We start from the raw sequence: 133,876 nt of genomic DNA on the forward strand, positions 1-133,876 counted from the left end.
TGGCTGCACTCCCCCCTCATCTCAGTGGTGGAGAAATGATTATTCATTTCACACATATAAAGGAATTGCATGTGGGGTATGTAGCTTGAAGCTGTTACACTTTGATTTCCTGTGTCCTAAAACTCTTTATACACGTCTAAGAATTCTGTCTCTGCACTGACAGCAGCCATTTTGTTCTCAGAATGGCTGCAGCCTGTTGCAGTGGAGACTTACACACTGTGTTCTCTCCTGCAGACTGGATTCTTGTTTATTCTTTTTGCTGTTTTTCTGAATCTAAAATAAAAGTATCTTTTGACTGATTAACAATGATTGTTCTTTGTGTATAGAAAATATACTACCTGGAGACTCCATATGTATTTGGATCTAGATGCTCTAGAAATGCCAGGGATTCTTACTGAATTATTGAAACCTACATTTTAAATGTGAAAAATGAGCCGAAAAAAATAAAAACCTTTTTAACAAACAAAGAAATAAAAAAACAGTCTCTTCATTGGGCATTAGAAAGAAGCCACAAGAGCACAGACTCATTCTGAGGCTCAATGCCTCTTTCCCCTTGCAGATCACCGTTAGGTCCCTCAGCACAGTCAGTGTGAACGTGATGCACTCCAGAAGTCTCAGTCTGAGCTGGCTGTTCATGCAGTTCATAAAAATGCCATTGTGCATTCCCTCCTGACCATCCTGGCTCCTGAAGGCTGTTAAACATCACAAAGAGGATGCACATTTATATGCTCTGGCCACGGCTCATGCGCTGGGCTTCAGTTATTGAACAACAGTGTCTGGTGAAAGAGTTGGCCTGGATTTAAGCCTTAACTGAAGTTTGTTTCAGTTACGCAAAATCCAGAACACAGCTGTCCATCTAGCCAGATATTCACATTGGGATCTCATCACTACAGTACCGAGAGCACATATATATGGTGGTTGTGGTATAGAGGTTTTAGCATACCTCCATTACTGCTGGGTGGCGGATCCACCATTCTAAGCCATCTCTTCTCACCTGAGTGCAGATAAAACGGTGTCCTAGGGATCCATAGGGCACACGGCCACCATTATGTACTCTGCGGGCTCCGCTTGTGTTACAGAGAAATGGTTTATGAAAGTTTTAGAAAGTTTAAGAAAAATGCCTTGGAACTATTCCTCACATCCCAATGTCTGTAAACAGCCAGGGAGCCCTGCACAACTTCAGAAACGATCCTATAAGAGCTTTTCTACACATGAGATTTTCCAGAGTGTTATCTCTGTCACTTCCGGGGCTAGAAGGGAGTGCTGGGAATTTGGGAAGCTTCCCATTCCAATGAGATAAAACTCCTGTTTCTAGCTCTGTAGGTCCATGAGAGATCAGGACACGTTTATACAGAAGAGCAAACCCTGCTCCAGGACTGACTCTTGACTTGGGCAGGCGTGATTTGGAGGCAGGGGAGTATTTTCCTAGATGGCTGGTTTACAGCTCTTGGGGTCTGGTTAGATTAAGTCCCAAGTGGACAGTTAGTGAGTAGATGGCAGAGGAAATGGTCAAAGGTGAAGGGTACAATTACTGATCACACTGCTCTGCAATTTAACACACAAATAGCATCTCTGTGTATGTATTGTTTCCCTTTTTGAGAGTAACCTTTTGGCTGGAGACATTCCTATTCTGTAAGAATGCAATGGTATAAAATGACTAGCTACACCACCATCTAGTGACAGTTTAAGGTACTAGAGAGAGAAGATGGGTGAGGTAATGTCTTTTATTGGAGCAACTTCTGTTGGGGAGAGAGACAAGCTTTCAAGATTACACAGAGCTTTCTTCTTCAGGTCTGGGAAAGGTAGCACAGCTAAATATAAGGTGGAACAGATGGTTTAGCATCAGTAGTTCACACATATTGTGAGAGACCATTCAAGGGGAGGGAGGGAGAGATCAGTGGTTTGAGCAATGGCCTGCTAAACCCAGTGGGTTGTGAGTTCAATCCTTGAGGGGGCCATTTACGGATCTGGGGCAAAAATTGGGGATTGGTCCTGCTTTGAGCAGGGGGTTGGACTAGATGACCTCCTGAAGTCCCTTCCAACCCTGAGATTCAATGATTCAGTGAAGTGGTCAGTTAACGCCCTTGCAACAATCATAGGCCAAAAAAGGGAGGTTAGTGGGTTAAAGATGGTTGTAATACGCCATAAATACAGTGTCTTTATTAAGTCCATGATTATTAGTGTCTAGCAGAGTTATGAATTTAAGCTCCCAGGCTTGTCTTCTGAAGGTGTTGTGCAGTTGTCTTTTGAGAATGAGGACGGAGAGGTCAGATATGGAGTGATCATTTTGTGAAAAGTGTTCACTGATGGGTGATTTTGTCTTTTGTTACTCCTGTGTGTGAGTTCATACCAGAACTGTGAGTTCATTCCAGAGCGTAGTGATTATCTGGTTTAACTTACATAGCTGTTATTGGGGCATTTAGTGCCCTGGATGAGGTACACCATATGTTGTAATAGGCATGTGTAGGACCATGGATCTTGAAAGATGTGTTGTGGGGATGTTGATCATTGTAGCAGTGGAAATATGTCTACAGGTTTTGCACCTGATGTTATGATAGGGTCTGGTCTATGATAGCTGCTTTGAGTTGTGTCCTGTTCTGTGGGTATCTTGCTTCTGACAAGCTTGGAGAGGCTGGAGGGTTGTTTGAAGGCAAGAAGAGGGGTTCAGGAAAGATTTCTTTCTGGATGTGGTCCCTGTCAAATATGTGTTGTAATTATTTGATAGCCTGTATGGGTTCCAGTGTGGGGTGGTAGGTGACAACTAGGGGTTTGTGATCGAGGGTTTTTTTTGTCCCTATTGAATAGGGTGACCAGATGTTCCAATTACATAGGGACAGTCCCAATTTTGGGGTCTTTTTCTTATACAGGCTCCTATTACCCCCCACCCTGTCCAGATTTTTCACACTTGCTGTCTGGTCACCCTACTATTGAAGCAGGTACTCTCTACATGACATTCTCCACTGGTATGATGATCAATACCTCCACAATTCACCTTTCAAGATCCATGGTCCTACACATGCCTACCACAACATGAGGTATACCGCATCCAGTGCACTAAATGCCCCAGCAACAACTGTGCGGGTGAAACCAGACAATCACAACACTCTCAAGTGATCTCATGCAGGAAAATGATAAAAGACAAAAACACCCTATCACCCAGGGGCGAACAGTTTTCACAAAACTATCACTCCATAGCAGACCTCTCAGTCCTCATCCTACCTGGTGCCACCTGTAGGGACATCCCAGAGATTCATGGATTCGTAGGATTGAGCCAGATCTGGGAACTTCACTGTATGATGCCTGGTGCGACGCCATCCATGTGGTTACTCTGGCTGGTGCAACGGCCCTCAGTAGACAGGGTGTGTTTGATGCTGATGTTGATTTGTTTGGGATTGATATGGGAGTGAGGAGGGATATCTGGGTCATGGGACACTGCCATCTGCTCAGACCCCTGGATGCACCCACCTAAAAGGCAGGGAACTCCCAGGCAGTGTCCCTGAAGGAGGTCTTACAGATTTGTGTCTGGGCCCCCAGGAACCTAAGTCCAGTGGAGTTCACTTCCCCTACAGTCTGTCCTGGGGAAATGATAATGTTAGAAGATGGGTTAACATGTTGAACACGACTTGGCATTTTACGTAGACAGGGCAGATTGTATTTAAAAAAACATGGTAGCTGGTGGGGACTGACCCTGGAGTGACCCATTTACCTACCTTTTAAAACATGATCAGTCCTTGTCTGCACTGAGTGCTAATCTGTGTTAATTAGACACATTAGTGAATTTATTTCCTAACATGATGCATTTTCCCAGTGCAGACAGCCCCAGGTGCCAAGTCCGCAGGGACGGATACTCGCCATGTCTCCCTTGTTCTCTTTTGCCAGCCTCACTGTGGGAAGCTGAGAGACCAATGTGGGTTTGTTTGCAAACACCTGCTTCAGAAGCAGCCTTCTCCATTTCGGAGCCAAAGGCCTGCCTGCTTGTGTGTCTGCAGTGCAGCCAGCCGGCTCTGCTTGGCCTCATATCACAGCGCACATGATGGCTTTGTCTGAATTCGCATCTCTCCCCACTTATCTGAGCATGTGTGCTGCAGTGACTGCCTGGTCCTGTTTCTTTGCTTTCAGCTTTTACCTCAGCAGTGTGGGAAGCGATGTGGGGCCTTAAGCCCATCAGGGACCCCAGCTGTTCTGGGGCCCCTCAGATTGGACTTGAACCAAGTGACTGAGAATATTTCTGTGAGCGGGGCCCTGTTTGAGTCAAAGCTGTTTCCTAATGCTCTTTCCAGTTCTGTAGCAGCCTCATTATTTCTGATGCTGATGGATTTCCAATTGCCCTGGGATCCACTGAATATCGCTGTAGAGCTGGGGAGTCAAGCAAACAGCCCGCAGGCCAGAGCCAGCCCACAAGGTGTATTCATGTGGCCCACGTGACATATCCTGGCTGTGCACAATCTCAGCTTGCTATTTATTGATTGATTTAAATAAAAGTTTCTGACCCTCATGGCTGCAGACATCTTTCCAAAAGTGGAGTGAGTGTAACCCTAGAATCATAGAGCCGTAGGGTTAAAAGGGACTGTAAAGGTCACCTTGTCTAACCCTGCCACGGTGCAGGATTTATTGTGTCTAAACCATCCGAGACAGATGAGTATGCGGCATAGGCACTGACTCCGTGGGGGCTACTGGGCTGGAGCACCCATGGAAAAAAAATAGTGGGTGCTCAGCACCCACCAGCCACAGCTGTTGGGCCAGCCCTGCCAATCAGCTGTGCAGCTGGCCCTGCTGATGAGCGGTTCGGCGGCTGGAGGGAGGCAGGGAAAGGCGTTGGAGCGAGGGTGGGAAGAGGTGGAATAAAGGCGGGGCCTCGGGGAAGGGGCGGAGTAGGGTAGGAAGAGGCGGAGCAAGGGTGGGGCCTTGGGGGAAGGGGCAGAGTGGGGGTGGCGTCTCAGGGCAAAGTGCGGGGTTTGGCACCAACCCAGAAAAATGAAAGTCAGTGCCTGTGCTCTCCAGCCTCCCTTTTGAAAATCTCCAGTGAAGGAGCTTCCACAACCTCCCTAGACAGTTTGTTCTGTTGTTCCACCGCTCTTCCAGGTAGGAAATTTTCCCTGAGATTTAATCGAAATCGGCTCTGCTGTGGTTTGAGCCCGTTGCCTCTTGTCCTGCCCTCTGTGGCAAGACAGAACAACTTTTCTCCATCCGTTTAATCGCAGCCTTTCAAGTATCTGAAGACCGCTAGCATGTCCCCCCTTAATCTCCTCGTTTCCAAACTAAACAGACCCAGTTCCTTCAGCCTTTGTTCACATGCCATGCGTTCCATCCCTTTGATCGCCTCTGGATCCTTTCCAGTTTCGCTACATCCTTTCTATACAGTGGTGAGCAAAACTGGACCCAGGACTCCAGCTGAGGCCTAACCAGTAAAGTGGTACTATCACCTCCCATGACTGGCATGCTATGCCTCTCTTACTGCAACATTAAATTGCATTTTTTTGCAACAGCAGCACATTGCTGACTCACGCTGAGGCTGTGATCCACCACAACGCCCAGCTCCTTCTAAGCAGTGCTGCTGCCAAGCCAGTTACCCCCCAGTCTGTATTTGTGCATTTGGTTTGTCTTCCCTACGTGTAGCACCTGACATCTGAACTTGTTGAATTTCATTTCGTTGTCAGTAGCCCAGTTCTCCAATTTATCAAGATCCCTCTGACTCTTAGCTCCATCCTCCAAAGTGTTGGCAACCCCCCCAGCTTTGTATCATCTTCAAACTTGATCAGTGTGCAGGGGGGGGCTGCCTCAGCCTGCAGCCAGCCTGGAACAGTGACTTGGGAGTGGGGGGCGGGGCGGGGAGTTCACGCCTCTGTTAGTTGATTGGAGTGTCAGCTCTGAAGCCCAGTGATGACACTTTAGTGTCATCATTAACTGCTTCATTGCTGATCATTTCTGGCTGATGAAGGGGCAGGGATTTGGGGAGATGAGAACTGGGAGTTGCTACAGCAAAGAAAATGCAGAGGGAAGACTAGAGAAGACTCACACAGACAGAGCAGTGGGAGGGAGACAGAGGAAGTGAGAGGGGAAGGATTAGCCGTGGCCCACAGAGAGAGCCCACTGGGTGATGAATGTAACAATGAGGCATTGAACAAACAATAAATACCCAAGCGTTTATGTACTCATAGGCACCGACTCCGTGGGTGCTTCAGGGCTGGAGCACCCAGGGGGAAAAATTAGTGGGTGCTCTGCACCCACTGGCAGCCGAGCTCCCCTCACCTCCTGCCCCACCTCCTCCTCCCACCCTGAGCACACCATGTCCCCGCTTCTCTGCCTACCTCCCAGCGCTTCCCCCGGCTGCCGCGGGGTTAGCACGCTCCAGGAGGGGGTGGGGGGGAAGGCGCAGGAACGTGGTGCTCTCAGGGGAGGAGGCAGAGAAGAGGCAGGGCCGGGGCGGGGATTTGGGGAACGAGTTGGAATAGGGGCAGGGAGGGAGCAGAGTTGGGGCAGGGACTTTGGGGAAGGGGTTGGAATGGGGGCGGGGAAGGGGGCAGGGAAGGGGCAAGGCCTCATGGAAGGGGTGCGGCAGGGGGGCGCCAAGCACCCAGGGGAAAGCAGAGGAGTTGGCACCTATGTACATACTCCATAAATGCTGGATCTCCTTGATCTCTGAGCAAACTGCCATTGACACCCGCTGGCAGAGCTGGTTGAGAAATGGAAAAAACAAATTTCACAAAAAATGTACAAGTTTCCAGTTCTTGCATTCAGTGCACACAAGGGGAATCCACACCTAAAACAAGACAACCCACTGACTTCAGGGGCACTTACCACATGAGTAAAGGGGACATGACTGACCCTTCAAGCAGTGGCGGTCGAGCACCAATATGCTCTGTCTGCATCATTATCAAGGACTTCAGCGTCTGCGTTTGCTCCTCCATTATTTTAATCATCCGCTCAGTAGCATCCTTAACAAACGCCTGATTCTCTTTTCTGTCCTGCCATTCGGCTTCCCAGCACTCCTTTCGTTCCCTTTTTTCTGCATTAGACCACTGCAGGACCTCCCGGTACATGTCTTCTTTGCTGTGTCTTGGGCGTTTCTTACCTGGCGGAGACGCTCGGCCGGGGTGTGTGGGGTGTTCCTGAAGGCCACATCTGGTGAAGCACAGGAGACAATGCACAGAAGTGGGATTGTTAAATTCACGCAGAACATTGAGACATTTCTGTTAAATACACCTTTTGCAACATTGCCATCACTTTCTCACTGACCCTAGCCAGGCACACACCTTTGCGAACACCCAAAGCATGGTGAGTGTTAGCAGGGTGTGTGGGCTCCACATGGGGAAAAGAGCACACACTATTTGCAAGGGTTGTGATACAGTATTCTAGGGAACAAATTCTAAAATTCTCCCACACTTTTCCACAGGCAGGGGTAATTCTAGCAGGCATCTCACTGCTAAGGGTAAGCAGGGAAATGAGGGTACATCTATTCCATGCTTGTGGCTTCCGCCCTGCTCCCTGTGCTGCTCGCCTATGTGCCGCCTTGGTCCCTGCACAAGTGATTGCCGAACGGCGCAGGAAAGTTTCCTACAGTGAGGGAAGGAACAAAGCTGCTCTGTCACAGAACCTTAGACAGAGGATTACTGAGTACCCCCAGGAAACTTTCCTGGAGATCTCGCTGGAGGATTCCCGTGAGATCTTGGCATGCATCAGCAGCCTGTTCTGCCGAACTGATTATCTACACAGGGAAATGTCCAGCTCACAGAAACACATTCAGTGTCCCACATTTCCATGACCTGAATCCACCCTCCGCATTGCACAAGCCACAATTAACAGGAGTCTTATCTCCTGCTTTTGCTCGCTGGAGAGCAACTGCTGAGACTGGCTAGACAGCCCTGGAGTGGAGAACAATTCCTGGCTGCCTGCCCCACTGGGCAACCCAGCTGGGAGCTGCACATCTTCATGTAACTCCACCTCTTCATCAATAACTTCGTCCTCCGGGTTAGGTCCTCATTCCACCGCCTCCGTGCCCTCCCAAGTATCCACGGGGCTCTTGGCGATGGAGGTGGGGTCACCACCGAGGATAGCATCCAGCTCCTTATAGAACCGGCAGGTTTTAGGTAAAGCATCTGAGTGATGGTTTGCCTCCCTCGCCTTTTGGTACACCTGCCTCAGCTCCTTTATCTTTGCTCTGCACTGCAGTGTGTATCGATCACAGCCCTTTTCACACAAGCCTCAAGAAATCTGCCCATAGGTATTCCAATTCCTATGGCTCAAGCGCAGCTGGGACTGCACAGCCTCCTCTCCCCATATACTGAGCAGATCCAACAGCTCCGCAGCAGTCCAAGAGGGAGAGCGTTTGTTGCGATAACCCGCCATGGTCACCTGGGAAGATGAGATGAGAGCTCTCCATGCCGCGCAAACAGGCAATGGAATTTCAAATATTCCCAGGGCTTCTAAGGGGGAGGGGTGGATGGCTGTTTACCTGGCTGCATGGCAATGGAGTTCAAACTGCTGACCAGAGCAGTCAGGATGGGCATTGTGGGACACCTCCTGGAAGCCAATTAAAGCAATGAAATGAAGCGTAGTGTCCACACTTGCACTTTGTCAACAACAAAGTAGAGGAAAAAGACATAAATCTCTCGTGAGGGTGGATGTATTTTGTCACCAAAAGCAGGCATTTTCCCCAACAAAAGTCACCTCGCAGTGTGTACACACTCACTGTTTGGGTCGACAAATGGCAGTTTTGGCGACAAAAGTTGGCCTAAGCGCTTGTGCTACTTTATGCCCTGTGAGCATCTTAGCAAAGGCCTCTAGCCCTTCCCTTTCTTCTCTTCTCCTTTTCTCAAAGCAGGGCAATTAAATACAAAATGTGCTCAAGGTTCCACAGAGGAGCTGACGACTAATATCCCTGCTGGGCCGTGGGACCAGAGTGAAGTTCAGGCTGGCCCTCCGGGGTTTCTTGCCCTCCTCAGGGGGCAGCAGGTCTCACCACTTGGTGTCAGGACGGAACACGAGGGGGAAGGAAGTGGATGATGTGAAGTACCAGCACACACAGATGTTCTCTGGGTGTGGTTCAGAGGCAGACTGGCTGGATATGGTGCAGCAGGCTAAGGTGACATGTCAGGGACGGCCAGGGAGGCTCCCATGGCAGGGGGTCTGAAGATGAGTTCTGGAGGGCCAGGGTGAGGGGTGGGCAGGGACCCACTTGAGGAAAACAAGAGAAGTAGGAGATGAGGCTGCCCTCACCTCCTGGTGCACAGGATGGGGGACACAGAGGATGGACAGTCCCATGCGGTGTGTGAGCACCACGGGGATCGTTCGGTCCCTTTGATTGTTGTGCAGGACGTCTCCTAATCTGGTGGCACCAGGCATAGAATCATAGAACCATAGGGTTAGATGGGTCAGCTAGTCCAACCCTCTGCCAAGATGCATGACCAGCCTCTGGTGCACCAAGGGGGACTCCACAACCTGCACATGAAGAGGAGGGATGTGTAGCAGGGGTTCTGCAAGGAGATCCTCCCTTTTGGCTGCCGCTATGGACCTCGTCATTGAGATCAGCTTCCAGGTCCTGAGGAGGTCCTGGTAAAAGACTGGCAGTTCGCAAAGGTCTCAGGGGAAGCCTTTCAGGTGGAGATAAAAGAGCTGCCTGTCATATTGGCCCCCTTGAAGGTAGCGGAGGAAGATGTATGCCAGCAAACTCCATGCCAGACTACCTGCACCCTAAAGGAGCCTCTGCAGGGCCTGAAGGCAGAAGTATGGACCTGGCTGTGAATGCAAAACAAGCCCTATTTGTCCTCCCCAACGGGGAGGCTAAGGACACCCGCAGAGACCCAGTGCAGCCCTGGCCAGAAAAACTCCGGGATCTTCTTCTGGAGGCAGAACAGGGTTCCCGGGAGTAGGCTCAGGATGTTGAACCAGTGCCCGAGCATGAACAGGACCAGCTGGTTGATCACCAGTGCCCTCCCACAAAGGGAAAGACACCAGAGCGGCCCCATCCACCTCCACAGCCGGTCAGACATCCTGGCCTCTAGATCAATCCAGTTCTCCAGCAGCGAGGGATTCGTGGCAGAAAGGTACATGCCCAGATAGAGCTGTGGACCCATGCCCCGCCAGATGGCATGAGGCATGGGTGGGAGGGAGCCCACCTGCCACTCAACCCTGACCATCAGGCCTGAGATCTTGAGCCAGGTGGAGGAGGCCACTGAATAGATGGCTTGGGAAGTCTCCACCCATGCCAGATCTCCTGGGTCCTGGGCCAGGAGGAATACCTCATGAGGACCACCCACCAGTCCAGCTCCCACAGCACAAACCCATCCTCCTCCTGCTGAAGAGACAGAAGAAGGGCTCAATAGCAATGATATCGAGCTGGCTGCACAGTGGGCAGCCCTGACCTCCCCTCAACTGCAGGGGACAGGTTTGGTCGAAGCACCAGTAGAGCAGACCACACACACTGAACAATGAGCATAAAACAAAATATTGACTAGCTATGCCAGGGGTGGCCAACCTGAGCCTGAGAAGGAGCCAGAATTTACCAATGTACATTGCCAAAGAGCCACAGTAACACGTCAGCAGCCGCCCCATCAGCTCCCCCGCTCCCAGCACCTCCAGCCTGCCGGCAGCCCCCAACAATCAGCACCTACTCCCCCCCTCCCCCCACGCACCACAATCAGTTGTTTCACATTCACAGGAGGCTATGGGGGGGAGGCACGAGGGCATGCAAGGCTCAGGGGAAGGGGCAGGGGCCTTGGGGGAAGGGGTGGAGTGGGGCAGGGCTTGGGGCAGAGCAGGGAGTTGAGCAGAGAGCACCCCCTGGCACACTGGAAAGTTGGCACCTGTCGCTCCAGTCCCGGAGTCCGTGCCTAGGTAAGGAGCCGCATATTAACCTCTGAAGAGCCGCATGTGGTTCTGGAGCCACAGGTTGGCCGCCCCGGCGCTATGCATTCAGTGGGCATTGTCCAACCTGTGCGCGGAATGAAGCAGGGTCCTCTGTGGAAACTGAATGTGTTCATGTGATTTAAAAGTGTATCATAATACATATGGACAAGGGGGGCAAACTAAAATTTCACAGGGAACCTTAATTCTGGCATTTCCCTAACTAGTGGGGGCTTGCCTTTACAACCTGGACAATGGTCCTCTAATGTCATTTGGGGTGTAACATATATTTATATAATTCTGGCTGCAAGGAGATGGGGAGTGTTGCTGCTGGTTCCTTGGCTAATCAGAAATGCCTCTTGGTGCGTCACCATGTGTCACCCTAGGAATGTCTCGCCGCTGATTCTATGTGCATGTGAGAGAATCTTGCAACCATTGGGTCAGAAGGGACTGCAAGGGTCATCTAGTCTCATCCCCCGCCAAGATGTTGTGTCTAAACCATCCAAGGCAGATGGCTCCCCAGCCGCCTTTCGAAAACCTCCAGTGAAGGAGCTGCCAGGCCCTTGGGAGAGAGTGAGCCTCTGAGGGCAGCAGAGACAATATGCGCCTGGAGAGGGGCTGAATGGGGGACAACACAGACTGACAGCTCCGCTAGGATGCAAAGGCAGCTCAGGGTCAGCTGAAAAGGGGCTGGGGCTTTTAATCTGTGATGTTTATAAATATTTTCATGCCATCATTCCCCCTCTCGCCAAAGATACAGTTGGTCTGGCAGGTTTTATTCTTTACACCCCCCTGCCCCGGCCCCGGGCTGCTCGTGGCCTGTGATTCCATTGCAGGGAGGCAGCAGAGCTCTGCATAAGGCTGACACTCACCGCCGGGTTCAGCAAGCAGGAGACACAGCAACTGGCTGCAGCCACCTCCGCACTGGCACTGGGGTTGGCTGGGGCTGCAGAAAGGTTTACAGCGAATACAAGCATTGCTACAGCCGGGTTACAAACAGCAACACTTACACAGACCTTCCTGCTGATCCCAAAACAACAGCCTGCAGCAAGGCTCCTCTACTGCACCCCTGGGCCACCCCACCCCGGCCAGCCCGTCGCCCGAGGGGTACTCAGTGCAGGCAGGCTGGGGCTGGATCCTCAGGGAAGGCTCCACATGAGCTCATCCTGTCTGGGCTCTGGAACCACCCAGGGACCTTCCCCTCCTCACAGCCTAGGGACACGAGTAGTGGTGCTCTCCCAACTCCTGGAGCAGCCGGGGGATTTGAGCTCTGCTGCGCTGTATGGACCCACCCTGGCCAGCTCTGAAGAAGAGGCCCCGGGGAAGCCTGGGTAGAGAAATGTTAACATATGAAATGAAACACTTCCCTGAGAAGGGGGAAACTCAACTGATTCTCCCCACAGCCTGCCAATAACAGGCAGAGTTCGAGCTCACACGGATCCCACAGACCCCTCCTATTCTACACACACACACCCCCCCCCCGCACACACCCCACAGCCCCCTTCCATCCCCCCCTCGCACAGGCCCCACAGCCCCCTCCCGTTCCCCCCCTCACACAGACCTCACAGCCCCCTCTCATTCTCCCCTCGCACAGACCCCACCGTAGACAACCCCCTGCAGTCACCAAGGACAGCCCTTGGCATCAGGGACACAGGGAGGACAGACAAGAGGGGAAATGGCAGCTGGATCCTAACATTTGGGACCCCCATGGTGGGGAGGGTTAATGTGCCGTTGGGGTTGCTGTTTGCTGCTGAAGAGCTGATCCCTCCTGTCAGATCCCGCGGGGAGTCCTATGCTATCCCCGTGGATCTGTGCACTTCTAGCAGCCCAGCTGCTCCATCAGACCTGGCCTTCCCTCGCAGGACTCAGTACTCCAGCCACAGTTATGGGGCAGGGGCACACAGTCCCGGCTCCAGCCCTGGCCCTGGAAGGGACTGGGGGCGGGGGACACAGCTCCAGCCCAGGTGGGGAGGGCAGGGTGCAGATGGCCCTGGCCCTGGCTCCAGCGGCAGCTGTTGGCAGCTGAAGCCGAAGAAGTCACAGAGGTCCGGTAAAGTCACAGAATCCATGATTGCCGTGACCACCGTAACTGAATCGTATCCTTAGCAATGGATTAACTCCGAACTATCCAGTGGTAATTTACAAATGTTACTATGAAGTAACAATAATACAGACCCTGCAGAGGAGTGGTGCCCTGAGACGTCAGATGCCTGAAGTGTCCTGCTGTCCCTGTGTCTTTCCTGCCCCTCCCTTGCTTAAAATCATAGAACCAGAGGATAGAAGGGACCACAAGGGTCATCTAGTCTAACCCCCTGCCAAGATGCAGGACTTGTGTCTAAACCATCCAAGACAGATGCTCTCCAGCCTCCTTTGGAAAACCTCCAGGGAAGAAGCTTCTACAACCTCCCTAGGCATCTGTTCCATTGTCCTACTGTTATTACAGGCAGGAAGTTTTCCCTGAGATTTAATCTAAATCTGCTATTCTATAGATTGAACTCATTGCCTCTTGTCCTGTCCTCTGTGGCAAGAGAGAACAATTTGCACACATTCCTGCCTCACTGGTCTGTCAGGGCCATCATTTGTGCATGTGTTTAATGGTATGCATGTGTAAAGCCAGACATAAGCCTTTGCAGGATGGAGGCCTTCAACTGTACTCTCTGGAGGGCAGGTCCTGCCAGCTGTATGCTCTCTGGCAAGTGCACTCCTGTGGATGCTATCATATTGTAATAACAACTCTCCTTCCCACATAGATCAGAGATGGCAGCAAATACTGGATTTGTGGAATTGGAATATTGGATATTGAATATTAGCAGAAAATACTGGAATTGTGATCAGCAACAAGCATACTCCTGCTACAGCCGAGCATCACATGAACATACCTTTAGCTCTGGAAGCCAAGTCCCCTAGACCTTAAAGGGCCTTGAACTAGCAGGAGCCCCACTCTGACAAGACATGAGCTTGCTCCATGAACAGATTTAGTTGGCTACCAAAGACAGCAGCTCAGAGGCCTGGATAGCTCACGGCACTAGTGACTGACTATAGAGCCCTCTGTTGCTGCGGAGCACGTAGGACTCCCGTCTAAGTCAACGTATTCAGGGTTCTGGAGGTGCTAAGCTCCCACGGACTCAGGGAGAGCTGGGGATGGTCAGCATCTCTAGAAATCAGACCCGTAATGACCAAAGCCAGTGGCATCGGATAGAGGCTCATCGGTCCCTGTGGGAAATGAGTCGGGGGGTCTCCATCCAGTGACCAGCCAACTGTGTCACAGCACTAGCAGCAGAATAATTTGTCCCCTTGCTGTCTGCCTCGTGAGAGCAGCTGGGCATCTGCTGGGCAAAGGAGCCGGGGCCCCTCCAGGAGATGTGTGAAGCCCATTGGCGGGGTGGTGTGTGGGGAGCTGGTGTGCTCTGAGGGCTCCGGGGAGCTCAGACAGACCAGCACGGAATTCACTCAGGTGAAGAAACAAATCCTGGAAGCTGAAGAACTGCAGGTTCCAAGAACTGCTTCCTGGGACGGGAGAGAGGAGCTGTCCCTTCAGGATCTCCCTTGTACACCTGGGCAGGGGCAGTGCTCTAAGCCGAGCTCCCCACACCACGGACCTGCGGCGTACCTGCTGGTGGTCAGCAGAGCTGGCAGGTCTACGGTACTGCCTTTCTTTTGTGGCTTGAGCTGGAAAGGAAGCGACAGGGACTGTCAAGGCTAATTCCCCACTCAGGCACTTCGAGTGCAGAAGGTGGCGGCCCGCAAGGATTCTAAAAATTAATACTGGCCTCTCTAGGCTTGTATTAAACTCCCAAGGTTACAGCTTTTCTCTGACCTTGGATTGGTAGATGCTGCCACCACCCAAGTGCAGTACCCCTTTGAGAGCCCAGGAAGGTGCACTTGGGAATTCCTTCCTGTGGAGTACTCTCAAGCCCTTTCACCCCTTCTCCGGGGAAGAGCTGAGAAAATAAAAAAAAGGCCTCTCCGGGGAAGAGCTGAGAAAATAAAAAAAAGGAAATCAGCTGTTGCCACCAGCTAATTAACATGTGCACAAACCTCTTAAGACACAAAAATCCAATTCTGTTCTTAAAAAAGGTCAATTTTATTAATAAAAAAAAGAAAGAGAATACAACTGGGAACTCAGGCTATTGCTAGATTTTAAAAGAGCAACGACAAGGATTAAGCACCAAGGATCGCTTTCTTGAGGTCCAGCTTACAGGTTACAAGCTAAACAAAAGCACCTGGGATTAGCCCTTAGGAATCCACAATCGCGTCTTCCTAGACATTTCCTAATCTACTTGCATATCTGGGGTTTTAAATGAGTAGTTTCTAGGTATGATACTGATGATTTTTTCATATCTGGCCCAGGCTTCTCACAGCACAGCTGCTGCCCTGTCCGCCTCGCCCCAGGAGAACAACAACAGACCGACAAAAGGGGAGTCTTTTTTCAATTTCAAAAAGTTCTAGCCTTCCCATCGGCTCTTTTGGCCAGATGCCCACTCCCTTCCTTCCTTCCTTCCTTCCTTTTACCTGTGCATCACAGTGAGAGTTTTTAACCCTTTACAGGTAGAGCAATTAGAGAACAACTACTAAGAGGGATTTTATAGCTACTGGCTGGCTCGGTGTCTATAAAAGGGAGCTCCTCTCCCCCTCCCCCCGCTTCATTTATCACAGGGATGGGGCGGCGAAAGGAAGAGGAATAGGAGATAGAGAGCTCTTCTAGTCTGCACTCACACAGCCCTAGCATTCCTGTCCTAGGGGTTCCAGTGAGGCAGTCGCTATAGGGATACTGTGTGATTAAGAATAGGAGGGGGGTTAGGATGGGCAGTGGGGAACAGGATGAGAGGTGGGGGCCAGACAGGGGGAATGGGGCCATGGGAAAGTGTGCCAGTTGGTGGGGAATGCGAAATGAGGGGTGGGCTGGGCCAGGTGGAAAGGCAGGGGGTCTGGTTGAGAGGGATCAGGAATGAAAGGGGGGCCAGTTGCTGGGGACTGGTAGGGGAGACAGGTCCAGTGAGTGTGGAGAGGAAGAGGAGCCGTATGTGAGATCATCTCTCTACAGAGCAGCGGGGCACTATACAGACAAATCTGGGAAGCTCTGCAGTTTCCTGGGTCTCTTTGTGGGACTGACTGTGTTCCGTGAGTACTAGTGTGTGTTTCTGTTGTCTCAAATAGTCTCTGGGTTGAAGCTTTCTCTGAAGTTGTCAGCATCTCTTGCTGATGTTTACAGTATTTATTCTGCTGTCAGAACAGCCCTCCAGGTGTGGGGACTTTGCTCCTAATCACCTTAGTGTTTGTTTGCCCAGGTTCACTTTCTAATTTCTGTTTGTAGACTTGCTGTATTTCTTATGCCTTTAAAAAGCAGAACTAAACCAAACCCCAGTGTTTCAACCGCTTCTTTCTCCTTAAAAAAATAAATCCACCTTCACCATTCATGAGCAACCTGAGTAAGAAAGTACATGTAACCGGTCCTCCAATACCAAAGCAGGGTGCTCAGCTCAGTACCCGGGTGAGACCCTACAATAACAAAGCCAGCTGCATGCAATAGAGGGAATAAGCACTATGGTTAGGACCCCAATTTTGCTGCAGTCTTGCGAAGAGCTCTTTGAGACCGCCATCAGGAAGACATTCATGTGCAATTACAAAGAGTTCAAAGCCCTTTAAACTCCTTTTTCCAATTGGAGAGGAGGGGTTTGATCTGTCTTGTAAGCCCTCCACAGACACTTGCTATCCAATGGGGCCCTGAGCAGTAGAGGCCACCCACGGTTGATGACCTGACTGCTATACCAGGAGGTGGGAGAGCCCAGCTAGAGGGAAGCAGTAAAATCTGCGTTCTTTAGATGGGAGTGTTCTCAACAGGCCATTGGCAGGCACCTGCTTTCCCCTCCCCTAGGCAGCTCTCAGCAGTGAGCACAGCTCCATGCACCTGCTGCAGCACTCGCCCACACACCATGAAAGCTCTCCGGGGCCGCTACACTCTCCTGGTATGTACCGCACCGCATCGCGTGTGCCCAGGGGAGATGGATGGGGGTTGAAACTCAGAACAAACCGCAGGCAGCTGTGCTCTGTAACTTGCTTCTTTCCTTTCTGAAACAGGCTGATCAGGTTCAGCTGTAAGATGGTGCAATGACGCTAGCTCGGATTTACTGCTACTGGGGCATCAGTTACCAGCTAGATTTCATTGATTTTAACAAGGGGACCTTGTCCAGAATGCGTAGGCTGTTACCCTTCAGATTGGTACTATTCCTACTGGAGAAAGTCCTGACCCAAAACCCTAGATCCAAGTGTCCCCAGATTTGGGGGAACCAGATCCAGTCATCTCAATCCAGCTCCAAACACTCCTGGACTCCAGGAGCTGAGATCCAGAGCTTGAGTTAGAGGGTTGGGCCCATTTCTAAATCCCGGTGCTGGCTTTGAACTGTGCACCTGCAAACCTGCAACTCTCTATCATGGATATGACAGCAGCACGGGCGGCAGGCTGGGTGTTGTACAAATATGTGAGAGACACACTCGCTGTCTCGCAGAGACTGCAGATGGAAAAGAACAGACAAAGGGGCGAAAGCAATACAGCATACAGGCAAAGTGCCCTGGCTGACAGCCAACACAGGGTGTAAATGTTTGAGTTGTTCTTCCCTTCCTTTAATATGGAAAATGAAGGGTGCTTGTTAGTTACAGAGGTCTGTCCTGCTCTCACTGCATCTGGTGCAAGCCTCAGTGTAGATGCAGCCTCAATGGAAAGGGGGCTGATGGTGCAATAGACCCTGGTAATTTACCAGATTCACCTGCACTGGGCTGAACCGCACTTCACATCCATGTCGTGTGTCTATATTAGGGGTTTGCACTATCAGTATCACCTCAGCTGTGCAGTGTCTTTAATGCGGACATGGCCCAGCTCCCCTGGCCAAGGGCCCAGCCTGCAGCATCCACCTGCCTTTTCAGTCACAGCTGGCTGCCCAATGTAATCTGATCTGTTTTCTTTTTAAATTGTGATTCTTCAGTGCCAGGCAAGACCAATCAAAACAAACAGGGGCAATGTGGCTCTGACAAGCTCCAGCTCTGTTTACCAAACATCAGCACTGGTTCTGACCTGCATGTGGATCAACGGGGTCCCAGAGCCAGAGGTGCTGGCTTCCCACAGTAACAGGTCCAGGGCCTGACTGTTCCAGGGCTCAGGCCTCTGCCTGGAAAGGAATGTGATTTCAGCACCCGAGGTGGGGTGCAAAATGCTGCTGCTTGCTAATTGTTTTCTGTTTCTGGTGCCGGTGGGACTTTCTGTGCATCCTTCACTGTGTTTCCTCCTAGCATGCGTGCAAAGGCAAGGGGAGAGAGAGCTGTGCCTTGTGGAGGCAGGTTCTCATTAATTTAATGCAGAAAGAGAGTTGCTTTGCAAGTAGCCCAAGAAAGAAATGCTGAGGCAAGGAGAAAAGATGAGTCGGGAAAGCAACTGACTCTGCTTTCAGGCTTAGCATAGTCCAACTGGGCCCTGAGTCTTGACTTGAGCAGATATTAGTGGACTTTCTAGGAGATCTGACATGCTTCCTGCTATTTTCCCCTTGTTTATTTGTTTGCATTTTCTTTGGGGATGGGAACTCCCCTGAGTCAGGGAGCGAAGATGAGTTTCTGACCAACTATCCCAGCAAGGGGAAAGCAGGGCTGGGCAGTGATTTCTGCCTGACTCATGGGGCACGAGTGCTGTGACAAGGCTTTAGATCTGTCAGGGCTGAAATCTCTTGTACAATATCGAGCAGGAAAACTACACCAAAGAGCAAATTCTGCCTTCATAATTTGCCCTTCTAGACTCTGCAGATGTTTGACATTATGCAATGTCCAAGTACTTGTCACAGCCGGTCACGTAGCCGCAGAAATGTTTAATAGGCGGAGCGGATAGAGCCACCTGTAGTAAAGGTTGCTCAACACTTTCACTGTTCTCAGGTCTCTGCTTGAAACAAACAAACAAACAAACAAAAACCTTTCAGCTAAAATGTCCAAGAATGAGATTGGGGGAAACAATATTTTTGCAGTTGTTTAACTGAGACTCTCTAGGGCCTCCATGAGTTAGAGCATAGCCTTGAAATCCAGAGTGTGGTGTGCGGGAGAGGGGGTTACCTTTTGTTCTTCCCCTGAGTATTTGCCCAAATTAGGTCAAGTTATAAAACTATGAAAAAAAATCTCAGTTTGCAGATGCTCAGTGGACCCTTGTTAGAGTTTGGCAGCTAAATTCTCTGAAGATTCTGCCCACACTGAGCATGTTCCACTCCCTTAAAGTGCCTAAGTGCTCACTGCACAGGCGCCTTCCCAGGGCTGCAGAGGCTGAGGTGGGCTATCCCTGCATTTGTTCCCCTACAGCTGTTAAGGCCACCATGGTGCTGCGTGCTGGAACTTTGAGCCGGGAGCCAGTGTCTCCTGCGCTCTCAATGCTCCCTCTGCCAGTGCCCCCGCAGCATGGTGGGCAGGAGGAACCAGCCACATTGGAACGGGGTGAGGGGAGGCCAGGAGCAGGAGCCAGGGACATGGGAGGAGCAGAGTGAGAGGGAAAAGGGGAGTATGTAGATACTGAGGGTGAAGAGGGTGGGAACTAGGGTGGGGAAGATCGGATAGGAGCAGAGTGGAGTGTAGGGGAAAGGCATGGGGCTAAGGGCTCTATAGGTGCAGAGAGAGCAGAAGCCAGGGGATGGGAGCAGGTGGCTCGGGGACAGGAGTCGGAAAGGGTGGGGTGGACAGGAGCAGAGGGGGAGAGGATAGGAGAAGGGAGGGGAAGGAGCCAGGGGTTAGATTGGTGGATAGGAGGAGGAGGAGGGAGGAGCAGAGACAGGCTAGGGAAACAGGAGTAGAGGGATCTACAACCACTAGATCACACTCCCCTACAGATCCTAGAATAGAACCCAGAATTCCTTTGCTGTCATCAAATAGCTGTGAAACTCACGTCTCCTCCTCTGGGCCCCATAGAGGTTAAAGCCTACTGCTGCTGCTACCGGCTCCTCTGGTAGCTCAAGTAGCAGAGGTCTGTGCTGTGGAGCAAAAGACTGAAGCCCTGCTGTGGACCCAAACTGAGGGTCAATATGAGGGAATTTTCATTTTTCAGGGGGGGTTTTTTCTTCAAAAAATTAGGAAAGTATGTCCCCAAAACCACATTAAAAGACTGTTAAAGTTGCCAAGTCAGGCACTCAAAAGCCAGGAAATGCCAGGATCAAGATCGCCCATGCAACCCTTATCCAGGTCCCCCGGGGGGCCGCATCCTGCATTTGAGTTGCACTCAGTAGCACCTGAGCAGCAGCGGGCAGTTTGCCCAGTGGCAATACAAAGCCTGGTGAATACTGGCAGCCCGCCCCTTATCGAAGCCTGGGGGTGGGGCGGCAGGGCAGGTGTCACGTTCTCAGGAGTCAGCTAGGCGTTGTGGTGCAGGGTGCCAGTGAGCAAAACAAAATCACAGCAACAATGCTGAGATTCCCAGAGCGGGAATTATGTGCCTGGCTCCCTATGTGACGAATAGGGAGACAAAGGTGCCTCACAATGCAATTCACAAAAGCCATCAGGGGAGGTGAGAAGCCACCTAAGCTAGCCAATGGGAGAGGCCAGTTAGAACCGCCCCCTCTCTGCTTGCAGGTCTGAACCCTCGCTTGGCAGTAGGTGCCTGTGCTGTTAGCAAGATGCCTCCAGCACATCTTTGAGCCCCGTGATTAGGGCCCTCACCTGGAATGTGGGAGATTCCTGGTTCAAGTCCCCCCACTGCCTGAGGGGTAGAAGGGCTATGGGGTATTCTCATGTGGCGCTCCCTCTCTCTCTCCTGTCGAAGCTGTTGCACTGGACAGAGTTGGTGTGGAGCCCTCGGGATCCATGCACACAGTGAACCAGATCGTGGTTCGTGGGGCAAGCCCAGGAGTTGGTACATGGCAGCCAGGCCCAGACTGAGGGGCGGTTCTGGCAGCCTCTTTATTCTGTGCCAGTAACAGAAAGGGACCATACAGAAGGTGAATTACCCCAGGCAGGGGCAGCACTGGCCCAACACGCAGACCGATATGCCCCTGACTCCCACAGCTCCCAGTGTAGGCAGTGACAGAGGGTGGGGCTGGGCTGGGAGGCGGGCACGTGTGTTTCAGCTGTTCTGGGCTGTGGAGCAGCCCTGGGGTTGCTCTCTCTCACTCCAAAGGCAGTGCTGTGTCCTGGAGCTCCCCAGACTTGGGGAAGCTAAAAGCCACCTTTTCCCCCCGCTGCCTAGGGCCTGACCCACGCATTGGGCCCTTGAGAGGCTCAGACTGGACCCTGCCCAGTGGGCTTAAAATGCCCTCTTCTACTGAAGGGCTCACCGGGCAGGGCGTGGGTGGTGCCAGCCCCATCTCTGTGCACCAGCCCTCTGGATGGGATGTCCAGGAGCACTGTGGCTGGGTCCGAGGGGGAAGTGCTGCTCTTTGTGCTGGGGTCCCTTATCTCTTCCCCACATGGCGTGGGCATCTCCCCCGAGACTGACTGCCTGGAGGAAGCCCAGCCCCTGCAGTGTGTGGAGACTGCTGAGCAGGAGGAGCCAGGCCGGGCAGGCGTGGGGGTAACAGCATCGCCCCCAGAGGAGCCCTACCAGCCGGTGCTGAATGGAGAGAGCAACATCCTGTGTGCAGGGCAGGTCCAGCAGGTGAGCTCAGTGCAGCCTGGGGGCTCACCCCATTGCAGGGCTAGGTAACCTCACGGGGTCAGGCTGTGGCCACGTGCTTGGCAGTTCTAGAGCCTCCTCTGGCCTGGAGCTGGCCCCTCCACCCTGTCCTCTGGACAGCTCCTCACTGGGATGGAGCCATTCTGTGGGCACCCCAGGGCATGGAACTCGTTCCCCTGGCCGGCCCGGCCCTCCCGGCTTGGTTCAGGCAGGGCAGTGCTGCTGTAGGCTCCTGCTGTCGTTTCTCTGATTCGTAGCCTTGGATCGGCTCACCGCACAGGGCCTGCAGGGGCAGTTCGTGCACCAGCACTGGGCCAGCTCGGACCTCGGGGATCTCAGTGCAACTGGCTCCAAAGCTCTGGCCTGTGGGACTCAGAGGACCATTCGCTCCAGAGACAGTGTGTCACTGGTGAGGGTGCGTGAGCAGGGACCAGCCCCGTCTGGCTCAGGGCCCAGGGGTTTGCCGGGCTGGCAGCTGGGGAGAATGTCCTGGTACTTGTGAAAGGAGGCAAAACCTGATACAGACACACTGAAAGACAGCAAATGTGGAGTCCACAGAGCCACGTATCCAGTCACCCCGCAGAGCTGAGCCCCGTTGCCAAATGACAAAAATAATGAGCAATAAATGCATCTAATAAATCATTTGCCCGAACTGACCATTACCCCTCATTCCTCCCTTCAGTGAATAGCCTTCCACCAGCTCCAGGGTAGGCCTGGACCACAGTGCGTGTTCACCAAGAGGGGTGATGTCCCTGGCAAACCTCGTTCTGGGGGTTCCCCCTTCTGGGACTGGGACACTGGGATTGTTCCACACCCCCACACTGCAAACGCTCTGGCAAATGTTATCCCGAACATCTCTGCTGCCCTGGAGCTGTGTGGGTTCTTCACCCTGAAATAGGTGATAGCAGATAGCAAGTGTGAAAAATCGGGACAGGGGATGGGCTCTGTGCATGCAGCCCCCACGGTGCCATCCAGCCCAAAGCCAGACACCCGGAAGAGGACAGCGGGGAGCAGTTGGGTGAGGGAGGGTGTGGAAGTGACTGATGGGAAAGGCTCCTGCCAGAGGTCGGGGAGCAGCGAGGGACCCTGGTGGGAACTGACTCCTGTGGCTCTGTTCCCAGCTGGTGCCCCACCTCCCACCGAGAGTGACCGGGTACCCTTGGAACCTGCTCTACTGCACCGCCAGGGATGGGTTTAGCCTGAAGAGCATGTACAGGAGTATGAACAAGCTGAGCTCTCCTGTGCTGCTGGTCATCCGAGACACCGACAGGCAGGTGAGAGGAGGGAAATGGAATTGTATATTGCACTGGGCTGGGCTTCCCATGCGAGAGAAACATCCAGCTGCTACAGGCCAGCACAGCTCTGGACCCTGCACACTAGGGTCATCCTGCAGGGTGTGGCCCAGGAGCCTGGCTCCCCTTTCTGGCTGTAAGCCCCTTTCTGGGTCCAAGCATACCCTGCAGCCCCACACACTCTGTGCTGGCTCCCATTCCATCCAGGGCATGTCAGAAACACAAGGCAGGGAAGCTACTGCCCTGGTCCCTAGGTTGGGTGGAAGACCTGTAGCCCGGTTCTGCTCTGTGACCTGACAAGTTGGCTAGGCAGAGGGTTTGTGGCCTGGAGTTGGGGTCTGTGTGGTTTATCCTGAGCAAGCTGCACTAAAGGGGATGGTGCTGAGCTCTCAGTGCATTTGCCCTGGGACTCCCGGAAGAAGCAGGCAGAGACACTGCTTCAAATGTGTTTACCTGACCTCAGTGAATGAGCTGGGGACTGAGGAGAAGAGAGCCAGGGAGATGGACTCCTGGGGGATTCTGCACCAAAAAATTAAAAATTCTGCACACAATATTATAAAATTCTGCATATTTTATTGGTCAAAATACCGCAATAGAATCATGGCAATTTCAATTATTTTGGTAATTTATTTCAAAATACCTGTCAGCCACTATGTCAACAATATGGACAACAAAAAAGATTTCCCCAGGAGTAGAGAGTTAAAGAAACCCCTAAAACAAATGTCTCCAAACTGTGGGGCGTGGGCCCCAGTGGGGTGGGGAGAGAGCGCCACCCAGCCCTGGCCCCAGGTCTGCTCTGGCCCCGCCCCCAGCTTTGGCCCCAGCTCCTGGCCCTGTGCCTGACCCTGTCCCCAGCCCTGTTGTGGCTCCACACCTGGCTGGGGACCCAGCTGCCAGCCCTCAGCCTGGGGCAAAGGCTGGGGGTCGGGGAAGGAGCTGCACCCAGCCATAGGCATGGCTGCCAGCCCCCACCATGGCCCAGCTGCGGCTCTGCTCCCACCCCTGCCTCGAGCCTCGGCCCCTGGTCCCAGACCCACCCTCAGCTGTGGCCCTGCCTTGGCCCCCTTACCCTGTCTGCGTACCCCTCCAGCGGCCCCGCTCCTGGCCCTGGTTCCAGGGAGGAGGCGGGGGGCGTGGACTGGGGCAATTACTTTTCATGAGAAATTGTGGGGGGGAAAAAGTGATTACATGCGAGTCAGGGCCACAAGGCAATCGAGTCACAAGTTGCTGAAATTGTTACTGTAAGGTAAAGCAACAACATTTCACTCCCCACACACCCTGACCCTTCCAGTTGAAATATCCTCTGCCAACCCCTGGAAACAACGTGCCCCTGCCCAGGAAATTCTTAACATGTTCTCATTGGTCCACTTTTTACTCCTACTTTTATAGTTAATGTAAAGGGGTGGGTTGTGAAGATTTTTGACTATGAATAAGGGGTCGCCAATCTGAAAAGCCTGAGAGCCGCTCCTGTAACCCACGGAGCCCCTCGGGATCTGAAACGAAAGGAATGTGTGATCTGTTACAGTTCTGGGCTGTCCCTTCTAAGCAGAGCAGCGGCAGGTCTGGAAAGAGAAGGATTTGTTAAGGAATTCCAGTACCCAGACTGGAGATCCGAAATGCAGAGTATGCTCAGTGCAGCCTGGCACACAACCCCCGACCTTACAGTGGTGCTTGCCATTGTTTTGAACTGGCTATGTGCTCTGTGCTGGCCTCAGAGAGTAACCCAGCATCTGTAGACTCACATGGGGATTTGACTATGTCAGCATGCTGCTGAGTAAACACCAGCGGGAGGGCAGATGCTGCTGACTGTGGCAGGCAGAACTGTGCTGTTCAAACACACTGGGCGATCTGGAGAGCTTTTTGGTGTCTCTGCCAGTACGAAGCACTGGCCACCCATCTGCACAAACATATTAATTTCCCAGTACTGCACATGGGCCACGGCAAAGGCTGCAATGAAAGGCGTGGTGCTGAGTCAGTGAGGAAGAGAGTTGGTAGGAAACTCTCCATAAACAGGTAAAAGCTGAGAAAGCTCCCTCAGGAGTGGAGACGAGAGCAGGAGGGGCTGGTTGGCAGGGCACCCTGGGTAGCACTCTCCTTGGTCTGGGGGGAGAAACCCAGCCATGCCAATACATTGGTAGGAACAGAGGGGCCTTTCAGTAGGGGGTGGAGGGTGCTGGGCTAGGGCCTGCAGAGCAGGGGGCAGGGGCTGGGCTGCTGAAGGCAGGCCAGGGGTAGGCAGGGCACTGCTGAGGCGAGTGAGGTGGTGTAGCTGAGCTCTGCCAGGGTTTGTTGTTGCCTTTGCTGTCTCTCTGTAAGCTCTGGCCTTGGCCCAAGGTGCGAGTGAAACCTCCTGAACTTCTGGGCCACTAAACTTCTCTTGCATGCTCACGCCCCAGGCTCTCCCCATTCTGTATGGTCCATGGCAGCCCCAGGGCCCCAGCCTGCCAGCCCAAGGGGCCTGTGGGATGCATTCGGAGTCCTGGGGCGTGGGAGGCGCTGGCCGGCTGCTGGGGAACACGTGGGCTGTTTGCAACCGGGCATTCCCAGCAGGGCTCTCCTGCCAGGAACTAGTGAGCACCCAGCTGCCCTCTGGTCCATCTCAGACCAGGACCTCCTCCCCTGGATTTTTATTAGAAGAAAAAAGACAAAGAAGCCGGCCGGTGAATGAGCAGCAGCGTCCTGCCCCAGGGACCCAGGCTAGCTGCCAGGCTGCACAGCCATGGGCACCAGTCCCACTCAGAGAGACGCTGCAGCGGGATCCTGCAGCCAGCTCCGGGCACCGGGGAGCTAGTGCCAGACCAGGAAGAGGTGGGAGGCAAGCAGTTCCCATAGTCTCAGGGATTGCAGGGGGGGCCTCTTATCTACCAGCAATAGCATCCTGGTGCCTGTGCACCTCCTGCAGCCCCACATGTCCACCTGCTAGTTCCCCCAGCATCCCTTTCCACATTCATTGTGACCTTAGAGTGCATCCCTGCTGGTCTGGCCTATCTCTACCCTCCCTGGTCTCCCCTCGCCACCTGACCCGTCTACGCCCCCTCCCAGGCCCCCTAGGCATGTGCTAATCCCTGACCCACCTCTCTTCCCGGTCTTCTCCTAGGCTAGTCCCACACCTTGCTGCAGGGAGCCCAGCCCTGCCCTGCCCCCGGGCATGTCCCCAGTCCCCAGATGCTCGTTTCCGTGGGTCTGCCCATTGCACAGAGTGAACTTAGCCAATCAGTGAAGGGGACACATGCCCCAGGCTGGCGCAGGGCTCAGCCAGGCCTTCCAGCCCCTCCCTGACTGGTCCAGACTAGAGAGACCGCCCCCCTCCCCCCAACTGCCAGCCTTTTCAGCACTTCCACTTCTTGTCCCAGCTGAACCAGGGAGAGCAGAGGTGACCGGAGAGTTAAACAAGCAGAGGAATTAGCCCAGCATCTCCGGCGCGCACAGATGGTAGTGCTGGGATGACCGCACACGCCACTCATCTAGCCCTGGATAGCCAAACCTGGCATAACTCTTCCCTATACCTTGGCACCCGCAAGCCAGAGATCAGTGCCACCCAGGCAGGGAGTGAGGGGCTCACACAGACCAGCCATGCAGAGCTGGAGCACATGCTGGTTAATATACCAACCCGCCACTGTCCAGTGGCATGGGCAGCTCTGGACTCTGCACACCTGGCTCAGCCCCAACCCAGCAAGAAAATGGAGTTAACTCCCGAGAGCTCACCCCCTGTGTGCTCCCACTCACCGTATCACACCCACAGCTACAGCACACGCACCCTGCGGGCTCCTCGCCCCTCACCGCAGCACACTTGCCCCCCTGCCGGTAGTGGTGGGGTAGCACAAATGCTGTGCTGGGAGTATGGGGGGTAGGAGGCCAGAGGTCCTAGGGGCAGTGCTGAGGCTGAGGGCCTGTGGGGTACAGGAGTGGGGGAGAGCTAAGGTAACGTCGGCTCTCTGTAGTTCACCTACTGCCAGTAACTCATGCAGTGCAACTGGGCCAGGCTGAGCTGTTGGAGGGGATCAAATAATCCACCCACAATTCCCCAAGGCTTTTGCATCCTGTGTCTGGCCCCCCCAGATGCTCCTTGGAAGGGGCTGGGACTGTTCTGGAGCCCATCCCCAGGTCCCCTGCCCACGGTAGGCATTGGGGTGTGATTGTGTCTCCCTGCAGTGGATGGCTCTGGTAACCGTACAGCCTGCTGGTCACAGCCAACAGAGCGACTCCTTCTCACATGGTCACGGCCTGGGCTGCTGGTGATCAAGGTCCCACGCGCCGGACCTGCCAGCAGCAATGGTCTATGGGCAGAGCATGCGAGTACCTGTAGCCACAGCCCTGCATGACCCTAGCTGACTAGCACATGGACACCTGTCCTCAGGGAGCATCTGCCAGTGTCAGGGATTAGCCCAGCACTGGCTGGAGGGAGGATCCAAGGGGTGAGGCACCTTTCAGATGTGATGGTGATGGCTTTGTCCTGTCTGATCGACCCCTTTCCAGCTTGGCTGGAGCCCCGGTTACAAGCCGCAGAACCTCCTGACTGAATGATACAACCTGGAGCCACTGGTCCTCCCCATAGGGCCTCCAGCATGGGATGTGGAGACCGTGGAGGGGACAGCGGCGCCATGGATTGGCCTGGGTAGTGACTGTGGGTAACTGTTCATAATGGTGCCTAAAAGCCTGGGTGCAGATTCCAGCAGCCTTAGGGCCCTTGATACCCTGCGTTTGGGAGGGGAGCCAGGGCACACACAGCCTGCCCTGAGAGCTGCAATGGCTTGGAGAGGTAAAGCCAGTAACAGACCTTGCCCAGGTCACTTGCTGCTGCTGGTAACTGCAGAATTGACAGCCCCAGCAGTCACACATCACAAGTGAGGCCTCCAGAAATCACTCACGTGATTGGTTTACAAATCAGGAGATTTTTAAAAATAATACATTTTGGGTTCTTTGCCTTCCGGCTTCATTTTGTATCTAATGCAAGCTGAGATTCCCCTGGAATCCCAGGACTCCGGGAGCTGGGGTTTTAAGGAAACCCCAATTACAGCAAAACTTTTGTTAAAACCATGAGAGCCGGCAGTGCTCTGACCTTCTCTCCTCTGCTTCCATTCCAGATGTTTGGGGCCTTCTCCTCCACCACCATCCGACTCAGCAGCTGCTTTTATGGCACAGGGGAGACTTTTCTCTTCTCTTTCTCCCCAGAGCTAAAGGTAACAGTGATGCTCACGTTCTCGGTGCGGGGGCTTTGGAATCAGCTTGTGACTCTCTCTCCCAGGAGCAGAGACAGGGGCTTCTGCTGGCCAAGGCCCAAGTTCAGCGCAGGCCCAGGGGCATGTGGGGGTGCAATCATGCGGGGGAGGGCAAGTCCACAGCATTTCTGCTTCCCCTTCTCCGCCAGCAGTGTGCCCTTGTGGCTCTGCCCCCAACCCTACAGCAGGAGCTCTGGGTCACTCAGCCACTCTGTGTGTGTGTGGTGGTGGGGGGCTCCTCCACTTCCACCCTAAAGGCCCCATGCTGCTGGTCAGCTGCTCCCACATTCCTTCCCCAGAGTGTCACCAGGAACCACGCTGGGAGCCGAGCCAGCGCTGGGGAGAGCATGCTGCACTTCTGGGAGCACCAGGCCTGTGCTGGCTCTATGCCTCCTGGAGCACCCGCCTGGCATCCAAACAAGTCCTTAGTGCTTCTCTTGCTCAGTGCTGAGCAGGACGGGTGCAGGGGGGGATTGAGAGGCTGCTGCTCTGAGGAAGGGAGCATGTCACTAAGCCCCTCTTTAGCATGATGGGCATTGCCCACCATTAGCTGTATGTCTCCTCTGACAGCCATGCTCCACCCACCCCTTCACACCCTGCACTCTGGCCTCATGCAGGGGCTTTGGGCTTGGCTTAGTGCACAGGGCTGAGCTGAGCCCCCTGCAATGCGCACAGCTGCTTTGTGCAACCTGCTGCACACCACACAAACCTGCAAGCCCTAGGCCGCCCTGCTACGCCCATCAGTGCCCACCGCTGCAACCAAGCAGGCTGCTCCTGGGAGCCTAGGTGAGAAGAGGCCTGGAGGGCCCAAAGTCCGTGGCATGTGGCTGATTGAAGCAGCATGAGTCACACCTTGCACAGCATCACCGAGACAGCTTCCTTCCCAACCTGCAGGCACCGCCTGAACTCAGCAGGGCACGGCCAGTTCCTTCCTCACTGCCTCTAGAAATGGCTGCGTAACCCGGTTCCCAAGCCAGCCCCGCCTCAGGGCTCCTTTAACCGGCAGGAGCATTTAATTAGTAGGAATAATTACCAGTAAGTAATTCCTCTCCTTAGTCATTAAATAGTGAATTAATTGTAACAACAGAACTAAGTAACTGACTAATTCAGCATCTGATTATGGAAAATCACTTGATGTTCCTGCTAATGACTGGCAGAGTCAGACTAACCCATGCTCCTGAGGGCACAATCAAGCGTTGCTTGCGAGGCACAGCTCCTCTGGAAGCTGAGTCTCCGAAGGACTGGGCGGAAGCCTCCTCCTTGGACCCCTACAACACCCTAGAGCTTGCGACCTGGCTGGCTTCAGAGGTGTTTCCGCCTGACTTCTGGAAGGGCAGGGTCAGGCCCTAAGAAATCCCAATAGTCCATAATGCTTTTCTCAGGGCCTGACAAATCCACCCGGGTAGGTGTCCCCCAGACAGGCACGCCCCGCTCCCCCCGCAACACTCGCTGCCCAGCCCCGGGAGATACTGCAGCAGAGCCCCAGCCTGGGATCCAGTTTGGTGACTGATCAAATCTGAAGCATTAAGACCCCTTTGTGCAGCCAGCTCCAGCCCTGGCATAAGCTGCACTCACCAACATCAGAGCTGAGGTTTGCTCCTTGCTTGCCTGTAACCTGGGGTTTGGTGAATATTTCTCCTTTCCAGTCATAGGGTGGCCGGACACAGCAATAGACAATGCGTGCTGTGGGTCGGGGGGATGGGAATTCTTCTTGTTACGTACATGCTAAGAACTGGGAAAGCCACTCCCACAAATAAGACGCCTTTGGTGCTTTAGAGCTAAGGTTGCCCAGGTGCAAATCATAGAATCATAGAATCTCAGGGTTGGAAGGGACCTCAGGAGGTCATCTAGTCCAACCCCCTGCTCAAAGCAGGACCAATCCCCAACTAAATCTACTGGAGTACCCGCTAAAATACTAGGAAACCCTCCTTGCCCTTTCCCGCTGTACATGCCGTCTACCCTGTCCCTAGCACCTCACCATCCAGCATACACACACCTTAGCCTGCGCCATGCTGCGCAAGCTGCTGGCATTGCCTGGCATGGGTGGTAGCTCTGGGGCAGGCGGACAGTAGTTTGGGCTGGATTGTTGTTGTCACACTGTGTTGGACTCTGGCTTTGTGGTGGGAGATTAGGAGCAGGTTACATACCAATGTGGCTCTGGAAAGATTTTTAGGAACTGTTTGGTGCATGAAGGTGAGAGTTAGAGCTGCTTAGAAAAATAGCCTTTTTCCCCCCACACTGAAAAGTTCAACTTCGTGGTGAAAAATGTTGGCTGAAAACTGAAAATTTCTACTCTGACTGGAGCTGCAGTGCCTCACGGGCATTGCAGTTCTGTTACCTAATGCTCTGAGCAGGGTTTTCATCGCCCATGATGCACTATTTTTCTCTGCTTGGTGATGGGAGGAGGTGCACAGAAGTCCCTGGCAGTGATGCATCATGGGTGATATAGTCTAGCCAGAGAGCCCTATCCATGGAGGAAGGTGGCAGCATGAGGCACCTGAACTATTAATCCCATGAGACACTGTGGTGGTATGTTGAACCAGAATGTTTTGGATTTTCACCTCTTTTTGCTAACAAAATATTGAGATTTTCCACAGCAACAGACACTTCATTTGCTTGAAAATCCAAATGTCTATCAAAAACAGTTTTGATGGGACCTTTTCGAGCAGCCCGAGCAAAAACATCTGTGACACAGGTTTTGTGTTGTGTTAGGCAATCATGTTCCAGGGGGCTGCCATGTTGGCTTGCTGGGCTTGGCCTCCAGGCTGCACATTTGTTGGTGTGGGGCATGGGGGCTGTACGCTACGGGGGCTGGAGAGATGGGTGAAAAAGGAGCAGTGTGTCCTGGGCAGGAGCAGGAAGAACGTACCTGGGTGTTTCCTAGTGTTTTAGTGAGTGTGCTGCTGGGATCTGTACTGGAGCAACCCTCATTCTCAGCAAACCAAGTGTTTTGTTTGGGGGAATCTGCCCAAACACCTGGCTAAGTCAACTGTTGCTGGGACGGGGGAAATAGTGACTGGGAAGTCCTTAGTTTTCATAATGATCTAACAAGGCAGCTTAGACAAAATGCAGTAGGATGATGGAGAGTTCAGGTACCTCCCAGCTCTGCAACCTGCTCAGGCCCTTGGCCTTCAGCCTGTCGGACGCAGCCGCTTGCTGGGCTCGTGGGGGTCATAACACACGGGAACGGCCAATCCCACTTGCTGCCTCACCCGGAAGCAGCCGGGAACAGGGCTGTCAAACCGAGTCCCATCTCGACTGTGGCACAGACAGGTCTGTTGGTGAGATTCCCATTGCGTTATAGCAGCTTTATGCCAGCAGAGCCAGCGTGAAGGTGCCATAAGCCGCAGCAAGGCCCCCGTGGGGAACGCTCCGGCATGCAGCTCTGGCACAGGGGTGAATTCCTCCTTGGAGTCCAGTCTTGCCTGCATGTGGGGGCTGGCTCTGCCTCTGACTTCAAAATCAGCTCCGTTTCCTAAGGCCGCACGCTGGGAAACCCAAACACAAAGACAGTTTTCGTTTGTGATCCTGTACGGCAGCCACGGCTGTGTTGTGTCGGGGTGGGGAGGCTGCTGTATTGTGGGCTGAGTGCTGGATGGTGTGGGCAATGCAGGCGAAGTTTCAGGTGAAGCCTCTCCTTACACTCCTCCTCCCAGTTCGCTCCATCTTTCTCCTTTTCTGGGGCTGGGGAGCTCCGTGCACAACACCTCCCACAAGCCATTCTGACCCGCAGCTCTGAACTGATTTATCAGCCTCCAACTCAGCTAATTCAAACCCTGTACCTTATCAGCCTCATTTCCTCCCCCCTCTCCCTGTCTGTGGAGTTCAGAGCCACCCCAACATTTAGGGGAATTGTCCACACTAGGAAGAGCCCTGGGCAGTTACTCATTTAACCCCTTATAGGCCTGGTGCACCCTCTGCTAAGCAAGGCACAGGAAATGTTGGCTCCTGGCACAAAGTGCCACCAGGACTGGAACACGAGCTGATCGTGTGAGAACCTGCTCTCTGGCCAGCACTGCTGGTACACCTGTGACTGGCCAAAGGTGCAGTCTAGTGGGACTCTCCCCCTTCCTCACCAGCGGTAGCATTCATCATCCTGCCACATCGCCAGCCACAGGGCCCCAAAGCCATGAGTTAGACCCCAGGGAATCACGAGAGGCTGAAAAATAACAAAGGTCAGTTCTTATTCTTTGCCCCCTGGTTTCTGAACCTGGAGGTGCATTCGGGTCAGAGTCATCAGCTTTCCTCTGCTACCACAAGGGCCAAAAGCTGACATATTTTTAAGGAGAGCCAAGAGGCTGATGTGCTGCTGAAGTGACTCCGGGAGCTGGGGCTTGAAGAAATCAACCATCCCAATAGTCGCTATAAAAGCATGCGCGAGGGCAGCACGGCCAATGCTGACTCACAGGCAGTGGAACTCATCGGGAACAGGGCTGTCAGCTGGCACAGCTCCCCCAACCCGCTGCCTGTGTTTGCCGCTGCAGTAGTGGCTATGCACAGCCCCATCGGTGACTGCACTGCCCCGGAGAGCGCCCCTGCAGGCAGAGTAAAGGAGCTCGCACCACTCCAGCCCGGGAAGAGGGGCACTGTGGGGTGCTGCTTACCCCAGCCACATGGAGCGGAGGGGGAGCCATGCTCCCCTTACTATAGCCTGTGCCTACATTTTGCTAACCAGGACTCTGGAAGAGCTAGAAAAGATTCTGCCCAAGAAGACATACTTCCCTGGGGCACAGCCTGGAATTGAGGAACTGCTGAGCCTTCCGTCTCACCAGCCTGGGCTCCCTCTCTCTCTGTGATGCTGTGACAAGCTGCAGACCCGCTCCCGGTCCTGCCCTTCCACAAACGTTCATAGTCTGGGACACTCCCAGCTGAGTTACATGAATGCTTTCACCAGCCACCAATGAACCAACACTAGGGAGGCTTCAGCCAGTTCCTCCCAGCTCCCCAGCCTAGGACCCTAGAGCTGTGCCATCTTGCCCTGGTCAGAAGCCTGACCAGTGTATGTTATTACCCAGTCCGCCTACTCCCTCAATGTGGAGAGGACAATGTACCAACCTCTGTTCCTGAGCAGATTTCCCTTTGCACGTCAACTAACACACTGTTTTCAGGTTAAAATATAAAAAAGATAGATTTTAAGTGATTACAAGTAGTAAGTCTACAGATCAACATAGATTAGCTAAGAAATAAAACAAAATTGCAATCTAAGTTCTATTAAACTAGACAGGATTTGAATCAAGTAGTGTCTCATCCTGATGGTACAAAGAGTTCACCGATCTGCCATATACAGTCTGGGATTCCTCCTTTCCCACTTGGGACCACCTCTGCAGTCCAGTCTCTGTCCCTGAGGTGTCTCCAGGTGTTGAGTTGTGGGGGGGGGGGGGAAGTGAGGCCAAGTGATAATGTCACTTCCCCCTTTTATAGCTTCTCCCATGTGGAGGGAACTTCATTTTCCCAAACAAAGCCCCCAGCACAGTTAGTGGAAGAGTACAGGCACAAGATGGAGTCCAGAGTCATATGAGTTGGTCACCTGTCCTTGCATGCTTTGATTACCCATATTCTGGCTAGAACGGTCACAGGTCCAGCAGGTGGGGCTAAGCTTCTTCCATGGCCCATTGTGTTCACTGATGAGCCATCAACCTGACTGGTTCATTCACAGTGTGCTGGCTAGACGATGTAAACTATTTTGTGGGAGCTACTCAGGAGCAAACACATTTGAAATACAGATACGTAGTCAGTATTCATAACTTCAGATACAAAAATGAAACAGTCATGCAAATAGGATAATCATACTCAGCAAACCATAACTTTTCCATAGACACCTCACATAACATGTTTTGTACAAGATACATCATAATTATATCACCATGGTAGATGTGGGGGGTGCCAGGGTGTTGCATTGGGGTACAGAGCATCACACCAGGTTTCACAGTGAGCTGGTCAGGGTTGGGGAGCTGGTGAATGCATAGTGCAGAGAGGATCAGTGACGCTCTAGGCTGAGTCTTGGTCAGTACTTTGGGCCAAGTAGCTCCTGGTGAGTGGGGTTGCACCGGTGACCCCAGCAGTCATGGCAAGCCACCGCTGACCAGCTCCCTCCACACTGCAGCACAGCTCTCCATTCCTGTGCCAGGTGCTGCCCAGGGGGTGTAATTAGCTGTTCCTACACCCCTGCTCTGATTGCTAATGGTTGCTTCTCCTTACAGGTGTTTAAGTGGACTGGCAGCAACACCTTCTTCATGAAAGGAGATGCAGATTTGCTAGTGATTGGCGGGGGCAGGTATGTAGCTGACTGGATGGACCTGCCTTTCACTGGCTAGAGTTCTGGGGCCTGTTCTGCCTAGATGCTCCTAGGGGCCCTTCTGCCCTCACAGCATAGGGGAAGGCTGGGGCTGCAGTACTCCAAGCCAAGCACAGCACAGCCCATCCTGAGCCAGCAGCCAGAGCAGGCAAGCGGAGTCCTCCATCCAGTCACAGGGGTCTGTGTGGATGTATCCACTCACACACGCTGCCCTCCTGGAGGCTGGAGACAGACCTGGCTGCTGTCCTGAGATCTGCTGCGCTGGGTAGCCTTGGGAAGTGGAAATGACTTTGCTCATCTAGTGCGCCTTCAGCCCAGCCCAGTCTAGGGAAGGAGGCTCCAGGGGAGTCGAGTACATGATTCCTACCAATGAATGGATCTGGCTGATTTCCCCTCTGCAACGTCCATGCTCAGAGGTGAGTGAAGGGTTGCAGACGTGTTTGCACTGGTTGCTCTGTTCTCAGGGTACGTCCACACTTGGAGCAGGAGGAGTAATTTCCAGCTTGCGGTGACATCCCTGGGCTAGCTGTGATGCAGCTGGTGCACTAACACTAGAAGCGTAGGGGAGACAAGGCCATTCCCCTGGGAGCAGAGACACTCAGTACTAACAGGAAGGGGGGTCTTGGGGAGGCTGGACAGCCCCCCCCCAGTCCAAGAGTGGGGGGACAGGTAGCATAGAACATGAAGCTGTGTGTCCCCTGGCAGACCGACTGCGAACCCCTCTGCCAGCACTGAACCCCTGTGTGGGTAACACATGCTCAGCCTGGTCATGGCCCCAGCGCTTTGGGAAGCACTGAGCCCTTCCCTTCTGCCACCACCCAGCGCTTTGTGACTGACCGCATCCCCTACCTGCTGCCATATTCCAGCCAGTAACAACACAGGGATGTACCTGACAGAACCAGTTTGCACCAGGACTCCCCTGGAGTTGACCTTGACCAGCTAAATCAAGGTAGAACCTACATGTGCACCAGGAAGAGGACGGGGGCTAGCCATGCGGACACCCCACCCACCTTCCCTAGCCTAGAAAAACCCTTGAAAGTGAACGCAAAGCAAAACTGCTCAGCAGCCCCATGCCCTGCTCCCTCCAGAGTTCCCCGTGTGCATGGCACTGCCCCTCCTGCTCTGTTCATCTTTCCTGGTCCTGCTCAAGGAGCATAGCAATGGCTGCAGGAAGCCTTGGCTAGAGCATGGCTCCGGCTCCTTGCAGGTTACACAGCCTCTCTGCGCTATTCACCTAGCTGTGAAACAAGCACATTAAAATGCCCCGTTGCCCTGAGAAGCGGCTGTAGCAAGGGGTGTTGTGGGGCTCTGAATGATTCACTATCGTGTGTGCTCGGCTAGAAGGAGGAAGCTATTTCTTCCACCAGCCCTGCATCCTGCCCGTGGATCTGAGAGCCAGGCAGGGCTCTTCCCCCTTCTGCAGCCTCTCCGGTAAAACAGGTGCTGCAGGGCGAGTCAGGAGCACAGGGCTCCTGTCCAGCCCATTAGCCTCCAGAGGCTGCCTCAGTGCATCTCCTTACCCTGCATGGGGCTGCACCAGCAGGAGCAGCTGGGCTGGGGGCTAAATAAGGCGTCTCTAGTGCTCATCAAGAGCCTAGTGCAAAGTGTGGTAGAAAGGCAGCCTTCATGCTGCGCTCAATCCTGGGCAGTGCTGAGTACGCTGCAGTCACTGAGAGCAGGGGTGCGTTGTGCTTGGCAGGATCAGGCCCATTAGCTGTCCTTACACATGGGGACAGAGGCAGGGAACCCTTGTTAGCTAATGTCAGAGAGGCCCCTGCTCTGCCTGTCTTGGCCCCGGGACTGGAGCCCTTGTCCGATACTCAGCTTGATCTTCCCTTTATTTTCAGTGGCAAATTCGGCCTGTGGCTGGATGGGGACATGTACCACGGGGGAAGCCACCGATGTGAGACGTTTGACAACGAAATCCTGTCGCCCCAGGAGCAATTCTTCATTCAGGACCTGGAGGTTTGGGCCTTGACCTGAGCCCTCAAAGCCCACCCCACCGGGGGTCATGGGAACTGACTGCTTTCGAATGGACCCTGGCTGTGCTTGGCAGTTGTTCCCAGCAGTGTCTGGAACCCTTCGGAGGGCAGTGCTCAGCCTCTCCTCCCCTTTGCCAGCCTGTGCTCCTTTCTCCTCCCCCGCCAGCACTCACGCTCCAGAGAGGGCAGCAGGGGTGTTCCCACCCATTTTCCCATCAGTGCGCTCACGCTGTGGGGAATCAGAGCAGCCCCAGGGGCTGGCTCCCACAAGCACTGGATCTCGATAAAAATGGAATCTCACAAGCAACTGGGTGATTTAAAAATAAAATTCCCACAGGAAGTGACTGAGTGCTGCCAGGCAGTGCCGTGAGTTTGGGAAGTGAGCTCAGCTGTTGTCTGCAGTGAGTGAGGCAACCCCCCCTTCAAGGCAGAGAGAGCAGGGGCACCATGAGATGTGATAGCCAGGCCCCCCTCCACTCTCAGAGAAGCTTGTTGAAGTCAGGCCAAGACCAGTATCGGTGGTGCCTGAAAAGCTACACACGAAAGGGGCACACATTTTTCTGAGTAGGAGCCATGTTAGTCTGTATTCGCAAAAAGAAAAGGAGGACTTGTGGCACCTTAGAGACTAACCAATTTATTTGAGCATGAGCTTTCGTGAGCTACAGCTCACTTCAGCGGACGCATACTGTGGAAACATGGTCTCTGTGTATATAATGTCTTCTGCAGTTTCCACAGTATGCATCTGATGAAGTGAGCTGTAGCTCACGAAAGCTCATGCTCAAATAAATTGGTTCGTCTCTAAGGTGCCACAAGTACTCCTTTTCTTTTTACACATTTTTCTGTTGCTTGTCACGAGATGGGCCTGAATCAAAGCCCCAATCCCAGCAGCCCAAGTTGCAGGAGAAGTCCAAACTCTCCCACTGCCTCGTGTCCCTGTAACAGGCCAAAACAAATCCCACAGCAAAATCCCTCCTGATTCATCCTCCCATGAGGTCATGGGGCAGTGCAGGGCCTGAGCAGAGCATGGTGGTTAAAACCCAGCCCAGAGACTGCCACGGTGGACCTAGAGAGCCTGCAGCACTGATGAGCTGTTGGCTTAATATGGCATCAGACTTCTCACCACAGCTGGGGTGACTAGGAGCTAGCTGTGAACTCTGTTCAGACTTTGGAGGCTTAAAGCACATGGGATTCAGCATTTGGATTCCCTCACAGCAAGCTGAAGCCCAAGAGGTGAGGAGTTAGGAAGAGGTGGCTCTAGTCTATCAAGGACTGTGTGGCTCCACATATTGAACGCTAGAGTTACTTGTAAAACTTGAAGAAATAGGCAGATGAATCCAAATCAAACCCCCTGGCAAGGAAAGCATAGAGAGGTTTACTGGGCAATGGAATGCAACACCTAGGGAATGTGATGAGGCCCCATTACTGGATACATTCAACACTCTCAAAAGGAGCTTTGGTACTTATGTAATCCCCTCTGGCAGATTCACAGTCCCTTTTTACTGGTCACTATCTTATCTGCCTATTAGCATCCCTCCCCTCGTCTTCAAATACAATCATGTCTATAGACCAAACGTCACATTCTCTTCCAGTAGCATATGATGGTAAAACGTTGCTGGTTCTCTCTTTATTTATTACTCACTTACAATAGCTGAGAATTTGAGGTCACTTTGAGCCATCATGACCATTGTGGCAGCATCTCAGTAACATCATGCTAGGCACAGGTCTCCCATCTGGCTGCTCTGGGAACCTGCCACATGTCTCAACACAGGACATTGCTTCCTTGGCCTTCTAATTGGCCTGAATCCTTATTACCTTTCATGGTGCCTTAAACCTGAATTTGACTCCAATCCAAAATTATTCCTGCTCCAGGGGACTGGGAATAGAGCCAATCTCTCTCTTCCAGCATGAAGAGCTTCCAAAGCACAAGGGACATCACAGCAAACTGATGGAAAAAGTCATTCTAAATTGGGCTCAGACTTGCTTTAGCTATGAATGTCTGTCCTTTAAGAATGCATTGGGCAATTTTCATTTTAACTGTGCATTAACTGTACTATTGATTTTAATACAAACAATCCACACTGCAATTCTATGAAAAAAGTTGTATTAAAATATTTGTATACATTCGTTTTCAGTCAACTCAGGCTCAGTCAGTTTGAACTATAAAAAAAAAAAAAGATCCAGCTCAGAGGTAAAGTTTCACCTTTCAGAAGCAAAGAGCATGGCTCTCTCAAGCAAAAGATTTTCTATAGAACACTCATTAAAATAGTTTCAAATAAGCAAATACCTTGAAGTGACAGCTGTGAAATGAATACATTATTCTGTATGTAATGTTTCAAGTTGCCTTGAATGACAGGGTTTTAGCACAACTGCTTCACTTTCAGTTTGATGAAGTCAAGTACATTCCAGCACTGTTAGAGAGGTGCTTCCCAAGTCTGTGAAGATTTCTGACAACCACCATTTCATCCACCTGTAGATCAGAATCACTGGTAGTGCACTGAAAAGGGGGTTTGTACAACACCCCCCTCTGGTGAACATATGGGCTTCTGCATATTAAGAGAACAGCATACCAGAATTATGGCCTGCCTCCATCTGGTAATTATCAGATGCCATCTCTAGAAGGGACAGTTTAATTAATTTCATGTAACAGAGCTGGTCTCTCACTGAAGACTTATTACACTGATTTTGTATTCGGACCCACTGGTGACTAACACCTGACTTCCAAAGTCAAAGGTTCAGAAAAAGAGGTTAAGGTTGTTTTCTTCGTGTTTCAGGTACTACTTTAAAAAACGGACACAGGCAACTTAAAAATCCCATTTCTGTATGAATATATTTTTTACTTACTATGTTTCGAGGAATCTCTAAATGAAAGACTGGAGGAAAAATCTGCCTAGTTTGTTTGCCCTGTATACTGGACAGCCATTTATCAGTAGTCAAATCGGGTCCCCACCCCATTTGTGCTGTATGACAAGACCCAGGGGAAAGAACATTTAAATGGCAGGAAAAAGTGATTGTAAAGCCACAAAAACACAATCTAAAAAACAGGGTTAAAAAAAAGCGCCACCCCTCACTGACGCACTTTTCACTTCAGTAAGGCTTAAGAAATCTGAGCTATAGGCTTGGCTCTGTCAGAACATGTGACAACACAATTATCTTAAAAGAAAGGGATCTGAAGTAGGGGACATAAAAGAGAAAAAAAATTGGGAAGATCTATACTGTCTATGACATTTGCCCCAGTAAAGGAAGCTGGGCACTTGCTGCTCACATTTCTCTGATTTTAGGGAAATCAAAATCATGTTGAAGTGCAATGCTAGTTACACTACAGCAGTGGTAAAATATTAATTTCCTTTTGGAATTTTATGGCAGTTTGGGGTATTTCAAAAGCCTTCATTTTTAAAGGTACTCTTGCCACACAGCCCCCATACATTCAAGTCAAACACTAGAACAGCAGTTTGTTCGTTCTGCTGCAAGTACTCACTGATCACATATAAAATTCCCCTTTCAATGTCAATGCTCGCAGGGCTTTTAAATCACTATGTTACATACAGGAAACATATAGCAACTTAAAAAACTGCATTATTGTAAACTTGTTCTGTAAAGCTTTTCAAGTAGGTTTTATACAATGTGCTGTTCCCTTTCAAGTATCTTTTAAAGGGATAGAAGGAACAGCGCAAAACTGTTACTGGAAAGGCTTTAAATATTGCAAATAAACTCCATTTAACAAATCAGTTATTGAAAGAGTCTGGTTCTGGATTTTGAAGCTTCCCTGCAGTCATTTGCACTTTGCAATTCATCCTCGTCAGGGTCATTCCAGCTTGGTTTCATTGGAGTTAGTTCAGGGGCGACCACATCACCATCCTAGAAAGTAATTGAAAGGAAGTCGAGAAAAAGTTACCAAGTTTTACAAGCACATTCTTACTTTATTATTTGTCTTACCAGGACCTCATTGTGCTAGGTGCTGTACAAACAGAACAAAACAAGAAGCACAATTTTAGGCTTATGAATAGAAAGGATGAGAAATGAGCCATAAACGGGTCATTATCAATGACTGAGCACTTTGTAGGTGAGAACTCTGTACAAATGTATCCGAGTTGTTCAGCTGGTTCCCAAAGCTTAGTTACCAATAAATCCAGGAAGTAGGTGAGCCAGAAAATACTTAGTGTATTATCACACAAAGTGAGCCCAGTAACCATCCCATTGTCCATCTCAAATTCAGCTGTCCAATACTGCCACAACAAAGTGCTGAGATCCTGCGGCATGGATTACCCACATTCAGTTTTACAGACTTGGCCACGTTTCACCTGTTAAGACACATTACTATGGTGCAATGAACTGGTGTGGTGTAAAGCTGGTTGCATGATAAAATTGATATTGTTAGAAGCATGGAAAGCTTTTTACGAATCTCACATGCAAAGCACATTGTAGAAATTAACTCTGATTTGCTCTCAGAACCCAGAACTGTTACAAAAGGATGAGCCCTAAGGAGACTCACATGCCCAAGATCATGCCTGTGGAAACCATATTCCAGTGGCTGGATTTCTGGAGGTACTGAGCGACCCCCAAGATTAGCTGTGGGTGCTCAGCACCCCTGGAAAACAAGCCCTGAGGCCTAACACACTGGTTTTAGAAATGCTCAATACAAGGTATTATGCTTCGTCACACTGAAGGGATTTAAAGCTCTACATTTTTTATTAAAGGACATGAAACTAATTTGTGATGCGAGTACGTTTCTCTCAGAGCTCCTCCAGACTACATTTCATGCAGGGAAAGGTATTTGAGAAAACATCTAGACCTGAAAGAGCAGATACAGAAAGAGGGGCAGCTTAATACGAGATACAGATTAATTAGCAGCATTCAAAACCAACTGCTAAGAGAAAACCTTTAATTGCTGGAAAAAGACACCTTATCACACTGTCCGTACCGAACTTGATGTACAAGTCACACCTACTAAGGCTTACTGTCCAGAAAACTAGAGGTTCAGTGCACCTTATGCAATGCTATGATTTGCATATTTAATACATGTGAAATACCTAATTTACATTCTCATTTTATTTATAATGGCAAAAATGTCATTTGTTTCCATCATATTAACTACTCTGCTACAGTGATGGACATAAATAATTTTATCAGCTGAAAAACAAGTTTACTGGGAGAAAAGATAGAGGAGGCAAGGGGCAGCACAGGGGAGGGGATGCTGTCTCAGAAATGCCAAGTTAGCTCTATTGATATTACAGGTGCCACCCCGGCAGGCGACTGAGGTTCCTATTTCCTTCAGGATCAGTTTCTGTCTCTCTCAGAGACTGTTTTTGACCCACTGACTCAACATCCCCAAGAGCTGGGACCACAGAGGTGGCTCTGGCCCTGCCCCTATTGCAAAAGCCACAACTGCATAAAGGGCCTACAGTGTGCTCCATCCCCATCACGTCCTGTGGTATCTATGCTCTGGAGTCTGACAAGCAGCAGGGGCAATAGGCTCTACCCACACACAGCAGCAGGGACCTTCGAAACCAGGAATGTTTGGGCAGTCTCTACCCTCTTCCTGTTCAAGACGCCTTGTTTCCCCAGGAGATTGGGGCTCCTGAACAGGAGCCCATAAAAGATCAACAAAAAAAACAAATTAAATTCTCCTGGGGAAACAGGAAGCTTTACAGGCCTGGGAACTGGTCTGAATGATTCCTTAAAGAGATGCCATTGAGCCCCACCGTGGTGGTTTAGGGCTGGTCTACAAACAAAACTTGCACCAGTTAACGAAACCGATGTAAACCCTTGGGTGGATGCTCTTATTTCAGGATAAAAGTGTCTCACTTCAGTTCAATTTACACCTGTTCCCAATCAGTTTATGTTAACCTGATAAAAGCTACCCTTAAACAGAAATAAGAGTGTCCACATGGGTTTGCAGGTTTAAGTTCACTGCTTTGGTTAGAACATTCAGCATTCCTGTGTAGACAAGGCCTTACAGGTAAAAAATCCCTAACAATGCACAGATTTTGAAGGTCCCAAGTCCATGTGCCAAGGTGAGACGCTGAAGGAGTAGGGATTATTTTGGGCAAGCTCTCTGGCCTGTGTTGTACAGGAGGTCTGACTAGATTATCACAATGGTCCCTTTTGGCCTGGGAATGGATGAATCTGTGTGTAGGGGTATTTATAAAGTAGTACGTTACCTGTGGTTTAGTAAAATCCATGTTCATACACCACTGAATAAAACACTTTGTTGCAGCATCTAAACTCTTCTCATCCTTTTTCTTGCAATAAACCCGGACCAGCTGCTCTGCAAATGTCTCTGGCAGAAGCCTTGAAACCTTTTGAATAGAGGAAAAGAAATTATACTGTTTCTTGGAATCTAGAGCCAACTGATCAATGAACTTCAAAATGTTTCCAAATGTAGGTAGAAAAATGTAAGTTCTCATTATAAAGCATAATGTGTACCACAAAATTAGGGAGTTTGACTGGAAAAATTAGTCAGTCAATCTGAAGATAATGAGGAATGGATTTTGGATGGACTGTGTTAAATACTAAGATTCCAGATTGTGGTAAAACTGCACCCCACCACCACACTATTGCACAGAAGTATTTCCACAACCTGTTATATGAAAATTTCCTTCAGAAGCAGGCCGGGCATGTTTGATAAGGGCCCTTGGTAAAGCGATAGCTACCTGTTCTTTCGAAATCTTGACTGCCTGGCTTGGATCAGACTTGCAATAGAAGCGAACTTTATCAATAGGGTTCTGTTCTTTCATTCCATAGTCCATATTGATAACCTTGATGGAGACAATTCAGAAACGGATACAGATGAACAAAACACGGTTACCCACCTTTTACATAACTGTTGATCTTCGAGATGTTGCTCCATTCCATTCTAGGTGTGCTGCACCCAGACGCGCGGTTGAAAACTTTTGCTGCAGCGGTATCCGTAGCGCCAGCTGTGGTGCCCCCTTGAGTGCTGCGCTCCTGCGTCGGTACATCAGGAGCCGCTGGCCTTACGCCCTCTCAGTTCCTCCTTGCCAACAACTCTGACAGAGGGGCAGGAGGAATGGACATGAGCAACACAGCTCAAAGAGCAACAGTTACAAAAGAGGTGGGTAACTGCTTTTTCCTCTTCAAGTGCTTGCTCATGTCGATTCCATTCTAAGTGGCTCCCAAGCAGTATCAACGGAAGTCGGCTCGGAGTTCACCATTTTGCAGGTTGCAGCACTGCTCTGGCAAAGCCAGGGCTGTCTCGAACTTGCTGGGTAAGCGCATGATGAGATGCGAACACGTGAACAGACAACCAGGTAGTGGCTCTACCGATCTCTTGGATTGGTACCTGCGCCAGGAAGGCCACTGATGACGCTTGTGCCCTAGTCGAGTGTGGTCCCACGATCGCAGGCACTTTCGCCAGTTCATAACAGTAGCGGATGCAGGCCGTGATCCAGGACAAAATCCTCTGAGCAGACACTGAGCGACCCTTCATTCTGTCTGCCACCACAACGAACAGCTGTGCTGACTTACAGAACAGCTTTGTCCTGTCTATGTGGAAGGCCAGCGCTCTCCTGATGTCCAGGGTGTGTAGTCTGTGCTCCTCATCTGATGTATGAGGCTTTGGAAAGAAGAGGTAAGTATATGTCCTGGCCAGTATGAAACTGGGAAACGACCTTGGGCAGAAACGCTGGGTGCAGTCACAGCTGGACCTTGTCCTTGTAGAAGACCATATAGGGCGGCTCCAAAGTAAGCACCCTGATCTCGGACACCCTGCAGGCCGACGTTATCGCGACCAGGAACAAGTCCTTCCATGAGAGAAGCAGGAGAGAGCAGGAAGCCAGAGGCTGAAAGAGAGACCCCATGAGCCTCGACAGCATGAGATTTGGGTCCTGGGCGGGGAACGGGATCCCAGACGTGCAGGTAGACACACTCCAGACCTTTCAAAAACCACGCCATCATGTTGTGAGCGAAGATTGACCTGCCTTGGAACAGAGGATGGAAGCCAAGATAGTGGCCAGGTGGACCTTGATCGATAACCGGGACAAACCTTGGAGTTTGAGGTGCAGCAGATAATCCAGTATCTCCTGCCTCAGGGCCTGCTCAGCCCGACTATGCCATTCTGAGGCCCAGCACGTGAGTCTTTTCCATTTGGCCAGATAAGTCGTCTGGTGGAGGGTTTCCTGCTACCCAGCAAGACCTCCTGGACACGGGCCAAGCACGGCCATTCATCCATGCTTAGCGATGCAGCAGCCAAGCCGTCAAGTGCAGCACCTCCAGGTTAGGATGCAAAAGGCTGCTGTGGTTCTGGGACAGCAGATCCAGCCAGAGGGGCAGCTGCAGCGGGGCAGCTACCGAAAGGGTCAGCAACATGCCGAACCAGTGCTCATGAGGCCACACAGGGGCTATTAGGATAATTCTCACCCTGTCTTGCTTGATCTTCACAAGGAATCAATGGCACTGGCGGGAAGGCATACATCAGCGCCCCCAACCATGGAATGAGAAAGGCATCTGAAAGGGAGCCCCTGTCCATTCCCCGGATCAAACAGAACACGTGGCATTTTCTGTTCTGCCTGGATGTAAATAGGTCCACCTGGGGAGTCCCCAACCTCTAGAAGTTTATGCTGACCATCTCCGGATGGAACGACCACTTGTGGAGAGATGAGAAAGTCCTGCTGAGGTGATCCACCAGGACATTACTGGTTCCAGGCCGGTGCGTGGCTACCAGATGAATGGCATGCCACACACAAAAGTCCAAAGGGCAGAGAGCTTCTGGACAAAGGGCCGAAGACCTGGCACTGCCCTGCCTGTTGATGTAATAGATCACGGCGGTATTGTCCGTCAGGACCTGCACCACCTTGTTCCTCAGGTGGGGCAAGAAAGCCTGGCAGGCCAGGCGAACCGCTCTGAGCTCCCTAATGTGGATATGGAAGGCTAGATCGTCCCACAACCAGTGGCCCTGGGAGCTCAGCTCGCCCAGGTGGGCTCCCCAGCCCTGGTCCGAAGCATCGGAGACCAGGGTCAGCAACGGGAACGGGGTTGCGAAGGGGACTCCCTCCAACGCTTACCTGAGGTCCAACCACCAATTCAAGGATGACCTGAGGTGGTCCAGCACCCAGACTATCCGGTTCAGGTCGTGCCTGTTGGGAATGTAGACTGACGCCAGCCACATTTGCAGGGGCCGAAGATGAAATCGACCATGTACGTACATGCGGCCATATGGCCCAACAGCCACAGGAAGGTGTGAACTGTGGTGGGCAGGTGGTTCTTTACATGGGAGATCAGGTCCATCCGACATGGCCTGAAAACGAGCTCCTGGAAGGAAGGCTCTGGCTCGCATGGAGTTGAGAACCACCCCAATGAACTCTATTCGCTGGACGGGCGTTAAGGTGGATTTTTTCTCGTTTATTAACAGGCCCAGGTTGCGGCAGGTGGAACGCACCAGATTAAGGCTCCTCTGCACTTGCTCCCGAGATGGGCCCTTGACGAACCAGTCGTCATGATACGGGAAGACCTGGACCCCTTGATGTCTCAGGTAAGCAGCCACTAGCGCCACACATTTTGTGAACACCCTTGGGGCCGATCAGAGGCCAAAGGCTAGTACTGTGAATTAAAAATGGCATCTGCCCACTATGAAACTGAGGAAGCGCCTGTGACCTGGGAATATGGAAATAAGCGTCCTTTAAACTGAGGGCAGTGTACTAGTCTCCCAGAACCACGGAGGGGATGATGGAGGTCAGGGACACCATGTGAAACTTCAGCTTTTTGAGAGACTTGTTGAGGCGACGCAGGTCCAGGGTGGGTCTGAGGCCCCCTTTTGCCTTCAAGATTAGGAAGTAGTGGGAGTAGAACCCTTTTCCTTTCGTGTCCCAAGGGACCTCCTCCACCGCCCTCAGGCGCAAGATGTTCTCAACCTCTTGAGTAAGGAGAGCTGCTCGTGAGAAGGGTCCCTGAAGAGGGATGGGGCAAGACTGAGGGTGGGAGGGAGGGATGGCCAAAAACTGCAGGATATAGCTCCGAGATACTATGTCCAGCACCCTGCGGTCCGAGGTGACTCGCGACCAGGCTGAACCATAGGGACGAAGATGGTTGAGGAAAGAACAAGGTGGATCTGGGAAATTGACTTGGACATCACTCTCGAGAGCACCTTCAAAACAAATGCTTCTGGCCCCCGGGCTGCTTTACCGGGCCAGGCTGCGTGGGAGGAGGAGGAAGGGTGGTGAGGACTAAAACTTGCGTGTCTATCCCTTCTCCTTGCAGACCCATTGAGGCTGCCAAGACCTTGGTGGCGGGGGTGGCTGGAACTGCTTCTGTGAAGACTGCAGCGTACGCATGACCAGAAAGCGAAGGATGGCCCGAGTGTCCTTTAACCCATACAGCCTCACATCCGTCTGTTCGGAGAAGAGACCATTCCCATGGAACGGGAGGATCTAAATCAAGGGCTGCATCTCTAGGGAAAGACCAGTGGTTTGAAGCCAGGAGCTGCACCTCATAACCACTGCCACCGCAACCACCCTTGCTGCTGAGTCCACAGTGTCCCACACTATTTGGAGGGAGCACATAGCCGCCGCAGTGCCCTCCTCTACCAGGGTGCTGATTCTTGGGCCAAACCGTGCAGGAGGGACTGACTCTTTGAGCTTACAGAGGGAGTCCCATAAGTTAAAACTGTATCTGCCCAAGAGGGCCTGATGGTTTGCCACCCAGAATTGCAGGCTGGCAGTGGAATAAATTTTTCTCCCAAAAAGGTCCAGTCTTTTGGCCTCTATTTCTGGGAGTTAAGCTAGTGTGCCCCTGCTTATCTTTTTTGTTGGCCGCAGAGACAACCAGCGAACCCGGAGGTGGGTGGGTATAAAGATACTCAAACCCTTTGGCTGGGACAAAGTACTTCTTTTCAGCCCTTTTGGAGGTGGGAAGGATGGAAGACAGGGTTTGCCAGAGGCCATGGCAATTTTGAGGACCCCATCATACATTGGTCGGTGCTGCAAACTGTTGCTGCAAGGTGAGTGGTGCGAAAGGGGCATCGTCACGACCGGCACAGCCCCACATGCTCCAGTAAGGCCACTGGCTGTGCTGCCAATGGGGCACCGATGACGGCGTGGCCTCTCGTGCCCAATTGCGCCGGCGGAGTCTGGGTGAGGGGCTGAACTGCTCTTCCGTGCCGGAGGAATCCCCTTCCTGTGACCATGGTGGGGCCGTCGATGCCTGTGTCTGCCTGCCGACCGTTGTCCCTGGAGACCGGTGCCCGGAGTGAGAGGATCAGTGCCGGTATCGAGGGTACTGGTGTCGTGACAGGGAGCACTCCCATAGGGCAGGCAACCAAGACCTGCACCAAGAGGACGATCAGCGGGAGGCCGAATGGTGCCAGTAGTATGGGGACTGGCGCCTCCCCTTAGTCAAAATCTGCATTGAGACAGTGGAGAGCGCAATTGCGGCGCCTGAGGGAGAGCCCTGGAGGATGTGGGCTGCGACTCTGGAGATCTGGGACAAGAGTAGGAGAGCGCTGCCTCACCTCGGGGGATTGGCAGCGCTCCACTGCCCCTTGAGGGGTCTTAGCAGCTGGCTTGTCCTCATAGGGAGCCTTTGCTGTTTCCTGCGGCACGTGTGGTGTCAGCGGCATGGGCGGAGGCCTCTGCTCTCTTGGTGCCGGGGGAGCTTGGGAATGCATCGATGCTGTCAGGAGTTTGGGTCCCCTACTGCTCCTGGGAGTTGGTGGTAGATCCTTTAAGGGGCTAAGGGCGCCAAATGGGGAGATATGGACACGTGGCTCCAGAGTAGGTGGGTGGCCAGAACTGGGTCCTTTGCCCGATGTCCCATGGCTCTTCTTGCCCAGTGCCAGGGAGCCGTGCTTCTTTTTTTCTTTTTGGGCACCAGCACCAGGAATTGGCGCCAGGCAGAGCCCGGTTCCAGGGGTGCGCTGCGCACTGAGGCCGAGGTATTAGGTGAGTCTGCAGGAAGGCTCAGAAGCCAGATGGAGAGCAGCCTCCATGAAGAGAGCCCACAAATGAATATCCCGCGCTGAGTCCTGGGTAGAAAATTTTTTACGAAAACGACACCTGTCCTTCAAATGGGATTCCCCCAAGCACTTGAAGCAGCTTCTGTGGGGGTCACTTACAGGGATAGGCCTATTACAGTCCATGCAGGGCTTAAGCTCCAGAGACTGGGGCATGCCCCGCTGGAGGCGAAGTCCCTGCTGGGACTCTAACTTCTAACTACACTTAAAAGCTACTTATCAGTAACTACTAAGCAAACTGTTTACAAGGTCCTACAGCTTAAAGTCAGAAGAGATGAAACCGCTAGCCCTTGCTATGCAAGGAAATGCACTCCGACTAACCATAGTGGGTGGCAAAAAGGAACTGAGAGGGCGTAGGGCTGGCGGCACCTGATAGACCGATGCATGAACGCGGCACTCAAGGGGGTGCCAGAGCCGACCATACGGACACTGCTAAAGCAAAAATCTCCAACGACCGTGCACATGGGCGCACGGACACCTAGAATGGAATCAACACAAGCAAGCAAGCACTCACAGAAGAATACATATTTTTGGGTAGTTTTTTAGACTTGAGATTACTAAGATTCTAACAAAAGAGACACTATAATTATTAGTAGTTAGAAAATAGCAAGGATTATTCTAAAATATTTGGCACTAACTAATAGTTAATCTTTATGAAAAAACTAAAATTTGTCTCAATTGTTTCATGAAATTAGTTTCACTGATGTGATGAGCTTCAAGAAAGTTGTAAAGTATCACCTTAAAAGTGACCTACAATCAGACAGAGAGGCGTCCAGCAAACAGAGTTGAGGGAAATCTAAAGTGATTTACAGATTACCTTTCAGATATGCTTCAGATCTGTCTATATGTAGTGGTAGCCCTTAAATTTTAATTTTGCCTCGGTAACTTGACAGTGCTGCCACTAGAATATTTTTGGCAGTTGAACCAAGACAATTTTAACACACCAGTGCTGCCTCCACCCAATACATATAATTTTTCTATTTGTTTTCCAGAATATCTGAATTAAGAAAACAGAATTTTTAGGGTGGAGAGGAATGGGGCACAGAAGGCGAGAGGAGAGATCAAATCAATTTCAGCAGTGAAACACTTGCAGAGAAGCATTTCCCTTTTTCCAGTGACTCAGATGTAAATGAAGGCATAGTTTGAGAACAATGGGATTACATCAGTGTGCCTGAGGGCAGCAACTGACTTGCAGAACCTTTAGTATTGGTGGGAATGCATAGACCAGGAAGACCTCTGGTTGCAGGACTGGCCACGACATGACACATTAAGTGCAGATGCAGTAAATGGAAAAACAAATGTTAAACCCTAATGATTTTTTTTTAAGCAAAGTTAACTTTTCCAAGTAGAACTGCTCTGAAAGGGTCTTGACCAAGGTCACACTGCCTATCTGCAGGAATAATGGCTTATAGGAAGACATATTCCAGTCACAAAGGTGTAGCTGGACATTGCACAACCCAAGGGAGAAGGAATGCTTCAGTCTCTTTCTACTTGCAGATGTAATACTTCCGTTATGTTTTTTTTATGCTGGTCTTAGGTAGCTATCCATTTTCAAGGTCACAACCCCCTTCCCAAGTGCAAGTCTTCCACCATGTGGGCCTTAATGTACCACAAGCACACGAGTAATAATGAGATTGCTGTCAGAGCAGGCTGATTCTCAATACTTAGGGCTTGTCTTCACTATCCACGCTGCTGCAATCGATGCAGCGGGTGTCGATTTAGCTGGTCTAGTGAAGACCTGCTAAATTGATAGCAGAGCGCTCTCTGGTCGACTCCAGCTCCCTGAGAAGAGTAAGGTAAGTCCACTGGAGAGCGTCTCCCATTAACGTAGTGCAGTGAAGACACTGGGTTATGTCGACCTAAGCTACGGTGACTCCAGCTACGTTATTCAATTAGCTGGAGTAGCGTAATTTAGGTCAACTTACCCCAGTAGTGAAGACAAGCCCTTAAAAGTAACCCTGCAAAGGTTTTTACATTTAATGATTAGCAAGTATGTCTTCAAGTCCTCCTAATTTTATTTCTCTAAGTATATATGGTGTATGTATTTCATCACTAGCATAAACAGTCAACTACAATTAAATACTAAATTGAGTAATCATTTATATGGTTAAATATGTATTATTATTATATTTTATTTTTAAAATTCCTTCTTTTATTCCTCCTTGAAAATTGTCTCTTGGATACATTCCTGTGTGCTCAGCAGCTCCCGTAATTCTGTTTTCTGTGAAACAGTCCACACTGCAAACCAATGGAACGTGTTAATCACCGACTATTCCAAGTCAGAGGGTTTTCTCATCCCACGCTGTGCTGTGAGACAGCAATGTAACCACTATGCTCAAAAGGTAGCAATTTATAAAAGTGGTAGAGCTGGCTCAGAGAGCATGCCAAGAGCTGTGATGTCAGTAGGGGGAGGAGCCTATATCCCTCTCCCTTGGGTTTTCATGTGAGGAGACTCAGCCATTATTTTTATTTTTTTATTTTTGATAACAGGGGTTTTGCCAGAACTAAGGAAAATAGAGGTGAACCTTCATGGACCACAAGCCTCATTAGATGAAAAATGGAATAAATGCAAAAAAACTTTAGAGGTCATCTTTAACATACTTTAGAGAACACACCAGCAGCCCCACTGCTGGGACTGGATGGCATTTTCCCATTATCTTTTTCAGCAATATTAGTTTAGAAAGGCTTTGAGCTGTTAAGTTAGATTTGTAAGGCAGTCAAACTGCCTTCTGTGTTTTGGTCTCCCTCCCCTACTGGGAGAAAAACTTGTCCTGAGTGAAGCATTGTGTTAGCACCAACTATTCCTAGGAAACAAGACTGACAATCCAAATCCACACACACCAACTGATAGGTGAAAGCAGCAGGTATTGTTTTCTGCCAGGTCCAGAAGAGGTGAATTTATCATACCCATAATTTCTAACTGTATAATTTAAATCCATTGTGACTTTTGAAATTCAGTTTTTGTGAAGGACACTACAGAAACTATTATATTTCACAAAAAAGTCTACTGCAGTTGTTTTTAAGTTGTGGTCACTCAATACTTGCTAGCAGTCTGCAGAAAACTGGCAGGGCACATGGTGCTGTGACCACCACTCATTGCTTCTACAAGCATTCAAGGCTCTTCTTTACAAAAACTAGTAGCAAATGTTACAGAAGAGGAAATAGGAAGTGCTTTCAGGGAGCAGAGCCAGCAATGGAACAGCTAAAAAAGTAACTAAATGCTTTCCTAACACTTCTTTTCCATTGCCAAAGGGATATTACATGACAACAAATTGTATTGTGGACACCTCTCTTCCCAGGGATTGCATAGCCCATTTTCTTCTCCAATCTTAACACGAGCCACATTATGAAAAAGTTTGAGAACCCTTGATCTATAGGCTTCAGGAGTAATACATACAGGGAAACTGCTAGGCACCAGATACCAACTGCGTACTCCACACAGGGGTGGGAATGCACCGAGGGTTACCTTATGCCTTATATTGTCCCTGAATTGTGTAATTAGTGTGAATGGGACAAACTGCTTTCTTATTTTGAATATAAAGTATACTCAGCTTTATTTGAAAACTTTTACATGGTACACTTGGCCCTTTGTGATACAGAAATGAAGACAGAGTATGTTTTACACTAAGTTTACTCTGAAAGGACATACTTACATCAACTATAAAGTCTTCAGCATTCAATTCAATATCCTGAGGTGCATTCTTTGGTCTGGAAGCAACAATGTCAGCTGGCAGCCTATCATACTGCTCCTGAGAAAGAGAGAACACTTTTAATTCTATTCAAGCACTACCAGTTCCAGACCTGTGCAATTGAACCCATATATATCTGGAGAGAACGCTGCCATGCAACAACAAGGCTGGTTGAGATAAGGCTAGATTACTTTATTACTTAAAATACCAGCATTTTTAATGTAAATAATTCACTTTTCAAAAGAAAAGTTCAAGTGAAGATTTTCACCTGCATTAATAGACCATGACTACAGCTGAAGATTGTTCACATGACCAGGTGAAGCTATACAGAAAGTGCTTCAGCAGAGGGAATAAAACCTGCATGAAAGACTAACTTTGAAGTATGTACGTTTTCCATGATAATTGTGTGACTTTTAGCCAGAGATACAAGCTATTATGTTGGTGATTTTAGATGGTCCCTTAGAGAGTCACAAACATCTTTAGTGCCTAGGGCAATCTACTAGCCCTCAAACAAAAAAAAGTTGACCTCGAGGGGACTACAGTGCCCTGAACATGTACCTTTAAGCACATAATCTATGTTCCTATTAAACAGGTCAACTTCCTCAACTCCTCATTCTAAACAGGAAAACAGACACACTCAATATTTCTTACAGAGTCTGTTTGCAATATTGACAATGGATACAAGTATGTATTCCAAAACTGCTGGGAATCTGCCTGTTTCTGCTGCTATCAGGGTGTCATCACACAATGAAGGAAAGGGCTGTTGAAGAGAGAGCTCTTACTCCCCAAACAAACTTAATTTAATACCAGAACTGTTAGAGGTAGCTACCTATAACACTTTTTAAACAAGTATCGGGGGGTAGCCATGTTAGTCTGTATCCACAAAAACAACGAGGAGTCTGGTGGTACCTTAAAGACTAACAGATTTATTTGGGCATAAGCTTTCGTGGGTAAAAAGCCACTTCTTCAGATGCATCTGAAGAAGCATCTAAACAAGTGTCTCAAGGATGAAAGCCATCCTTTGAAAGTAAAAGACAATGGTTTGGAATTTGAATTACTTTCCAACCAGATAAATTCTGACTTATGAACCATTAGTAAGTGGAGTTGATAGGAATGCCTATGATTAAGGCTGCCCAACACATCCCATTATAAGACATTGTTTTCAGGAGTTTATAAAACTTTGGCAAACTAACCATTTGGACTGAAATTCTCCCTGCCAGGTGTCTGCCTCAGACTGAATTTGTTTGGAAGGTTTCAGCAAAAAGGGTTCAGCTGTTACTAAGAATGAGACTACGGAAAAATGTCATTCCCCCTATGCCCTCCCCATGCCCAGTTAAAAATTGTATAATCATTTTGTTGAGAAGCTCTTGCACCTCCAGCCTTTGGAGGAAGAGCGTGAAATTGGGGTGTGTGTGTGTTGGGGGTGGAAGGAGCACTCTGGTGTCAGGGATAGGCCTTTTGCTGTTCCTGTGAAAAACTGACCACAATTTGACCAAGTTATAAACCTCTGAAAAAAATCTCTTTGCATGTGCTTAGTAGAGACTAGTTAGAGTTTGGCACCTAAATTATATGAAGATTCTGTCTGTACTGAGCATGCTCCAGCTCAGGGTTGCAGAGGCTAAGCAAGACTTGTTTGCAGTTGCTACTGCCAGTTGCAGGGGACTGTTGTGGGGCCAGGCATCAGAACTAAGAGCTGAGATTCTCTCTCCTGTGCTCTCAATACTTCCACTGCGGGCACCCAGGCAGTGAGGAGGTAGAAACTGCCTGATTGGAATGCAGAAAAGACAAAGCACTGACCTGGGCATGGCAATGGAGGGGGTATACTGGTACTGGGAGCTGGTAAAGTTGCAGGGGCAGACAAGGAGACTGGGACTGGCTGGGCAAGAAAACTGGGACAAGCAGCTGAGGGGTGGAAATTAGTAATTCTGTCTTCATGCCAAGGTTTAAATTGTGTGTGTCAAGGTTCCTTCCCCACTCTGAACTCTAGGATACAGATGTGGGGACCTGCATGAAAGACCCCCCTAAGCTTATTTCTACCAGCTTAGGTTAAAACTTCCCAAGGCAAAAGTCTTTGCCCTTGGATTAGGTAAAACGCTGCCACCACCAAGTGCTTTAACAAAGATCCAGGGAAAAGGACCACTTGTAGTTCCTATTTCCCCAAAATATCCCCACAAGCCCTTACACCCCCTTTCCTGGCAAGGCTTGAGAATAAACAAGATAAACACAAACCCCTTGGATTTTTAAGACCCAAAAAACCCAATCAGATTCTTAAAAATCAGAACTTTATTAGAAGAACAAAAAAAAAAAAAAATAGATGAGAGAGCAACTCTGTAAGATCAGAATGGAAGATAATCTTACAGGCAGTCAGATTCAAAACATAGAGAATCCCTCTAGGCAAAACCTTAAGTTACAAAAAGACACAAAAACAGGAATACACATTTCCTCCAGCACAGCGAATTTCACCAGCCAAAAAACAAAGAAAACCTAATGCATTTTCTAGCTAGATTAACTAACTTTACAGGAGTTGGAAGGCTTGCATCCTTGATCTGTTCCCGGCAAAGGTATCACACAGACAGACAAAAACCTTTTTTCCCCCCTCCAGATTTGAAAGTATCTTGTCCCCTCACTGGTCATTTTGGGTCAGGTGCCAGCGAGGTTACCTTAGCTTCTTAACCCTTTACAGGTGAAACGATTTTGCCTCTGGCCAGGAGGGATTTTATAGCACTGTATACAGAAAGGTGGTTACCCTTCCCTTTATATTTATGACAGTGTGCAATAAATAAGGCCTGGAAACCACACACTGATGGATGAGAAAAAATGTTAAATAATGTCTCATTTAGTAAGCATCGTCCATTCAATGCACTGAATGAGGGAGGGATTCCATGGAAAAAATAGTATTTGACCATGTAATTAAAGATTATATCATAACACATACACACAAAGGGTCATTTCTTACATGGCTGACTGACTTTGCAACCTTAATCTTTTAATGTAATGCATGGGTCATTTCCAAGGCTTTTAAAAAAACAAAGTGTAAAAGAAATGTCATCATGTAGCATCACATTGATAGCCACACATTTCATCAGCAGGCTTTGAACTTTTAGATCCACCACACAGACCTCTGCCACTTGAGCTAATGGAGTAACTGAGATAGCAGTAGTAGGTTGTCTTTCTCTATGTTGACCAGCACTAGGGGGAGAGATACTTTGCCAGTGGGTTTCACAGATTTGCTGACAGCAGACGAATGAAGAACCGCTGTAATTTTGGGTCCAAATCCAGGTTCTGTGGGAATGTGCTTTAATGGTCACGAACTATTGTCCATTCCCTCTGGCTCCAAGCATGACCCCTTCTACTCTGTCCCCTCCAACCTATTCTTGTCCCCATCCTCTCTCCTAATCTCAGGCTCCCTCTTCATTCTTCTCCCCAACCCACTGGCTCCCAGTCTCTCCCACCCCCAATATTTCAGTCAGTATCTCCCCTCATCCCCACAGGCTCCTTGTTCCAAACTACACTCTTCTCTGTTCCCCAGGACTGGCTCTTGTCACCCAGCTGCATTTGGGTCAGACTGTTTCCTCCTCCATGCTGCTTGGGAAACAGAAAGGAGTATCTGGAGTACAGGAGAGAGTCTCCCTGCTCTCAGTTCTGATGCTCAGAGGCCCCTAGCAGCAGCCATTGCAGGCGCAGTCCTGCTCAACCCCAGCAGTCATGGGCTGGAGTATGCTCAGAAGAGGCAAAACCTTTGGACAAATTTGTGGTCAAAGTAAGCAAGTCTCTACTGAGCATGTGAGAGTCTAGATTTTTCAAAAGGTTTTCAAGTTGGCCAAATTTGGGCAGATTTTCTCCAGGGAATCTCCCTTGTCAATTTTCAAATCCCTGCACCAAAGCACGCGTGCAACAGAGCTTATAAATAAAGTAGCTGAAGGGTTTAAAAAAAAAAAAAGACAAAACATTTCCCTCTATTCTTATTCTCTGAAACCACCACATCATTTTTGCTGAAATTTTCTAAACCAGTTCAGACAGTGGCAAGACACCCAGCATACAAAATTTCAGCCCAAACAGGTAAAGTTTGGCAAAGTTATAAACAAATGAAAAGAGTGTTTTATAATGGGACATGCTGGGCAACTTTAAATATTGGCAGCAGTACCAGCTCAGTCTAGAATATTTCAGCGTACTATATTAAATTGATATTGACTGTTTTTGAAATAAACAGCTATGCTGAGCCTGAGAAGTAGATAGTGACTAAGGTTGAGAATTTATACCCCCGCAAGTCAAGAAATTCAGAAGTTATATCTCACGTGAATGTAAACTCAGCCATACCACTAAAGCCACTCTGACAACAACTTGGAGCCAAAACTACACCAGAGTCTCATTACTCTGCTGAACGGTTTTACCGTTTCCTTGTGTTCAAATGTTCTCATTTGGTTTTTTGGCCGAAGCGATGCTTTTCCACATATTTTTGCAGAACACGTTATTTCAAATAAAAATATCCTGAAACAGTCCTCAGCTCAGCAGTTGATCTTTTTTATCCAAATCTCTTATCCTTCCCCCAGCTTCCTCCATGTAACAGCCCTTCACCCACTTACTGGCTGAGTTTTGAAGAAGACAGGCCATTTACCATTGGCCCAGGCAGTTTTAGGAATGAGAGCAGAATAGAGACAAATCAGCAGAATAGTCAGAAGTGCATATTTAAAAGAGGCAGCAGAATTTGGAGCCCTCTATCAATAGAGATTGGATTGAGAACACTGTTTACCTCTGTAATTTCTTTTCCTGGTTCAGTCCGAGTCTCTCCTAAATACTTGTATAGATCGCGAAGCTCTATTTTACGCAAAATTTCTCGTGCCTCTGTCAGCTCTTTATTACTAGAGTACAGAATCTCCAGAAAGATGTTATCTGTCAAAGTTAAATACATTTCATTTACATAGCCATGTACCCATTGTTACAGCAGAGAGATGTGCATCTGTGAACATATCTCTATATAGAAAGCCTAACCCATGTGCCAAGAAATGAAAACACCATTTTCAAAGAGTTAGCCAGTACACTAACTCAGTGGTCTCCAAATTTTTTTGATCGCGCACCCCATCAGTAAAAAAATTTTGAGCACGCACCCCAAATTTATGTATATTTATGTATCAATTATATACATGTACGACTGTACTAATATATTATGTAAATTATAAAACATACACAACATAGAAATAGAAAAAATAGAAATTAAAAAAGATGAGAAAGATGAAATAAACAATATTTTTTAAATAATTTATTTTATTTTATTTATTAACAATACAAAAATCCTTTTTGCTCTCACTAAAAAAATATTATTAATATTTTTAGTGAGAGCAATGTGATGGAATATGCTTTATTATTTTTGAAAATCTTGGTTCTACACTTCGTGATACAGTGGGCGCTCAGGGTGGGGTGCAGGGTCTGGGTGGGCGCTCAGGGCGGGGGTGAGAGAGGAGGCTCAAGGCGGGGGCAGGAGGTGCAGAGCACTTACCTGGGGCAGCTCCTGTTTGGTGCATGGGGCGTGCAGTTGGCTCTGCGCAGCGCAGCACCGCCCCCATGGCCACGATGCTGGGAGCTGTGATTCTGGGAGCTGCCCCCACACCACAGGCAGGGCCACCCGGAATGCAGGGGCTTTAGGGGCTTCATGGCCCTGGGTTAAGGGGGCCCCGGGGCCCTGGCCTGCAGCTCTAAAGCCCTTTTTGGAATGCAGCCCTGCAAGCACGGGCAGGAGGACTCAGGAGGAGCAGGGTCAGCTGCACAGCCAGCGGCTGGAGAGAAGCGGCGCTTTCCCCTTCAAAGAGCCGCTTCTCTCCGGCCGGCTTTGAAGGGGAAAGCGCCGCTTCTTTCTGGCCACAGGCTGCACGGCTGCCCCTGCTCCTCCACGGGCCAGAGGACTCAGGGCCGCTCCTCCCCACTTTTTTCCCCCTCTGGCGGTGCTCCTCCTGCCACGCCGCCCTTTTGCTCCGGCGGTGCTCCTCCTGCTGCACCCCCCAATCGATCGTCTTGAGCACCCCCTGGGGTGCGCACACCCCACTTTGGAGACCACTGAACTAACCTAACAATTTCAAAGTTCCTTCCAGAATAGCGTAGGCTGCCACAGGCTTTTCACAATACTATTAGCATCAGATTGAAAGAAGAGGGTTGCTGACCTCCCAACCCCAGGACAGAAAGTTTAACAGCTTCAAGCTAACAACCCTCTTTCATTCCAGGTCATAGCACATCCCAATTCATCCATTCAACATGCATCGGAAAATGCCAATCCCCAGAATTACGGAACTAACACAAGCCTATTTCCTAAAATAAGGTATGGAAAATGCTGCATGTTAGGGGGAACTGAAGTATGCCAACTAACTTAGATCAAGCAGTTTCATTATGTACACAGGTACAGTGTCTCAGACTATGGATGCTGGCAACCAAACTCCATTTCTAATCCCTCAAACTGGACACTAGTGCAACAGTGCCGGATACATTTTTACCTGAGACATGCTTTCCAAACAGCAGGGGAATAACTGGTTCTTTTATATGCATTGTCTATATGTAGAACGTATTCCCCCCCCTTTGGTGAGCATGCACCCCACAGACTTGTGCTTGGATTCTTTCAGGTAACAGTGTCTGTGTGGGGCTGCCTGTACCCTGAGAGTCCTAAAGGGTGGGTGACCCCAACCATCCCCTCAGTTCCTTTGCTAATACAAAATCCTGGTGCTACCAGACAGGAAGCAAAGTATCAGGAAAAGGAGGGCAGGTCGTGGAATATATGGACTATACATCTCAAAAAACCACAGTTGCTGTAAGGTAGTAACCATTTCTTCTTCAAGTGCTTGTCCATATATATTCTACTGTTTGATTCACAAGCAGTGACCCAGATCACAGGATGTGGGTGCTTGGAGTCTATTTATAATACAGCTGTGGCAAAGTGAGCATCAGATCTTGATGATTCTATGGAGTAATGTTGCATAAGTGTACGCACAGAATTCCACTACCGGAACACTTCTCAAAGAAGCTGCAGAAGCTGCTTGAGCCCTGGTGGAGTGGACTGTAGTCCTCAATGGTGGGTCTAAATAAGCTATTTCATAGCATAACTTAATGCAAGTAAAAATCCAATTCAGTCATCTCTGGGTTATATAGCCTAATGTGCAAAAGCTAAAATTAACCGAGGTGAAGCCATGAATGGCTTAGTCCTATCGAGATGTATTGTGGGTCCTATCCTACTTAAGTATTTAGCTTTTCCGTTGTTGGAATGTGGCTTGGGTAAAGAACACAGATAGGTGTATTACTTGATTCCGATGGCAATCAGAGACAACCTTTGGTAAAAATGTTGGGTGAGCCCTTAAGGTCCCCCTGTCCCTAAGAAATATTGCGTGTGGAGGGCCCACCATGAGTGCTTGTAATCTCCCACCCTTCTAGCTGATGTTACTGCCACTAGGAAGGTTAGTGACAAGTGGAAGAGGAAACATAGCCCGGGGGTTTAATGCATCCTTTGAGCCATCAACAGGTTGACACCCAAGGAGGGGGAGACTCCCTGAATAGTGGAATATATGCACATAAGTGCCTTCAGGAATCTAGCTACTGCAGGGTGTGAGAATGTTGAGTGACCCTGCATGAGAGAATGGAAAGCTAAAATGGCTGCTGTGTGGATCTTAAGGGAACTTCTAGACAAACCTTGAATTTCTCAAGGACAGGAGGTATTCCAGTATATCAGGTATCTGAGCTTGAGATGAAGGTAACTGATGTTGATGAGTCCAACAGTGAAGCTTAGCTTCTGTTGTCAGCTGGCCTGCGTGTGTGTGCTCTCTCCATACGCTGTACCAACCCTGCGCAGATAGGTGGCCCAGCAGATCTCAACAGCACTTCCAAGACCACAGACTCAGTTCGGTGATCAAGGAGCTCAGGCAGGTTTATTGCCCTCAAGACACAATACTAGTGCCTGGCAGACTCTACGGGGACACTAACACATGAGTGTCCAGGAGCAAGGACTCAGCTCAGTCAGCAATGGGACTTTCCATTGCCCCCTAGGCCAGACAAAGACACCCCTCCTATGATTTCTCTTTTATACACTGATACAAACAAGTTATGTATTACTCTTCAGATGTGGTTAGTTAACACCCTACACTTTGTACCTGTTGGTTCAAACAAAACATCTCCATTTATTACCCTGTCATCCTGACTTTATCTTTAGGAGGGGTCAGTGTGTACCATCTTCGGGAGTGTGTTTATACCATAACTTTATATCAGGATGTGCTTGTATTAGCCTTCTGGGATGTATTTATGTGAATACCTAATGCCCAGTACTTCTTAGAAATGCCTGTGTTTTAGCAATGCCAGCCATATTCTTGCAAAGTTCATGTACCGGACAGCAAACTTTTAAGCAGACACTTGCTTTGTAACAGGGCCTGACTCTTGCTGATTTTGGTTCAGGCCTCAGGTCTTGCACCAGGCCCCATGTTCCAGGCTCTCTTTCTACTACAGCTTCCATTTGGCTGAGAAAGCATGCCTTACTGAGTCTTCTCTACTGTGGTTAAGAATATGTTGTACTTCTGATGAGCAGCTCCTCTCTACTGCTATTAACCAACCAGCATCCATGCTGTGAGGTACAGGGAAGTTTGATCCAGATGGAGGATTTGCCCCTCCCTTTGCAATATCACTTATGGCTGAAGAGGTAACTGGACTGGAGCTCGAACGAAGAGATTCACTAAGTCTGAGAAACAGAACTGCTTCAGCCAGACACCAGCATGGTCATCTTGGTGGAGTCCTGTCTCAATTTCTCAATGACTCTTGGGATTAGTGGAATTGAAGGGTATGCATATGTTAGATCCAGAGCCCATGGCATCAGGATGCATCCGACAAGAGATACCCAAGCCTGGCCTCCTCTGGAGCAGAACCTGTGACTTTTTTTGATCTGTTGCATATAAATCTATAGCAGGTTGACCTCACCTGGTGAATGTGTCCTGAATGATTATATGCTACAATGACCATTCATGGTTGATTGAAAACTGTCTGCTGAGGTGATCTGCCGGAACATGCTGCCAGCCTGCTAAAAGCACTGTGGGAATAATCTCATGTCACAGGCATCAATTCCAAAGGCAATTTGCTTCTCGACAAAGAGGGGTGAATCCTGCTCCCCCTTGCCTACTGATATAAAACACAGCTGTAATGTCAGTCATGATCAGAAAGGTTAAACCTCTCAGAGCTGGTAGGAATGCTGTACAAGCTTGATGAACAGCCCTTAGCACTAGGATGTTTATATGTAACTAGGCTTCCTGAGATCATAAACCTGGTGTCAGAAGATTGCATAGGTGGCTGCCCATCCAGCCTGGTGGCATCTGTTACCAGAGTCTTCTATGGCAATGGTGCAGAGAAGGAAGCTCCCTTGCATACTTTTAGGGGGTCCTCCTACCAGTTCAATGACAGAGCTTCTGGAAGGACCTGCACCCTTCATCTTTATGTGTCTGTCAACCACCCTTATATGCATCAAAGTTGAGGTCTGGCATGCTGAGTTATGTAAATGAACGAAACCATGTGCCCCAGAAGTCTGAGAAATTCTTACAGACATCTGAGGTACTTGCAGGTGGTTAACCAGATTTATTATGGCTTAGAGTCTTCCCTACGGCAGACAGACCATTGCTGTAATAGAGGTCTGAACGACACCTATAAATTCTACCTTTTGACCAGAAATTAACACTGACTTCTTGCTGACACTGTCCTCAAGAGGCAAAAAGACAAAGACTCTGCTTTATGGAGTTGGTCACCTCTTGTAGAGACTTTCCCCAAGTAAGCCAGTTGTCTAGTTGAGTCAAACCTGGACTTCTCAATTCATCAGGTAAGCTACCACTGTCACAAGGCGTTTGATAAATACCCTGGGCACTATGGATAGACCACGTAGCAGTATTCTGTACTAGTAGCATGAATTGCCCACCTGGAACCTTAGGTATTTCCTGTGGTAAGGTGGACTGCTATATGAAAGTCAGTATTCAGGAGGTCAAAATCTGTGTACCAGTCCTGTGGATCAAGAGAAGGAATTATAGAGGCCAGGGTAACCATCCTGAGCTTGAATCTGAATGAAGGTGTTCAGCTGTCTTAAGTCCAGAATAGGGCACCATCCCCCTTTTTTCCTTAAAGTAATGGGAATAAAAACTCTTCCCCTTGTACTCTTCAACTACTACTTCTACTGCTCAGAGATTTAGAAGTGACTGCACTTTTTGATGCAGCATACTCTTTGACAGGGATCCCTGAAAAGGGATAAGGAAGGTGGGTGAGTGATGGGGAGAGTCTGGAATTAGATGGCATATCTCATCTCTATGATTTCTAGGACCCAGCGGTCCATAATGAAGGTGTTCCAGATCACATGAAAACAAAACAAATCGTTCCTTAACTGTAAGGACATAAAAGAAAGATCCAGCAGAGGCTGTATGCTGCTTTTGACCAAGGAGACAAATTTGCTGCCTTGATGAACTTGCTGCAGGATGGGAAGATGATGCAGTCGAAACAGATGATTTCCTTCTTTGAAAGAGCTGATGCAGATGGTCTGAGCTGTGCAAAGTAGGGTTGCCTGGAGTATGGCTGAGGCCTGATTTGCTTCCTTTTTGAAGCAAGTATTCCAGAGACCTGAGGGTTACTATAGAGTCTTTTAGAGGATGATCAGTCCTTGGGTTAAGAAGGTGCATCCACCACACAGCAGATCATCTACTGTTTGCACCTCTTTTGGGATGCCAGATTGGAACAAAGAGGACCCTTCTCATGGCAACTGAGGTGGCCATAGATCTGGGTGCTGTGTGGGATGCTTGAAGATCAGTGCACATCACTGTGCAACCAAGATTTTAATTCCTCTGAGGTCAAGAAGGATTAATGTCAGAAAATTGGGAGATAAGAGTCCCAATGTAATTAGCCATTTCATCAGCGAAGACTGATGACTGGCAATCTTCATCTGCAGCTTGGTTGATGAGTATTTTTAGCAGCTGAATAAATCTAAAGTTTTGGGATCGTTGTCCCAAGTTGTTGATTTCAGCAGACCTTGATGCTTTGTCCTCTTATGGATTTGCTGCTTCAATCAGTGAGCCGGACACAGAGTACAGAATTGCTCAAAGGTTGCTAGGAGCACCTGGCAACACCGATTTGCCCATTTGGTGTCGGCACCAAGGAAGCAGGCATTTGCCAAAGCAGCTTGGCTGGCTCCAAAAAGCCCTCCCTGATGGGCACTACAAGGTGCCCTGGCATGGAGGTATGTAAAATATCCAGGAGCTTGCAAGACTTGCCCTGGACAGCTTCCACTGGAATCTCTACTATGTCCACCATCCTGAGAGGAATGGAGTACCTACCTCATGAGAGCAGACTTTAAGGAGCTTGGCTTGTTTAGCCTAACAAAATGAAGGCTCAGAGGAGATACAATTGCACTCTATAAATTAGGGCTGTCAAGCAATTAAAAAAAATAATCACAATTAATTGTGAGATTACAAAAATAGTCATAATCAATCACAATTTTAATCACACTGTTAAACAATAATAAAATACCAATTTAAATTCAGCATGGAAGCATGTCCTCTCGAATTGTGGTCAAAGCATGAAGGGACATATGAACATTTAATATATCTGGCAGTGCACGTAAATACCTTGCAACACTGGTTACAACAGTCCCATGGAAATGCCTGTTCTCACTTTCAGGCAACTTTGTAATTAAGAGGCAGACAGCATTATCTCCCGTAAATGTAAACAAACTTGTCTGTTTTAGCGATTGGCTGAATAAGAAGTAGGACTGAATGGACCTGCAGGCTCTAAAGTTTTAGATTCTTTTTAAAAAAATTTATAACATAGCACTCAAAAACAAAACAAATTCTACATTTGTGAAGTTACACTTTCATGATAAAGAGATAGCACTACAGTACTTAAATGAGGCGAAGTGAAAAATACTCATTTTTACAGTGCAAATACTTGTAATAAAAAAATATAAAGTGAGCACTGTACAATTTGTATTCTGTGTTGTAACTGAAATCAATATTTTAAAATATAGAACATCCAAAAATATTTTTGGAATAAATTTAAATTGGTATTCTATTATTAACAGTGCAATTAAAACTGTGATTGTTGTGACTTCTTTTTTAATCTAGTTAATTTGTTTTGTGTTAATCGCTTGTGTTAACTATGATTAATTGACAGCCTTACTATAAATAAGGAGGGAGAGAGAGAAGCTATTTAAGTTAAGGGCCAATGCTGACACAAGAACAAATGGATATAAACTGACCAACAAATGTAGGCTTGGATTTAGACAAAGATTTCTAACAACCAGTGGAGTGAAGTTCTAGAACAGCTTTCAAGGGGAGTATTGGGGGAAAAAACCTAATTGGCTTCAAGGCTGAGCTTGATAAGTTTATGGAGGGGATGGGTATGATGAGGCTGCCTGCAATGGCATATGCCCCATCTGTGACTACTATCAAATATCTCCAAAGGCCAGAGATGGGACACTAGATGGAGAGGCCCCTGAGTTGCTACAAAGAATTCTCCTTCAGGTGTCCAGTGGGTGGGTCTTGCCCACATGCTCCAGGCCTAAATGATCACCATATCTGGAGTCAGGAAGGAATTTTTCTTCAGGCCAGGCTGGAAGAAACCCTGCAGGTTTTTCACCTTCCTTTGCAACACAGGGCACAGATCACTTGCTGGCTTGAATTAGAGCATATGGTGGATTCTCTGTAACTTGAAGTTTTTAAATCAAGATCTGAGGACTGCAGTAACTCACCCAGAGGTTATAGGCCTATTTCATGAGTGGGTGGGCGAGGTTCTGTGGCCTCCAATGTGCAGGATATCAGACAGATAGATGATCACGATGGTCCCTACCAGCCCTAAAGTCTATGAGTCTACTGTCATTAAATGTCTGATACACTCCACCCCCCATAGTTGTGAACTGTGAAAATTTAAAATAGATAAATATCTATCTGTCCAAATTTTTAAAAAAATCAAAATTCTGCCTAGCCTACTTATAAACTGATACCCCATGTAAGCTGGCAAGAACATGTCACCATCAGTGAAAGCTTACCTGTCAGCTTAGTGTAAGCTTCCATATCCTCCATTGCTGTAGAAATCTTGTAGTGTTTTCCACCAGTGCCCTCTATTTTAATATAGGGATCTGCTTTTAGGAAGGCATCTGTAATCCTATTTTGACAGACAGGATATGGATTTAACATGTTAAAAAGAGAAAATGAAAAGCCAAAATGTTTACAAATAAAGGACCACTAGCTAATAAGCATTCCCAGCATGAAGACAGAAGAAGTCAGTTATACCAGGGGTTCTCAAACTGGGAGTCGAGAGCTGTCAGCCTCCACCCCAAGCCCCGCTTTGCCTCCAGCATTTATAATGATGTTAAATATATAAAAAGTGTTTTTAATTTATAAGGGGGGGGTTGCACTCAGAGGCTTGCTATGTGAAAGGGGTCACCAGTACAAAAGTTTGAGAACCACTGAGTTATCCTATAACATTTTATGTCTCCCATTGACTAAACCAGGCTTGTAACTGAGTGTGTCAATGCAGAAGCTGAAGCAACCAAACAGTAAATAACTGACCTTTTGACTAGTTAATAGCGTGCTTTCACTTAAAACCCCCATACTTCTGATGAACTAGAAATCTGACAGTATGCAGTGCTTCTGACTGCATGTTTGACATTACTGTTTGGTTGACTGTAGGAGTATGGAAGTCAGTGACCGACACTCAGACTACTATAATGTAGAAGTACTGCACAGCACAACACACTTGGTGGTGACTAAATAGCTCCATGAATGAATAACTAAGTTGGATGAATGTTTGTAAAGCATTTTTTGAGGTAAGCTGCCAGGTAAGCTATTCGCCCATTGCACATGGCAAAAAATTATTTAAAAATACAGTTTTCCTAAATTTTAACAGTTTAAAGACATCCAGTGTCTATGGACAAAAAGACAGTATGAAAAGGACATCTGCTCTATTACTGGGCTTGATCAATCTGCTGTCAACTGGTTCTCAGTGTGGCAGGGGAGAGTTCTTATTCCCTTCATTTTTTTGGTTTATATGTATGAACAAAAGCACAATCACCACCATATTGCAGAACTTTAAACGCTTATTTAAAAATTAAGTCTTGTGTAACCCAATGGAAATCAGCTGAATTTTACACCACTTTATACCTTGTTGATTATTTACATATTCTAAAATGGATTTAGCATAACATTTTAAGACTAGTAAAGTTCAGAGGAGTGAAGCTATTTCTAGTAGTTGGAAATCTATTGGGTTCAGATTGTCTCTAATTAAAAAAAAAAAAAAAATCAGTCTAGAACCAAAAAGGCAGAAGGCTATATAGCCAAACTGCCTTAGTGTGATGAAGGACCAAGACATGCTCAGAGATTAGGGTACAGACAGGGTGCTGTAAAACTGCATATAGAAAACTTAATTTGTGCCTTTTACAGAGGCACAAACATGTGCTTGGTTTCACAGAAATCCCAACTCAGCAGGTTTTCATTCATCTCAGCAACTCACTATGAATAAAGCTAAGATTTTGTCCCAGATATTTTTAGTAAAAGCAATGGACAGGACATGTGCAAAAAAAAACAAACAAACAAAAAAAAAATCACGGAAGCCCTTGACCTGTCCCTGACTTTTACTAAAAATATCCATGACAAAAAGGGGAGCTGTGGAGTCCCCATACCACCCACGGCAGCTTGGCAGCTGCGGGGGACCCCCCACTCAGAGTTCCAAGGTCCCCGTCGCCCTTGGCTGCTCAGAGCTCCCGGGGGCCCCCACTGCCCATGGCAGCTGGGAGCTGCAGGGTACCCCCAATACCTCCAGAGGCTCAGAGCTCCAGGGGGCCCCCTGGGGTACCCAGCAGCTGCTGGCCACTACAGGGACCCTGCAGCTCCCAGCCGCCACAGGCTGAAAATCCTAGCCTTAATCACGAACAATCAAAATACACAATGGACACTTACATTGTTTCAATGATGTTGCCAACCTTGTGCTGGTAAGCTCTGCGGTGCAAACAATTCCGTGTATGGAACATGTCATACAGATTTCCAACCTCCTGCAACAAAAGATAAAGTTACCTTTTATTTGTACATTGACTCAAGTTGACTGGATACTGCACTGAGGATTCAGATAAAGTAACTGTTTTGTTCTAGACCCGGGAGACCTGGCAGGGGTGCTCCGAAAAAGCGAGGCCCAATTGCGGCAAAGCGGCGAACTATTGGCTTTATTGAAGGTAAGCGACACACCCGCAACGGGGACTCCAAGTGTTGCTGTCACGGAGGTGGAGAGCCCAGCGCACCGGAGCAATGCCCGGGACAGAGTCCAACGAAGGGGCGGGTAGCAGGCATTAATAAACCCTTTACAATAACAGCTCATGTATATTTAACTAAGGGGTTGTGCTCCTTCATTGGCAAGGGGCCACACGAGGCAGTCAAGGCCGGTCGGGGACCAGTTTCGACCAGTTCCTCATGTCCGAACCTGACTGATAGTAACCGTCTGCATGAGAAAGCGTTCTTCCTTAGCTAGGCCGTCACAGAGTCTTCCGCAGTCCCTTACAGTAACTGTCACAGTTCAGTTTCCACTGTACAACAGAAGGGGTGATTTTCACCATTCTGAAGTCACGAGCAGCTTCTACACCTGGATTTGTAATGATATGGGTACAGTCCCATTTTTACTGTGCTTTTTCCACTCTAGCTTCTGTAGTTGTGAATGAAGAGATTGTTGATCAGTCACCTTACAAAGAGGATGCATTTTGAAAATAATTTTGAAGGTATCAAATACTACATTCTAAACAATGCAACAGAAAAGAGCTTTGGCGCTGAAAGTTGTATTTGACAGACTTATGCCTGATGCTTTACAAAGTGATCAGCACGATAATCAATGGACAGTATGTACATGCAATAAGTGTGAAATATCCCTTCTGGAAGTTGTCCATTATAAGCTATGACTATTCCTTTGATGTCTAAGCCCTACTTTTAACAGTCTTTAATATTTTCAACAAACTGTTTCATGTTTACAAAGCAGACAATACATTTTTCTGATGCTAGATCCAGAATAAAGTGTAGTCAATGGTTACAGTCCTGGACATTTGGCTGCTGCACCATTAAACCTACAAATTATTTTAGTTTTTAGCCAGATGGTTACTGCTAGCAATAAGATCAGAAATACTATCTGTGATTATTTTTTTTTACAACTACCTTTCTTGAAATATGCAAACAGTAAAGAAAACAACCTCTCAACTAAAGGCGATTAATTTATTATTCAAACTGACTTAATAGCTCTGAACAGACCTCCGCATTCCTTGGCTACCACTCTAGTATTCAGAGGCACACTGCAATATCTGATGGTACACACATTATAATACAATATACGTACACACAAACCTCATACATGCAGGAAACAGCTATATGGTATCTTGCAGAGGCACAAGTTATCACATACCTATAAGTGCATCAGCTTCCCACTACCCATCTCTCTGGGATTTATTCCAACATTCCAAGACCCAGCTACTCTTTTCTCCCACTAAACATCAACTTCTCGCTTCCAAAAAACTTGTTTTCTCAGAAGTCCCACTAGATTCTACTCGCTCCTGTGAGGAGATGCCCAGGCCTTGCAGGTTCTGTGTTGCATAAGTAAGGCCCTACCAAATTCATGGTCAATTTCATGGTCATAGGATTTTAAAAATCGTGAAATTTCATGATTTCAGCTATTTAAATCTGAAATTTCATTGTGGTATAATTATAGAGGCCCTGACCCAAAAAGGAATTGTTGGGGGGAGGGGACTGCAAGGTTATTGTAGGAGAGGATTGCAGTACTGCTACCCTTACTTCTGCACTGCTGCTGGCAGCTGTGGTGCCTTCAGAATTGGGCAGCTGGCGAGCGGCAGGGGCTGGCCGGCTGCCACTAGCAGCACAGAAGGATGGCATGGTATGGTATTGCCACCCTTACTTATGCGTTGTTGCTGGCGGCGGCTCTTCCTTCAGATCTGGGCTCCCAGGCAACAGCCGCCAGTCTCCAACCACCCAGCTCTGAAGGCAGTGCAGAAGTAAGAGTGGCAATACTTCAACCCCCTAAAATAACCTTGTGACCCCCCCCCCCGCAACTCCCTTTTGGGTCAGGACCCCTAATTTGAGAAATGCTGGTCTACCCCGTGAAATCTGTATAGTATAGGGTAAAAGCACACAAAAGACCAGATTTCACAGGGGAGACCAGATTTCACAGTCTGTGACGCATTTTTCATGGCCATGAATTTGGTAGGGCCCTATGCATAAGTAACCAGAGAAGCGGGCGAAGTAAGTTTTGTGCTTTTAAAATGTTTTATGGTTTTATTAGGTGTAACTTTGTTTCTATTCTAGAAAGTTTTCAACAAAAAGGATCAACACTGTAGAATCTTATTCCTCTCTGCTCTGCTGCTTCCTCTAAAAGATTTCTGAGGTTCTGAAGGCAGAAGGAAAGAGTGTTTCATCTCCATATTATAGGCTACACATAAATAAGGTTTCTAGGTCAACCAGGAGATCAGAGCTCCATTACTTGCTCACCTTGCAGACTGCTCAACTAAAAGTTATACTTCTGGAGCCACACTGACATGAGGAAATTACTCACTTTGTGCAGTAACAGAGGTTCTTTGAGATGTGTGTCCCTATGGGTGCTCCACTTTAGGTGTTGATACAGAGGATGCACCCCTGCACTCGTAGCTGGAGATTTAAGGCAGCAGTGCCCAGTTGGGCCACACATGCACAGACCTTGTCTCACACTGCCTCAGGCTGTTAACTGATGCTGTGAAAAGCTTCAGGTGTAAAACTCTTGCCTTTCTTGTGCGTGCTTTGAAGTTGTGGCAGTGCAGGCACTTTTGTTGTGTGTGTCCCTCACCAAGACACCAGACGCGCTGTGACTGGCCATCTGAAAGGGGTATTGACAGCTAGCAGGTAGGGCAATGTTTAAAGCCAAGGGGGGCAGGCATGCCCCAGAAGGGGCGTAGTCTCTCGGTTGTATGGAGAGAGATACAGCTGTAGAGCTGCTGCAGTCGCTGGGCAAATGACACGTAAGGTCCTGTGAGGATTTATCTATTTATTTTGAGGCAGGGAAAGAGAAAAAGGAGATAGTATTTCAATGAAGACGACTAACTACAGGTAGGTTTCAGAGTAACAGCCGTGTTAGTCTGTATTCGCAAAAAGAAAAGGAGTACTTGTGGCACCTTAGAGACTAACCAATTTATTTGAGCATGAGCTCACGAAAGCTCATGCTCAAATAAATTGGTTAGTCTCTAAGGTGCCACAAGTACTCCTTTTCTTTTTGTAACTACAGGTAAAAAGGAAACAGAAGAAGAGAGAATTAAGAGTAACTGCGAGGTGCTGCTGAATGCTCCAACGTGAGCCAACGGCAGCAGAGAAGGAAGAGGGGAAGGGTTGGCCGCAAGCATCAGTTAACCGCCTAAGGAAACGTGAGACCGGGTCTGCGCACGTGCAGCCCAGCCAGACACTGCTACCTTAAATCTCTGGCTACGAGCATAGGGGTGCATCAACACCTAAAGTGGAGCATCCCCAGGGACAGCACTCAAAGGAGAACATGAATTTACATATATAGTTCAGAAGCCAGAAACCTGAAGTTTGCTGTGAGCTCAGTTTAAAATTGAGACACCCCATATTACACAATAGTATCTGTAACCTTCCATTCTGGCACAGGATGAGGAAAACTGAGCATCCTTGCATACAAATGGCCATACTTGGTCAGACCAAAGGTCCATCCAGCCCAGTATCCTGTCTACCGACAGCAGACTTATCCTTATCTGCTCTAATTTTCTTAATAGGTGTTCTTCATCTACTGTTCCTGGAGATGAGGCACATAGGAGCACTGGGAAGTCTAGCAATCCAGGAACACAAAAAGCTTTTGATAGGAGACTTTGTATGTATTATGGGGACAATTTCTTAATAACTAAAACCCATAAGCAAAGTCCAGCATAATCCACATCACTCTGGCTAGATGGGTAAGAAAGCATACAGAATTGTTTCAACAAAATACTGCTCAGTTGTACACAGAAAAAGACAAACTAGCTAAACTTTTTTTTTTTTTTTTTTGGCGTACATAACGGTCATGTCCCATTTATGAAATCAAAACCTGGAAGACAACACAGAAAGGCAAGCACAGTGCCTTCAATATCTGATACACATGCTTGAGAATTTCTGGACACAGTAAGAACCAGAAGACAGCAACATACTGTATTTAGTAAAAGGAGTCTGGATTCAGTCATTATACAGACACTATCATGCTATTATGGCCACAATAGAAATTCATTGTTTAAGGTCTGGAAGATGTGCTTTCACATCTCTCTGAAAGTCATACAGTAGATTTAATAATTGTTTTTAAATAAATTAGAAAAATAAATTAAGAAATAAGGAAGTGATACATATTCAGCAAATTGAAAATAGCACAAGTTATAACTGATAAAAACATGACATGTCAAGAGTGTGTGGATCTGGTACATGAAACGCAGAACACATCTTTCCAGACTTTACTTAATAATATTCAAACCTTACTACGCAATGGGGATGTACTTTGCAGGGAGTACTACTGGTAGTTGGCCAACCAAAGAAGTGCCTCTTACTTCATATCACCATCGATCACCAGTGTTTTCAATGGAAAGATATGACAACCAGCTGGAGCAGAGGAATACAACATAGCACCCAAAGATGCACAAGGAGAATACCTCTAAGCACCCAACAGGATTGCACAATCTCTCCTTCATGAGGACTTGGGGGGGGGGGAACATACTTGCCAGTGTCAACTTTAAAATGAATGTCAACCCATTTCACCAGTATCAACTGGTGAGTGCAAGCAACTGGTCATCTCTGCCCTGGTGTGCCTACTCCAAATAAGTGGCAGCAAAGAAAAGCAGCACTAATCTAGCTGGCCCAAGGGGGTACTCCCATTTTATTGCCCCACCACTGCTGAACCTCTGGTTTTCTCTTTCTTCATATCTCCTTGTCCCACTCCCTAACTCTGTTGTGCCTGCTCTGCTAAACATACTCCTTCACATTGTTTTCCCTCGTATCTTTTATTTTCTCTCCTCTTCTGGCTCTATTTTTCTGCTCCCCTCCCAATCCACTCAGGTCAGACTGCATGGGTTGTGCATTTGAGGCTGATCCAAGTGCCATAGGAGCAGAGAAGAAAAACTCTGGCCAGCAGACTGTGGCTTGAGTCTGCAGTAGTGTATCATCCAAACTGCCCATGCAGCCAGCGGTAAGAGGAACCAATATACAAGCACACAGGGAAGTCTGAGCCGGCTTTCAGGGATCTACCCACCACTATACATCTGCAGGGAGACACAGAGTGATGAAGCTTTGCGAGCACACAGCTCCTCTGTACTCCATTAACACACACCCCCGCCCCCCAACTCTATTCATTTTACTTAGGTTTTATACCGACATTTAGGGTATGTTTACACTGCACCTCGGAGTGTACCTAAAAATAATAGTTTGGACATTGCAGCACAGGTGGCGGCTTAGGCTATCCACCTGAGTCCAAGCCCAACTGACCCTCTGAGTGCGAAGCTGGGTGTCCAGCCAAAGCCATGGCCCATGCTGCAATGTTCACACTGGTCTTTTTAGCATGCTACCTCGAGCAAAGCGAGGACGTGTCTGTCTACCCAGGCTTGGAGGCACACTCCCAACTGCAGTGTAGATATACACTAATAGACTAGCTAATGCTGCCCTGAGGTGGCTGTCCACCAAGTTGGGGAGTACTGATCTATACGTTGTTTTCATGCTAGATCAAAGGAAAGCACTGGCTATTCAACAAAGGAGCTAGCACCAAGCATATCTCCCATCTGATAACCTCAGGAAGGTGCGGGCTGTACAGAAGATTATGCCCAGTGGCTCAATTCCTCAAAATCAGGAGGACAAAAGTCAGTGAGTGCGACTTCAGAAGCAGAAAAGGTGAGAGGAATGATTACTATAGATGGGAAGAAGCTGACTTGGGAGTAGAGCAATCTCACAAATTACCTGATATTTACTAGCTAAGACTGTACGAAAAATGCTTTCCACTCTCCACAACCAGATTCCAAGTGTGGCACCTTGGCAGGAAGCCCAGTACATGCCCCTCCCAGTAACTGGGGAGAGGCGGTGGTATTGACGGGGCTTCTCATCAGGATTCTACTTCCTCTGAGCCCTGTTAGGACTCTACACCCTATGGCCAAACACACACTGCTGCCTATGCCAGTCTCTGGCTAGCAGGTGTCTAAACTTCTCTGATCCTGGATATCACTAAAAATTATTTTATTTATGAGCTGCTAATCCACCATTCAGTAATAAAAGCAGTTTGATTTTCAAAATATTGTATATATAAATCTAAAGAGTGGATTCAAACTTCTGAACATAAAGGGAGTATGCTCCTGCAATTGCCATGTCTATCTGGGCTTCTAAGAATAGCCAGATATAGGGGAAAATAGCTCTCAAGTGTTATCACCATAAGGTAAGCTGTGTATTGCAATATTTAAAAATAAAAATAATATTTAGCCCTTTAAGTGTAAAAGCATGCACAGTCCTTGTAGCACTGACTACTTAATTCTGAACTCCCCATGTGAGGAGGGTATTTTCTCTATTTTATAGATTGGAAAACAGCAGCAAGGGTAAACTAGTTGTTCAGGGTCACAAAAGGAGTCAAAATTGGAGCACGGATAAACTGTAAAGTTCCTCACTTCCAGTCCTATGTTCAAATGCACTAGCTCAAGCTGCCTTCCCCACCGTAAAACACAAACAACAGTATCCAAAAGTATCATCTCACTCTCACCCATTTGCCAACACCTTACAAAATACTGTATATGACCAGCACTCATAGACAAGCCTTCTTTTCAAGTTAAATTTACTTGCCACTTGTCCTGTGGCAGTAGCTTTCTAGCCCTTCCAGTTTCCAGGCAGCTGCACAGGTGGCCTGTGCTGTAGGGGCCATCAAGAACTAGACGGGGCAGCCTCCATGCTGAGATGAAGGGACACCTTCTGCTTTGGAAGATATGGGGTGAGAAGCAGACAAGGTCAACAGTATGGTACAGAGAATGACCAACATCGCACATACTCGGTGACAAGCTGGACCTAGAATTCTGTGGCAAGGCTCCCTGGTTTCTACAATACTTAGAGATGGCAAACTGAAGTTCCATATCAGCTTCAGGAAAGCTAAAATAGAGGTTTTCAATGAATTCAACATGAAAATTAATACACTTTCAAAGCTCTGCAGAATTTGGTACTGAAAATGCATAGCTGCACAGGAGACATTGCTGGGAAGCCAGAGGCTTAAGCGGCTGGGTATCAAATGGCTAGGGCTTTGGGCACCCAGGAATGTGTGGGTGCTGGGTTTTGGCACTAGGGAACTGGCTGAGGCTTTTAGCATTGGTAAGGAATTCATCATCATGTGGGCAAAGGTGGAGATGACTAAATTTGGGGAGGGAAGGGCTTGAACTACTAGTTCTCTTCTCAGCCATGAACAATCAAAACTTGTGTTTCTAGAAGTGAAATCTTAGATTCAACAAGTTCTGTAGCACAAGTAGATTTTGCAAGTAACACAGCTCAAGCATGCTAGAATACATATGGCCCTGAGAATAACTAGTTGAAAGGAACTGCTGAGAGAGGTTGGAATCCTTGCTGGATCCCTGAACCTAGAAAGTCAAGGAGAAATACCATCCCCTCAGACAAGGCATAATTTGGCAGGGAAGGGGATGTCTGTTTCCCAGCTACTCTTGTTCACAAAACTATGCTACTTGTAGCAATGCTGGGAAAGAGACAAGAAAAGTAGGAACTGGTGGATGGCTTCCAAACTACCCTCTATCTTCAAGACTGGCTGGCTATGATTTTAATCCAATCCAAAAGCCAACTCACCAACTGCTTTCCCTGGTACTAGAGATAAGGGTGACTGGCTGGCTGGCAGTGTGAGATGGGCAGACCACCCCAAGGGCTCTAGCTTCTCAGTCAGACCTCTAAAGTACTGCTGCGCATCCAGGCTTTCCCCCCCATGAGAAGAGTAGCAGCAGGAGCTGCTCCTATCCCTCCCACCTTGTGTTACTTTTGACAGCATCTCCTGGGGCAGCGACTACTTCCTCCCATTCCTGCTAAGCACCTTAAGACAGCAGTTTATCCATTTCTGGTCCATGACTCAAAGCAGCCAAAAAATTCACACTGTGGCATCACTTTGTGTGTCCCCCCAGGGGTGGGGGTGCTAATGTTGGAAGCACCTCCCACGGTCCCTGCATTGTGCTCAGCTCCAGGTCTGTGCACTCACTTTACTACAAAAGGCTCTCAGGGAAATGTTGGTAGCAACAAGAGAAAGGGGAGGGAATGAACTGCTTCTTCAATTCCTTGCCCAGCTTCCTCAGGCTTCCATCAACCCAGGGATTTTTGCTGCTTTCCTTTCTCCACCAGTATGCTAGCAAACCCACTAGGCTCCTGCATGCAACCCACTTCAGGGTTGCATTCCATTAGCTGAGCAGAATTGACCTCGCGTTCATTTTCATTACAGGTTATGTTTTTCAATCTGCTGCTACAAGAGTACAATACTTCACAAGTTAACATCCTCTGTTCTCCCCCATGCAGTTTACCTTGTCACGGGTACAGATATGCTTCTTGTTTTTCACTTCACAGACCCGAGCGAATTTAAGGAAGCGCTTATAATCAAAATTATTCTGGATTCCTAAGTGATGGCAATCCCTAAAAGTATTCCAGAGAGAATGAGTTAAAAGCATTCAATAATGAAATTTTACTTACAGTAAAAGCAGCAGCATCGGGCAATTTTTTTGTTAGGATTATAATAAAACTAACATCAGGAAGATTTGTACCTGGCAAAGTAATCCCATTTGTCAACATCGATGCCATTTCTTTTGTTAGCCACTATCTCATAAAGGAAGCTTTTCTCTTCTGGTCGACCACGGTATGGCCACTGGAAAACCAGAACAGCTTATTCAGAATAGGTTAACTCATGGTCAGCAGCAATTTCAGAATGTGTTTATAGACGTCAGGAATACATTTTGATTTTGCACATGACAGTATGGATAAATACATCAAAACTACTGATTTAATAAAGAAAATATGACAAAAAGAAATAAGACTAAATTTCAGAAACCGAGCTTGTGACATCAGTATCTAGAGTTGGTGTTTATGCAGCAAACTCCCCTAAAATGATTAAATGGGTACAAGAGTGCTTAATTTGCAAGTTATACCAGAATTAAGGAAAATCTGCAGCTTTAAGCCACTCAACAGAAGTTTATGGTGATGACAGTTTGTGTCCCTGCTGGCTCCTCCAAGCTCTGGCACAAGCCGCCAACGATAAGAAGAAGGGGAGAGAGATTCTCTCTACTATTCAAATGCCAGGGATGACAATTTTGGAAAATTTGCACCTTTCAGTCTAGGGCCAGATGCACTCAAGAAGTTAGCAATTACCAGGCACTGGAAAAAAATCAGAGAATGTCAGTTATTGTAAAATGCATGTTCCATGTGTATTAGTGTTTCTTCTGAGGTTAACCAAATACTAGCCTTCATGGCAACTTTAAAATTCCATAAAAAGATCCTGAAAAAAGGAAATGCAATTAACAAATGTTTTGCTTTTATGTTGTCTGTCTATTTATCAGTCTGTCTTTTCTATTTAGAACACAAGCTCTGTGGGGCAGGCAACAGTGTCTGTATACTGCCTAGTACCAAGGGGATCCTGATTTTGATGATGGCCTCTAAGAATTACTGTAATACAAATAATTATCTGTAAACACCAATGTTTGTCAAAACAAAGATGAATCTTTGAATTCTATTTTGTATCAAGCTGTCAAGATAGAGGCTTTCCATTTATTATGTATGGTTTTTGCGTAAGCCTATGTAATTTGCTGCAGTAATTGGAATCTCCCCTACCAGAACAGCTTCCCTTTAAAGAAACAGTCTGGTCAGAGAAGCATGCTGGTAGGGTTTCTAGTTTCAGCTCTGCCAATGACTGAATGTATAAACTTTGGGCAGGTCACTGAACATCTGTACTTCTGTTTCTTCATCTGCATAACAGGATAAGATTTGGCTGTTTTGCTTATGAAGATTAATAATTGTAAACTCTCCTTCCTTGCCTAATTCAATCACATCACTCCCTTCTTTGAATCCCTCCACTGGCTTCCCAATCACCATTTTATCAAGTTTCCATTTGGTCACCCCTTCAAGATTGTACACAATTCTGCCCCTTGCTCTGGTAAAGCGTCCTCTGCTCCAGTACTTCCAGCCTTGTTCACCTGTTCGTCAGCCTCTTGCTGAATCACCTCCTCGTGGCTCCCTATGCGTGATATAACTCCAAGCTCATCAAGGCCCCTACCTTGTCCACATGTAAGTTCCCATTAAAGACCCAATTCAACAAAGTTGTTTGCCATGAACAAGTTGACTTGTATACAAAAACTGCCTCATTTCCTTTACCTGTAGCTGTCTACTTTTCAACCTGGCCTTAGTTCTTGAGCTTCTTGGAGCAGGGATTGTACTTCTTGAAGGTTTGAGTGCTTAGCATATCAATGAATCCACCAAGTGCTAACAACCCACAAACAACAACGCACTCTGCAGTTTGAACATGTTCCATCCAAGCATCTCAAAGTAAAGTTTAACAACTTTTCACACTGACCTCCTAACTTAAGTGCCTGAAAGTGTCCCAGAAACTACACAGCTAGAGCTTAAAAAGAGAATAGCAGCAAAAATGATATTTTTATTTCGCTTACATTGAAGAGCGAATTATTTAAAATAACTTCCAAAGAAGAGGCGAACTGACTCACCAAACCTCGACATGGGGTTGTATCTAGTGGTCCTCCTATTTGTTCCTTGATGAAGTCCATATCTTCTTTCAGGACAAAACCATAATCTTCCATGACTTTTTCTAGCCCATTGGAAGTAATCAGGTGTTCAAACATCTGAACAGAAGCAGTTTCATGCTGCAGAAAGTATATGATGTTACTTTATCAAAACACACAAGCTGCTATCAGACTAAGCCAAAGTCAAATAATGTCTGAGCTGGGAACAGACTAACATCAAGGACCTGTTCTAGCCATTGGACCAGGCAGTCCTCAGGAAATGCAAAAAGTTAAGCTTCTCATACTAATGTTAACTTGTCCACAGTGCATGTGTGTAGAATTTTGACTATTGGGCTGGTTAAGCATGTGTTTTAATATCCAGGAGGTTCACTGCTGGGAAAGTTACACTACTGAGAAAGCTAACTTTGATATTGACCAACTTCATTTTCTGTTAGGTTAAAATATTCTTCACAACAAGTTTTCTTTCCACTTCTCACATATTAGCACAAAGAGGATTGCAGAGAATATAGGGAAACATTTTTGTTACAAAAATTCCAAACATAACTAGAAAACCTGTCCATTTTTTAAAATTGAAACCTAAATTTTGAACATCCTGTTGCCTTTTTAGCATTTTTAAATTCAATTTCTGCTTTCATTACTCTGTCTACAGTTAATGTTTTATGCCTATAAAATCTGGGTTGTGGGCAAAGCTACCCATATACATTAAGGGACTATGCCAACTTGGAACTGGTCAATTTAAACAAAAAGACATTTAACCAAGTTTTCACGATTTGTTTTATTTTACTTTCCTCATCCCCTGTTGTGCAAGAGTCAGGGTGTATGTGCATGAACAGCAGGGTCTCTGAGCTTTCCTACACACAGCTCAGGGGGACAGCTGGTGACAAATGTCTACCCCCAATGTTCCTCTCAGTCCCTCTTGCCCCAGGCTCACATGAAGAAAGAATGGCCAGGAGTATGTGCAAAGAAAAGGAAAATTCCCTCTGCTCCTCCGTAGCTTGGATATTATGAGACAGAATAAAAAGAACAAGGGTATCACCATGATTGGAAGAGAGAAACCTTTTTTGACATTTAATCATGGTAAATAAGCTTGTCACTCAGATTAGAACACCACTGTCTGCTCACAAAAGCAGGCAGTATTGGCTACCCATATATTTAAAGGTAAATTACCTTTTCCTTTAAAAAAATATTTAAGTGGCATATTTCGCTTGCATATTGTTCCCAGTGTAAAATACTTACCTTCCATTTCAGCCCTGGGCGAGCAAGTGGAATAAATCTTCCATCAAACAGGTGTGAAAATGGTCCATGACCTTAAAAATAAAGAGGGTACAGGCTTAATTTGAAACATGTTTGTCAGCAAAAACATAAGTAGGAACTGTGTGAATTTGTATTCTCTCATTTCATTGTACTGCTCTTCACAGAATGGGAGAAGAAGATTCAAATGCAGTAAGTACACTATACCAACGCAGACATTGGAGTAAAAATGGACACAGCAACTTTACAGGGACTGTTCTTCAGAGAGAAGATTAAACTAAAGGTCCTTCTGTCCATCTTCATCCTCTCTCCCTTCTGTCCAAGTGGAAATCGAAGATCCTAGCACACTTTCCAAGAAGTGTCAGGAAAACTGCAGTGTTCTGGCTACTAACTCTTGAAAAACATTTCCAGCTGAGAACCAAGAGACAAAATGTTGATGTGGAATGATGTTCCCTGCTCTTTTTTTTCACCTGTTTAAGCTTTCTTTGTTTTCCCTTCCTACTTGAAGTCTCTGTTTACTGCTTAAATGCAAATTAAGGCAAGCACACATTCCTTTGTTTAGGACAGACCTATTTGCCAACTTCTGCTTGGGGAGGGATGTGGGGTTTGGAACATGTCTTAATAACATCATACAGGTGAATCTTATAACTTCACATACCGCATTGCCACACATTTTATCAGGACAATACTGAGAAGCAAATTATGAGTTTTTAAATCATACCCACATACCTTGTACGAAGATTATTACAATAGCATGTAGGGGGGTGAATACATGGGTGCATTCCGTCACATCCAGCAACCTTTTAAGCTACCAAACAACTGTTCTAAAGAGCTGCTTACCCAAATCGTGACAAAGTCCAGCAATCTGAACACAGAGAATATCTCGCTGGTTTATTTCCAACTCTGGCTGTCTTTCGTGTAATGCCTGGACCAGACATCCTGCCAGATAGCCTACCCTGTTCCAGGCAGAAAATATGAGAAAGTTAATAATTTGAGGTTTAGTAAACAAACAAGAGAAATTGCCAATTCAATTCTGCCTTGGCTATTGCAAACCATAGCTCTAGTGCAGTAGAGAGCAGCAACAGATGCTCAAAACCTAAACTTCAGTCCAGTTATGGAAGCTAGCTACTTCCTTTTTTAAAACCTACACCATCGGGAAAAAATATATATTTGAAGGAAACAAGCAACAGATTTCACATCCAAGGAGTCCTCTCCTCAAGAATTCCATCCCAACCTCATAAGAATACACTTTGATTACAGTATTCTCCCCTCTTCCCACTCTAGTCAGTCAAAATTGCTGCTACCAAAGTCATCTTCCTCTTGTAACTCCAACACAAACCCTTTCAATGACTTCCTTCACCTATCACATAGTCAAAGTCCTTATCCTCATTTTCCACATCCCTGCACAAGCTTGCTCTTGCTTGGATCTGTCCTTATTTCCTTCAACTTCTCCAACCTCCAGAGACATTGGAATGGTCTACACTAGTCCATCCAATGCAGCACCATGACGGTGGCCCGTAACCAGATGTCTCAGAGGATGCAAAAAAAAAAAAAAATCACTGTGGACAACTAGGCAATAACCTGATTATGGAAGTTCCTTCCTAACATAATCAGTTATTGATTGGCTTACGCCCTGGAGCACGAGTTTATATCCCTTATTTTGAATCCTATTTTATGCAACTGTAGATGTTCTCATTATCCACAAGAATACCTAACCATTTTTTAATTCTTCTGGCCTCTTGGCCCTAATTATATATTGCGGCAATGGGTTTCATAGGTTAATTATGCATTATATAAGAATATTTCTTTTTATCAACTTTACATTTGTCATTCAATCTCATTGAATGACCCCTTATTCTTGTTATGAAAAAAGGGAAGGATTAATGCATGATTTACCTTCTCTACACTATTAATTATTACCGCTATCAAATCCTCTCATCTCTAAACTGAGAAGTACCACCATCTTTTCACTCTCAGACAGAAGTTTCTCAAAGCCTTTTGTAATTTTTGTTGCCCACCTCTGGAAACAAACCTTAAGTAACAATTCAGACAGTGGTATCCTCATTGTCTAAAATGCTAGTTTTAAGTTTCAACTAGACACAATACACCAGCCCAGCCCTACAGACACTCCAGACTGGTGGAAAGGAAGATAACCTTGGCAGAGAAATCAAAATGGAGAAGATTTGTATGCATGAGAATATTGCCTTACCCCAAGGAATGTTCAAAGCGGTTGTGCGATGCTCCTGGGAAAACATAGTAAGTGCCTCCCAGCTGTTTTATATATCGCAGGCGTTGAAACTGAGGTGTGTCAATGATTCGAACGAGGAGAGGATGTATTTCAATATGGCCATGAATAGGATCATTAAAAACCTGGAAAATTTCAAACACCATTGAAACTAAGGTTTAAAAATATGACCTACAAAAGGGAAAAGGCTTGACTTTCTATGATAAAGGAAGTTTGAAAAGTTGTCAATTTTTTTTTTTAAACTTTAAAATTCAGTTCTTGTCTATCCTGGAAAATGCCATAGTACTGGAGAATAGTGAAGTTATGACATTAAAAGAGTTACAGCTAAATAACTGAGAGCATAAGGGATTTCCAGCCAGCCAGCTTACAACCTTGTTGACTCCTATTTAACTCGAATTCCTAACACATGGGAAAAAGGATGTATTTATTGTAGAGTCAATGTACCTACTGCGTCAATTAAAGTAAGAGCCCACAATACATTTCTGAGACAAGAGTCCACCAGCAACGCCAGGAAAGAGCAGACTTGGCATTGCTCGCTTTTAGAAACACAAACAGAGTTCAGAGGGTTAGGAAGGACAATAAGCAGGGAAAAATTATCCAGCCTTCCTTTCTACAACACAAAGCAACAAAAAAAGGCAACTCCAACTTGTTAAGTTTCTTGTAGGTCACCTTTAAGTAAAATTATACATTTTAGAAAAATGGATAATTTTGGATAATGAACTACAAAAGATACAAATTTAAATACTTTATACATCTGGGCATTCATTCTGCCAAAGCACACAGTAAAGACTTAACTATGAATATTTAAGTAAAGCAGACTGAGGCAACAAAAATTATTACTATCTAATTTCAGTAGCTCTGTACAACCGCCTTTTCAATATTAATGCTCTTTCTCTAGATGTGCCTTCTATGATAATATTAAATGGGGACCTGCAGATGCAAGAAGCTATTTCACCTACTGGAAAGGACGGAGCTGCACAACCCCATTGCAACTACAGAAACATGCCCAGAAACGTTAGGCAGAGCTGCTATTTTTATCTTCCTTTTCCTACTTTTATATCACTTAAATATCATTATTCCAACACCACATTTACCTTAGATTCTTTATGTAAATACACTTAAACGAGTTACTTACATGACACTGGAGGGAGGGGGAAAAAAACCCGAGTCTCATTTTCAAAGTAGGAATAAAATCCTGAGAGTTAGGATCCTGATTCCAGATCAACATGACATTATACTTACCTTCATTATATCACCATGATTTTTTTCTAATTTTTGCAGGCAAACAAGCAATTTCACTCTCAAGTCCAAGGGCCTGGAAATATCAAGAAGATCTGAAAATTATTATAAAGTGAAAAGCAAAATAACACTAATTTAACCATTTATGAAGCTGTTTCTATAAATTCATGTTTTTTTACCTCATTTGCTGTAGTAATACGAAATAGCAATATACACTTCTATTATGGCTTTCAGGAAAGGAATTTAAACAGTTTTAAAAACATTCATTTATAAAACCTAGCACCTCACTGAGGTTAAGATAGGCAAGGGGAAAAAAAAAATCACATGTATACCCATAAAAAAATTGTTTGCAAACAGTGAAGGTTGCTAAAGCCACTTGTTCTACAACTCAAAACCATAAACGCAAGGAAAATGAAGGTTACTTACCTATAAACAGAGTTCTTCGAGATGAGCCTCTTCACATTCACTTCTGGGATCACGGCGCCAATGCCATGAGCTTCCAGAACCTTCTCAAAAGCAGTCACCATCGGGGGCCCACTCACCCCCTCCTGCTCCCTCACATACTGAAAGGTTCTGAGTGTACAAAAGGGGGAGTGGCCCCAACCACCAGCCAGTTCCTTCCACTAATTCGGGAATTCTGAAGAAGTAGGGAAGGTGGGCAGGGACTGTGAAAAGGCAGAGGCTCATCTCAAAAAACTGTGTTTACAGAGTATGCAACCTTCATGTCTCCAAGTGGCCTGTGTATATTCCCACTTGTGTGAATTTAACAAGTAGTACAACCCACAGGAAGGTGGGCTGAAGAGTTTTAGATAAAAAGCACAGCAAAACTATCAAAGAAAAATCAGCTCTGGATGCCAGGTCAAGAGTGAATAGAAGTGACTGATCTTGCTCTCCCAAAAGAAATCTTAATGAAGGAAAATTTTTGCCAAAACACACACATATCTGCAGTATCAGTCATACAACAGGATGTGATGAAGACAACATGACATGAATGTTGCCTTTGTCCTAGATGAGGACTGACAATTCCAGGAATATAAAACCCTGTCAGGTCATAGTAACTGTGATTGACATAGTGTGATAAATGGACAACCTTTGGACCTTGATGGACTGGCTCCTCGGTTAAGCTCCATTTCTCCAAGTGATGGGGGAAACCTGTAGAGAAGCTCTGAATATGCAAAAAAGTATGATACCTGTTCTTCCTGAACGTAAAGGAGGCCCAGGAACAGACAGACATTCTAGAGGTCTAAAAGATATGGAAATCTCAGACACTTTAGACTGTTGGGACAGAGATGTGAGCAGGACCACTTGTTCAGTAAAAATGCAACTTGAAGGAGATAGCTTAGCCATTAGGCATGTATCTCAGTAACTATCAAGAATGGCATCTTCATTTAAACAGTCTAAAACAACAGCCGAGGACTTTAACAGGTCCACTGCCCAGGTGAGAGATCTCTTTCAAGACACAGCAGGTTTGACTGATCACAAACTCTTGTTTTTCTGTTAGACTTCAGCATAACAATCAAGAAACCAAGCAATCTAGAGTCAAGGAGTTGACCAGAGAAACAATGAACCTGGGTGAAGACTCCTGCCTTATCTCACAGGCAGTAGACCCAGCTGTTTGGAAAGCAAGACTTTATAGATATTAATAGCAAACACCATGATACTGATGACAGAATTGCCCATCTCAAATCATAGCAAATGACATCAACTTGGTACCAGTTGGACCTATATTCAAAAAACCTCGTAACAAGTTCCTGCTCTTGGTGTAGGAAAGGAGTGCAATATTGATGTTACAACTTGCTTGTCTTTAGATCAGAACCATACACAAGCAGAGTGCCTCAAACCTTTTCCCAAGGATATTTACCCCACTTGTAGAACAAGAGAATATAAAATGGATCCCTTGCACTTATACTATTGAGTGAAAAACTCTCTTCAAATATGCTATCAATACATCATCTTTCCTTGGTAGATGAGATATTGGAGACATCCAATGATGACACTGAACTGTATGAACAGGAAATTTCCTGGATACAACTGACTAGAGCAGAGGTTCTCAAACTTCATTGCACTGCGACCCACTTCCGAGAACAAAAATTACTACCCAACCCCAGGAGAAGGGACCGAGACCAAAGAGGCCTCACGTCTTCTAAATAGTAGGAAAGTAGCCATTTATGCAAATTATTAGGGAAGAACCATGTGGACACTCTATTGAGGTTCATGTCTACACACGAAGAGACACCCAACCATTCAGAGAATAATTATGACAGCTAGGAATTTAATGGAACACCTGCTGCCATAGAAAGACCAAGGGGTAAGGTACAGTTTAGTTTTATTGAGAGAGGCCGCTTTGACTCCACAGGTATGTGTAAAGAGACATACATGACTAAGGCACAGAAGGGGACTCCTACACCTCTGAAAATTAGAAACGGTTCCATCTCTAGAACCCAGAGCCAAATACAATGAACCTCACTGTCCAGATTATATGATAGGTAGCAAATCTCATTCACATTGAGGCCAGGAAGCAAACCTCATACACCATTAAGTGTAGATGATGCTGTCTCAATCATTAGGAGCAACTGTTCCTACCAAGATGAGAGAAATCAGAAGTATGTGTACCGAGACCTTATGAGATGCTGGGCCAAATGCTCCACTGAACTCATGTGGTCCTTGGTTCCAAGGAAGGCTTAATAAAGCGAAGGATGAGTGCCGCTCTGTGTTTCTACTACACATAAAAGGGCCTACCAAAGACACTACCAACCCCAGACACTTTGTCTTCCATAGTGGAGCCAGAATTAAACCCGGAAAGTCTCCTTCCTGGCTTAGAACCACAAACTAATTATAACTGAAGGTGGGTAACCCAGAGTCCAATAATATGCTAACAAAATTTCCTCCTATGAGAGATCAGAGGCACAGATCCATCAGCATGTTAATGATGTCTGATTCAAGGAATATCAAAGTGGTTCTCATAGCCTGTCATATCAAGCTCTAAATCTGAAATAGGACATACAGACTTTGTATCTTCTCTGCAATGCACCCTTTTAATTCTCTGAAGGATTCAAGGGTTAGAGAGATTGTAGACTATAGGCGGTCCTTATTGGAGCATCAGATGGAACTTGTGACACCATATCTCCTACAGAGGCTATGTAGCAAAGAAGTCTTCAGATCCATGAATTTCAAAATCAACAGAACTGAGATGGGTATAGTACCCGCCCATCCCATGAGAGCTTCTGATCCTGGCATCAGTTCTAAGCCCGTCAGATTCTTATAAATCCAGTCCAGGGCAGCTGAATGAGCCCTTAGAGATGGGCTGGGAGTCCAAGAGAACCTCAACAGTTCATATGCACTGTCACGTTGCCTGGAGTGGCTCACAACTGTGAGTGCCTATCTCAGGGCAGACTGTCAGAAAACAAGGGGAGACATCCCAAACAGCTGGTATATTCTATCATTAGATTTCACCATGCCAGTAACAAATGTGAACTCCTGGATCACTGTACCAGTCTTATCATGGAGTCACAGACAGTCCCCTTAGACCCCCCAGCCTATCTTGCCACCCAGACAAATTGAACTTTGTGATAAATGGTTATTAAAACCAAAAATCACATTACATTAGGTTACTCCCAATCCCAAAGGGTCACTTACCCCAGATCATTTGGTACTCTTGATCTCAAACCAAAGACAATGCTGGCAGCCAATTCTCTATTAAAAACTAACTAAATATTTATTAGCTAAGAAAAGTAATGAGTTATTGAGAGATTAAAGCAGGTAAAATACATTAAAGGGTGAGTCAAAGTTCGTAAATCTAAAGTGACAGCAGAGATGTAGTGATCTGCCAGTTTCCCAAAAGTTTTTTCACAGTTATCCAGAACAACGCTTGGGATCTTTGTCTTCTTATTAAATTATTCTACCCTTATCAGTTAAGTTCCGGAATTGGGCTCTATTCTCCTGAGAGAATGGGTCTTTGAAGTCCAACAACGTAGCAAAATACTATTTCACCAATTATGTGAATAGGATCTAGTGGTTAGCAATTCTGAATTGGAGCTTGTCATGGAGAAAACTTTTCTCCCTATGAGGTCGAGGCATTTAGCACCTTGTCCAAAGGTGCTGTTTGGGGTGTTGCAGCCTGCATCTCTCAGTAGCTGCTTGCACCACCACCGAGTTAGGTGTTGGGTGTGAACAAAAACTCTACTCCTACAGGTGGATCAAAATAGCACTTCTCAGCCTTTTTTGGGGTGGGACTGCAGGAGGCGGGAATGTTCCGTATTACCCATAACTGGGTCTATAATAGCCTTGTTGACCAGAACCCAAGGATTGCAATGAACTACAACGGTTCAAGTTGAGATTCTTGAACCTCTTCGAGCTGGATCAGGAGCTTGGACATCACTGTTTGCAAGAGCGCCTCATATTACCTGTGATAGTCAGGTGGAGACAAAGATGGGGTGACCCTCTCATTCAAGGAAGACAATAAAATAGCTGCTAGATCTGTCTTAACCACTGGATCCAGCTCCACTTCCTCTTCCTCACAGTCCAAGAGAGGTGGTTGGTGTTGGCTAGGAGAGGGTAGATAAGGTGCACAGATGGAACCGGGGTGCCAAGAGTAAGGGTCCCAGGACCCCAGTCCAATGGGTCAACTGGTTGGGGTGTAACCCATGACATTGGGAACACTCATCCCTTAGAGAATCATATCTGGGTGGAGAACAGAACCTAACGCTTCCGTCCAGACTCAGTTCCCAATGTAGGGTTGAAGTCTCATCTGAGTCCTCCAATTTACCATATGAGAAGGTTGGTTCTTGGTCAACCAGCTGAACCACTGGTATCAATGGATGGGTACTCAGGTTTGCAGATGGAAGAGGAGAGTAGACTCATGTCCTCAAGGTGATATCTTTTTCTGATGTAACAATGTCTCTCTCTAAAGTCAGACTTGAAATGAGATTGAAGACAAAGGAAAGCAAAGATGTCTTCTGGGAAGATGTAAGTCTCAGACTGCTCTAGAGAGTGCAGGATGAACCAGTGGTGCTTCCCTGGTCAGAGTAGATGTCTGATCCCTTTGGGGCCATGCTGGTACCAGTGCAGAGTCTGAACTGCATGTTGAATTTAACAGTGGTGGATGTCTAAAAGACATTCTTTTCCACAACTGGTGTTGGAAGTTTTTCCCAAACAGCCGCTCCACCTACACCATGAGAGCAACTTTTCACCCTTTGCCTCTCAAATATTATGCAAGACACAAGCAGCTATAGCCATTGGGATATTTTTCTCACTGAAATCTAATTGTGAGTAAACACTCATTCTGAACCTGCTGAGCTGGTAGCGAAATCCTTTCTTAGTACTGTTGAGGTGGCCAGTGTATGGCTTCATGAGCCAGATCACAATCGGCATTTCAACATTGGCAGATTACCATTTGCAGGAAAAACCTGTCTGTCTCTGCTTGCAGCTTTCTGAACAGTCCTCTGTTCTTAAAAACCCGAGCATCATTCATCTTCCTTGACGAGCCCCCACTGGTAACAGTGAAGCTCCCCCAGTGATCCATTAGCACTTGCATAACCATTGAAAAGCAGCCCTTTTCCTATTGATGGACTTTGTGGCAAGACAGGCTGGGGACTGAATACAGATATGTGCGCCATCTATCACCCTATCACAGTACAGAAGCCCCATAGCGGCAGATCTATCTACGATGTCCTGCATATTGCTGAGAGTCAGAGTCCTGCATAGCAGATGATTAGTACACTATACACTTGCATGAAACAGCCCCCACTGTGGATTTTCCGATACCAAAATGATTTCCCATTGACCTATGGCAATTCAGCATTATACCACTTGATTCTCAGCAGGCAATGCAGCTCTCATTCTGGTGCCATGCACTGGAGGGCTGGCGCAAGTTCTGTACACAGATTCAGCAACATGACCTTTCATATTTGAAAGTTCTGCAACCACCACTCGTCATCCCAAACATGCATTACAATGCAATCCACCAGTCAGTACTCATTTCTCAGGCCCAAAAGTGGTGGTCCACCATTTGTAGCTCCTCTGCGAATGCAAACAATGGGAATTCTTCACTGTGGCCCTTAACAACATGTGCTTAAGAAATTGTCATGTCTGTTATTGGGGTACTTCCTGTGGTTCTGAAAACATCAGAGGATCATGCATTTTGTGTTTGCAATGTTCGTGACAACAGTGCAGAGCTGTGTGAGCTCCATGTTTCTGCCACAGACAAGTGACAAGCACCACACAGGTTTGTGGGATTTTTTTAAAAAAATGAAAGCTATGAGAATAGGGATGGCATTATGTATTAGATAGTTGCATGATGAGAACTTGACCCCTAGCTCCCACAGTGACTCATTTCTACTCCACAACATATTGTGAAAATCTCTCAAAAGGCACTGCACCGACAGGTGGTGCATAGTACACTGGAATATCTATCCATGATGCACTGCACTTTGCATACTTACCAGGAGTGCTTGTTGATGCAAAGTGCTGATGTAAGTGGCCAAGCACGCACGTGCCTGAGCTACATGTTAACTGTGGGGGCTTGTGCCACTGAAAGTTGCATCAACCAAAGTTTGCATTATTGACATGGCCTAAACAAGTTCTTCTGCCCCTACCCACAGGGAACACATCCCAGAGCGGGAGTAGCCACAGGACATAGTACAGGGGACAATTCTCGCAGCAATCTACATTCATTTTATTTCTAATGAGTCAGTATTCAATCTCAAAATATACATTTTTAACAAAGCTAAGGTCAGGGTGGGTGAAGCCGAAGAGAAAAACCTCTAACCTAGAGAAGGATCCAGAACCGAAGAAAAAATAATTGCCATTCAAACTTTACCTGTGTACGTGATGAACAGCTATACTATGGCAGATACAAACAGATGTGCCCAGTGGAGGACAATCCAATCGACATCACACATACAGTACAATTTGAATTGGAAAAAAAACTGTTAATGCAGAGTTAAGGTTGCCTGGTAATAGCTCCAGAATATGGAGGTCAGCAAAACCTCAGATTTCTGAAAAACCAGGAAATAGTGTTAAGGTAAATACCCAAGCAACTTTAATTTGACCCCTTGGAACTGGCAATTATCTGCATGCGTTCCAACTGCATTCACCGTGTTTGGTGTAGCTGTACTGAATGGTGGAGGAATTAGTTGCAGCAGCTTGGAAGAACTGTGATTGTGATATGAGATCTGGGTCTGAGTCCCTCTCATTTGTCTTACCAAAGGAAAGAGTTCCATATGTACCTTGGGGTTCAGTCTGCTTCTTTTCAATACAGAATTGTGTAGATTGTATCAGTAGCAGGGCACTGGGGTCTTCTTGCCATGGGTATTGTCAGTCACGAGGTGGGATAGAAGAGCAGTCTGTGGATTTAGCGATAGGGGAGGGAAAGTATCGGTTTTGCGCCCAGGATACTGCTCGAGTGAAGGGGTTCTAAAACGGTACGAAGGAGCTATTAAATTTTAGAAGTGTGGTATTCTGTTGGGGAAAGAGGCTCAGTGTTTGAGCATAAGGCAAGAGTAGTTGATGCCTGTCCATTACAGTGAAAAGACAGAGTGAAAGTACATGTATGATGGCTGTTTTGGAGCATCACTCAAAGGAGGTTAGAATTAAGGTTGCCCAAGTGTTTACACATTAACTATATTTCCTGGTTTTCAGAAGTCTAAGTTTTGCTGAATTTTATGTTTTGGAAGTGCACAAGCCTTCACCAGATAACCTTACCTCTGCATTAACCAATTTTTTTGCCATTTGATTTCCTAGGGGCTTTCTTTTTAAAAAAAAAAAAAAAAAACAAAGAAAAATGTTTGTTGGAAGGAGTTAATGGTCATTTAGACAGTTGTAGGCCTCATGTAGGTTTGCAGCCAATATGCTACTGTGGCCAGGCAATAATCAAAAGACCTAGCTTTTATATAGTGATTTCCATCAGTAGATCTCAAATAACTTTACATCATTATCCTCATTTTACACCTGGGAAACTGAGGCACAGAGCCAAAATGGCTTGCCCAAGGTCACCCAGCTGGCCAGTGACAGAGCTAGGAATAGTTCCAGTCTGACTAGGCCACAGTTGTGATGTGATTCCTCAGTGCTCGTCCCCACTCCTCTATGCTTTTGATGCAGAGGAATGGTGATAATGGTCATACTTTGAAATGTTTCCAAAGTGTAGTTTCTCACAGGGCTGGTGAGAGAAATCTAATCCATGGTCCATATAACATAGTTAGGGCCCTACCAAATTCACATCCATATTGGTCAATTTCATGATCATAGGATTTTAAAAATCGTAAATTTCATTATTTCAGCTAATTAAATCTAAAATTCCAGGGTGTTGTAATTGTAGGGGTCCTGACCCAAAAAGCAGTTGGGGGGAGGGGGAGTCACAAGGTTATTGTAAGGGGGGGGGATTGCGGTACTGCTAACCTTACTTCTGCGTTGCTGCTGGCTGCGGCACTGCCTTCTGTGGGCAGCCGGAGAGCAGCGGCTGCTGGCTGGGAGCCCAGCTCCGAAGGCAGAGCCACTGCCAGTGGAAGCACAGAAGTAAGGATGACCTGGTATGGTATTGCCACCCTTACTTCTGCACTGCTGTTTGCGGAGCGCTGCCTTCAGAGCTGGGTGCCCGGCCAACAGCCGCTGCTCTCTAGCCACCCAGCTCTGAAGGCAGCACAGAAATAAGGGTGGCAACACTGCAACCCCCCTAAAATAACATTGCCACCCCTCTGAAACTCCCTTTTGGGTCAAGGCCCCCAGTTTGAGGTCTCCCCTATGAAATCTGTATGGTATAGGGTAAAAGCACACAACACACCAGACTTCACGAGGAACCACATTTCACAGTCAGTGACTCATTTTTCGCGGCCATGAATTTGGTAGGGCCCTAACAATAGTTGTCACAGTAACTTTACACATGAGAGATAACTGGTGTTTCTCTTACTCTCCACCTCTGCCCCACAACACGTAGGCCAGTGGCTCTCAACCTTTCCTGTTTCACAGATATTAAGGTCAGAAGGGACCATTATGATCATCTAGTCTGACCTCCTGTACAACGCAGGCCACAGAGTCTCGCCCACCCACTCCTGCAAAAATCTCTCACCAGACTACTATGCCCCTTTCAGGAGTCTGATTTGTCTTGCAAACCCCCAAGCTACACCTCACTTAAAAACAACTTGCTTACAAAATCAGACGTAAAATACAAAAGTGTCACAGAACACTATTACTGAAAAACTGCTTACTTATTTTTGCCATATAATTATAAAATCAATTGACTGGAATATAAATATTGTACTTACATTTCAGTGTACAGAGCAGTATAAACAAGTCACTGTCTATATGAAATTTTAGTTTGTACTGACTTTGCTAGTGCTTTTTCTGTAGCCTGTTGTAAAATTAGGCAAATCTCTAGATGAGTTGATGTATCCCCTGGAACACCTCTGAGTATCCCCAGGGGTGCACATACCCTGGGTTGAGAACCAGTGATGTAGGCCCCCCCACTCCAACATTTAAGCTCTCCCACCCCTTCCCATCAAACCATTAGTTTGTAAGAAGCTGCTCCTTGCTGTCTCCTGCCCTATGCTGCTTTATACACATCACAGGCAACAGCTTACTGGAGGGCCGCACTCTTCCTTACTTATGTAGCTCAAGCTGGGCCCTTCATTCCTGCTACCTAGCTCCAGCCGGGACTCCTTCCCCTGGTTCAGCCAGGCTTCCACAGCCATGTCTCAGGTCCACACAGCCAGCACCTCCTCCAAACTGGGTCCTTCCCCCGCACTCTGGCAAGCCCCTCTTTCCCCACACAGGGGTGAGATGTATCCTAACTATTCATTTTCTGGAATTCATGTTTTTAAATGTGCATTACCTTTAGTTCGCCCACCACAGATCCCAGCTCCTATGGAGGAGCAGGGGAAGGAGCTCAGACACCCCAAGAGAAGCAGGGTCCCCCAAATTCCAGAACACACAGCAAGAAGGGAGATTGACTCAGACCCCTGAACAGAGTGTAGGGCTTCCCAAGACCGCAGCAAATACAGGGAAGGGAAGAATTCACCGCTGACAGGTCCCGCTATCCCTAAGTCCCCATCTTCTTCTGCTACCCCTCGCATTCTCTGACCCTTTCAGTCTTGTTCCCTCCTTCTCCCCCAGTTCCTATCTCCTTTATTCTTACCCAAGCCCTGCAACCCTTCTTCCTTTCCCTGTCACCAATTCCCATTTATCCCTGTTGAAATAATTTTCATAAGTTTATTAATGTTTATCAGTAGTTTCCACACCAGTACTTCTTTATTCGTTCATTGGTCACTTGGTGATGGTTACAACCAAAATATCAATTTAAGAATATACACTATTTTATTCTATATCCTAGCAACAATATAAGCATTGTCCAACATACCTACAACAGGGTCAGGCCTGGGAAGTACATTCCCATCATTGTGTAACTCCAGATGGGTAAGGAAAACTTTGACAAAGAAACCCCTAGAAAACCTTGCTTTTTATACACTATAACACACAAGTGATGTCATTGGCTAAGGTCCAATAACCAAAAGACGGATGAGGCAGTTTAGGGCTACACTCTGCTCTCTTCAAGGTTTTTTTCCTTTCTCAGTTTGCTATATTTTTCCCTAGCCACTGAACTAAGCATTTATTTCTAAGCAAACTTATATAATAAATTATTTAGTGCACCTGGTACCCAGTTAACCATATTTCTTTTATTTCTATTGCTTAGCCCAAACCTTAACTAAGATAATGCTGGTATTTAAAAGGGCACTACAAATTTATAACAAACTTTCTCATGAGCTGCACAGGGCTTCAGCTCCCTCGACAATGGGATGCTGTTCCAGGAAGAAGAATTGCTGAGAACACATGGGGTTCCACCTACCAAGGAAGGGGAAGAGAATCTTCAGATACAGACTGGCTAACCTAGTGAGGTGGGCTTTAAAGTAGGTTTGATATAGGATAGCAGATAAAAGCCCACAGGGAAGTCCAGAACGTGGACACGTAGGTGAAGGATGGAATCTGGGGGGGCGGAGGGGAGGGCGCGGCGGAATATGGGCAATCATAGCAGGGGCAAAGAAGAGTCAAAAGGAATAGAAGGGAAATCTAATGAACATCTAAGATGTCTGTATACTGATACAAAAAGTATGGGGAATAAACGAACTAGAAATATTAGTGAATACTCAAAATTATAACATAAGTGCCATCACAGAAACTTATGGGGGGAATAATTCACTTGACTGGAATATTGGTATAGAAGAGTACAGCTTGTTCAGGAAGGACATGCAGGGAAAAGGGGAGGAGGTGTTGCCTTATACATCAGAGATGTATACACTTGCACTGAGGTGGAGATAGTGAGAGGCAGACCTGTTGAAAGCCTTGGGGTAAAGATAAAAGGAAAAACAAGGGCAATGTCATGACATGAGTAACCTACAACTGCTAGAAACCTGGTATAATGATCTCAGCACTAGTCTGATCTCTACTTGTGACCAAAGAAAGGTTTCTGGAATCTCTCAACTTTAAGAAAAGCTGGGTTGTTTTTTTTCAGGTGCTGTATCTGAGGAGCCCCGTGGTGAATGGCCCTAAATCTGAACCGCTAAAACAGAATTCCGTGCCCCTAGGAGAGGCACCAAGTTGCAAGGAAATCTGCGGGCTTGTCTACACTTAAAACCCTTCAGCACTGCAGCTGCACTGCTGTAGCTCTTCAGTGAAGAGACTACCTTCAGAACCCTTCCCGTTAGCACAGGCAGTGTCTACACTGAAGCACTACAGTGGTGCAACTGTGCTGCTGTAGTGTCTTAAGTGTAGACAAGCCCTTAGAAGGATCAAGCTTTAAAGAGAAAGTTAGTCTTAATCTAACTATAGCAAAGCTATAATAATGGATTAAAGAAGAGTTTTGAACAATGCAAAAAAGTACACTGACACCATCTTAGAGAGAGTAATTCTGCTTAGACAATAGTATCATTGAGAAGGACCTCGGGGGTTATACAGGACAACAGAATGCAAAGGAGTTATCCAACACTATCTTTTAAAACGCACTGTATAAACTCAGACTATCCTGAGTGAAACAGGCAACAATTAACATGCTGTATCCAGGAGTGGCTCGAGGTGTAGTATGTTCAGTTTGATGCATGTCAAAAATGACATGAAAATTCAGGGAACAATAAAATTGACTGGAAAAATAAGCCTATATGAGAAAAAGCTGAATTGGGCATAGTTAATCTGGAGAAAATAACAGTGACAAGACACATGATAACTAACTATCAACAGAAAGGGCAGCTATAAAGAGGACAGGAACTAAAGAATCTGATTTGTAAATGAGACCTAAGATAACTTTTCTTTGTTTTAGGTTTAAGCCCACAACTGTTAAATAATATTTAAGAAAGCTTGTCTCATGTCACCAAGCGTACCAAGGAAAGTAGTGGAGTTACCACAAGAAATACCCAAAGCTGAGACTTTATTCTTGTCAGGGATAGTTCAGGATCCCATCACAATGCACAGGGAGGACTAAAATATCTACCTAACAATCCCCATCCAGCTCCAATGATTCCCATCAGGCTCAGTCACCTGATATAGAAATTAATATTCTAGTTCAGTGAGCAAAGTCAGAAGTGCCAGACATCTACTTCGGAACATAAAATCAGACACAGAGATAAAGTTACGATGTCAACAAATTAATGGCTCCTTGATAGGGATGATCAAAGACGCTGAAGGTTTCAAACCTATTATTTTATCAACTGAGATTTGCCAGTTGTTATAGAACCTTCAGGTCCAATATTCTGTCTCAGAGGACCTTGTGCTGAAGAGGAGACAAAGGGTGGGGCAGGATACCCTTTGGCATTCCTTTACAAACATTTTTCCTCCATTTATTCAAAAATACTGAACATGTAAGCCAGCTGGTGGAGAACCACACGGCAATTCTGTGGGTTCATTCTATACCCTACAATAGTTAAATATAACTATTCACAAGCCCTGTCCACAGTAAGCGCAAAAAAAAATGTGTTAGATAAAAACATGTTCAAAACAACAACTCACTAACAAAGTTCTGGCAGAGCTGAGCATGAGGACTATGTTCAGACATGGCTGTTCTTACACTGTTGTAACTGGATTTTATGCTACAGTGTGAACAGGAATTTCCCCTTCTCACAGTATACATGCAGTATAGGCTAGCCTCTCCTGCAAGCAGTCTAAGCAAGGACAACCTGCATCTCAAGTGAATTTAAAAATAATCACATTTTTAAAAAATTATAGGCTCCCTCCTTCCAAATCAAGCTGCTGATCTGACCTGACCCACATTCAAATATCCTAGAAATACTTCCTGGTCAGCAGAGACAGCCCAAGACTACAAATGAAAGCTGGTTTCTGAATTTGATTTTCTTGTAAATATCAATGAAAGGCAGCTGTACTTCTGCTGTACTACAGAAAAAGCATGCAGAACTAGTAACTTGCACCCTTCCCAAAGTACAGCATGGGCACAACAGGGTGAGCAGAGCTGGAAGAAGAGTTCAGTGAAGTGATTGGCTCAGTGTCTTTAGTTACCCATTTCTTCTGCATGCCTGTGGAAACTGAAGATGGGGGCAGTTTTCAATTTTAGCCTCACACTGATATATTAATTGGTCCTTGTGCAATGAAGTACACATGGAAAGATGCTTTCCCACTCTTACCACCATTTAACAAGCTGCATGTCCCTTTAGAATCATAGGGTTACAAGGGACTTGCAAGAGCCAAGATGCTGGATTTGTTGGGTCTAAACCATCCAAAACAGATGGCTATCCAGCCTCTTTTGGAAAACCTCCAGGGAAGGAGATTCCCTAGAAAGGGAATGGAATATTGGCATCAGAAGGTTCTATGACAATGAGAGAGTCTAAAGAATGTGTTAATCCAGCTGCAGGAAGCCACTGAAGAGGAGAGATAGGGAACAGAAGGGAAGAAATATGATAGCATCAGGGATGTCAAAGTGAACTGAGGAAGGAGAATGTGGTTTTTCTCTCCCCCCACACACACACACCCCACCATTTGCTTGTTTTGTCTTTGAAAAAAAAAAAAAACCCTGAGAAATGTCAAAATTAGTCTTCCCTTGTTTTGTTGAATCATCTTGAAACATCTGAACCGTGTCTGTACTAGTCATAGCAGCTGAAACACACTAAATCTGAGACCGGACATCAGCCATGTAGAGTATCTGGGGCTAAAGACCAGAGAGTTTATAACGTAAAGCAAACAGAAAAAAAGCTTTCCTCCACCATTCAATACAGCTACCCCTGAAACAGTAAATGCAGCTGGAGGGCATGCACCTAATTACCACTGTGTGTTGCCAATCAAGGGGATGCAGAGTTACGGCTGCATGGGAACGTATTTCTTGATTTTCTCAAGTTTGACTTTTGCTGAATTTGACATTTTGGGAGGGCACAAGCTATCACCAGCCAACCTTAACTACAGTAATGTAGTTTTTTTTTTTTTTTTTTTAACCAATTATTATAAATAAGGTGATGATGTGGCTAATCACCAAAAGCCAAGGTGAAAATAGAATTTAAATCTGCTTTTAAGTCCTTTTACTAAGACTTGTTTCTGATAACAAAAGAAAACATGAGTCACAAAGTAGAAGCATAAGAACAATGTGCCCGAGCAGGAAAGGACTTCTTATAAAATGACCTAATATAGGATTCATTTCTCCTCGACACTGAATTGGAGACTGGTCTACACACAGGTTTTGTACAGGTATAACTATCTGTTTAAGAATGTGATCTGTTGCACGGAAATACTTATACCATTACAAGCCATACTGTTGAGGCAGTTATACCAGTGCAAAGTGGCTTATATTGGTACAGCCTATTCCCGTTCCCATATGAGATAAAGGACTTGTCTACACAGTAAAGTTTACCCAGGTTTTTGTCATGTATTTTTACACAAAAAACTTGTGAGAAACACAGTGTTAAATTTCAAGTCAGGCACTCAAGTTCGGAAATGCCAGAATTAGGGTGCTAATGCAACCTAATTCACCTTTCTTGAACTACAGTACCATTATAATCACATGGTCACACACTACTTTTTCCACAGGACTCCTACCTCATTCCATGCAAAGAATGGAGGGTGTTCACTGGTAAGGCAGTTACATGCTACCCTGGAGACCTGGATTCTATCCCTGCCTTTGCCACAGAGTTCCTTTGTGATGCTAATCAAGACCTCTTTTACAGGTGGTCACTCTGTACATTCATTTTCTGAAGACCTTCCTCATTTCCTGGGTTTTCTCCTTGTTATTTAGTGCATGGCTCCAGGCTATATTTACTGCACACTATTCAAATCTTACTCTGAAGATAGAATTATTAATTTCCTCATGGACTTTTCTCTGGTGCTTAAATCACCATAGTATCTGAGACCTGCACAAATATTCATTGATTTTCACAACACTCTGCTAAGGTGAAGAGTTGGTATTATCCCTCATTTTATAGATGGGGCACAGAGATTAAGGTCAAAACTGTCCACTAATTTTGGGTGTGCAATTTGACATACCCAAGACCTGATTTTTCAGAGAACTAGGAATTAGTGTGTTCAACACCTAACTCCCAATGAATGCAGTTTCAGGTATGAGTGCTCAGCACTTCTACAAATTGGACCCAAGGGTCTCAAATCAGGCACCAGAAGATGAGGCTCACACAGTTACTGAGCACCTGTGAACAGTCTGGTCTAAGTCACTTGCCCAGCACCACACAGGAACTCTGTGGCAGAGGCAGATAGAATCCCATTCTCCAGGGAAGCATTCAACTGACTAACTATGAGATCATCTCACTGCTGTAATTCTCAGCTTCATTCATTACACACCTTCCAACTTCAGTGAGAAATGAAATAGGAGTCTTACAGACAACAGCCTCCTTTACTGTACAAACCTGATTCATCCCAAGAACAGATCCTGCCTGTTCACTGAATGAGCAGGGATCCTGTGGAAAAAAAAGTGTGTGATCATATAACTAAAACTCTCAAGTTGTAAAGTGCTTTGAGATCCTGGAATTACAAAGGTGTTATATTAATGCAAAGTAGCATCAGTGTATATCAAGGTGTTCAGATGCACAAACAACTTTAGTCAGTTTTGTATTTAATCTAGTGTTAAATTCTCATTTGTTTAATCAACACTGTCCACTAGCCACCCCATTTAAACATGCCTCCTAAAGTTTGCACCCTCTCCACTGAGCCATACACATGGAATATACCAGCATCCATAACAGTTGATAATATACATACAACTACAAACTAATAACAAATTCTGTTCCAGTTATCTCCTTGTCATCTTTAACCTGTTCTTCTTGCAAATGTTTTTCACATCTCTTTTATAATAATTGCGATAGTTATACATTCTGCCACAGGGCACAATATTACCCCCAAATAACCCAACAGTCACAGAACAAAGCCAGCTGCACATAAAATGACATCCTCAATCAGTTTTTAGCTCTGTTTAACAATTGGCTTATATATCTCTTTTCAAATAATTACAACCCCTATTTTTAAATCAAGAAGTATTTTACAAAATGTACACACTTTTACACATCACTCCAAGCATATCAAGGTGTTTCATTTCTAACAAGCTGTCAGCCTTGACATGAATACCTGAAATTACACAATAGCAAATAAGAGGTGAGCTAACCAAGACAAGATACTGAAATATCACACCACAGGAATCAAAGGACATTTGCAATGAATCACCTGATGACTTTTCTTCCCCAAGATGTAGTATTAAACCTTGGTTAGTTTCAGTGAAGATCAACACCAACAGATCTCTTTATACCACCGCCATCGGGTTTTTTTAAGGCATAAACAAAAATTAGGACAGTTAAACAAAGCCAATGATGAGAAATAAAGATCCCAGAGTTATTAAATGACCAAAATTTCTCAGACAGGAAATGGTCTCAAAAGTTCACTTAGCTCATGTTACTACATCAGTAAAAGTTGTTCTTACCCAACTCCTAGGTCTTTAAGTTCAGATTTAGTGAGGTAAGGCAGCACTGCCCCGGTGATTTGATTTTCTGAGGAGTTAAAGGAACAACTGTTACTTCTAGGCTTTCATGTAAGTATTTAAGCTTCTGGAATACTTTACAATGGAAGTATTTAAGCACTGCTGTCTAACATTTATTTTAATTTAGTTAAATAATCCACTTTATAATAGGATCCTCCTAAAATATCCAGATCTCATTTATGAACTACATGTAGGATGAGATTTCAGATCTTGACATTTGAAACTCAAGTGCCTCCACTTCAATTTTACTAAAGCTCTAAGTTCTTGAGGGGGAAAAAAATCATATTCATATGCATTTAAGTGACAATAATAGTGTCCAGCCTTGGTCAAATCAAAACTCCAGATAAGGTCAAAATTGTAAGATTTGTAAAGTATTTTCTAACATCATTATTAGAGATTTTCTAAAAGTTCCCCATTTATAATGCAGCACACAATATCCTTTTCACCCTTTTGTTACTTTATTTTAAAAATTCACTTAGCAAAACATTTGGCCCTCAACTGTAGACAAAGCCTAAATTCAGGAGGCGGAGGGAGCAAGGGGGAAGGCGCGGATCCACGGGGTCCACTGGCAGGTGGGAGGGCGAGCGCGTAGGGGGGCTGCCAGCCGTGGACAAAGCAGGAGGCCAAACTACGTTATAGCGGAGCATTGCACAACTTTAAAGGAGCATGTTCCGTAATGGAGCAGGGACGTAAGATTGAAACAATATTAAGCGAGAGGACGTTAAGTGGGGAGTTACTGTAGATGGTCCAGGCTGGGAAAAGTGGAGATCAATACAATGAGAGGCTTAATTATTACAAGATTAGATAAACTCTTCAACACTATGTTTAAGGATCACCATATAAAACCCTAAAACAGAACAGTAAGAATAAAGCTATGAAGGGCCTTGAAAGTTAGGACAAGAAGCTTGACTTTAACATAATGGAAGAGTATTGTGTTTGCATGTTGATATAGCTGTGTTGGTTCCAGGCTGTCAGAGAGACAAGATGGGTGAGGTAATATTTTTTATGGGACCAAATTCTGTTAGCAAAAGAGACAAGCTTTTGGTAAGGGATTCAAAGAGGTTGATGTGATCAGAGCAACAAGCAGTGAAGGTGAAATCAGCACAAACATCAAGGGTTAGGCCTAGTCTGCACCCTGAGTTTGTACCAGTATAATGACATCAGTTGGCGGGGGGGGTGATTTTTTTATCGATTAATACTGGAACAACCTTTAGGGCTTTTCTACACTATCAAGTTTTGTTGACAAAACCTATATCGACACCCAAAAGTCGACAAAACAAAAATCACCAAAGGGTGTTCACTCTTACACCCTCTGTCAACAGACCATGTCCACATTGGGGACACCATCATCGACAGGGTAAGCAATCCACCACGGGTATGTATCCCACAGTGCAGTGTTGTGGGAAGGAAGATCTGATCGCTGCACATCTTGGGATTCTCTCCAAGTTCTCCCACAGCCCCCTCAGCTGCAGAGAGCAGCAGCATGAGTAGCTCTGTGAGCTCTCTATGCTGAGGAATGGCAAAGCAGCACAGCAGTCTGTCCCCCTGCTGCTGTGTTCCTAGTGCAGGGCGGAACAGGAGCATTCCAATGATTTCCTCCCCAAACAGAGCGGCACACAGATACTTCCCCTAGCTTTGAAAGGAGAGGGGCACATGCCTGCAGGGCAGCAGAGATCAAAACACTGAGCAATCAGGGCAGGTATTGTAGGATGAAGTGAGCTGTAGCTCACGAAAGCTTATGCTCTAATAAATTTGTTAGTCTCTAAGGTGCCACAAGTACTCTTTTTCTTTTTTGGTGGAAGACAGTTCTGTCCCCAAAACAATCAGCAGTGTCCACACTGGCTCTTTGTCAATGATAAAGGGAGGGGAAAAGACAAAAGTCTCTCGTAGGGATGGAAGTTTTTTGTTGCCAAAACTGGGTGTCTTTTGTGACAAAAGTCCCATTGTAGTGCGTACGCTCTTGCTGTTTTGTTGCCAAAGGCAGTTTTTGGCGACAAAAATTGCCAGGATAGACAAGCCCTTAGTGTGGACACTGTTATAGTGGTATAACTTATTCATCTTCCTGTACCGGAACAACTATATTGGAATAAAATACTTTACCATTGATATATCTGTACCAAGACCGGGGGGAGGGGGAAGGGGAGGGGGGACAAGCGGGGGGAAGGGAGTACAACTTTAACTATAACAGTGAAGTTAAAGTGGTACAACTTCCTAGTGCAGACATTGCCTCAGACCAGGTCTACACTAGGAATTTAGATCAACTCAGCTACATCGTTGAGAGAGAAAAATCCACATCCAAGTGATGTAGTTAAACTGATTTAAATCCTGGTGTAACAAATTCTTCCATCGACCGAGCTACCACTTCTTAAGGAGTGAGATTAACTACAGTGACTCTTGCTGTAGTAAGTGTCTACACTTAAGGGCTACAGCTTTGCGGCTGCAGCATTTCTAGTGAAGAGAGCCTCAATTTAGAAAGAAAATGCAGATACTCTACTCCCACTGCTTGCTGCTGCAAAACAGCTGTTTTGCAGTGTAACAAGCTGCAGGAGGGATGTGGGAGGAACAGGAACACGGGTGCAGGGATTTGGGAAAGGTGTTGAATAGGGGCAGGGAGAGGGAGGAGTTGGGGCGGGGACTTTGGGGAAGGGGTTGGAATGGGGGCAGGGCAGGACCGGGAAGGGGCAGGAGCAGGGGCAGCGGGGAGTTGAGCACCCACCAGCAGAACTCGGCACCTATGTCTACACTAAAATGTAGCTCTCACCAATGTTAACTCACCCACTATGCTGACTTAATAACTCCACCTCTGCAAGAGGGAGAGCACTTAGGTGGATGTAGTTAGGTCAGGGTCAGTGTAGACACTGTGTTGCTGCAATCCACTGTTGCTGCCTTTCAGAAGCCTTCCCACAATGCCCTATAGTGACTGTTAAATTGGTGCAAGCACTCCTGGTGAAGACACACACTGGCAATACAAGAAGCATAGTGTGGGCATGCAAAAGTCATTTTATTACTCACACTTTCTTGTCAACTGTTTGAAATGAGCCATCCTCATTACCACAACAAAAGTGATTTTTCCTCCCGCTGATAATATCCCACTTTAATTGATTTGTCTCATTAGGATTGGTACAGCAACTCCCATCTTTTCATGTTCTCTGTATATATCTTCCTACTGTATTTTCCACTCCATGCATCTGATGAAGTGGGTTTTCACCCACAAAAGCTTATGCCCAAATAAATTTGTTAGTCTCTAAGGTGCCACAAGTACTCCTCGTTCTTTTTGCTGATACAGACTAATAGGGCTACCACGCAGAAACCTGTCATTACTGTGATGGCTGGACATTGATATCAGTTAGGTGGACTTAATCTTGTACTACAGACTTGCCCCAGACAACTTCTAAACGTAGGTTTAAATCACACAGAAACTAACGGAGCCCAGTAGCTGCATCAGCGTGCCCAACCCTGGCTAACATCAAGCCCTACATATACGTATGGTGGGTAATAGCAATATGCAAAGAAGGCCTGGCGCCAGCTACGATCTGGTATGGGTTGTTTTCTCTGGGGGGTTTCCCTGTGGCTCCAGCACAGCCAAAGGAACAAGACAGAGAGGGCCAGACACCCACTGGTAACGCACTGAGCCAAACCGTGCCTGGGTGGGAACGGGGCGCGGCCGACGCTGCCTGGTTTCCAATCGAGGGCTCAGGCGGAGACACCGAGCCGCAGCGAGCTCCGCCCAGCGCAGCACCCTGCCCAGCCGGGCGGGCGGCGAGCTGAGCTCGCCCGGCGCCCCCCGCCCGCAACACCAGCCGAGCCCGGGCCGGGCAGAGCTGGCAGAGCGGCCCCCCCCCGCAGGGTCCAGCCGCCCCGGGCGGTACCTCGGAAGCGGCGCAGCAGGCCGGGCTCGCTAAAGCCGTTGCGGCAGAGGAAGTCGCAGACCTGCTCGGTGCCCCAGTGCCGCGGGTGGGGCCCCTCCGGGGCCATAGCCCCCCAGGCGGAGACCCGCTTCTCGGGGGTGCAGAACCCATCGGGAGGGCTGGCGCGCCGGCCACGCTTGGCCACGCCTCCGGCCACTGCAGCCCCGCTCCGGCTCATCGCCACAGCCGCCGGCTCCAGCCCGACTGCCCCCCGCGCAGGCGCGCAACGCACGCCCGCTCGCGCTCACCAGGGCCGACAGGCGGGCCCAGCCTATGGTCGCGACCTCCGCCTGTCTCCGCCCGGGGGAGGGGCAAAGCGGCCAGCGCGGCCGGGACCTTGCGGAACGCGGGGCGCCAGCGCGCGCTGTCCTAGACTCCGCCTCGTTCGTCGCCGCAGCGATCGACACCTCCACGTCACAGACCGTTCCCGCGTCAACGGCACCCCACCCCCTCTGCCACAGACACCCCCTGGTCACTGACACCCCCATCAGCTCTCAGTCACCGACCCCACACGGTCACTGACACGCCCCGGCCACCCCCCCACCCGCTCCTCCGTCACCGACCCCCCCGCTACTGACACGCCCCGGCCACCCCCCACCCGCTCGTCCGTCACCGACCCCCCCGCTCCTGACACGCCCCGGCCACCCCCCACCCGCTCCTCCGTCACCAACCCCCCATCCTGACACGCCCCGGCCACCCCCCACCCGCTCCTCCGTCACCGACCCCCCATCCTGACACGCCCCGGCCACCCCCCACCCGCTCCTCCGTCACCGACCCCCCATCCTGACACGCCCCGGCCACCCCCCACCCGCTCCTCCGTCAAACACCCCCCATCCTGACACGCCACGGCCACCCCCCACCCGCTCCTCCGTCACCGACCCCCCATCCTGACACGCCCCGGCCACCCCCCACCCGCTCCTCCGTCACCGACCCCCCATCCTGACACGCCCCGGCCACCCCACACCTGCTCCTCAGTCACCAACCCCCCGCTCCTGACATGCCCCGGCCACCCCCCACCTGCTCCTCCGTCACCGACCCCCCATCCTGACACGCCCCGGCCACCCCCCACCTGCTCCTCCGTCACCGACCCCCCCGCTCCTGACACGCCCCGGCCACCCCCCACCTGCTCCTCCGTCACCGACCCCCCATCCTGACACGCCACGCCCACCCCCCCACCTGCTCCTCCGTCACCGACCCCCCATTCTGACACGCCACGCCCACCCCCCCACCCGCTCCTCCGTCACCGACCCCCCATCCTGACACGCCCCGGCCACCCCCCACCCGCTCCTCCGTCACCGACCCCCCATCCTGACACGCCACGCCCACCCCCCACCCGCTCCTCCGTCACCGACCCCCCATCCTGACACGCCCCGGCCACCCCCCACCCGCTCCTCCGTCACCGACCCCCCATCCTGACACGCCCCGGCCACCCCCCACCCGCTCCTCCGTCACCGACCCCCCATCCTGACACGCCCCGCCCACCCCCCACCCGCTCCTCCGTCACCGACCCCCCATCCTGACACGCCCCGCCCACCCCCCACCCGCTCCTCCGTCACCGACCCCCCATCCTGACACGCCCCGCCCACCCCCCACCCGCTCCTCCGTCACCGACCCCCCATCCTGACACGCCCCGCCCACCCCCCACCCGCTCCTCCGTCACCGACCCCCCATCCTGACACGCCACGCCCACCCCCCACCCGCTCCTCCGTCACCGACCCCCCATCCTGACACGCCACGCCCACCCCCCACCCGCTCCTCCGTCACCGACCCCCCATCCTGACACGCCACGCCCACCCCCCACCCGCTCCTCCGTCACCGACCCCCCATCCTGACACGCCCCGGCCACCCCCCACCCGCTCCTCCGTCACCGACCCCCCATCCTGACACGCCACGCCCACCCCCCCACCTGCTCCTCCGTCACCGACCCCCCATCCTGACACGCCCCGGCCACCCCCCACCCGCTCCTCCGTCACCGACCCCCCATCCTGACACGCCCCGGCCACCCCCCACCCGCTCCTCCGTCACCGACCCCCCATCCTGACACGCCCCGGCCACCCCCCACCCGCTCCTCCGTCAAACACCCCCCATCCTGACACGCCACGGCCACCCCCCACCCGCTCCTCCGTCACCGACCCCCCATCCTGACACGCCCCGGCCACCCCCCACCCGCTCCTCCGTCACCGACCCCCCATCCTGACACGCCCCGGCCACCCCCCACCCGCTCCTCCGTCACCGACCCCCCATCCTGACACGCCCCGGCCACCCCACACCTGCTCCTCAGTCACCAACCCCCCGCTCCTGACATGCCCCGGCCACCCCCCACCTGCTCCTCCGTCACCGACCCCCCATCCTGACACGCCCCGGCCACCCCCCACCTGCTCCTCCGTCACCGACCCCCCCGCTCCTGACACGCCCCGGCCACCCCCCACCTGCTCCTCCGTCACCGACCCCCCATCCTGACACGCCACGCCCACCCCCCCACCTGCTCCTCCGTCACCGACCCCCCATTCTGACACGCCACGCCCACCCCCCCACCCGCTCCTCCGTCACCGACCCCCCATCCTGACACGCCCCGGCCACCCCCCACCCGCTCCTCCGTCACCGACCCCCCATCCTGACACGCCACGCCCACCCCCCACCCGCTCCTCCGTCACCGACCCCCCATCCTGACACGCCCCGGCCACCCCCCACCCGCTCCTCCGTCACCGACCCCCCATCCTGACACGCCCCGGCCACCCCCCACCCGCTCCTCCGTCACCGACCCCCCATCCTGACACGCCCCGCCCACCCCCCACCCGCTCCTCCGTCACCGACCCCCCCGCTCCTGACACGCCCCAGCCACCCCCCACCCGCTCCTCCGTCACCGACCCCCCATCCTGACACGCCCCGGCCACCCGCTCCTCCGTCACCGACCCCCCATCCTGACACGCCCCGGCCACCCCCCACCTGCTCCTCCGTCACCAACCCCCCATCCTGACACGCCCCGACCACCCCCCACCCGCTCCTCCGTCACCGACCCCCCATCCTGACACACCCCAGCCACCCCCCACCCGCTCCTCCGTCACCGACCCCCCCGCTCCTGACACGCCCTGGCCACCCCCCACCTGCTCCTCCGTCACCGACCCCCCATCCTGACACGCCCCGGCCACCCCCCACCCGCTCCTCCGTCACCGACCCCCCCGCTCCTGACACGCCCCGGCCACCCCCCACCCGCTCCTCCGTCACCGACCCCCCATCCTGACACGCCCCGGCCACCCCCCACCCGCTCCTCCGTCACCGACCCCCCATCCTGACACGCCCCGGCCACCCCCCACCCGCTCCTCAGTCACCGACCCCCCATCCTGACACGCCCCGGCCACCCGCTCCTCCGTCACCGACCCCCCACCCTGACACGCCCCGGCCACCCCCCCACCCGCTCCTCCGTCACCGACCCCCCATCCTGACACGCCCCGGCCACCCCCCACCCGCTCCTCCGTCACCGACCCCCCCGCTCCTGACACGCCCCGGCCACCCCCCACCTGCTCCTCCGTCACGGACCCCCCATCCTGACACGCCCCGGCCACCCGCTCCTCCGTCACCGACCCCCCATCCTGACACGCCCCGCCCACCCCCCCACCTGCTCCTCCGTCACCGACCCCCCATCCTGACACGCCCCAGCCACCCCCCACCTGCTCCTCCGTCACCGACCCCCCATCCTGACACGCCCCGGCCACCCGCTCCTCCGTCACCGACCCCCCATCCTGACACGCCCCGGCCACCCGCTCCTCCGTCACCGACCCCCCATCCTGACACGCCCCGCCCACCCCCCCACCTGCTCCTCCGTCACCGACCCCCCATCCTGACACGCCCCAGCCACCCCCCACCTGCTCCTCCGTCACCGACCCCCCATCCTGACACGCCCTGGCCACCCCCCACCTGCTCCTCAGTCACCAGCCCCCCCGCTCCTGACATGCCCCAGCCACCCCCCCACCCGCTCCTCCGTCACCGACCCCCCATCCTGACACGCCCCTGCCACCCGCTCCTCCGTCACCGACCCCCCATCCTGACACGCCCCAGCCACCCCCCAGCTGTTCCTCCATCACCGACCCCCCATCCTGACACGCCCCGGCCACCCGCTCCTCCGTCACCAACCCCCCATCCTGACACGCCCCAACCACCCCCCACCTGCTCCTCCGTCACCGACCCCCCATCCTGACACGCCCCAGCCACCCGCTCCTCTGTCACTGACCCCCCATCCTGATACGCCCCGGCCACCCCCCACCTGCTCCTCAGTCACCAACCCCCCCGCTCCTGACATGCCCCAGCCACCCGCTCCTCCGTCACCGACCCCCCATCCTGACACGCCCCGGCCACCCGATCCTCACTCACCGACCCCCCATCCTGACACGCCCCGGCCACCCCCCACCTGCTCCTCAGTCACCAACCCCCCCGCTCCTGACATGCCCCAGCCACCCGCTCCTCCGTCACCAACCCCCCATCCTGACACGCCCCGGCCACCCGCTCCTCCGTCACCGACCGCCCCCCCCGACAGGCCCCGGCCACCTCGCCACCCGCTCCTCAGGCACTGACCCCCCATCCTGACACTCCCCTTCCACCCGCTCCTTCTTCACCGACCCCCCATCCTGACACACCGCTGCCACCCACTCCTCAGGCACCGACACCCCCCTTCCTGACACACCCTGGGCACCTCCCCACACACTCCTCAGTCACCGACCCCCCCGCTCCTGACACGCCCCGGCCACCCGCTCCTCAGGCACCGACCCCTCATCCTGACACTCCCCTGCCACCCGCTCCTCCGTCACCGACCGCCCCCCCGATACGCCCCGGCCACCCCGCCACCCGCTCCTCAGGCATCAACCCCCCCCCGCTCCTCAGGCACCGAGCCCCCATCCTGACACTCCCCAGCCACCTCCCCACCCACTCCTCAGTCACCGACCCCCCCTTCTGACACGCCCTGGCCACCTCCCAACCTGCTCCTCAGGCTCCGAACCCCCATCCGGACACTCCCCTGCCACCCGCTCCTCAGGCACGAACCCCCCCGCTCCTGACATGCCCCGGCCACACTGCCACCCACTCCTCAGGCACCGACCCCCCATCCTGACATGCCCCGGCCACCCGCTCCTCAGGCACCGACAGCCCCCCTTCCTGACACGCCCCAGCCACCCCCCCACCCGCTCCTCAGTCACCGACCCCCACCCCTGACACGCCCCTGCCACCCGCTCCTCAGGCACCAACCCCCCATCCTGACATGCCCCAGCCACCCGGTCCTCACTCACCGAACCCCCATCCTGACACGTCCCAGCCACCCGCTCCTCAGGCTCTGACCCCCCCATCCGGACACTCCCCTGCCACCCGCTCCTCAGGCTCCGACCGCCCCCCCGACACACCCCGGCCACACCGCCACTCACTCCTCAGGCACCGACACCCCCCTCTTGACACGCCCCAGCCACCCTGCCACCCGCTTGTTGGGGACCACAGGTCATGGCCACTAGTTAAGTCGAGGGGATGGAAGGTCATAAGGGTCGAGGAAGTCTCCCTGCTCTAGGCCTAAGGGCTTCTTGTCAACCCCCCCTTAACTAAACTCAGGCCCGGCTGGTTTGAATAAGTTCTTTTGCTCTTAAAACAATGTTGCAGCCGCAGATAATGCCTTATAGTGTAAGGCAAGTTAAAGGTAACAGGTGGAGACAGCTTCAAGGCCAGACAGGATGTGCTGGTTGTTTAAGTTGCTAGGAATGCTTGTTAGAGGTTGCAGGAAATAAACATTGTTGTAGCCCATATAAGGAAGGCAGAGTATTTGTGCAAAGCTTTGATTGGCTGATGTGTAGTGCAGTAGCATTAAGGAATATAAAAGTGTGTGTAATGACCTGCTCTGAGGTGCAGGATTTGAGATTTCTCTCCCGGTACCTTTCTTTGGAATTCCAAATAAACTTTTCTGCTTCTCCACCCTGTTGTGTTTATTGGGTGACGCACACTGGACAACAAACCCCTGCTGGTGCTTGCCTCAGGCACGCCTTGCTGGCAACACGCTCCTCAGTCACCGACCCCCCATCCTGACACGCCCCAGCCACCCACCCCTCAGCCACCGACACCCCCTCCTGATATGCCCCGGCCACCCTCCCACCTGCTCCTCAGTCACCAACCCCCCCCCCCGCTCCTCACTCACCGACCCCCCCCTCATGACACGCCCCGGCCGCCCTGCCCCCCGCTCCCTGCTCCTCAGTCACCGAACCCCCAACCCCCTCGACACTCCTCTGGCCACCCTGCCACCCACTCCTGACACTCCCCGGCCACCCTGCCACCCGCTCCTCAGTCGCTGACAAGCCCCCTTGTCACATGCCCCAGCCACCCTCCCACCCACTCCTCAGTCACCGACCCCCCCGCTCCTGACACGCCCCGGCCACCCTCCCACCCGCTCCTCAGTTGCCAACATGCCCCCTCGTGACACGCCCCAGCCACCCTCCCACCCGTTCCTCAGTCACCGACCCCCCCGCTCCTGACACGCCCCGGCCACCCTCCCACCCGCTCCTCAGTCAGTGACCTCCCCACTCCTGACACGCTCCGGCCACCCTCCCACCCGCTCCTCAGTCGCCGACATGCCCCCTCGTGACACACCCCGGCCACACTCCCACCCACTCCTCAGTCACTGACCCCCCTGCTCCTGACACGCCCCAGTCACCCTGCCACCCGCTCCTCACTCACTGACCCCCCCTCGTGACACGCCCCGGCCACCCTGCCCCCCGCTCCCTGCTCCTCAGTCACCGACACCCCCCCCCCCCAACACTCCCCAGCCATCCTGCCACCCACTTCTGACACTCCCCGGCCACCCTGCCACACACTCCTCAGTCACCGACTGCCCCGCTCCTGACACTCCCTGGCCACCCTGCCACCCGCTCCTCAGTCACCGAGCCCCCCCCGCTCCTGACACTCCCCGGCCACCCTGCCACCCGCTCCTCAGTCACCGAGCCCCCCCCGCTCCTGACACTCCCCGGCCACCCTGCCACCCGCTCCTCAGTCACCGAGCCCCCCCCGCTCCTGACACTCCCCGGCCACCCTGCCACCCGCTCCTCAGTCACCGAGCCCCCCCCGCTCCTGACACTCCCCGGCCACCCTGCCACCCGCTCCTCAGTCACCGAGCCCCCCCCGCTCCTGACACTCCCCGGCCACCCTGCCACCCGCTCCTCAGTCACCGAGCCCCCCCCGCGCCTGACACTCCCCGGCCACCCTGCCACCCGCTCCTCAGTCACCGACCTTCCCGCTTCTGACATGCCCCAGCCACCCTCCCACCCACTCCTCAGTCACTGACACACCCCCTCGTGACATGCTCTGGCCACCCTGCCACCCACTCCTCAGTCACCAACACCCCCTCCTGGTCACCGACCTCCCCACTCCTGATACTCCCCGGCCACCTGCCACCCGCTCCTCAGTCCTCGACCCCCCTCCTGACACTCCCCGGCCACCCTGCCACCCGCTCCTCAGTCCTCGACCCCCCTCCTGACACTCCCCGGCCACCCTGCCACCCGCTCCTCAGTCCTCGACCCCCCTCCTGACACTCCCCGGCCACCCTGCCACACACTCCTCAGTCACTGACCTCTCCTGACACTCCCCGGCCACCCTGCCACACACTCCTCCGTCACCCTCCCCCAGTCACCAACACGCCCCTCCTGCCACTCCCTGGCCACCCTGCCACATACTCCTCAGTCATGGACACGCCCTGGTCACTCACAGCCCCTTAATCTCTCAGTCACCAACACCATTCAATTGAGTGTTGAGAGCCACTATAGCTGGCACAGAACAGCAGGCATGAGTAAAAGAAGAAAACCCCTCTCTAGGGCAGCATTCAGAAAAAGAAAGGAAGCAAAGGAAGCTTTTCTATCTAAGCAGGAAGGAGCTCTCCTGAGATACATAGACACAAATGTTCACGGTGAGCCTTCCGGCCCCAATGAGGATGTGAGTGGCAAGGAGATGCCTGATCTTCCAGTTAGTCAGAGTGCAGGTGACCTGGCAGCTACTGCAGCATCCATATCTCCATCTCAAATGGATGTAACCATGCACATTCCTGAAGAAAAGTTTAGATCAGAGAAGAGTGTGGTGGAGGCACAAGAAACAGCTGCTGCTGAGTTTAGTTCCTTAAGTCTAGATGATCCAGGACTGTGGACCCACTTGAGCAGTAGCCTGAGGGACTTCCTTGTACTGCATGGGCCACAGCAAGTGAAAAACTTCATGTTCCCCAAAGACAATGAAAATAGAAGTGTCCATCCAACACATTACTGGCATGAAATCCCCAATGGTGACAAAGTGGAGAGGCCATGGCTTATGTACTCAAAACCCCAGAATGCTGCATACTGTTTTTGATGCAAACTCTTCCAGTCTAATGTTCCAGCCACATTGGGTTCTACAGGAACAAAGGACTGGAAAAATCTGGCTAGAAATCTGGCATGCCATGAGAAGGCAGCAAATCACCAGGGAGCATTCCATAGGTGGAAAGAGCTTGAGATGAGATTAAGGTTAAAGGCCACCATAGGTGATCAGCATCAAGAGAAGATTGCATCAGAGTCTCTTTACTGGCAAAAATGTTCTGAGAAGGCTCATTGCCATTGTGAGAATGCTTGCTACCCAAAACTTAGCACTGTGTGGCACTTCAGATCAGCGGTATGTGCCAAACAATGGAAACTTCCTTAAAATTGTGGAGCTGATGGCTGAGTTTGATGCTGTACTCCAGGAGCATCTAAGAAGAGTCACCACCCAAGAAATGTACACACACCACTACCTTGGAAAAGTACACACACCACTACAGCTTGGCTGTAGACAATGGATCGTGTGGTGTGGTCTGGCTGAAAGCTGGAGGCATGTAGGTAGGAATAGCGGTCAGTAGGTTTCCGGTATAGGGTGGTGTTTATGTGACCATCGCTTATTAGCACGGTAGTGTCCAGGAAGTGGATCTCTTGTGTGGACTGGTCCAGGCTAAGGTTGATGGTGGGAGGAAAATTGTTGAAAACAGAAGATTGTGGCAGATCTGAAGTCAGCAAGATATTATTCTGGACTGCACACCTGACATCAGCCATACTGAACAAAGGACTTTAATGGTGCATTTTGTAATAACAGAACCTAGTGAAAATGTCCCTGCAATGGTGACTGTCAGAGAGCATTTTCTAGAATTTATTGACACTGAGGACTACAGGAGCTGGTATGACAAATATGCTTCTTAAAAAGCTGGAAGATACGGGAATTGTGATAGCTGACAAGAGAGGTCAGGGCTATGACAATGGTGCCAAAATGAGAGGAAAGAACAGAGAAGTGCAGACATGGATCCCAGAGTTAAACCCTCACGCTTTTTTTGTCCCATGCAGTTCTCATTAATTGAGCTTGGTGGTCAGTGATGCAGCATCAGCTTCTAGTGAGGCTGCTGAACTTTTTAATGTATTCTTCCTCTGCATCAACTCATCAACGGAAAATTTTGAAGCAACATCCTCTCTGACACTGAAACTACTGCATGCCACATGATGGGAAAGTCGAATGGAGGCGGTAAAGCCTATCAAACACCAAATTGGGAAGGTAGATGATGCCATAGTTATCATTATGGAGGATAATGCTATGACAGGAACTGTTCGTGGGAGAACAGTGGCAGAGGGAAATGGAATCACCAGAAACATACATACCTTCAAATTTCTGTGTGGCTTAGTGTTGTGGCATGACATACTGTTTAAAATAAATGTTGTAAGCAAGAAACTCCAAGGTGTTGATCTTGATATATCTGAAGCAATGGAACAACTGGACAAAGCAAAGTCATACCTACAGTCTTACTGGTCAGATGAGGGATTTCAAAACATTCTGAAGAGCGCACAGAAGTTGGCAGAGGAACTTCACACTGAAGCTATTTTCCCACCCATTCAAGAATACAAGAGTCACCGAAGATGATGACATTTTGATTACGAGGCATGGGATAATCCCATAAGAAACCCCAAACAACAATTCAAAGTTGAATTCTTTAACCAGGTGCTAGATTGTGCAATCCAGTCAGTTGAAGAACATTTCATGCAGCTCAAAGAACCATAGCACTATATTTGGGATGTTGTATGATATTCCAAAACTCCTCTCTTTACCAGCAATGCAGGGCACTAGAGACAGTGTTGACACATGATGACATGCACGATATTGATGCGAGTGATTTAGGTGATGAACTGAAAGCCCTTTCAAGATACATTTCAGCAGGATCAACTCCAAAGGCTGTTCTGGAATATATGTGTACAAATAAGATGACCACCCTCTTTCCAAATGCTTTTGTTGCCCTGCGCCTACTTCTAACACTTCCTGCAACAGTTGCCAGTGGAGAACGCAGCTTCTCCAAGCTGAAGTTAATAAAACCACATCTACGCTCCACAATGACACAGGAGAGGCTGGTCAGCCTTGCAACTGTCTCAATAGAGCATGAGCTGACCCAGACTGTGGACCTTCAGGAAGCAGTTCAAATCTTTGCAACCAAGGCACAGAAAGCACCACGATGATTATTCAAACAGATAAAAATGCCAGTGTTTACTATGCAGACAAGAAAAGTTAACAGCAAATGTAAGTGTTACTTAAAATTTTTGAACAAGGCATTTTAAGTTATTAGTTCTCCTTTATTGGGGTAGGTGGTAGAGCAGTACCATGAGAGAAGTAGAACAGGAAGAAGGTAGAACTGAGACCTTTCAAAGTTTTGGCCCAAGCGAAGGGGTATGAGGGCGTCATTTGAGCTCCCCACCTCAGGTGCCAAAATGTTGTGGGCTGGCCCTGCCCAGACTACAAGGAGACTGGTCTGTAAAGGAAGCTTACTGGAACACCTCTGAGGGTGAGGTTTCATCTGGATTCAGTTTTCTTACTGTATTAGACATAGACTTGTGTGTTCTATTTTATTTTGCTTGGTAATTCACTTTGTTCTGTCTGTTACTACTTGGAACCACTTAAATCCTACTTTCTGTATTTAATAAAATAACTTTTTACTTATTATTTAACCCAGAGTATGTATTAATACCTGGGGGAGGGGGAAGAGGGGGGAAAATAGCTGTGCATCTCTCTCTATCAGTGTTATAGAGGGTGAACAATTTATAAGTTTACCCTGTATAAGCTTTATACAGGGTAAAACAGATTTATTTGCGGTTTGGACCCCACTGGGAGTTGGACATCTGAGTGTTAAAGACAGGAACACTTCTTAAGCTGCTTTCATATCAGCTTGCAGTTTGTGGGATGTGGTTCAGACCTGGGTCGGTGTTTCTGGCCGGCAAGCGTGTCTAGCACATCCAGGCAGGGTTCTGGAGTCCCAAGCTGGCAGGAAAAGCAGGGGCAGAAGTAGTCATGGCACATCAGTTGGCAGCCCCACGGGGGTTTCTGTGATCTAACCCGTCACACTCCCCTTTTCCCAAACCCCATACACAATAATGCTAGCAATGAGACAAGCGCTATAAGACAAACATGAGACCTAAAACATGAAACACAAAACATAAGACAACATAAGACTTCGTTGCAACGATGCACCATGGTACATCTCAATTGTTCTTCAGCTGGTACCAGCTCTTTCTGGTGCTCTGAAAAACAGAAGCTGTGAAAAAGACTTAAACATTGTAAACTGTAGGCTATCATAGAGCAGAACATAGGGTCGGGGTGGTTCCCCCTACATGCTTGACTTGTCCCCGATGGACCCACTTCCCACAGGGGCCTCAGTCAATTTGGAACACTATCACTTCCCTTATTACAAATAGTAAACACCCTCTCCCACCTTGCTTGGAGGGGCTTAGTGTTCCATTTCATATACATTACCTGATCACTGACCTATAGGGTAATCCCCAGATATTCCACCTGTGGTTGTATTAATTGTGCCTTTTCCAGGGATGCCTTCATACCATACTGCTGAATCAACTCCAGTACTCGTTCAGTCCTCCCTCAGGCATCCACATCATCCATTCCCATTATCGGATATTGTCCACATATGAGACCACCCACCCCTTATCCCCTGGAGCGAGATGGTCTAACATTTGGGTCACTACCTTATGCGCAATAGCGGGGTTGCTATGAAATCCCTGGTGTACAAGGGTAAAGCAATACTGTACCCAGTCCACATGGAAGCAAATTGGTCCTGTGATCCTTCCTTGAGTGGGATAGCATAGAAACAGACAAATCCAATATAGAAAATCTTTTAGCTTCCCTCGGTATGTCTTGCAACACCTGGGTCACATCCATGACTACTGGAGCCCACTGGGGGGTCATCGCATTGACCCTCCGATAGTCAACAGTCAGTCTCTATGAGACACCATCAGCTTTCCTCACAGGCCACATGGGGGAGTTAAAGGGGGAAGTCATTCTCTTCACTACTCCCTGCTCTTCCAGCTCTTTGACTAGCTCTGCTACAGACCAGCGTGCCACAGTGGGGAACAGAATATTGTTTCTGGGGGCGGGGACTGCTGGTCCTTCTATTTTCACTGGTTCCCCAGTCCATTTACTGCAGTCCAACTTGTGGGCCACCTATGCCTGGGGAAAATGCTTCCTCCATTCCTCCTTGCTATCCCCGGTCACTGCCGCCACTCCCAACACACTACGCGTCAGCAATCCGGTATCTCCCTTCCTTACTTCAGGGGTCCAGTCTTTCTTTGGGGTCCTCCATAAACCTTCCTATTAGCACAATCAACCACTATTCCTCCCTCCCACAAGCAATCTATGCCCAAAATTGGCTCTATAGTTGTGGGGATATAAATCCAGTGCCATCTTTGGATAATATTCCCCTCCCAACACTTGCCCCTTCACCGAACTGCCATCAAATCCATGGATCTCAATGGTTCCCTGGATTGGCACTCATGGCACGGGGCAGGGAAGCAGCGAGACAGCAGCGCCAGTGTCCACCAGCACCACAAAATCTAGTTCAGATGTCTCAGAGTGTTCATGTGGCCCCCACACCCGAAGGTGCACCCGCAACCTTCCTCCCAAATCCACTTGGAGAGGACCCACCCAGGTCCATCCCTGGGTGCTTTCCTCTCCCAGTCCACTGGGGCCCCCCTAATCTGAAGTTACTTTCTTGGCCCCAGTATCACCCCCCAGCTCCGGGAGCTTCAACCCTAGCTGAATACAGCGGAGTACTAGGGTCTCTGTGGGTTTCCCGTTCCATTGACCCATGGATTCCCCATGGTCCTTTAAGGCCATCCACAACTGTGTGCGGAGCCGACTGGTGTCTGATCAGGGGTGCCTTTGTCGAGGCGCTGGGGCTGAGGCCACAGCGACAGGAGGAGGAGCCCCAGCTCTGGGCTGACCAACCACTCTGGTGGCCTGGTACGCTGCTTCCTTAAGGTGTGATATGTCTAGGGGCTCTCCCTGCCTCCACACTCCCATAGCAATCTGAACATCTTTGGGCAACATTGCTGCAATAAGCCTTAATTCGGCCGTTGGAACCACAATCTAGGACAGAGTGCTAGGGATCGCTCCCCCCTGGGCACGGGCCGGATTCCGCCCAGTTAACAATCCCGCTAATACCATTCTCTCCACAAAGACATCAGGGGCCTCCCCTGGAGCATGGGAGCCTGCTGCATACTGGCAGCTCCTGCAATGCCTCTCCTTGAGCCAAACTGCAAACCATTGTGAACGGGGACTGCCACCGTCCGTCCACCTGCGTCCGCAGTGTGATTCCCATATCGCACCCCGGTACAGTGGATGCCATCCTCAAACAGCTTCCTAACCTCCTCTGGATTTAACCCCTGATCCTCTGTCTCCATCAGAAACTGATAACGCCCTTTCCAAGAATGTGCTCACCTTGGCCCTAACCCAGAGAAGTTATCTCCATGGGGGTCAAGGCTATTCCTGCATAGTTACCCTGGTTACGGGTCTGGGGCTCCCTCCATGGGCCGGGGGGCCATGCTGGAAAGTTAACCATTGCACAGCTGCCACCGGGGCTGGCCAAGCTCCTGGCCCATCTGGCGGCTATCCCGGGTCTGGGTCATACCATGTGTCTCCGTCCCAGTCTCTGGGGTCATATCGGAGCGGCAGCTTTGTCCCCGATCCTGGGGGTCTTGCTGCTCTACAGCCGGGACGGGTCCCCTGCTCTAACATCAGTTCCCGCAAACACTCCACCCAGACCTCCAACTCCTTAGACTGTTCCCTCTCTTCCTCGACCTGTTCAGCTCTGTCCATTGCCTTGACGGCGGAGATTGCTAGCTGCTGACAACTTGACCCTGCCGCTTGCGCCTTCCACATATCCCTTTCCGCCTTTACTCACTCCAACTCCTATTTCACTTGCATAGTTTCAGAATTATAATCAGCTTTAGCAGTTTGCCAAGCACAACAAGTTTGCCACAACAGCCATGCTGCCACCCGATCCTTAGTCTTTGAATCCGGATGATAAAACTCACAGTATTTCTGGTACATATTTTCTACATCCACCCTGGTGTCCCCTGATGAAACCACCCCTGGGACAACACCCTTGGAGTGTGCCCAGAGCAGGAGGAGGGGAAATTTTGCAACCTTCACCTCCCTTGTGGATTCAGGGGGGCTCTTTCCCTTTCTAAACAGTGGCATCGTACCCAAAATCAGGAAGGGGGAGCAGGTGCACCGGGATTCGTAGGCTACCCAAATGTGCTCTCTACTCTTTGTTGCCCCTTTCCTCTACTGTACCTGGAAGGGGGAGCAGGTACCCACACATGCTCTCTACTCCGTGTTGCCCCTTTCCACTAGTGTACCCTATCGGTGGCTGCCTGCAGTCTCTACCACTAATGTTACCTCAATTTCCCTAGAAACCAACCCAGGGTTACACTTATATTGGTTTTATTAAATGCTGCTATTGGATCAAACAGAAAAGGGATGGAGCTTATTCATGCACCCACACACTCACGCAGGCAGAAAGTTACTGGAGACAGCAGAGGAAGCCGAGAAGCTGAAGCAGAGTAGATCTGGTGTGTTCGCCTGAGTCATGGATCCAGGCAGGAGAGCAGATCAAGAAGCAGGGGCCTTGTGCGCATGCCTTCCTCCTTTTACTGGGACTGGGTGGCTCCTGTCACGTACACTGAGTTTTTCCTTCTGTGTCCGTCACCGGGAAGCATTCTCAGACCTCGTTTTTTTTTATGCATACCAGGTTCTTCTTTTCTTTACAGCACCCCGTGATTGCCTTCTCAGAGCAGATTACATCAGACACATCTGGCTCCTGTCTCTGGGCTCTTTTCGCCTTGTAGTTCCTCTCTGCCCAGTCCCATGTACACTCCCTTGTTCACACTCACCCTGATCGCGTGATGGAATAGTGCGAAGCTTGGAGGTTCTACAAGTGGTAACTGAAAAGGTTACAAAGCTTGCAAAAAAGTTACAATATTTAAAAGGCTATGCTAACAATGACTAAAAGTTACAAAGTTTGCAAAAGGTTACAGAACTTAATGATTATAGTAGCAATGACTGAAAAGTTACAAATCTTACAGTCTCATTCTACTGGATTGAGCGGAGGCTTTACACAACATTCTTTGTCTTATATTGAGGCTCTGGGGGGTAAGTCCTTTTTCCTCCCCTGTCCTTCCTAGGAGTTCTCTCTCTCCAGCTCAGTGTGCTTTAGGAAAACCAGGGCCTCAGGCTCTTGGCCAGGCAGTTGCTGCGACTCCTATTCAGGTGCCATGCAGGTGCTGGGAGCCAAGTCAGAGGCTGCAGTTGCTGGCCTCTGCCTGCTGCAGCACAGTGGGCCACCAGGGGTTGTGGCTGTGAGAAGGGGTGTGCACTGGAGGATGGCAGCAGCTGGAGGAGGCATCACTGCAACCAACAGGGGCACCATTTCAGATTTCAGTGGGAGGGGCAACTTTCAGCAGGGCATCGGGGCCATATATGAGTGGCATTGTGACCCCATGTGCCAGGTCAAGATGTCAAAGTGCCAGAACATTGCTCTCTTTTGGATTTCAGATGCTGGAGAGATGTTCTAGACCGCTTGAGCGGCAGCACCCTCATCCCTAGTTGAAATACAGGATAAAAAGCATCCCGCATTGATTGAGTACAGAACAGGCAATCTTTTATTTATGTAAGGGACACTCTTTATAATATGGGACTGCTGGCAACCCTAGGCCCCTACTGACATTGACATCTTCAGTGCCCCGAGGGACACTCACACACCCACAGATATTGAGACTCCTGACATCCCCACAGACACTGTCACTGCAAAACCAACACCCCGATGGCATGCCTTCAGGGACTCGGAGCCCCCTGCAGACATTGATGCCCCCAGAGACACTGACACTCCCAATATGGTGCCCCCACAGACATCAATGCTCCTGTCACCTGTAGCCCACGGAGACACCAATGACCCTCAAAGACACCCCCCCACACACACACACATCCATAACTCTCAGTTTGCCAATGCCCAAATGTGAGAGATGTATGACAAACGAACCTATTGATGCCAGCTGGCAGAGGGCACAAGGGATTCATAAAGTTTTACAGGAATCACCTGGGTCAGATATAATAGTTCACTAAAGGATGTCAGGTAAGGTCTCTATCAAGAGCCAGTAGCCCACTGATTAAAATAATCATTTGAGGCCAGGTCTATACTAAATGTTAGGTCGTTCCAGCTATGTCGCTCAGGGGTGTGAAAAATCCACTTTACTACTTGTAGCCAGTTTCTTTAGTGTATTGAGTGTTTGTTTTATTTGCTCAGTAATCTACTTTGATCTGTTTGCTATGCCTTATAATCACTTTTTATAAGTTTTTTTAACCTTTTAACTTTTTATAACCACATGGAGGAAGGGAGCAAATTTCATGAGCTTACGCTGTACAGTTTTCTGTGCAGCTCAAGACAATACAATTTTGGGTTTACACTCTAGAAGGGGTATGCACTTAAGTGCTGGGCAATTCCCACAGTGAGTCTTCCCACGCTGATCTCTGTGTTTGTGGTCCTACCTGCATGTGTGCTGGAGGAGGCTGGAGGGCCTGGCTCAGCGGGGCAATGCAAGGGAACCCACACTGGTGGAACTGGTGGGATCAGTGGTTCCCCAGGACATCAGGTGGCACCCCGGAGAGGGGCGGGGCAACTCATCACAACAACCAGGCCCTAAAAAGTCCTATGACCTAAGAACATACCAACAGAAAGGGGGAGGTGGGTCAAGCAGATGCCTGGGTCTTGCTCTGAGCCCTGTAGCAGTGTAGAGGCAGGTAAGAAAGTGACCTCACATAATTGTGTGAGCTCATATCAGGTTTGCAAGACAGTGCTGATGAGGCAGGGACCTCATAGAGGCCTGTGCACTGACATCAGCCCAGTAGGACCAGGGTACTGGTGGATGTGCCAAGAACCTTGCAGCATCCTGGGCCTTAACATAAGGCCAGAAGCAGATTAGGTTTTGGTGAGGTAGGAAACGTACAAGGGCCATTTCCCTGTCATTTATCCTAGATAAAGATAAAAGTATATGAGATAAGGATCTCATAGAGACTTATTCCATGTAAAGCAGACAATGTTTGGTTTTGTATTCCCCATGCTAAGGTTTGCATATGATGGGATTTTAGACAGCTGTATGGTAGATCAGGTGACTTGTACTTTACTGTAAACTGAAGGCTAGCCCTCTGCAGGCCAAGACTGATGTAACCTTGTCAGACATTTATTTCTTGGAATTGTACTATTGTCTTCACAAATTCCACTTTTTGGCTCTCAAACAGGCAGTGGAAAAATTCAGGTAAATGATAGCATCCTTCATAGTCTTCTCTTCAGATCTCTGCAATAAGGTTTAAGTTGCCTGATGTCTTACTCCACTGAAGTGTCTTCTTAAAAAGACCTTGTCTTTTCATTTCTCAGGCCAATTAAGCAATATACAATTAATGTTAAATGTTCATTGCCCTTTTTTATACTCTGTGGAGAGTCTGTTTATATCCATCCCAGTAGTTTCTGAGATTTCCTTTCATTCTTTCTCTGCTTTTAGCAACAACAAACAAAAAAATTTCTGAAAGCAGAATCACTTCAGCTCACTTGGCAGAGACTTCTGCCAGTTCTAGGAATGGGGCATGCACAAATACCTTGATTGTTTTGTCTAAAGTTCCCATTATCTCATCTTTGGTTTCCAGTTGTGCTTTAATCATGGTGCAGACAGTCCAACTCATAGAGGTCATGAAGCAGATAGTAGACACTTGATCCATTATTTTCTACAAACCTCAACACAAGCTTGGAGTCACTCTGATTTGCAAAGAATGTATTTTCTCCTTTAGCAACTTATTTATGCTACTGTACTTTCTCTTGAGCCGTAAAAACTACAGTAAAGAGAATATCTTCTTGTATATTGACAACAAAATTCAGGTAATCAGAACTATCAGTTGTGGAGTATGGTTTCCCTCCCACCCACCCGCCCTCCAGAGCTGGTGAAGGACTTGTCTACATAGGAAAATTATTCTGGATTAAGCAGGGAGGGAGAGATTTAAAGTGCACTAGCTATTTCGGCATTGCTCCCCAGGTGGACGCTTATTCCAGAATAGCTATCATGGAATAGCTATTCTGGTCATTTCCCCCATGTAGCTTTCCCCAAAGCATAGAGGACACCTTTTACAATTAGATCAGAATAATCTTTCCCATTGTTTCCTGTTTCATAGATATTAAGGTCAGAAGGGACCATTATGATCATCTAGTCTGACCTCCTGTACAACGCAGGCCACAGAGTCTCACCCACCCACTCCTGCAAAAACCTCTCACCTATGTCTGAGCTATTGAAGTTCTCAAATTGTGGTTTAAAGACTTCAAGGAGCAGAGAATCCTCCAGCAAGTGACCCATGCCACATGCTACAGAGGAAGGTGAAAAACCACCAGGGCCTCTTCCAATCTGCCCTGGAGGAAAATTCAATCTGTCCTGGAGGACTGTTGTTGTTATAGTAACAGTCACTAATGTCATACACATTGTGAGTCACTGATGTATGATCATTCAGGATGAAACTGTCCATAGAAAGAGTTATAGAGATATCATGCAGTGACCACAACCAGACAGTCTCTTCATGGACAGTTAAACTTCTCTGCAGTTCCTCTGTCATGCAGAGCAGCTGCCCCTAGTGGTCCTACAAGCACCCCCTGCAGTTTCCCTCCAAATTCTCCAGAATAATCCAGTTAAAACTGAAGTCTTTGAAACTATATTCCCCTTCTCCTGGGAACTAATTTATTCAATATCATTCAGCTCCCACAAAAGCGTCTTTCTGCTTCCCCCTCAGGTTTAGGGTCTCAGAGTCCTCCTACTTGGGACTGTGACTTTAAGAAGGGAGTTACGAGCCAGGATTTAAATTTAGGGATTACAGATCACTCCTTTGTGGAGTGGGCTGTTGGCAAACTTCTTTCCTTCAGCAGCTGATTACTCTTCCTCAGGCTCCTCCTCTATATCCCTAGATTTGACTGGAGTTAATGATATGACCTTCCTGTCACATGACTAAAAGCATTTCCCTCACTCCTTAGAAGGCAAGTTAAGCTTATCACAGGTGGATTGGGGGCCCACGTTCCCTTAAGAGGCCAGTCACTGTAGGATAAGGACATTGTGAGGCAGCAGTGCCTTAGCTGAAGTTTCTGCCTGTGCAGTATGTAACTACCTTGACTTTGCATTACTAATTCCTCCTCCTCCAAAACCTGATCTGTAATACCCCAAAATCTGCTACTATTTGGCAAAAGGGAACCACTCATTATTTTGTTCTACAATAGCACCAGAAGTCCCAACTAAGGTTGTGTCTTTGCTACAAGTACTACAGCTGGGGGAATGCAGCTGTAGGAGGTGAGTGTAGACACTACGTTGACAGAAAGGGTTTTTCCATTGGTGTAGTAAATCCACCTCCTCGAGAGGCAGTAGCTAGGCTGATGGAAGGAAGAATCCTTGTATTGACCTAGCTGCGTCTACAGGGGTGAGGTTGACCTAACTATATCGCACAGTGTGTGAAATTTTTCAGAACTCTAAGTGATGTAGCTAGATTGACCTAAATCTTAGGTGTAGACCAGAATTAGGACAGTCCCTTCCTCAAGGAGCTTGCAATCTAAATAAAAAAAAAGACAGTGTAAATATTCAGTTCTCTGCTGCAAAAATAAATATAGGCATACAATAATATAGTCGTTGCTAAAGTTTCTCACAGGGCCAGTTTAACTTGATTTATGCTGTCGCTGGTTTTTCAGTCCCTGAAGGTCCCAACAGCAAAAACGTTCCTGGAGCCTGCCCTTTTCCATGATGTTCTAAAAAGCTTTGATGTGAGGCAGTGAATACCCAGGACTATCCCTTTGAACTGTGAGCATCAAATGTCTCCTTCCAGTGGCTAATCCATGCTCTCTCTCTCTCCTTCCAAACTTGATGTCTCAGCAATAAAGAGGGACATGTATTGTGCATCTAGATGGGTTCTTTCACCAAAGCAAACAATTCTTTCTTAAAATATTAAAGGCTTGTCTACCAATATAATTATGCTGCTTTAGTTACACTGATATAACTCCCTGTGTGGACATTTTAATTCCCAAATAAGAGTACCCACACAGGAATTATACTCGTATAACTAGAGCAGTATAGTTATTCCAGCAAATTTCCCCATGTAGCCCAAAAGACTCTACGTAAATTCTTTTTGTAATATATTTTCATACCACAAAGCATTGGAAATGTGACCATTAAATGTTATCCAGATAATCATCTTAGATTTCAGATGTGATTCTACTAGTTAGAACAAAGGCCTGGAAGTCAGGCCTTCTCTGCATTCTCTGCCAGTGACTTGATACATGTGTAACCTTTATTTAGGTTCACTTCATTTCCCTTCTCTAGTACTTAAAAAAACCCGACTCCCACAGAAAAGTGGCTGGAGACCCAGAGTTCAGTCTCTCAGGATTTTCAGCAAGGATTGCACAGTGTCAACCTCCCGACATTCAAGTCCCAAAAGGAACTAAAGAAATTCATTTAATTAAATAACTTCATAAAATCTTATGATAAAGAAATAAATATGTCATGTTGTAAAAAATAGAGTGGCTCTTTTATAATCTACAGACATTATCTTCAGTTATACATAAACAAATAAAGAAAACAAGTTAAAATCTGAACAGTTCAGTCCCCACAGAAACACAGCGAGAAGAAACTCAGAGTTCCCAAAAGCTTAGGTTGAGTTTGCCTGAGTCTCAGTTAGTCTTTGATCACCAAATCTAAACTGTCCGCCGAGTCCAAAACAGCATCTTCCCTCCACATGCTTGTAGGAATCTTCATTTGGAATCCATGCTGACTCTTCCTCTTCTGAAATCACAGCTAGCCAGTCAGCTAACTGATTAACCAACCACTCAGTTAAGTATACAGATTAAAAAAACCCTCTGTTTCAAGAAAATACAAAATGGAGAATAGCAAAATATAAATGACTCTTTCCCCATTATCACATTTAAACAAAAATTGGTGAATCATAGTAATTGAGACAATAACTAAAACAGTTTGGCTAAAATCAAACAATATTCAAAGCATACAGTTAAAACAGAATATATTATTTCCCCCTTGCTATAATTAGCATTGCCCAGGCTTCCCTGTTATAGAGGTAACAATATCACTAACCTGCTGCAAAATGCTTCAGAGCTAAGGACAACAGCCTACTTCCTGCTCCTAGGCTCAGCTTCTCCCAACTCACCCAAGCCATGTGGCCCTTTGTAAAGGAGCTGCCTTGACTGCTTGCCTTCATGGAGTCTGACCACAGCAACAGGGAACCTATGGAGCAGATCCAAAATTACCACACGCAATGACAGAAGCTTCTGAATGTGGAGTGCTAAATCTGCCTAGCAACAATGACCCAGACACAACACACACCTCCCTCCCTCCAGTGGGTCTCTTAAAGAGATATCTCCCTTGTAGATATATGGGTTACACATGACTTTGGGTCAAGCCACTTATCTTTTCTGTCGCTCCATCTATTAAACTGGGGATAGTATCTCTCTCCAGAGGGATTAGATAATGAATATTCATACAGCACTTGTCAGGAATTAGGATTCGCAGCTGACCCTGGGACCAGCTAGCTCCATGTCCCTAATGAGAAACAGACTCACAGCTGAATCACCTGATTGGTCAGACTGCATGATTGGTGGGAATATTTAGCAAACTGCTTCTTAAGCCTAGCAGCAGCTCAAAGCATTTACACATAGCTGTGTTAGCTGCTTGTAAGGGCTTGAGATCCGTGGATGAACCACACATTGTATGTGTTGTTTTAGCCTGGTCTTTGTGGGCCAGGCTGGATGTCCCTTCCTCAGGTGCACGGGGGAGTAGGGGAGGGTTCAAGAAGACTCCCACCTTGTGTATTCCATGCGAGGTGCAACCACTCAGAATTGTAGAATCATAGAAAGGTAGGGCTGGAAGGGACCTTGAGAGGTCATGTAATCCTGCCCCCTGCACTATAGCAGGACAAAGTCAACTAGACCATCCCTGACAGGTTTTTGTCTAAGCTGTTCTTAAAAATCTCCATGGGCGGGGATTCCACAACCTCCCTTGGTTCCAATTCCAGTGCTTAACCACTCTGACAGGAAGTTTTTCCTGAGGTCCAATGTAAATCTCCCTTGCTGCCAGTTACAGTGACATTCAGAGAAAAGTTGCCAACTTGTAAATCACAAAATCATTCACAAGCAGCTTAATAGTGTTAATAAAATCCATTCCATGCTCTTCTTACTATATTCTGTTGCACACCAAGTCAGTGTTGTTATGTCTCACTTGGGCATGTCCTCAGAAGGAAGTTCATTTACTCCTGGGGGAATTTTGCACCAAAAAATTAAAAATTCTGCACACAATATTTGAAAATTCTGCATATTTTACTTGTCAAAGTAACACGCCAGGAAATCCTCTCCCCGTCGGGGAATCGAACCCTGGGGAACTGCATAGCACACGGGGATACTCACCGCTGTACTAACGAGGAGAACTGGTGGGGAAACAGGGCCCTTTGGCTCACCCGCTGCCAAGAGCATCAACTGCGGGCTCAGCACGGCCAAAGGGGACAGAGGACAAGGGAAAGGAGGAGGCCACTGTACTGGAATGCTAAACTGTATTATTCTCTTCAGTCACTTGGTGGCACTGTGACTAAAATACCTGATTTCAACCAATCTCAGCCATACCTGGCAGAGCATAAAACCATCTTATGGTGAACACATCTGCTGTGCAGAAGACAGCTCTGTAGCCAATCCATAGATGCTCCAGAAGTAGAGGACATGGTGTCAGGAGTAAAGGGAGAAGAGGAAGAGAAGGGAAACAGCAACAAAGGTTGCCAAGACAAGGAACAAAGCTTACGGGATCTCCTCAGCATGCCACTCTTCAATGCCCCAGAGAACTTCTCAATTGACAAACTTTCCCGATGGACAGGCTGCTAGCAATACTTTGCAATGTTTCGAATGGCAAAGAAACTCCATAAAGAAACTGGAAACAGACAGCTAGTTTCTTTCCTTTCTGCTGTGGGGAAGCGGGGAGAGCATATCGTTTCACCCGTTGCCTTTCCTGCAGACAGTCAACAAGGGTGGCTAGGAAAGGGTTCTGCCTATATTCGATGCACCCTTTCTACCTCAGAGCAATGTGGTTTATGAGAGAGCATCTTTCCACCAGCGAATTGCAGAGCCAGGGGAAAATGTCCAAAGTTTTCGACGAGCTCCGCCTACATTGGCTGAGAGCTGTCCTTTTGGGAACGTACACCATGAAAATCTCAGGGACAGGCAGGTTATTGGGTGAAGAGCTACAAATCTTTCCCAGTGGCTACAGCTAAAGAGGGATTTCTCCCTAGCCACAGCCAGTCAAACAGCAAAAGACTCTGACCTGCCGAACCAGCATAACCGTGCACAAGCTGAGAAAGGAACCCACTTCCAAAGTGGCCAGCCATGAAGGGAGCAGCCAAGATGGATGAAAAGACTAAAATCACTTCCCAAGACTTTCACAAGGGACATCACTCAGTTAAGAAACTGCCAGCTCTAGAACCTGGGGGCCGTCAACTTGCATGGAGGAAAAGGACGGTCAACGCCAACTCTCGTAAAGAAAAAGAATTCAGCGCCCAGGTGATAGGTGAGCGAGATCCACAGTGCAGACATCAACAGAAACCGTCGACATCTACAGCTTGTTCCTCACAAAGACCAACGAACAGAGCAAACTCTACAGATGGAAGAGGCAGAACAAGAAGGAGGAGACCCAAGGATTCCAAACCCACCGCAGTCCGTCCCCATTGCAACTAATGGACAGCCACAGGACCAAGTTGTTATGCGCTCAGGTGCTCTAATTAGAAAAGCTCTGCCATTAGGGGACTCTTCACAGACTGATATGCAGTGAGCTTCAAAGACAGCGTAAGAGTGGGCAGAGAGATGGAATGGAATGCTCAAGCGTACGCTACTGCTGATCCCTTAAGAGGCACTGTGTTGAAAGGACCTTCTTTCAAGGAACCTCAGCCATATCCAGCAGTGCATTGATGAAAGAACCTGACCATGGAGCCAACAGGCATGTCTGAGAAAGCTCTGTGGGCAGGCTGCAACTGTTTCAGAAAGACGTGAGAGAGGGGAACAAAGAGCAGCCACGCCAGGAAATCCTCTCCCCATTGGGGAATCGAACCCTGGGGAACCGCATAACACACGGGGATACTCACCACTGTACTAACGAGGAGAACTCGTGGGGAAACGGGGCCTTTTGGCTCAGTTGCTGTCAGGAGCACCAACTGCAGGCTCAGTATGGCCAAAGAGGACATCAGGCATGGGAAAGGAGGAGGCCACTGTACTGGTGGCACTAGCTTTCAGTGAGGAAGAAGAGGAGTTGCGAACTTTAGCCCTGTGGCCAGGGCTACGAGGAAGGGGTCTTGTGCAAAGAGGCCCAGGGAATGCAGCAATAGCTATTGAAGGAAGCAGCACGTGGCTGCTATTTGTAGGATCCCAGGGTTGGGATCCAGATTAGTGGGGAGGCCTGGGTCCTCCATAGTGCCAACTGGCAAAGTGGCCAAAACCCCAAGAAGGAGACAAGTTTTTTTTTGAAGGCCAAGCACAGGGCTGGAATTTGAAGTTAGAGAAGGGCTGAAGACCCTGCAGAGCACCAGCCACTTGTTGGATTTTGTTATCCCGGAAGGGGACTGAACTTGAAAGAGGTACCTGGCTGGAGAGCTCCAATAAGAACCAAGAAATGTAAAGAGTCTCCAGGAGAAAACCCGATGGTACTGCTCTATAGCCGGGTAGTCAGTGACTTAAAGCTAACCCAGAAGTGGCTGAGAACTGAGCACAGACATGGGGTTAAAGACATTAACAGGGGCACAGAGAAAGGCCTTGCTGGACCTCTTACTGGTTCATCCATCCATTCACCTATTAACTGATTGTCTTAGGTGAAGGGCTGAGCCACTAAAGTCTCACCTGATGAGAGTAACAGCCCACAGGGGGAGCCCCAGGTAGAGAAAAGAAAGAGTGCAGGATTGCACCCAGCCAACAGGAGGCACTCACAAGAGGTGACTGTGCCCCATCAGACACCTCAAAAGGTCCTTCTCAAGAATTTTCCATTTTGTACTTTTCACATGGCACAATATCAACACCAAGTCCCCTGTTTCAGAAGAGCATGAAAGAAATTTTGCATATGGCTAAGTCTATTAATATGGTAACATAGTAACCTGGAGCAAAAGGGAATATTGTGCTGCGATCCCAAAGGGGAGTGATAAAGTCCCAGAAACTGTTTAGAGCAGAGAGAAGGTCTCTCTAACTCTTCTGCAGCAGAAGGAACCAGGGTGTTTCCAGGGGTGGGAGGGGCTGAGGCTGGCTCCTGCACAGGAGGGAAAAGCAGCCTGCCCTCAGGGCTGGGGTGGAGCAGGAGGAGGAGATGGCTCCGGTTATGAATGAAGCTGTCCCAGATATCAGCTGTGGTCCCACTCTAGAGAGCATCACAGAGTGTGTCCTGAAGGGATCCCCAGGAATGGAAAATGGGGAAAGGTGTTTTTTTTAAGCAGATGGGAAATTGTTTAGGGAATTGCTATGGGAAAAAACAAAACACCCTTGGCAGCCCTATAAGCAGTTGGCTGTGCCCACCCAGCACCATAGGGAATTAATGTTTTTAGCATATGGTTGTCCTTTTGCTGGTCACTTGGGGCACAGAGAACTTATGACAGCTTAAAGAGAAATTCTACTGGTGAGGAGAACAGAACAATGTGAGGAATTACTGCAGGTCTTGTGAATTCTGTCAAGAAAGTAAAACACCTGTAGGACCCCAGGAAGTTGCCCTACTCTCCTTGCCTGTGATACAAGAGGTATTTCAGAGGGTAGCAATGGACATTGTGGGCCCTATGCCATGCCCTACCTGAAAGGGGAAGAAATATCTTGGTGGTGATGGGTTTTGCCACTAGAGAGCCTGAAGCAGTGGCTCTGACTAACACTGAGTCAGAATCTGTGGCAAGAGACCTCACTAGCTTCAGGAGAGTGGGTTTCCCTAGAGCAGGGGTGGGCAAACTACGGCCCAGGGGCTGCATCCGGCCCTTCAGACATTTTAATCCGGCTCTTGAGCTCCTGCTGGGGAGCAGGGTCCAGGACTTTCCCTGCTCCAGCCAGGGAGCAGGGTCAGGGGCTTCCCCACTTTGTGCGGCTCCTAGAAATAGCAGTATGTTACCTCTCTGGCTCCTACATGTGGGGGCTCCCAATGCTGCCTCTGCCCCAAGCACTGCCTCCGCAGCTCCCATTGGCCAGGAACCGTGGGGGCAGCGTGCAGAGCTGCCTGGCCGCACCTCCGCATAGGAGCCAGCGGGGGGACATGCTGCTGCTTCTGGGAACTACTTGAGGTAAGCACCACCTGGAGCCTGCACCCCAGACCCCCTCCTGTGCCCCAAGTCCCTACCCCAGCCCTGATCCCCCTCCCAGCCTCCAAACCCCTCAGTCCCAGCCCCACCCAGAGCCTGCACAACCAGCCAGAGCTGCACCCCAATCTCCTGCCCCAACCCAGAGCCTCCTCCCACATCCTGAACTCCTCATTTCTGGCCCCACTCCAGAGCCCGCATCCCCATCGGGAGCCCTCACCCCCTCCCACACCCCAATGCCCAATTTCATAAGCATTTATGGCCCACCATACAATTTCCATACCCAGATGTGGCCCTGGGGTCAAAAAGTTTGCCCAACCCTACCCTAGAGAGATTTTTATCTGACTGTGGGTCAACTTTCATGACTCAACTTCCATAGCTCACAGAATAGCTATGTGGGGATTTAACAACTAAAAGATACCTCATATCTCCCAGAAATAAATGGTTTGGTGGAAAGATTCAGTGTGACCCTAAAAAGTTATGCTGGGAATGTATTGTGACAAAGTTCTTTCTCTACCTTGGTGGGTCTTGCACTTAGTGGCGGATTTGCTCGCCTCGGAGATTTTCGGCAGCCCTGTTTGGCTATTTTCATGAACCCACAGTCCAGGTCAACTCCTCCTGTGTCTGACCAGGAGTTGGGAGGTTTGGGGGGAACCCGGGCCCACCCTCTGCTCTGGGTTCCAGCCCAGGGCCCTGTGGAATGCAGCTGTCTAGAGTGCCTCCTGGAACAGCTGTGTGACAGCGACAACTCCCTGGGCTACTTCCCCATGGCCTCCTCCCAACACCTTCTTTATCCTCACCATAGGACCTTCCTCCTGATGTCTGATAATGCTTGTACTCCTCAGTCCTCCAACAGTACACGTTCTCACTCTCAGCTCCTAGTGCCTCTTGCTCCCAGCTCCTCACACACGCACCACAAACTGAAGTGAGCTCCTTTTTAAACCCAGGTGCCCTGATTAGCCTGTCTTAATTGATTCTAGCAGCTTCTTGATTGGCTGTAGGTGTTCTAATCAGCCTGTCTGTCTTAATTGTTTCCAGAAAGTTCCTGATTGTTCTGGACCCTTCCCTGTTAAGGAGCCGGAATCGTTCTTCACTCGCTCCTGAGCTATTTGCTTTCCTTTCTTTCCTAAAGCCCCCCGGCCCGGATTTTTCACACTTTTCCTTTTGCTTAGTTTCCCCCCCCGCGTTTGGGCCGGACGCTTTGTTTTTTTGGTTTCGTTTTTTCCCGTTTTTTTGAGCTGCGTCAGTGTGCTGGCCGGTCGCCAGCACCCCCCCCCCCCCGATGCCTGCTTTTGGACTTTGCTCCTTGCTTACTTGAAACCCCCGGAGGAGGGGGGGAGGACTGCCAACCTGCTGTCCGGAGAGGGGAGTGGACCCCCCCAGACCCAGCTGTTTTGCTTTTTGCCTGGACTTTTTCCGAGAGCCTTGGGACAGAGCCAACAGCTGTAGCAGACGCCAGAGGCCGGAGAACTCCCGGGCAGCTATGAATCATCGTGGAGAGAGGCCGTAAGACTGAGGGATTTCTTTTGAATTTCTACCCTCGGGGGGGGGAGTTGACTGCATTTCAGCTGCGCCTGCGGCGGCACAGGGGTGTAGCAGGGAGCTACCCCCAGATCCATCGGTGCCCCCAACCCCCCCCACCACTATTACAACTATCACGGCCCCCGCTGCTTCGTCCCTGCTGGCAATCTGCCATCTGCCTTCGGATCCAGCTGTTTGCTTTGGACTTTGCCTTTTGGACCAGGCATAACAACCAACCAAGCGAGACTCTTTGGACACTTGTGGTGGGTTGTCCTCCCCCCACCCCCTCCCCCCGGATTGTTTACCCCATAGCCTACCCCTACTACCGGACCCCGATTTTTGCCCCCCCCCCCCTCCCAGTGTTTCCCTGTCTCTCCCTGCTTACAATGGCAGAGAAGGAGGGACGCAAGGCCCCTCCACCGAAATTGGTTGCCCCTTCCCCATCTACCCTCCTGCCCACCCCTCAAGATTTCCCCACCGCCTCCATTGTTAGAACCCCTGCCACCACCCCCGCTGGGGCATCGGCAGTGGGAGGCACCGGGGCGATTACTACTGCTGCTCTGGTTCCTGCCCCACTAGATTCTAGGAACGCCCCCCCAGTTAGACGGAAAAATCGAAGCGGGCCAAAAGGGAAGGGCCCCGCTAATGCCGCTGGACCCTCCGTGGCAGAGGCCGCCCCCACCACAGTGGCCTCGTCATCGATCGCGGCACCCCTCCCAGCTGTTCCCTCCACCAGCTCTGCGACCATCCCTCCCCCGGCCCCCAGGACGTATGCCCGGGTGGCGACAGGCCCCCCCTCACCTGCCGCCTCCTCATTTCGCCCTCCCACTGCCTCCGCTGCCATTACCAGTAGTCGGGGCCCTCTTCCCGCCCTGACCAGGAAGCACGGTGTTCGTTGCCTCTTAGTACCCGCCTCGCCCCACGTGGAGGCATACGTGCAGGCGTTGGCGAAAGTGGTAGGACCCATGGCCATTGTGGCGGCCTCCAAGATGTATGGGAAGGTCGTTCTCTTTCTGGCCTCGGAGACTGCCGCCCAGGAGGCGGTGGAGAAGGGCCTAGTGGTGGGGGGGGTGTTTCTCCCCCTAGAACCGCTAGAAGATCTGGGCGTTCGCTTCGTCCTCACCTCCGTTCCTCCCTTTTTACCTAATGTTGCCCTGTTACCTGCTCTTTCTGCCCTGGGGAAGCTTGTTTCTGTTATTAGCCCTCTCCCGTTAGGCTGCAAGGACCCCGCCCTCCGTCACGTCCTATCGTTCCGCCGGCAAGTGCAGATTTTACTGCCGGCGGGGGTGCGTGATGGAGAGGCGCTCGAGGGGTCCTTCCTAGTTCCCTACCAGGGAGCCCGCTATAGGGTCTTTTATTCCACCGGAGAGGCCCGGTGCTACCTCTGCCGCTCGGCAGGGCATGTCCGCAGGGACTGCCCTTTGGCCCGGGGGAGAGGGGCACCTGAGACCCCCGAGACCCGGCGGGATATCGGCCCTGTTGTTGCCGACACCCCTGGCCACCCGGCACCCGACACCACCCCCCCTCCCACCCGATCCACCGCTGCCCCCGTCCGGGCCCAAGAGGCACCCCTCCAACAACGCCCGGGCGACCACGGGAGTCCCACTCTTGCCGTAACCACCTCGGCAGAGCCTATGGAGGGGGGTGTGGCAAAGCTTTTACCGGGTGCAGGAGAGGGCTCGCCCCAAGGAGAACCCCCCGCCCCTAATGCTGCCTTACCGCTACCCCCCCAAACCCCTGAACCTCTGCCTCCGCGCCCCGCTCCGTCCCCTGCTACTCAACCCCCGGACGACGCCATGGAGGGCTGGACTGTAGTCCAGGGGAAGCGAGGCAAGCGGAGGGCTCGAGCCCCGCTGCATTCATCTGACGCGGAAGCCCCCCGGAAGACCAGGAAGGGAGGTGCCGACCCTGAGCCTCCCGCCTCGGCCACGAGTGAGATCCATTCGCTGGTGTCGGGAGGTGAAGATAGACCAGCATTGGAGGGTGGAATCCCCCCTCCACGGGGGACCCTCCCCTCCGAAGCCCCGGGGGAAGCCCCTTCTAACCAGATACCACCTGAACTCCCAACGAACCCCGACGTGACCGCCGAGGCGGGCCCTAGCGGAGAGGCCCCTGGGGTGGTGGGAGTTGGCCTCTCCTCTGTGTACGCAGAGATTGAAGCCCTGGATTTGACCCCGGTCACCCAGGGAGGGGATGATTTACTGCCGGCCGGCCTCGATTTGGGCAATCTCACCCCAGGCCCCCTCTCCCCATGCCCTTTCCCCCTGACTGCCTTTCCGGGTGAGCACCCCACGGAAAGTGGTTTACCGCCTGGGGCCATGGCTGCCACGACCACCCCGGAGCCAGTACCTAGCATTCCTCGGAGCCCCCTCCCTTGCCCCTTCACCCCCGACC

The 133,876-nt window shown here is 48.8% G+C and overlaps 2 protein-coding genes across 3 annotated transcripts; one reads left to right on the plus strand and one right to left on the minus strand.

Annotated features, from left to right (window-relative positions):
* Nucleotides 1-16,664: 16,664 nt before the first annotated feature.
* TLDC2 (TBC/LysM-associated domain containing 2) lies at nt 16,665-36,878 on the plus strand (the record flags this gene model as incomplete). The annotated part of the gene is made up of 6 exons (XM_084646205.1): nt 16,665-16,808; nt 21,284-21,448; nt 22,588-22,740; nt 27,843-27,938; nt 34,178-34,251; nt 36,120-36,878. 6 exons carry the CDS (start codon nt 16,665-16,667, stop codon nt 36,253-36,255), a joined length of 768 nt encoding a protein of 255 aa, XP_084502331.1. The 3' UTR covers nt 36,256-36,878.
* A 985-nt stretch (nt 36,879-37,863) lies between these two features.
* Nucleotides 37,864-103,667, minus strand: SAMHD1 (SAM and HD domain containing deoxynucleoside triphosphate triphosphohydrolase 1). Of its 2 annotated transcripts, none has more exons than XM_084645918.1 (16): nt 103,516-103,667; nt 99,303-99,369; nt 82,412-82,484; nt 81,134-81,294; nt 79,765-79,880; nt 78,910-78,980; nt 77,638-77,793; nt 75,691-75,791; nt 75,454-75,562; nt 66,839-66,930; nt 64,930-65,045; nt 56,656-56,795; nt 51,870-51,965; nt 42,905-43,009; nt 42,413-42,550; nt 37,864-40,109 (listed from the first exon to the last, which is right to left on the minus strand). In XM_084645918.1, exons 3-16 carry the CDS (start codon nt 82,415-82,417, stop codon nt 39,981-39,983), a joined length of 1,536 nt encoding a protein of 511 aa, XP_084502044.1. In that variant the 5' UTR covers nt 82,418-82,484; nt 99,303-99,369; nt 103,516-103,667; the 3' UTR covers nt 37,864-39,980. The 2 variants fall into 2 exon arrangements, with proteins under 2 accessions (XP_084502044.1, XP_084502043.1); XM_084645917.1 differs by lacking the exon at nt 103,516-103,667 and adding an exon at nt 103,229-103,491.
* Between the last annotated feature and the right edge of the window lie 30,209 nt (nt 103,668-133,876).

The sequence above is a fragment of the Lepidochelys olivacea genome (genome assembly GCF_965140295.1).
Source record: "Lepidochelys olivacea isolate rLepOli2 genome assembly, chromosome: 13".
NCBI classification, from domain to species: Eukaryota; Metazoa; Chordata; order Testudines; family Cheloniidae; genus Lepidochelys; species Lepidochelys olivacea.

Bases quoted from the DNA above. Each gene is read 5' to 3' on its own strand.
- SAMHD1 (XM_084645917.1), bottom strand. From the start codon at position 103,445: ATGAGCCGGAGCGGGGCTGCAGTGGCCGGAGGCGTGGCCAAGCGTGGC. The intron at 79,881-81,133 runs GTAAGGCAATAT...TGCCTGGAACAG, and splicing joins CGCTTTGAACATTCCTTGGG to GGTAGGCTATCTGGCAGGAT. The intron at 56,796-64,929 runs GTAAGCTTTCAC...TAACTTTGACAG, and splicing joins AGCTTACACTAAGCTGACAG to ATAACATCTTTCTGGAGATT.